This window comes from Parasteatoda tepidariorum, chromosome 4 (assembly GCF_982258835.1).
Source record: "Parasteatoda tepidariorum strain Cologne lab strain chromosome 4, Ptep-v5.0, whole genome shotgun sequence".
In the NCBI taxonomy this organism is placed as follows: domain Eukaryota; kingdom Metazoa; phylum Arthropoda; class Arachnida; order Araneae; family Theridiidae; genus Parasteatoda; species Parasteatoda tepidariorum.
In genome coordinates, this window is record NC_141758.1 from 116,837,752 (window position 1) to 116,967,779 (window position 130,028).

General features: G+C 28.9%; 2 protein-coding genes, 1 long non-coding RNA gene and 1 pseudogene across 28 annotated transcripts; 3 read left to right on the forward strand and 1 right to left on the reverse strand.

Moving 5' to 3' along the window:
• Positions 1 to 16,237: 16,237 nt before the first annotated feature.
• On the reverse strand, positions 16,238 to 49,100 carry LOC147812622 (cell cycle checkpoint protein RAD17-like). Of its 3 annotated transcripts, XM_087162497.1 has the most exons (13): positions 48,869 to 48,998; positions 46,255 to 46,354; positions 45,992 to 46,069; positions 37,918 to 38,019; positions 33,921 to 34,031; positions 33,227 to 33,290; positions 33,037 to 33,148; positions 30,676 to 30,789; positions 30,505 to 30,590; positions 23,422 to 23,461; positions 20,455 to 20,535; positions 20,315 to 20,369; positions 16,238 to 16,478 (listed from the first exon to the last, which is right to left on the reverse strand). In XM_087162497.1, exons 2-13 carry the CDS (start codon positions 46,278 to 46,280, stop codon positions 16,334 to 16,336), a joined length of 1,014 nt encoding a protein of 337 aa, XP_087018623.1. In that variant the 5' UTR covers positions 46,281 to 46,354; positions 48,869 to 48,998; the 3' UTR covers positions 16,238 to 16,333. The 3 variants fall into 3 exon arrangements, with proteins under 3 accessions (XP_087018623.1, XP_087018625.1, XP_087018624.1); XM_087162499.1 differs by lacking the exons at positions 20,315 to 20,369; positions 46,255 to 46,354 and having other exon boundaries at positions 48,869 to 49,100; XM_087162498.1 differs by lacking the exons at positions 33,921 to 34,031; positions 46,255 to 46,354 and having other exon boundaries at positions 48,869 to 49,087.
• LOC147812623 (uncharacterized) lies at positions 40,026 to 43,758 on the forward strand. The gene is made up of 3 exons (XR_015433325.1): positions 40,026 to 40,284; positions 41,305 to 41,440; positions 42,690 to 43,758. It is a non-coding gene; the product is annotated as an uncharacterized LOC147812623 (long non-coding RNA).
• Positions 49,101 to 49,271: 171 nt separating the features above from the next.
• Positions 49,272 to 75,991, forward strand: LOC147812624 (WD repeat domain-containing protein 83-like; annotated as a pseudogene). Its single transcript, XR_015433421.1, has 7 exons — positions 49,272 to 49,378; positions 49,451 to 49,666; positions 59,301 to 59,413; positions 62,941 to 62,977; positions 63,094 to 63,100; positions 67,432 to 67,546; positions 73,989 to 75,991. The product of XR_015433421.1 is annotated as a WD repeat domain-containing protein 83-like (transcript).
• Positions 75,992 to 78,399: 2,408 nt separating this feature from the next.
• LOC122272619 (uncharacterized) lies at positions 78,400 to 106,809 on the forward strand. Of its 23 annotated transcripts, XR_015433484.1 has the most exons (8): positions 78,709 to 78,908; positions 80,805 to 80,891; positions 83,121 to 83,329; positions 91,547 to 91,629; positions 92,216 to 92,291; positions 94,279 to 94,395; positions 101,537 to 101,664; positions 106,587 to 106,809. XR_015433484.1 is itself a non-coding variant. In XM_087162502.1 (6 exons), exons 3-5 carry the CDS (start codon positions 80,811 to 80,813, stop codon positions 101,618 to 101,620), a joined length of 375 nt encoding a protein of 124 aa, XP_087018628.1. In that variant the 5' UTR covers positions 78,709 to 78,908; positions 80,250 to 80,335; positions 80,805 to 80,810; the 3' UTR covers positions 101,621 to 101,664; positions 106,587 to 106,809. The 23 variants fall into 23 exon arrangements, 3 of the variants coding, with proteins under 3 accessions (XP_087018628.1, XP_087018627.1, XP_087018626.1); XR_015433490.1 differs by lacking the exons at positions 83,121 to 83,329; positions 91,547 to 91,629 and adding an exon at positions 93,133 to 93,160 and having other exon boundaries at positions 78,400 to 78,908; XR_015433485.1 differs by lacking the exon at positions 92,216 to 92,291 and having other exon boundaries at positions 78,710 to 78,908.
• The last annotated feature ends 23,219 nt before the right edge of the window (positions 106,810 to 130,028 follow it).

Sequence of the window (130,028 nt, forward strand, 5' to 3'; positions counted from 1 at the left end):
GGGACCATGGGTTCGAAACCCTGCGACGGTCAACATTCAAATTTTTTCTTTTTTTTTAATATTATTTTTTTAATATATATTTTTTATTTTTAAACGTGAATCAAGTGTTCTGTATATAAAAAAAAATCTATTTTTTCTTTGGGAAATAGCGAATAATAACTAATAGCGAACATTTTTTAACTTCTTTCCAATATTTTAAAGCGAATAAAGTCTTCTATATGTGAATAAAGGCTGAAAACGGGACAGAAGTCATATCAGGAGTCACGCACACATCACACCCCGTAACTCCCTATAATATTAACCTATAAATTTTAAACTCCGCCCAAACTTAGAATTTAATGTATCCAGCAATTGTACCGAAGGATTTTTTTATATACCAATTAGTGGGCCCACAATCTGCCAAAATAAGTTTTGTTTACTAACCGGGCGGTGGTGTTTTAAGCTAAATATTCGCGGGCAGGCATGTGAATCATGGCGCAGTTGGTAAGGCTGTGTGGCAAGTTAAATTTGTTGTTCCGGGGACCATAGGTTCGAAACCCTGCGACGGTCAACATTCAAATTTTTTCTTTTTTTTAATATTATTTTTTTAATATATATTTTTATTTTTAAACGTGAATCAAGTGTTCTGTATATAAAAAAAAATCTATTTTTTCTTTGGGAAATAGCGAATAATAACTAATAGCGAACTTTTTTTAACTTCTATCCAATATTTTAAAGCGAATAAAGTCTTCTATATGTGAATAAAGTCTGAAAACGGGACAGAAGTCATATCAGGAGTCACGCACACATCACACCCCGTAACTCCCTATATTATTAACCTATAAATTTCAAACTCCGCCCAAACTTAGAATTTAATGTATCCAGCAATTGTACCGAAGGATTTTTTTAGATACCAATTAGTGGGCCCACAATCTGCCAAAATAAGTTTTGTTTACTAACCGGGCGGTGGTGTTTTAAGCTAAATATTCGCGGTCAGGCATGTGAATCATGGCGCAGTTGGTAAAGCTGTATGGCAAGTTAAATTTGCAGTTCACGATACCATGGGTTCGAAATCCTGCGACGGTCAACATTCAAATTTTTTCGTTTTTTTAATATTATTTTTTTAATATATATTTTTATTTTTAAACGTGAATCAAGCGTTCTGTATATAAATAAAAAATCTATTTTTTCTTTGGGAAATAGCGATAATAACTAATAGCGAACTTTTTTTTAACTTCTTTCCAATATTTTAAAGCGAATAAAGCCTTCTATATGTGAATAAAGGCTGAAAACGGGACAGAAGTCATATCAGGAGTCACGCACACATCACACCTCGTAACTCCCTATAATATTAACCTATAAATTTCAAACTCCGCCCAAACTTAGAATTTAATGTATCCAGCAATTGTACCGAAGGATTTTTTTATATACCAATTAGTGGGCCCACAATCTGCCAAAATAAGTTTTGTTTACTAACCGGGCGGTGGTGTTTTAAGCTAAATATTCGCGGTCAGGCATGTGAATCATGGCGCAGTTGGTAAAGCTGTATGGCAAGTTAAATTTGCAGTTCACGATACCATGGGTTCGAAACCCTGCGACGGTCAACATTCAAATTTTTTCTTTTTTTTAATATTATTTTTTTATTATATATTTTTATTTTTAAACGTGAATCAAGCGTTCTGTATATAAAAAAAAAATCTATTTTTTCTTTGGGAAATAGCGAATAATAACTAATAGCGAACTTTTTTTTAACTTCTTTCCAATATTTTAAAGCGAATAAAGTCTTCTTTATGTGAATAAAGTCTGAAAACGGGACAGAAGTCATATCAGGAGTCACGCACACATCACACCCCGTAACTCCCTATATTATTAACCTATAAATTTCAAACTCCGCCCAAACTTAGAATTTAATGTATCCAGCAATTGTACCGAAGGATTTTTTTATATACCAATTAGTGGGCCCACAATCTGCCAAAATAAGTTTTGTTTACTAACCGGGCGGTGGTGTTTTAAGCTAAATATTCGCGGTCAGGCATGTGAATCATGGCGCAGTTGGTAAAGCTCTATGGCAAGTTAATTTTGCAGTTCACGATACCATGGGTTCGAAACCCTGCGACGGTCAACATTCAAATTTTTTCGTTTTTTTAATATTATTTTTTTAATATATATTTTTATTTTTAAACGTGAATCAAGCGTTCTGTATATAAATAAAAAATCTATTTTTTCTTTGGGAAATAGCGATAATAACTAATAGCGAACTTTTTTTTAACTTCTTTCCAATATTTTAAAGCGAATAAAGCCTTCTATATGTGAATAAAGGCTGAAAACGGGACAGAAGTCATATCAGGAGTCACGCACACATCACACCTCGTAACTCCCTATAATATTAACCTATAAATTTCAAACTCCGCCCAAACTTAGAATTTAATGTATCCAGCAATTGTACCGAAGGATTTTTTTATATACCAATTAGTGGGCCCACAGTCTGCCAAAATAAGTTTTGTTTACTAACCGGGCGGTGGTGTTTTAAGCTAAATATTCGCGGGCAGGCATGTGAATCATGGCGCAGTTGGTAAGGCTGTGTGGCAAGTTAAATTTGTTGTTCCGGGGACCATAGGTTCGAAACCCTGCGACGGTCAACATTCAAATTTTTTCTTTTTTTTAATATTATTTTTTTAATATATATTTTTATTTTTAAACGTGAATCAAGTGTTCTGTATATAAAAAAAAATCTATTTTTTCTTTGGGAAATAGCGAATAATAACTAATAGCGAACTTTTTTTAACTTCTATCCAATATTTTAAAGCGAATAAAGTCTTCTATATGTGAATAAAGGCTGAAAACGGGACAAAAGTCACATCAGGAGTCACGCACACATCACACCCCGTAACTCCCTATAATATTAACCTATAAATTTCAAACTCCGCCCAAACTTAGAATTTAATGTATCCAGCAATAGTACCGAAGGAGTTTTTTATATACCAATTAGTGGGCCCACAATCTGCCAAAATAAGTTTTGTTTACTAACCGGACGGTGGTGTTTTAAGCTAAATATTCGCGGTCAGGCATGTGAATCATGGCGCAGTTGGTAAGGCTGTGTGGCAAGTTAAATTTGTTGTTCCGGGGACCATAGGTTCGAAACCCTGCGACGGTCAACATTCAAATTTTTTCTTTTTTTTAATATTATTTTTTTAATATATATTTTTATTTTTAAACGTGAATCAAGTGTTCTGTATATAAAAAAAAATCTATTTTTTCTTTGGGAAATAGCGAATAATAACTAATAGCGAACTTTTTTTAACTTCTATCCAATATTTTAAAGCGAATAAAGTCTTCTATATGTGAATAAAGTCTGAAAACGGGACAGAAGTCATATCAGGAGTCACGCACACATCACACCCCGTAACTCCCTATATTATTAACCTATAAATTTCAAACTCCGCCCAAACTTAGAATTTAATGTATCCAGCAATTGTACCGAAGGATTTTTTTAGATACCAATTAGTGGGCCCACAATCTGCCAAAATAAGTTTTGTTTACTAACCGGGCGGTGGTGTTTTAAGCTAAATATTCGCGGTCAGGCATGTGAATCATGGCGCAGTTGGTAAAGCTGTATGGCAAGTTAAATTTGCAGTTCACGATACCATGGGTTCGAAATCCTGCGACGGTCAACATTCAAATTTTTTCGTTTTTTTAATATTATTTTTTTAATATATATTTTTATTTTTAAACGTGAATCAAGCGTTCTGTATATAAATAAAAAATCTATTTTTTCTTTGGGAAATAGCGATAATAACTAATAGCGAACTTTTTTTTAACTTCTTTCCAATATTTTAAAGCGAATAAAGCCTTCTATATGTGAATAAAGGCTGAAAACGGGACAGAAGTCATATCAGGAGTCACGCACACATCACACCTCGTAACTCCCTATAATATTAACCTATAAATTTCAAACTCCGCCCAAACTTAGAATTTAATGTATCCAGCAATTGTACCGAAGGATTTTTTTATATACCAATTAGTGGGCCCACAATCTGCCAAAATAAGTTTTGTTTACTAACCGGGCGGTGGTGTTTTAAGCTAAATATTCGCGGTCAGGCATGTGAATCATGGCGCAGTTGGTAAAGCTGTATGGCAAGTTAAATTTGCAGTTCACGATACCATGGGTTCGAAACCCTGCGACGGTCAACATTCAAATTTTTTCTTTTTTTTAATATTATTTTTTTATTATATATTTTTATTTTTAAACGTGAATCAAGCGTTCTGTATATAAAAAAAAAATCTATTTTTTCTTTGGGAAATAGCGAATAATAACTAATAGCGAACTTTTTTTTAACTTCTTTCCAATATTTTAAAGCGAATAAAGTCTTCTTTATGTGAATAAAGTCTGAAAACGGGACAGAAGTCATATCAGGAGTCACGCACACATCACACCCCGTAACTCCCTATATTATTAACCTATAAATTTCAAACTCCGCCCAAACTTAGAATTTAATGTATCCAGCAATTGTACCGAAGGATTTTTTTATATACCAATTAGTGGGCCCACAATCTGCCAAAATAAGTTTTGTTTACTAACCGGGCGGTGGTGTTTTAAGCTAAATATTCGCGGTCAGGCATGTGAATCATGGCGCAGTTGGTAAAGCTCTATGGCAAGTTAATTTTGCAGTTCACGATACCATGGGTTCGAAACCCTGCGACGGTCAACATTCAAATTTTTTCGTTTTTTTAATATTATTTTTTTAATATATATTTTTATTTTTAAACGTGAATCAAGCGTTCTGTATATAAATAAAAAATCTATTTTTTCTTTGGGAAATAGCGATAATAACTAATAGCGAACTTTTTTTTAACTTCTTTCCAATATTTTAAAGCGAATAAAGCCTTCTATATGTGAATAAAGGCTGAAAACGGGACAGAAGTCATATCAGGAGTCACGCACACATCACACCTCGTAACTCCCTATAATATTAACCTATAAATTTCAAACTCCGCCCAAACTTAGAATTTAATGTATCCAGCAATTGTACCGAAGGATTTTTTTATATACCAATTAGTGGGCCCACAGTCTGCCAAAATAAGTTTTGTTTACTAACCGGGCGGTGGTGTTTTAAGCTAAATATTCGCGGGCAGGCATGTGAATCATGGCGCAGTTGGTAAGGCTGTGTGGCAAGTTAAATTTGTTGTTCCGGGGACCATAGGTTCGAAACCCTGCGACGGTCAACATTCAAATTTTTTCTTTTTTTTAATATTATTTTTTTAATATATATTTTTATTTTTAAACGTGAATCAAGTGTTCTGTATATAAAAAAAAATCTATTTTTTCTTTGGGAAATAGCGAATAATAACTAATAGCGAACTTTTTTTAACTTCTATCCAATATTTTAAAGCGAATAAAGTCTTCTATATGTGAATAAAGGCTGAAAACGGGACAAAAGTCACATCAGGAGTCACGCACACATCACACCCCGTAACTCCCTATAATATTAACCTATAAATTTCAAACTCCGCCCAAACTTAGAATTTAATGTATCCAGCAATAGTACCGAAGGAGTTTTTTATATACCAATTAGTGGGCCCACAATCTGCCAAAATAAGTTTTGTTTACTAACCGGACGGTGGTGTTTTAAGCTAAATATTCGCGGTCAGGCATGTGAATCATGGCGCAGTTGGTAAAGCTGTATGGCAAGTTAAATTTGCAGTTCACGATACCATGGGTTCGAAACCCTGCGACGGTCAACATTCAAATTTTTTCTTTTTTTTAATATTATTTTTTTAGTATATATTTTTATTTTTAAACGTGAATCAAGCGTTTTGTATATAAAAAAAAATCTATTTTTTCTTTGGGAAATAGCGAATAATAACTAATAGCGAACTTTTTTTTAACTTCTTTCCAATATTTTAAAGCGAATAAAGTCTTCTATATGTGAATAAAGGCTGAAAACGGGACAGAAGTCATATCAGGAGTCACGCACACATCACACCTCGTAACTCCCTATAATATTAACCTATAAATTTCAAACTCCGCCCAAACTTAGAATTTAATGTATCCAGCAATTGTACCGAAGGATTTTTTTATATACCAATTAGTGGGCCCACAATCTGCCAAAATAAGTTTTGTTTACTAACCGGACGGTGGTGTTTTAAGCTAAATATTCGCGGTCAGGCATGTGAATCATGGCGCAGTTGGTAAAGCTGTATGGCAAGTTAAATTTGCAGTTCACGATACCATGGGTTCGAAACCCTGCGACGGTCAACATTCAAATTTTTTCTTTTTTTTAATATTATTTTTTTAGTATATATTTTTATTTTTAAACGTGAATCAAGCGTTCTGTATATAAAAAAAAAATCTATTTTTTCTTTGGGAAATAGCGAATAATAACTAATAGCGAACTTTTTTTTAACTTCTTTCCAATATTTTAAAGCGAATAAAGTCTTCTATATGTGAATAAAGGCTGAAAACGGGACAGAAGTCATATCAGGAGTCACGCACACATCACACCTCGTAACTCCCTATAATATTAACCTATAAATTTCAAACTCCGCCCAAACTTAGAATTTAATGTATCCAGCAATTGTACCGAAGGATTTTTTTATATACCAATTAGAGGGCCCACAATCTGCCAAAATAAGTTTTGTTTACTAACCGGGCGGTGGTGTTTTAAGCTAAATATTCGCGGGCAGGTATGTGAATCATGGCGCAGTTGGTAAGGCTGTGTGGCAAGTTAAATTTGTTGTTCCGGGGACCATAGGTTCGAAACCCTGCGACGGTCAACATTCAAATTTTTTCTTTTTTTTAATATTATTTTTTTAATATATATTTTTATTTTTAAACGTGAATCAAGTGTTCTGTATATAAAAAAAAATCTATTTTTTCTTTGGGAAATAGCGAATAATAACTAATAGCGAGCTTTTTTAAATTCTTTCCAATATTTTAGAGCGAATAAAGTCTTCTATATGTCAATAAAGGCTGAAAACGGGACAGAAGTCAAATCAGGAGTCACGCACACATCACACTCCGTAACTCCCTATATTATTAACCTATAAATTTCAAACTCCGCCCAAACTTTGAATTTAATGTATCCAGCAATTGTACCGAGGGATTTTTTTATATACCAATTAGTGGGCCCACAATCTGCCAAAATAAGTTTTGTTTACTAACCGGGCGGTGGTGTTTTAAGCTAAATATTCGCGGTCAGGCATGTGAATCATGGCGCAGTTGGTAAAGCTGCGTGGCAAGTTAAACTTGTAGTCCACGATACTATGGGTTCGAAACCCTGCGACGGTCAACATTCAAATTTTTTCTTTTTTTTTAATATTATTTTTTTAATATATATTTTTATTTTTAAACGTGAATCAAGTGTTCTGTATATAAAAAAAAATCTATTTTTTCTTTGGGAAATAGCGAATAATAACTAATAGCGAGCTTTTTTAAATTCTTTCCAATATTTTAGAGCGAATAAAGTCTTCTATATGTCAATAAAGGCTGAAAACGGGACAGAAGTCATATCAGGAGTCACGCACACATCACACTCCGTAACTCCCTATATTATTAACCTATAAATTTCAAACTCCGCCCAAACTTTGAATTTAATGTATCCAGCAATTGTACCGAGGGATTTTTTTATATACCAATTAGTGGGCCCACAATCTGCCAAAATAAGTTTTGTTTACTAACCGGGCGGTGGTGTTTTAAGCTAAATATTCGCGGTCAGGCATGTGAATCATGGCGCAGTTGGTAAAGCTGTGTGGCAAGTTAAATTTGTAGTCCACGATGCCATGGGATCGAATCCCTGCGACGGTCAACATTCAAATTTTTTCTTTTTTTTTAATATTATTTTTTTAATATATATTTTTATTTTTAAACGTGAATCAAGTGTTCAGTATATAAAAAAAAATCTATTTTTTCTTTGGGAAATAGCGAATAATAACTAATAGCGAACTTTTTTTAACTTCTATCCAATATTTTAAAGCGAATAAAGTCTTCTATATGTGAATAAAGGCTGAAAACGGGACAAAAGTCATATCAGGAGTCACGCACACATCACACCCCGTAACTCCCTATAATATTAACCTATAAATTTCAAACTCCGCCCAAACTTAGAATTTAATGTATCCAGCAATAGTACCGAAGGAGTTTTTTATATACCAATTAGTGGGCCCACAATCTGCCAAAATAAGTTTTGTTTACTAACCGGACGGTGGTGTTTTAAGCTAAATATTCGCGGTCAGGCATGTGAATCATGGCGCAGTTGGTAAAGCTGTATGGCAAGTTAATTTTGCAGTTCACGATACCATGGGTTCGAAACCCTGCGACGGTCAACATTCAAATTTTTTCGTTTTTTTAATATTATTTTTTTAGTATATATTTTTATTTTTAAACGTGAATCAAGCGTTCTGTATATAAAAAAAAATCTATTTTTTCTTTGGGAAATAGCGAATAATAACTAATAGCGAACTTTTTTTTAACTTCTTTCCAATATTTTAAAGCGAATAAAGTCTTCTATATGTGAATAAAGGCTGAAAACGGGACAGAAGTCATATCAGGAGTCACGCACACATCACACCTCGTAACTCTCTATAATATTAACCTATAAATTTCAAACTCCGCCCAAACTTAGAATTTAATGTATCCAGCAATTGTACCGAAGGATTTTTTTATATACCAATTAGTGGGCCCACAATCTGCCAAAATAAGTTTTGTTTACTAACCGGGCGGTGGTGTTTTAAGCTAAATATTCGCGGGCAGGCATGTGAATCATGGCGCAGTTGGTAAGGCTGTGTGGCAAGTTAAATTTGTTGTTCCGGGGACCATAGGTTCGAAACCCTGCGACGGTCAACATTCAAATTTTTTCTTTTTTTTAATATTATTTTTTTAATATATATTTTTATTTTTAAACGTGAATCAAGTGTTCTGTATATAAAAAAAAATCTTTTTTTTCTTTGGGAAATAGCGAGTAATAACTAATAGCGAGCTTTTTTAAATTCTTTCCAATATTTTAGAGCGAATAAAGTCTTCTATATGTCAATAAAGGCTGAAAACGGGACAGAAGTCATATCAGGAGTCACGCACACATCACACCCCGTAACTTCCTATAATATTAACCTATAAATTTCAAACTCCGCCCAAACTTAGAATTTAATGTATCCAGCAATTGTACCGAAGGATTTTTTTATATACCAATTAGTGGGCCCACAATCTGCCAAAATAGGTTTTGTTTACTAACCGGGCGGTGGTGTTTTAAGCTAAATATTCGCGGTCAGGCATGTGAATCATGGCGCAGTTGGTAAAGCTGTGTGGCAAGTTAAATTTGTAGTCCACGATACCATGGGTTTGAAACCCTGCGACGGTCAACATTCAAATTTTTTCTTTTTTTTAATATTATTTTTTTAATATATATTTTCATTTTTAAACGTGAATCAAGTGTTCTGTATATAAAACAAAATCTATTTTTTCTTTGGGAAATAGCGAATAATAACTAATAGCGAACTTTTTTTAACTTCTTTCCAATATTTTAAAGCGAATAAAGTCTTCTATATGTGAATAAAGGCTGAAAACGGGACAGAAGTCATATCAGGAGTCACGGACACATCACACCCCGTAACTCCCTATATTATTAACCTATAAATTTCAAACTCCGCCCAAACTTAGAATTTAATGTATCCAGCAATTGTACCGAAGGATTTTTTTATATACCAATTAGTGGGCCCACAATCTGCCAAAATAAGTTTTGTTTACTAACCGGGCGGTGATGTTTTAAGCTAAATATTCGCGGGCAGGCATGTGAATCTTGGCGCAGTTGGTAAAGCTGTGTGGCAAGTTAGATTTGTTGTTCCGGGTGTCCTGGGTTCGAATGCCTGGGACGTGCACCTTTTCGAAAAAATTTCTTTTTTTCTTCTTTTGTTTATTTTACATTATATTATTTTTTTAATGTGTTTTTCGATATTCTGGAGGGTCCTGCATTTTGGAAATAAATTTTTTTTATTGCGAAAATGGGAAAAAAAATGGAAAATTCCAGGAAAATCAGTTCATTTGCTCTTTTTCGACTGCTTTTGTAACATTTTGGATTTTCTAGCATGCATGGGGTATTTTCTGTGTGTGAAATCCAGCAAAGAAAGCGTAATGGAATAATAAAAAAAAGAAGAATAGAATAAAATGGCTCGAGTAAGGTTCATATTTCGAGACCCCCTATTCCCTTTAATATCAAGGTATAATTTTCAAACTCGGACCCTAAGTAGGGGTCTATGGTCCAAACATGGCTGCCGAAGAAAACTGTTCTGCTATCTAATACGTTGTTTATTGTGCAACTTACAGTCCCTGACCAAATTATTAGACGCGCTATAAGATTCTATGCAAAATTGTAATTATCGGGTGATAACTATACAGCTTTATTATTTTCACGCGGTTTACACTTGTTTGCGCTCGTGTATCAATGGGTTAAATTAGACAATATATAATATAAATTTGACAATTGGATAAATTAGACGATATATTACATAAATATAGAATATTTATTATATCAGGTATTATATTAGTATATTTTAATAATTAGACCAAATTATTGGACGCGCTGTAGTTTTTTAATAATGACATGATTTGAACGAGTTTAAACGTAATACTTTTATATTTAAATATACATGCAATGGGTTTTTATTCAGGAGATTTTTTATATACTTCCTACTTATATTAATTTTAACGTATTGCATTACAATGTTAACCAATCGATACACAAACGTAAACTAGTGTGCAAACCGGTTTCAGACGCTAAAAAACAATAAAGCTGTATAGTATCACGTGATAATTAAGATTTTACTTAGAATATTATAGTTCGTCTAATAATTTGTCCAGGGACTGTTTGTGATCGCTTTTTCAATAAAGTTAGATACTTAACAAATTTAAAACAAGTCAAGAGCTATAAGCGATAAGCAGAGAGCTCGCCGCACTTAACTATACTCAATACTTAATGACATCCATGACGTTCTATTGTGTTTCTAAGTTGCTGATTTAAATCTTTCTTTCCACACCTTTTTCCTTAATGTTATGTTACAAAAAGGAAAAAGAATGTTTTTAACGTCGTTATTTAATTTTCTTATTTAAAATAAATAATTTGTAATTCTGAAAAGTAAAATAAGTTCTTCTTACTCTTTCTTGCTTAAGTGTCACTGTTCAATGAATTTTTTTTTTTTTTTTTTTTTTTAAAAAACATTATTTACGTTTTATAAGAAAACTAAATAATAAGATCATAAATAAATTTTCATCACTATTAAATTTTTTTACGGAAACACAACTTATTTACAGCGTTGTATTGAATAGTTAAAAGTTTCATGTTATCAAAAATTTATTGTTACTTGTCATATATTGTAAAATTGTTTTATAATTTCTTTTTTCAAATCCAGCTCGAACAAACTCTGTATGCAAACATGCTAGTTCAAACACATAAATATCCACCGTAACATACCATTGGATCCGACAAAGCTTATGTTCACCATCTTGTAAGAAACATCAATGCACACTGTTGCATAGATAGCAGTTAAATGAAAGAATTGCGCTATTAATGATTGAAGGACTTAGTTTCACGTAAAATATTTTATTTTATTTTATAACCTTCGTTGAACAGTCAACCCAATTTTTAGGTTTACGACTACTAATGCTCAACTCCGTAGCCTTGTCATTTTGAACCCAATCCAGAAGACAAGGGAACTCTTGTATCAAGTATTGGGAGAAATTTGCAAATCCTCCACAAAGGCAAATTTCTCCCAATACTTGATCCAAGAGTTCTCTTGTCTTCTGAATTGGGTTCAAAATGACAAGGCTAAGTAGTTGAACATTAGTAGTCGTAAACCCAAAAATTGGGTCAGCCGTTCAATGACGGTTATATATCACTGAGAATATTTTACACAGCACTGTGATCGGTGAAAGACGGATGCGGAATTTTTATTAACCAGTCATCGTTGGAATTCGAACCCGGTTCATCTCATAGGAAGGCGAACTCTCTATCCCCCGAGCCATCACGGCTCTAGGTAAATGTTTCATAAAGTCACTTAGCTTCTTGAAGCTGCGCATATACTTTAGCTGTCAATCCAGCTAAACAGGGGTTCAAATCCCATCGTTGACACCACATAATTTACTCCATTCCTTCAGCACGTGAGAAGTCTCTACTGTCTTGCACTCCTCATATACATGATTAGGCAAGATAATTGTGTAATGAAATTCATACTTACAGTAACTACATTATCATTTTCACCGAACCGGAGCTCATACATAGCCCCATTGCACTTTCTGTTCATATATATATAGATAGATAATAACCTATTTTTAGACTTTTAAATTTTTCAGGCTTAACATTAATTTTTCTGTTTTTAATAAATGTTTTTTTATTTGTTGTAATACAGATAATATATTTAATTTTATTTTAAATTGTGCAATTTAGCGTTTATAAAAAGGATCCTAACTGATATAATTATGTGTAAAAACAAATTTACTAATTTTCAATGACAATTTTACTAATTTTAAATAAATAAACAATTATCTTTTATGTTTAATGTGCATTGAATTTAATATCATAAAAATTAGTTAGCTTTAAAAGGAAAGAAAAGGTTGGTTTATTTGAGATGCTTGTTTTTTTCTAAAATAACTTTTTTTTTTCTAATTTAACTTTCTACTATAGAATTAGATCATTGGCAGCACCGTTTTTAGTGCACTCTGACATGAGGTTGTATCGTCAAAAAGACCTCTTTAAGTTAGAGCTTCGCACAAATATTTTGAATACATTTTAATATATTTAATTTGCTTTGTTAAATTTTTTGTTTTTATATTTTTTCGCGTTTCCTTGTTTGAACTTTCTCGCATTTGATGCAGATGTTTGTCAGGTCACTGGTTGAGGTTTTAATGGTCTCTCCTAGAGGGTTTTTTTTCATCACAAAATCTATGAAAAAAAGTCAGTGCCTCCCAAAAAGTGATCGGAAAAAAAAAGACGATCATTCTCTGAACATCATGTAAGTCTTTTTCTGCACCACTCAATTTGGCTTATTGAAAACCACCAGTCTTTAGGAAAACAATCTCTTTTTTTTATAACATATATATTGCAACTATTCACATAAAGTGTTGGTCAAAATCAAATGTTAAAACAGAAGTTTAAATATTTAAGAAAAATGTCCGAAAAATCTGCGATTGTCATGAAATTGTGGAGCCTTAACCCTTATCACCCCCTTGGCATACAATGGGCTGTTGAAAGAATGCTTTGCTTTATTGCTTGAGCTACAATGCAGTGAAAAACAATGCTTGATACTACTTTTCCAATAAATCTCTTTGCATTATTTATTTAGTTTTATTCTTTATTTATTTTCTTTCTTACCTTCAATTTTAGAGTAATATTCGGAAAAGGAAAAAAAGATAGCAGTAACTTGTAATGTAAAGCCAAATTAAAAATATTTTATTTAAACTATTAGCAAATGTTGATACATGCCTGTACATCATATTTACTACAAAATATTTGAATTAAAAAGAGTTAATTTTAACATGTTCTAAAATGTTTTTTTTTTTTTTTAAATTCTACACTATGTGGTGCAGCAGCCTATGAAGGGTAAAAGCCTACTGTGCACATCCAAGTTTTTGTGACTCTAGGCTCTGGAGTGCCAGAGCAAATGTTGGGTGGTCAACCAAGTGTGGAAATCCCTAATGTTTGGCACTTATTCAGGGTCCCCACTCAATTTCAGAAGGAAAATAAATTCCATGACTTTGCTAGAAAAAGTTCAGTGAAAATCCAGATCATATTTTACCATGCAATTTTTCATCAGAAATGATTTTACTTTTTATTTGTAGTGTCAAATACTAGATTTTGTGAGCAAAACAATATCATGGAAAGAGGAATAAAAAATGCAAGTTTGGCTAAAATGTGAAATTTTTGCAACAAATAACTGTAATAGATATCAGAATTATTTGTCTCAAAAGATTACATAAAAAATGTGGTTTACCAGAAACAAATCTGTTACCTGATCTACAGTTGAAAACTTTTTAAGAGAAAAATAAAGATATGAGTAAAAACTTATTATTTTGATAACATATTCCTATCTTTTGATTTTTTTTCTTCTAATTTTTGAACATAATTAATCCTATCTTGCAGCAGGCTTCCCACTCAATTTCTGAAAAAAAAATGTCCTAACTTTTCCATGTATATCAGGTAAATTTCGATAGAAATCCAAACCATATTTTATCATACCATGAAATTTTTCATCAGAAAACTTTGAATTCTTGTCAAATTTCTTGTAATGTGAGCAAAAAAACATATAATATAATGAGAATGGAAACATAGAAAAGTTTCACTAGAAAAAGAATTCCACTTCTAAGGTAGATATATATTCAACTTTTAATATAGACATACTTTATAAAATAATTCTACTAGATGCTAGAATTAACTCGAATCTCGATAACTGTTACTGACAATTCGAAGACTGATCATTTACCAGGTTTGTTGAAGGATTTTTCTAGACAATTCAACTTTCCTTGACAATTACCTGATTTTTAGAGTCCAAATAAAATTCCCTGAAAATTTTAGGTTTTCTGTGTTCTCTCTGCCATTTTATTGATCCACTGAATGGATGTGTCAACTTTGCCGAAGCTCTGGATCTGTGCACGAGATTGCACCGCCGGGACTCTCTCCAGTTAAAACAAAGGCAAATTGTATAACAGGCAGAAAAATTAAATAGAGATTAATTTTTTAAATACAGGGTACCTGCTACATCTTAGATTTTCAAATCCATGACTTTCCCTGAATAATTCTAAGAATTTTTCATTACTTACAATTTTAGTTACTTATGGTTAAGAATTGTGAAATTATGTCACGAGGCGGTGCTCAAATCAATATTATTCAGTTGCCATTCAACTTTGGAACAGGGAGCTGCCACTTCACAATGACCTTGTCAATTTTATATCTTTAAACTTGTAAATAAATTATTATGTGTGTTACAGTCCACTGGTTAATAGATTGATACATCACAAACACTAAACACTTACAATTGAAGTTACAATTTTCTCCGACAAAAACACAACCATAAATTAAAAAAGCATTGTAATAACAATAATTGAAATGATAGATATAACCGAAACTGTTATACTCTGCAGCTTCATATTAATTGATTTTAAACTTAAAAAACAAAGTAAAGAAAGAGTTGCAGCAATGAAGTGGCAAAAAAAAAATATGAAAGCAAATAACTAAATACAGTCAGATATATGTTATTTAAAGCTGTTTTATTTCTTCTTAAAAGTGTAATATAAAAAGCTTAAACTAGAATTTTAAATTAATAAAAAAATAAATAAATAAATTTTGAAATCACGAAAGTTTAAAAGCTAATTTGCTCTAGAAATTACGTTCTTTCTTTCATTTTTAGAAAGAAACCATATTTTAATAAAATATGACTGGGAGAGCGGATTTTGTTAAAAATTCAGATATTTACACTGTGAAAATTCCATTTTAAAAATTAGATTTTTCGGCAGTCTAAATCCATGACGTATCATGTTTTTTTAAAAAGAAATAGTTAAAATCATGACAAAATTTGCTTAATACCGAAATCTATGACTTTCTATGATTTTTCAAGACATTCCAGGAGCGTGGTAAAGATTTTTTTCCTTTGAGGCACAGTAAAAAGTAACTGCAATTTTTTTATTATACAATACTATTACAAGCTTTCAAGTTTTAGTAATATTCCCTTATAATAGTTTAGTTACTGCATATAATAGATTGGTAAAACTATTATAAGCTCTCAAGTTTAGTATTAGTCAAGTTTAGATTATCAGTGTTTATAGTAATATTTATCTGTATCAACGTACATTTATAATTTATAAATGTATTCTTAAAAATTCAACGTTGTTTTACTTAATAAACAAATATTTAAAGCAAATATGAAACAATATTTATTTTTTTATTAACAGAAAATATTTCATGTTAGAAGTATTTTGATTATTTATAGTATTATGAGCTTTAAGACAATTTTGGAAGAAAATTTCAAGTATTACTGTCAAAAACCAGTTTAAGAATCTCACGTAAAAACTCAACCTCCAAGGTATAAAAACCTTTTTTTAAAACCTAGACACAAATTATCACTTTTGTATTTTTTTTTTACAATAAAAGGGATGAAAATACTGAATTTTTTTACTAGAAAAATCAATTAAAACACTGCATAACACTCATACAAGCAAACTTCAATTAGAAGCAATTAAAAAAAACAATCTCTTGTTTGCAACTAAATTGAGACCAAGTCATTAATAGAAAGTGACTTTAATTCAAGTAAAAAAGAAATCAAAAATTTAATAAATATCTTCATTATATAAATATTTCACAACAAATAATCTCTGTGTTCAAAAGTCGTATTCTTCTATAACAATCTCTTCATCAGGCAATATCTTGACATTTTCATCTGACATGTTAGTATCATCAATTGGGTCGCTCTCTTCCTCTCCAAAACAAAAGTGGTCTTTTTCATCTAACGTCTTTCCCACTTGGCTATTAATATATGAAATTTTACAACAAAAGTAAGTATTCATTAAATCAATAGTAATGAAAACGATTATCAATAATGGTGAAAATAAAGATTAAAAGATAGAGAAATGATTTTTTTTTCCTTTTTGAAAGATATAGAATAACTTTCAATTTAGAAAAAGAAAACATCCTTAAACTTATGTTTGTTTCTCATTAAATTAAGAAAACTGAATTGAGAGAATACTACTAAGTATAAAGAAGTCATTAGTAAAATAAAATTTTCTGATAATTCTATATACCTTGCACTTTCGCATTGCTTCAATTTTATATTACAAAATTATTTGCAGTAAGAGTAGGGGTTATTTCCTGAGCATATTTGAAGATTTTCTTAAAGTTAACAGATTTTTTTTCTAATAATAAAATCAGCAAACACAAAACTATGATGAAAATTTTAATTACTTTTCTTTAATTCATTTAAAGATATTAAATTAAACGAAATTTAAAAATTTAAGAATTTTCTATTTATTTATTTACGGAATTTCTGAAATTTACATAAAATATGACTTTTTATCTAATATAAATTTTTGGCTTGATATATGTGCCTAATTTTGGGAAAATGAAGATATAGAAATTTTGAATATAAGAACATGAAGATTGTGCTGCAGATTGACTCAGTAAATTCTGCTGTAAGGTATATAAGTTGCACTGCAATGCCATAATCAAAAATACAAAAGTAATAACCAATCAGAGTTTTTAAATGAAGGAGTACATTGCATAAAACAGATTTCATAAAACAGTTTGTGAGAAAATATTTAAAATTGATTTAAAATGGTTCCTAAAAACAAAATGCAACTTTCTAAACTAGCTAACATGCGGTGAATGAAATTATCACTAAGTTACAAAAGTTAAATTAAAAATAATGTAACTCTAGTGAAAAATATCAGCAAGTCTTTTTTTGAGTAGGGGTGTACGTTGAAATGATAATAATATTTGTTTTCTTGGAAAGGTGTGTCGTTTATGAAAGAGCAAAATCATTCATCTGTCTGGGTTTTTTTAAGAGGTACCTATTTTGTGAAAATTTAGACATAATTAGTGCAAATAAAAAATTATATTTAAAAAATCAACACAAAAATATGGTAAAGGAAGAAAATATTTTCGAAAATTGTCACTACAAATAAAAATTATTTATGACTTATTTCTATATATTTTTCCCTATATATTCAAAAACAATTTTGGTATTGTAAAATTTTGGGCTAAAAATTTTATCTAAATTACAAAAAGCATAAATCTGTAAAAAATCATTGTCCATAGTAAAGTTCCAACTTGAACTTAATAAAAACATGCATTTAACAGTACTAATACTAAAAGTTATTCTAATTATGGGAACATTTTCCTCTGGGTCATACAGAAAAAAGTTTCACAGAGAAAAAAATATTAGAAATGTCAGTTAAAAAAAATTTACAATAGTGTTTATGATAATGTTCGAATTTCGACTTCTTGTAAAGCTTACAGAGGGAGAGCCTCACGTTTAATTTTAAAAAACTCAGCGGGAAAAAAATTCGCTTTTAAATGGCGTAAACGACCGATTAGGTTTCCCACATTTACTGAACATGTGCTACCGTTTTGTAAAAGACAGCTGGCAGGAAAGCTCTTCTTTTCCATAGATTGCAACAAGAACACAGATTTGCATGAGAACTTGCTTTTTCATTTGTGAAACTGCCGTTTTTCCCAAAGTTGAATTTGTGAAGGTACCGCTAAACGGTAGGACATTTACCCTGGACAGACCCTTGAGCTCAGTATTTATTTAATATCCATAAAAACAATACAGTATAACCCTACAACAACACAGAATTCAATACAAGTTAGCGTTCCAAAATCGTGCAATTCTAAGATGTATTTATTACTTAATTCTATATATTTAAAGAATAATTAATACATTTAGGTATATATTTTTAAAATATCCATAAAAACAATACAGTATAACCCTACAACAACACAGAATTAAATACAAGTTAGCGTTCCAAAATCGTGCAATTCTAGGATGTATTTATTACTTAATTCTACATATTTAAAGAATAATTAATACATTTAGGTATATATTCATAAAATAAAAATAAAAAATACCTTGGCAAATATACTAAATTAAAAAATATATGACACTAAAATTTTATACTTTTATTGTAAAATATATAAAATTGCATCTATTATTTGAAATCAAAGTTCTAATTTTTGGTTAAATTAGAACCAATCCATATTGCCTTTATAGACAACTGCATTTAAATCCTTAAAAATATTTTCTCACAGCGCTTCTGTTTTGAGATTAAGCTCTTTTGTTCTCCTATACGGTTTATTTTTATGTTTGTACGGTTACCTACGGTTACTTTCTTATGTTTGTATTGTTTAAAAAATGATTCCAAGGAGTAAAAAATAAAGATTAGTTAAATAGCTGCAAAAAACAAAAAAAATTTAAAAACTATAATTTTTATTTCTCAATCATAAGACCCTTATTTTCTTGAAGAAATCTTAAAATAGTTTTTAATTTTGGAGAAATTGTAATGGTTAGCACCTCTGAAAACAGCAGAGGAATATGAGTGTGATGCTATTTTCAACATTTGTTTTGATGCCAGTTGATGGTAAATTCAGAAGGAGTAGGTGTAAACAAATTGCGTAAATATTTTCATAAATAAGCAGACATTCAATTTCAATATGAAGATGAAAGAAAAGCCATGATCTCCAAACAATCAGCTGTTGAAAAATTTAGTGTTAAGAGTTACGATTTTGAGAAGAAAAAGAATGGAACAGTCTTCTTCTCTAACTAAAGATAGTATTATCTCAATATGTTTATCTTTAGCGCAAGTTTATATTTCATTTTACAACAGCATTGAACAGTCAAACCAATTTCAGGTTTACAACCATCAGTGCTTAACTATGTTTCCTTGTAAATTTTGAACCCAACCCGGAAGACAAGAAAACTCCTGGATCAAACATTGGGATTAACCAACCCTTGTAAGGTTGCACACAATTTTTGCACAAAACTTAATTTATAATCCTAAATAGAGGTACAGTGTTTCAGAAGATCTAATTTTCAATATTTATAAAACATTTTCTTGAGAGTGTAAAGACAAATGTATCTAGTCCATCTAATTGAAAAAAAAAACAACACAAAATTCTTCAAAAAAGACAATCTTTTACAAGGTTTAACATCAAAGCAAATGTACTACATTAGAGAATAAAAAGAAAGATAGTATGCATACAAGTACAAAGTAATAGCAATTGTATGGGGTCACCTTTAAGACAAGTTGGAATATTTTTAGATTTAAAAATATTTAACACATATTTTTTCAAAATATAATTTACAATTTTATTAAAAAATATAATTGATAGTTTTAAAACTAAAATCAATAACAATAAAAACCAAATTGAAGAGAATTTAATTGTTTGAAAGAATCAGGGGTGATTTTGAGCCGAAGTCAAAAAACCTGAAAATTTCTTGAGTAAAATCATTAATGACGTGTTTCAAAAAATAAATGTCTTTATAAATTTAAATCATTGATATTTCCACAACATGAAATTCTAAATAAATTATATACAACATAATTTAAATTAATAATTTTGTAAAGAGATGACAAGAATAAATTCTAGTTCCTAATATTTCTAAGTAAATTATACAACAATTTTTATGCATAAATGTGATCAATGATTTCTTGAAACTTCTGGGTCTTGGAATTTATGAAATTTTCGGATTGCGGTAAGCAGAATCACCTCTGAAGAATATTGGACTTAATACAGCTTAATTAGTAGATTGCATCACTACAAGGTTTTAAAAACTAAAAAATTAACATAAAATGATAATTAATTACCTAAAAACCTTTTTTATTTTCATATCTCTTAATTCTTTTGTTAGTGTTACACGAGCTAAAATTTAAAAAAAAATTGAAACAAATATTTTAATCTATTTATTATGTTTTTTTTTCCAAATAGATTATTAAAGTGTTAATACCAGGATTTAAATCTCTTTTTTGCAATTTTGAAAGATAAGGAACTAAGTCAACTTGTAGCTGTCTCTTACTAAGAGAAGAGCCTGAAAAGAATAGGCAATGCACTTAATTCATAAGTTGATTAATACCAGGATTTAAATCCCTTTTTTGCAATTTCGAAAGATAAGGAACTAAGTCAACTTGTAGCTGTTTCATACTAAGAGAAGAGCCTGAAAAGAATAGGCAATGCACTTAATTCATAAGCTATAAAAAAAATCCAAGTTGAACAATAAAATGTAAATTAAAAAGTTACCAACATTTCATAACCATAAATACCCATAGCTGCCAACATGGATAGGAATAAATCCAGTAGATTTTGAGAAAAAATAAAAATTAAATAACTGTTCCATAATTTTTTAACCGTTTTGGGAAGTTCGGGATTTTTATAGTCATCACAATACAAAAACTTTATTACACTAAGAAAGTTTATTACACTATAAAACTTTATTACACTAATAAATAGTCTGCAATATTTTCCATTTATGATTAATATTAAATGAATTTGAAATGCTTCTTTCTATTATTTTTAACTTCTATTTTAAAAAAGACAAGTAAATCATTATTGATGATTAAAAGATTTTACTATTTAAGTACAGAATAAAACAAACTTAAATTTTCAGAAAAAAGAAAAGCTTTAAACTAATTACAATAAGTGAGGCTCGTTCCCTTATGCACTAGCTATACTTATTTAAGTATTCAAGCAAGTGATAAATTGTGTAAAAATTCTATTCCGATTAAGGATATTTTTCAAAAACTTAATCAATTATAGGGAATTTTCTAAAATGTATGAAAACCAGGAGAACAGGGTGCCTAGCCAAATCTTTGAATCAAAAATAAGCACTTTTTAAAAACTTTTTAAGCACTTTACAAAAATTTTCAAGCACTCAAAAAATTCATATTCAATCAATGATATTATTGAAAAACAAAAACTTTTTATAAACAGTTTTAGCGTTAAAAAAAAAAACAAAAAAGAAACGGGCGTAAATCAAAACAATCAGTACCTTCCCGCATCACTGAGTGAATTCAACTTGACCCTGAACTCAGAATAAAAGTACCCTTACCCCCTACGTCAAAAAAAAGTGTTAGAAGTAAAAGAAAATAAACAAGAACAAAAATAAATTAAATTAAAAAGAAAAACATTTCATAAGGATCTGATATTCTCTATCCGAATTGGAGCACTCGGGTTTCGGTTTCAAGTGTGCGCATGCGCAAGTCATAACATGGGTACGACATGAAGTCCGCGTCAATGATTACGTAGCAAACTCCCCATTTTTCGTGAAATGCATGGGATCCACCAGATATCACTGAAGGAAAGAAAAACAAATTATTCGGAAAAAAAGCACTTTTTAAAAACGCCAGCTGAAAAAAGCACCTTTAAAAGCTTTTAAAAACGAAATCCCCAAAAAAGCACCTTTAAGTACTTTTTACAAACGCTACGCACCCTGGAGAATTTTTATTATACCAGTAGACCTGGGGAAAAATGGCAAAATCCAGTAGTCGACTGGTAAATCCAGGAGAGTTGGCAGCTATGATTACCCATTTTAAAAACATCATCAATGGCTCGACAGCCCAGGGTGGGCCTTGGCCTTCTCAAGAAGTTTAAACGAAGTTCAAGTGAGTTTAAACTTCTGAAAAAGTTTAAAAACATGCAAATGCAAATTTTGAATATTTTAGGTGGATCTAAGAACCTAGTTAAAAATTTCCCAAGTCTAAAAAAGTTAAAGCTTTCTAGGAAGATCAATGCTTCCTAATAATGAAAAAAAAATCTAGAAATATTTTCTCTGAGAATTGTAATCTATAGTAACTGTTAGGTTATTTTAAAAGATTTTGAGCAGAATGAAACTTTTTAGAAAATTATGCTATTTATGCCCATGCAAATTTTATATCAACTATAATGCATGGAAGAATTAGTGGCTTTTGGATTTGGTTCCTCTTTGAATTGTGGCATTGTAACATAGTGTCTCTTTTATTATTAGAAAAAAATAAAACTATCATTTCTTTCCAAGAAAAAAAAACTATTTTGAGAGAATTTAATGAATATTTACAGTTATATTGTTTTCAAAACTCACAACATAACAGTTTAGACAGCAATGCAGCATTGGCTGTATTATTATTGCAGGAAGCGTTGCCAAATCTTCCAACAATAAATAAGCACCTTTTAAGTACTTTTTAAGAGTTCAAAATATATTTTTAATCACTATATACATTAACAAAATGCAAAATAATTTTGAAATTTTACATGATCATGATAAAATAACCAGTTTCTGACAACGAACTCTTTTCCTGATTATATTAGCTTTTATAAAAAGATCAAGAGTTTTTCCAGTCTGATATCAGGTGGTGGAGAATGAAGTCTAAAATTGAGAATATCTAGCAAAATGCAGCAGAGTTGCACATGAGAGAGCAAGAATGTCAGTGAGCCCAGCTCAGAAGACTTACATGCAGACCCGCAAGTATTTCATCAAACAAGTAAAATGATTGGCACTTTCATACGCTACGGATCGAGGGTACATCGAAATGGATTGTGGTTTACTGAATTGTGAAAACGTTGAATAGAATAATGTGAAAAACACGCTTCTGCATAATATGCGTCAAAAATCGACAAAGTAAAGAAAAAAAATCTAATTTTTGAAAAGGGAAAATTAAGCAGTCGTTAAAAACACTGAATAAAAAAAGCATCTTAAGGGCCTTTAAAAAAAGAAAATCGAAGATAAGCACCTTTAAGCACTTTTTAAAAACTCTATGCACCATGTATTAAAACATAGATAACGAAATTCATTTTACAAAACTGCAATTAATCTTCCACTACTCACATAAGTACAGTGAAGTTAAGATATTTTTACTAAGTGGTAATGCTGGAAGCAAGTTTATAATTTTGCTTTAAAAAAATAAAAAATAGGAACAAAGTAACTATTAAAATAAAGTCTTACCACTAAAAGCATACTTCAGAGATTTTTGCAACCGCCTTTGCTGTAAGATAAAAAAAATAATAAATAAATAAAATTTAAAAAAAATGAAAGCAGATATAAAATTAGAAAACAATAATTTTGGCTCAATCAAAGAATCTTCATATATACCTTAGATAAATTTTTGTAAAATTGAGGTTAGTGCAGTGCTCTCCACCTCCTATGAAGTTTTTAATCAGATAATATCTTACTGCTTCAGTTTCTTGGGATTATTCATTTAATGTTTTGTAGTATTTTTCTTAAACATTTTATTTTCACAGCTATATTTTTCACTGTTATATTTTTCAAAAGTAGATATAGGTTGTAAAAATCAATTTGTTCCTTAAGGTCGAGTAATGTCAAGTTTCAGTTGTGGTAAGTAATTAATCTGATAATTAAAGAGATTTTTTATGAATTCAGAAAGCATTTTATTTTAAAAGTTCAAGTCACGTGAAGGAGGATTTTGTCAACATCTTTATGTAAAGAAATATGTAAACTTTTTACTTTTTTTTATGGTGTCTCTAAAGTAGCTCTTAAAATTATGAACATTGTTATGTAAAGTTTTAATTGCGTAAATAGTTTAATTTTTCATTTTAAGAACTTGAATTTTCTATAAAGTAATATGCATTTTAGTTTCATTGAAAAATTTATGTTAGTCAGAGATGATTGTGCTCCGGAAAAAATCCGGATTTCCAGATTTTTCGATAACCGCGATCAAGAAATCCAAAGGTTAAAAAAAAAAAAGTAAAAAGATAAAACATAAATATTGAACAAAGCACTAAACTAATAATTGAGTGGGTCTGCAAGGAAAATTAAATTTTAATCAAAACATTTCTACAAAAATTTGTTTGTAAAATGGTTAATTTATTTCAAATATTTATAAAAAATTAATGTTACAGCAAGATTAATATTTTTAAAAAATTACAAGTATTTTACTAGAATTTATATTTTTACATAGACAAGCAAAAATTGTTTCAAATTTGGTCATCAGGTGTTTCATAAAATCTCTAAACAATTTTCATTGCAACTACACTATATTTCTGGCTAAAAATATATTATATATCCCATATTTCTTCAAAATTCAAAATGTATTTGAGGTTTTTTCAAGAATTTTCCAAATTTCTCAATTTTTACTTTTATTATCTTACTTTCATTTTTTCTTTAATTTGAATAGAATATTGGTTAAGAATGACAGGTTTGATTGCAGCAATCTTTTAAACTTCAGACAACACCGACAAGCTTTACATGCATATTTACACAACAGATTATAATAGTTTTATAACATTCGTCAATTCTTCACTTTAAAACAAAACAATATATCTCAACATGTGATTTAATAAATCTATTAACATCATCTAACAATTCTTTAAACTACAGGATGAAGTCTACATCATCTAATAGTTATGTTGGAGAAATAAAAAGCGAATATATTTTTTCAGGCGATACAATGGAAACTTTAAAATCTAAAGGACTTATTTTACTTTCTTTCTCAATTAATTGATCTCTTAGAGTTTTCCAATCATGCAGATTGGAATACATTCTTGAAAGACTGTCTCCATCGCCTAAATGAGCATATATTCTCAAAAGACCACGATATTCAAATTCCAGTCCACTGTATGATTTCCCAAAGTGAGTGATACCTATATCTATGGCTTGCAAATGCAATGTTTCAGCTTCTTTATAAAGTAGCATATCATAATTATACAAAGATGCTAAATGGCCCACAGAAATGGCAACTTCATAATCATTACCTCCCAGCAGAGTGGATTTAATAGTAATAGCCTTCAAAAGCATTTCTTCAGCAGCCCCATATTTTTTCATGGACTGATATAATCTGCCAAGGTTACCGTAGTGTTTTGCAGCGAGAACATTCATTTCACCCAAGTAGTTTTTGGTAACACGAAGAGCAGATAAGTGGAGTTCTTCAGCTCTCTGAAACAATCTGTGCTGTGTTTCATAATCATGACTATCATTAGCAATTTCTTCAAAAATTAAAGCTGTTATTCTTTTAGCTGATGGAAGTAAAAAATGATCTTCACTCAACAGACTTTCTTTAATGGTACATGCTTTTTCAATGTGCTCCTTTGCATCCTTAAAGTTGCCAATCTTATACTCATTCACATAGCAAGCGTATGCTATATCTTCATAGATCAGACCTCTAGACGCCAAAGCACCATATAATCATTCATTGTGTCATGACTCCAGGGTTCGCCAAGTGGGCCCACTTTGAAAAAACCCACCCGGGTTTAATTGGGTGGGCCCACCTTGAAAAAACCCACTTGGTGGGTTTTTTCACAAATTGTTTTTTTTAAAAAAATTTTGTTGAAAAATAATCATCTCCTAATACTGTCATTGGACACATCGTGGAAGTTAACAAATATTTTAGAAATGTGCATCAAGCACATGGATGGGCAAATAAAAAAAACTCCTTGATGCCCCATTTATCAAATGATACTAGGTGGAGTTCATATTTTGAATGCTTAAAAACTTTTGCCAATAATTATCATAAATATCAAGAGATTGCTCTTGAACATCAAAGTGAATCTAATAATTATCTGCCAAAAATACTAAATAATGTTGGGCTTTACCAATAAACTATCAATTTGGAAAAACAGATATCAATTGTTTCTGAAGCTTTAAAAAAGCTTCAATTAGAAAACCTTTCAACTTCAGAAGCTTTTATGAATTAACTTACTATCGTGTGATGAATTGGAACCCCATAAACATTTTGTATAACGATTCCATCAGGCTGTTCAGCCGCCTCATCTATTAGCATATGCATCCTGGATCCCGAAATAAGGGGACAATTTTTAAATGATGAACAAGAGCAATTAGTAGAAAACTGTCTTTCTAAGCATCATCCAGAATTTCTGCCAGGTGTTATGGCATTCAAAATTACAAATCCTGAATACTTTCCCAAATCAATGATGCTTAACACCGTTATTCTACAGTTTTCATCAAAAAATAGTGGAAAATTACGACAAAAAATAAATAAATAAAAAATTATGAAAAAAATTTCAAGTTTCCACAAAATTTCTTTACACTCAGCACCAGCATTCTCCGTCTCAATCGAAAGACACTTTTCAACTTTTAGCTTGGTGTAGAGTAAACTACGAAATAGATTAGGAATAGATAAAGCTACAAAACTCGTAAAAGTGTATCACCATCTAAGAGAGAAATTGATCTTTTTTTAAGTTAACTCTTAACATCTGCTGACAATTTTTAACTATTTGGAGAAAGTTTATCACAATTAAAAAACAGTTAAAAATTAAAATATTACTTTTAAGATTTTTTAAATATTATTTTCAAGATTTTATTTGAATATAATTTATTTTGTTTCCTTTAATCATGTTTAAAAATATTAAAAACAAATGAAAAAACATTTTCTATTAAGTGATACATTAAACAACAATTAACAAATTCAAAGTTTTATTTTCTGGTTTTAAAAAAATAAGCTAAAATTTTTATATATGCTTTTTTTTAATTTTTAAATTAATTTGTTTTTTAAAATTATAAAGTTAAAATTTATCTGAAAATGCAGTCTTTTTTCTAAGGTTAAATATTTGAAAAATGGGACAAGTAACTGATACTCTTTAGAATTATATGTAATTTTAATTTCACTTTCTATTGATCGTATTATAAAAACATGGAAGACCATTAAATATGTATTCCAGTTTAATTTTATTAAAGGTAAAAGTTAGATGAAATTTTAGTTTTCACTGATATTTATTATTAAATATTATTTTCAAGATTTTATTTGAATATAATTTATTTTGTTTCCTTTAATCATGTTTAAAAATATTAAAAACAAATGAAAAAACATTTTCTATTAAGTGATACATTAAACAACAATTAACAAATTCAAAGTTTTATTTTCTGGTTTTAAAAAAATAAGCTAAAATTTTTATATATGCTTTTTTGTAATTTTTAAATTAATTTGTTTTTTAAAATTATAAAGTTAAAATTTATCTGAAAATGCAGTCTTTTTTCTAAGGTTAAATATTTGAAAAATGGGACAAGTAACTGATACTCTTTATAATTATATGTAATTTTAATTTCACTTTCTACTGATCGTATTATAAAAACATGGAAGACCATTAAATATGTATTCCAGTTTAATTTTATTAAAGGTAAAAGTTAGATGAAATTTTAGTTTTCACTGATTATAAATTTGTAATAAGCAATAGACATATATATATAAACATAAACAAACGAAAACAAAAAGATTAATAAACTTGTTCCTTTTATATTACTGTTGCATTTATATTTTATAGTGCTTTAGTTAAAAATTGTGAAAAGTTATGTATTTAAGAATAAAGATTCAAACATGTATTAGTGATAGTGCATTCTTTAAACTTATTTTAATTATAATATATATATTTTATATAAACTTTTTTGGATTTATTTCTATTTTTAAGTTTATACATCACTATTTAATACATAAAAATATTTTCACAGTAAGTAGTTTATGAGCACTAAATGAAAAAACCCAATTTTCCCCGGGTTTTTTCAATAAAACCCAGGCGGGTTGGGTTTTTTCAAAAATCCCCGGGTTTTTTCAAACCCTGCACGACTCTGAAACAAATATATATATATATACATAATTTACCCTAGAATAATGGTAGAGACAATTTCAGTTTTTGACTTTTTTTAAAATTTCTCAAGGATTTTAGTTCACGAGATTTTTTTTTATACTTAGCTATAAAGCTTAAAACTTTCAGAAGTTTGAGAAACCAACAATAAATTACAAAAAAAAAAAAAGGATTTTTTAACACCCTATGCCAGAAAGCCAATCAAGAATCTTGTAACTTGTATAGGTTATTTTGGTTGTTATTTGCAATAACAGCATAAAATTTCATAAACCTAACTAAATATTTATGGAGTTATAGACATTTAAAAAAAAAAAAATTCCATTGTCTTATGTTTTTTTTTTTAATTTTTTTTTTATAACTTCAATATCTAATATAATTAAACAAAATTGTTAGAGAAATTTAAAATTATTTACAAAAATATGGATTTAAAATTTGAAAAAAAATTAATAAAAACTACTTAAGATATGAGTATTTAAAGTAGTTCGCTTATATTGCGCACACATAGAAAATTAAAAAAAAAATTCATATTTCTGTAATGAATTGTATTTTGGCAACTAATGAAAATTATCTAATTTAAATATCTTAAAAATTTAAAAAGTGCCTAGCAATTTTCTAAGTTGTTTTTGTATTTTATAAAACAAAGCTCAAAATGATAAGGGTCTTTCCACAAGTTTCATCTTATATTATAAAACAAGATTTATTAAAAATGATGTCGGAAAAAATAGACGAGACTACAAAATAAAATTTGTGAAAAACGCTAACCTTTTGTGATTTCTTTTAAAAAATACAAAAATTACTTAGAAAAATGCTTGAGATTTTTAAATTTTTTAAGATATTCAAATCAGTACTCTTTTCATTAGTTGCTAATTGCGGTTCACCGCAAAATCAAGGTTTCCATTAAACTTCAAAAAAAAAAATTTGTGACTTTTTAAGGCAATACCCATATGCAGTGTTGCCAAATTAGGGGTTTCCACCCGAAATTTAGGGGGATGTTTTATCTTCAGTGGGTATTTTAGGGGAATTTGTTTTTAGGGGTTTGTTTTAGGGTTATTTGGGAATTTTACTAGTTTCAATTTGGTTACATTCTAATATCAAATTTTATAACTGAATGTGTGAGATGGTAATATGAAAATCAATGTTAAACCAAAACAAAAAGATTAAGATTTAATTTTAGAACTTAACCCCTTTGCTGAATGTAGTAACTTATTACTTAACTCGATCAACCTGTACGTTTGGTGAATTTGAATACAAATTATTTAAAAATTTTTATGTGCATGGTTTAAAAATAATGACAAAGGATAAATAAAAAAAGAAGTACGTACAAAAGTACAAGAAAGATTGGGAACACAAAAATCAGTTTAATGGTATATTAATAGTACAATTGTTCATCCTTTTTTCAATTATCAGCACATTATTAATTTCTTGATAATAAAATATTAAAAAGTATTAAAGCAACGTTTTCTATACATTATTTGACTTTTGTACTATTTTATAATACTTATGCATATTTAAAATTTCGGGTTTGGGTTGGGTTTTAGGGTATTTTACAACCCCATCTGGGGTGATTGGTTACCGGTACCTGACAAAACTGCCCATATGTCACACCTATTTATAAGGCAGACCCATTCATACAATCTTTCTTTCACCCACAGATCGCAATTTTGACCTGAAGCAGAGAATGATCAATCTCCTATCAAGTAACCCCAGAGGTATAATTTGTTATGAGGACATGGAGTACTTTGTGACCCGACAGATTTAATGTGCACCAGTCACCATTTACTACAATGAGAATCCATGGCTGGATTCGAATTCCTGTTCTCACAATCGTGAGTCTAGCACCCAACCAACCAGGCTATCCCGGCCTTTTAATGTCATAAATGTATATCAATAAAACTCTTTACGCTATTTTTACTATACCTCTATACTCATGGAGGTATAGTAAACTCATGGAGGTAAAACTCATGTACCTATATTACTCATGGGTCAGGATAGCCTGGTCGGTAGGAAGATGGCCCCATGTCCGAGAGTTCGAACCCCGCCGGCCGACTGGGGTGGCCGACTAAATGGTGACTGATGCACGTTAAATCTGTCGAGTCGCAAAGTTCTCCATGTTCCCATAACAAATCAATACCTCTGGGGGTACAGAATTGGAGATCGATCGTTCTCTGATTTAGGTAAAAAATTACGATCTGTGGATGAATGAATGGGTCCGCCCTATAAAAAACGGGCTGTGACGTGTGTGTGGGTGAAGACGAATTCTTGGCCATAGGATGGTGCCATTGAAAGAACAAGAATCGCACACTCTGCCTTAAATTTGCTTGGTTTCACCAAGCAGGCTTGCCCGTATGGCAAGTCGCATTAGAAACAACAGCAAACCTATTTTTTATGTGAAACAAAAGAAGAATTTGGAGTGTGGCTTTCACTTGAAAGCAGTTTAGATTTGAATAATGACAGTATTTATTTCTAAATTTTTTACTTCAGGATTAGAAATGAGAGGATCCTTTTCAAACATTTTCAGATGAGTAGGAAGTACATCTTGATTTGATTTCTTTGATGCATCACCTAAATAAAATAAATATCAGCATTTAAGTTATTTAGCAAGTACCACAATCAATATTGAATCCCATAGGAAATAAACTAAACTTACGCTTGGAGTAAAGAATTTTTCCCAATGCATGAAACAGAAACAGAGAGGAATCCCTTTTACTACCATCTTCAGAGGAAGAAACACTCCCTTGCACAGATAAGGGCTTCTTAAAATCTTAAAAAAAATATTGATAATTTTAAAATTGAAAAAGAAAATTAATAAACATCAATGAAAGGAAATGCTAACCCATACAAGATCCCTAAAGTGCAAAAAGTTGCAGTTAAAGTCATCAAATTTAATGTGAAAATAAATATGAAACTTCTGAAAAGATTTCTTATTTTATTTCCAATACCCACCCATATTAACATTTTGTCAATTTAGACATTTACAGTGCAGATTTGTTGGTCACTCTTTCAGGGGTACCATATTAGGTGGGCCAACGTTGCTCTCACAGTAAGGACAGATACTACAGAACATCCATGCTTTGCATGGGATTCTAACCCAAAACTTTTCTGGTGCAAGGTCAGTTCCCTGACCCCTACATAGTCCGGTCGGCACCTCTTGAAAGTAAGAGAAAGAAACAATTAAGATTTTATTTAATCTTTCCTTACACAATATGTTATTATTGTTTTATGATTTCTGCTGTATTTTTATAAATTAAGACATTCAATAAACTGAATATATCACTCATTCAGAGAAACAAAGTTAAGTGTTAAACTAAGCATCCCACAAGTTCTGCTTTTTTGCTTTTTTTTCCTCATCATGTAGTTCACACAATTTTCAAAATGTTTTAAATTATGACAACCAAGAATCTATAGCAGCCATGAAATCCATATAAAAATAATATTTGCACTCTTATTTACAATAGAAATGACAAAAAAAAAAAATATTAAGTGGCTTTTAAAATGTCAGAAAAAAATATAACTTTAATTTCAAAAACTTAATGAATAAAGAAAAACAAATTCTTTTTCTGTTAACATTTAATTTCTTTAGTTGAAAGTCAATTTTAATGTCATTCAGTCATTTTCCTATTTCTGTGAACTTTGACTGCATTTTCTTTTCTTTTTTCTGGATATTTTTAAATAAAAATTATTGAATAAATTTTTGTAATTTTACTCTTTCACTTGTAAATGAAAATATTTTTTCTCTTTCAGGAATCTTTCACTTAGATATAATATTTTTAAATGTTTGTTCATAGAGTTCTGTTGTTTTAAAAAATAAGTAATTTAGGTTTCTTTTCGTTTTTATCAAATATTTTTTATGCTTAAAATATATATGTTTAATTTCGACTGAAGATTTTTCACATATTTCTTCTTTTTCTCCTTTAACATTAAAAAAATTTAATGCTTAAGATAACATATCTCTAAAAGCTTCTGAAATTTTTTAAATCACTATGTAATAAGTGTATTGCAACATTTTACATAGGTATGAAGTTTAAAAAACTATCTTTTACTCCTTATAAACAAACAATATTCAATTGAAATAAAAAGTTAGAAAGCAAAAATAAGCAAAAGGAAATTTTAAACACATGTATGTTAATAAATGCTAACCGAAAAAATTCGCTAACATACATATCTTTAAAATTTCGTTTTGCTTACTTTTGCTTTCTAACTTTTTGTTTCAAATGCTTACATAAGACAGATTTGGTTTTTAACTGCTTTCAGAGCCTTACCATTTTGACTTATTAATTTAACCAAAAATTTTTATCTTAAAATTTGCTTAAACCAATTTCATACTCTGATTGCAAACAATATTCATAATACTCAATACTCTGTAACAATTTATTCATGCACTTAAAAAGTTTTTGTGCTAACTGAAAAAAAATCTTATAAATATATAAACATTTAAGGGAATAAACTTTAAAGTTTCTTTATTTTTATATGATAGACTTCAACAATGCTTCTAAGTTATTTTAAAAAATGAAATAAAAATAAAAGTCAAATCTAAGATAACACTATCAAAACCATAGCGCTTTTGTGACACACAAATTAAAAAATCACATAAAAATCATTATTAATAAATGCATTAATGAAAGTCTATAAAGTCTATTATATAATGGAAGTTCATTATATGATAAACTTTAACAATGTTTCTAAGCTATTTTTAAAAATGCAATATAAATAAAAGTCAATTCCAAGATAAACCTATCATAACCATAGTGCTTTTGTCACACACAAAATAAAAAATTACATAAAAATTAGAATCATTATTATATGCATTAAAGAAAGTCTATAACATTTAACATATAATGGAAGTTCATTATATGATAAATTTAAACAATGTTTCTAAGTTATTTCTAAAAATGCAATAAACATAAAGTCAATCCTAAGATAATTTTATCAAACGCATAGTGTTTTTGCAACACGAAAAATGAAGAATCATATGTTTATAAAAATTAGAATCATTATGTAGATGACGTACAAGACATGCACATGAACTGCATAGAATTTATGGCATTCCGTATATCTCCCAAAGAATCGGCAACAATATTTTCAATTTCAGACTTGCTTAGTTTTTTGTAGCAGGAATGCACCTAAAATTTAAAAGAAATGAAACTTATTAATTTGTCTCCTTCAATGAGATCTGAAGTTCAATGCAGGAGACACCTTACCTTTGGTGAGTTATTAATTTTTGTGAGCACTGTCATCATCATGGTTGGGGCAATTGCATTAAAACTAAAAAAAAAAGTAAAAAGTATTCAACAAAAAAATTATTAATAACATGTAAAACACAAAGCTTTAAAGCAAAATTCGTTGAATTCACAGTTTTCAATAACACAAAATAAATTAGATACTTATACAAAGTAAGCATTAATAAAATAAACAGTAAAACTGTTTACTGAAACTTTTTCTTTTGCATTTATAAATGTGTTAATTTAAAAAAAAAAAAGCCAACATTTATTTAATAGGGAAGCAATCATTTGATGTTAGTTGGCAATATCTTCTCATTTTTAAATGTATATTTTTGTAATTATGAGAGTGCTTAGGGTTTAAAAATGGTTTACTTTTGTAAAATGAGATAATGGAGGCTCACAATTGTCATCGGTTAACTGTATTTTTAGTTGAGAAATGCTCATTTTTAGGCACTCCATTCTTCTGAAAATCCTAAAATTTACCATATTTTATATAGTGGTCAACAAACATGTTCAAATACGTTATGTTACAAAACCAACAAAACAAATCCGAAATACTAGGTGATGAAAAAAATATATTACATAAAAATTGTAGTGTATCAATAAAAAATCTGTTCCCTGATCTATCTCTGTTTAATACACATAAAAGTAGCATTACAATAAAACTATTTACCTAATAGTTTTGATTTTCAAAGAAAACTGCAAATCCTTAGGCAAAAGAGAACCTTCATCATTATCACTAATGATGAAAATGACTGGATGATAAGACTGAACAGCGTACCTCCTTTTGAGAACAAACACTTTGTTTTAAAATAATGAAAATATGTAAGCACTCAGTAGTAAGGATAATAATATTTTCGACAACAAACATATTTGATGTTTTCATATTTATGCAACATTTTGGTATGTTTTGAATGTAAAAACCAATGTAAATTAAATTTCCAATATTTTCAGACACTATACACAAATGTGAACATAGAAAAGCATTCATTTTATGTATGTTCATAATATATTTTAAATTCACTTTCACCTTTTACATTTAACAAACATCAACATAGATTTGTGCATATATAGTGCTATAGTTTTATGAAACTTGTGGCTGAGAGGTAACAAAATGTTTGCAAAGGAGAAAAAAAAATCTTATAAAGATCTTCCAGGGGTGATTGTAAGCCCAACTCATAAATCCTGAAAATTTCTAGAGTAAAATCATTAAAAAAATTAATATCTTTATAAATTTAAATATTTACTTTATAAAATAAAATTATCTTTATTTATTGAAATTTTCAAAACATGATATTCTAAATGAATTATATGCAACATAATTTAAATGAATAATTATGTGTAAGTTTACTTTTATCTCTAATCACATTTATTATTCTACCAGAAAAAATATTTAAAAATGAAAGAGATGCCAATTATAAATTCCAGTTCAAAATTTTTTTTAATAAAATATACAAGAATTTTTATATATAAATGTGATTGATGATTTCTTGAAACTTCTGAACTTTGGATTTGCGGAAACTTTCAAAACGCGGTTAGCGAAAAAACCAGATATTTTCTGGAGTTCAATCACCCCTGATCTTCCATATTTTTTATTTAAGAAATGTATATTTTGCGATGTTAATAAATAACAATCCCAACGTAGTTGCCAATTTTTTTTAAAATCAAATTTTCATTTAAATAGAATTTTTTTTTATTTAAATTAAAAAAAAATTATATATGCTAGCCAAATTATCTGATAAAATACATTAACAATAAGTTATGAATTAAAAGTGCAATTTTAAAACAATAATATAGCTAAAACTATTAATATTTCTATTTCAAATGCTATTCAAAAAATAAAATAAAAATTTATTATTACAAACTAAACATCTAAACTTTTAAGGACAGGGAAGCAATTTGACAGTTAGATACCTAATGAAGAGAAAAAAATAGTTAATATCAGAACACATTAAAGAAAAATATTATTGAAAGTTTCTCTGGGCTATATTTTATCAAAATAGTTATCAGTTTTTAAACACTAATAGCCAGTAAATATGTTTTAAAAACACTTAAGGCATTCAAATAAACATAAAATTAAATGGGTATAATTGAACTATGTTCAATTTCTAGCTGATTGTTTTGCATACAGTTAGTGGAAAATTATAATTTAACAGTTTGACACTACTCTTATCCACTTTCAGTCTCCAATTTTATTTATTTATTAGTATATTTAGAAATATAATAATTTACCCTTTGGATAAAACCTTTTATATTTTTGGATAAAACCTTCATTATCAATGAGATCAGACTTTAAAAAGCATCGCACAGTAAAGAATGTAATTACAAACATAGTCTCGACCTAATGATTAATCATAAATGGTCTCAATTATTTAAAAAAATCAATTTCAAATCAGCGGTTTTCTTAAAAAAATATATAGTTGATTTAAAACACGACTTAAATCAAAAGATTTAATTCACTTCAACTTTGTATCCCAATAATAAAAGTGAATTTTGAGTTTAGTAGGGTTCCAATGTTTGTTAGTTTTTATCATGTAACAAAAGAGGCAGCAGCAAAAATTTGCCAAAAATATTTGACAGTGAAAAAAAATGCACAGGGGAAACAAAGTTGTTCTAAGAATTAATTCAAATTTTAAATAAAAATATATTTTCTCTTTATTTTTACATGAATTCTTCAATCTAAAGTAAAAACAAATGAATAAAAAACAAATAAAACTTAGAATGCAATGAAGCAGTGTTGGATCTCTTATAAAAGCATTTGGAAACTCCTAATGGAGAGAAAAAACTTAATAAGTATTTGGTTCATTTTTGAAAGAGTATAAATAAATAAAATTAATAATACACAATATTTATTTGAAACATAATCTTAAACTATAAACATGATTTAATGAGGAACTCAATAGTTTTCAAGTAATTTTTATTAACGCATTCACAAAACCAACTAGAAAATTATGAAAAAATTACTGTTCATAAACATTTTTATGTTTAAAAATGAGTAAATGAAAAAAATGTATCAATTATCGGAAAATATTTGCATGTCAAAATCCAAAGTTATAATACTCCGAGAAAATAATTGAACTTAGATAAATATTTTTTTAATGAAAATTAATTACGACAAAGTATTTTTATTAGAAGAAAAGAATTAAACTTGATACTTTTTTGAGTAAGACCAATATAAAAAAATTTACACAATACACTGTTATATATAAAAGCTTGTTACAAGCAGCCAGCAATAACATTTGTAAGAAAAATGTACTTGAAAATTAATTAATTACCATAAATTATTTTTATGTATCACGGATGAAAAGCAATTTTTGAATCATGGGAAACAATTTGAACATAGGAAACATTTTGAAACAATTATAACAAATTCATAGGAGTGCAAAAAATGGTAAAAAAACAAACAGGAAATTAAAATTTTCATCTGCTTCAAACTGCTAATCAAAAAAAAAAAAAAAAAAAAAAAAATTTTTTTTAATAATTGGTTTGAAATTAATGTGATGGTCTCACTTATAATTATTTTTATTCTTTTTTCAATTTTTAATTTTTTTTCCTAGTTTATTTGTTCAAATTTAAAATTACATTTCATAGCAAATACTGAACCTATGATAATAAACAAGACATTAAAAACAAAATTGTTGCAATCCAATAATGAGAGAAAGGTTACAAGTAGATCAGTAAATGAAGAATGCAGTTGGAAAAACATTTGTTTTGTTATGTTTATTTTCTTAGTAATTTTATTTAAGACAGTTCAGGGATTAAATTGAAAACCCTATAAGCCACTTTTGGTTAGAAGTGAATTCTACAAATAGGTGAATTGGTTCTAAGTGAATTCTACAAATTTATCTTTCCTACTTCGTCTTTTAAACTTTTAGAAACTTCCATACCATTCCAGTGGGCAGTAATTATAATTTCCTTGTGCTGTATTTCTGAGTCCCCATGGACAACAAAACAACTTTGGGAAAGAGGGAGGACTCCTTCAATTTTTAAATTATTACAACAATCTCATTGATAAGTAAAGTTTGAAACAGTTTTAAGTCAAACTTGAAGGTGAAAAAAAAAATTTGCTCTCATATCCACAAACAATTATCCGAGATTTTTGTTTCAATGTATTACATTTTATAGAATTGTGTTCTAAAAAGAAAAAACGATACAAAGTGTGAAAGAAAAAAAAAAGATTTATTTTAAAACATTTAACATTAAGTTAAAATTTTTTATTATTAGAAGGAAGGGGGAAAAATGTAATTTTTTTTAAAATAATAATAATAGTCTGTATTTTAGGATATATTTTAAATAAGCACTTAACTTATTAAAAAATTTAACTCATGTTTGTTTTTAACAATATTTTATCATTTTTCATACAACAGAAAATGAATTAAATTATCTTCATCATAATGTAAACTTAGTTTTTAAAATGTACACAAGATCACTATGAAGCATCTTTAAAGAAAAGTCAACAATCCATAGAAAAATGAATTTCCTTATTAAAAAAAAAAGCCTCAATGCAGGAATGAGGTTTTAAAAAAAAAATTTTTTTTTTAAAATAACACAGAAATTTAATTTTTTTAAAATAAAATGTGATCTTAGTTCCCACTCCTAAAAATTTCCTTGTTTGATAATTAAATAATTGAATAAAGAAGTCTCACCTCAATAAGTAATAATTCTTTTACCGTTTGAATATAAGAAATATTTTGAAGATTGTAAGAGAAATCGACTGAAGGACTGTGCTTGAGTTTCCCTGGTGGTTATCTGATCTCCAAAGCAGAACAAGCCTAGCAGACATTTTAAAAATATTTAACATTTATACAAATAGAAAATATCATTTAATTTTTGGAAGGTATAGAAGATGTTAGAGAAGTCATATACAGGCAAATATAAAAAATTTTTATGTAAAAATCCTAGTTCGAATAAATAAATAATGGACAATTACAACACCTCTTTTCTTTATTTTCAATCCTAACTTACTGAAAATTCTCTCCTGAACAAAAAAATCTAATAGTTTTTTTCCTTAAATGTTTATTTATTTAATTATTAAACGTTCAAATTGCCCACAAAGGCCTCCGTAGTGGATGCAATCAAAAACTATTTCTGATTGGTTATGACGTCGCATGTGCTGAATGGAAATATACCTCATCCATCCGCTAAGGCTATTTCAATGTTCTTATAGAATTGATTTATTGAATATTGATGAATTCACTGATATCACTTGTATCAACAGCCAGCTTTGTATATTGTTAGTAAAAATTTTGTGAATTGAATTTACGGTGTCCAAAATAGAAGAAAGATTTTAAAACTTCTAACTGTACATTTATCACTAAAATAACTAAAGAAATGGTTATGCAGCTCTTCACAGAGAATCAACTTTTCTTCTTTGGTTAAAATCAATGGTGTTAAAATTCACAGAAAATATTCAGGGGTCTGTCTAAGCTTTTTAAAGAGGTACCTATTTTGCGAAAATGTAGACATAATTTGTGAAAATCAAAAAGTATATTAAAAAGCCCACACAAAAATATGGTGAAATAAGAAATTATTTTCAAAAATTGATACTACAAATAAAAATCATTTATGGCTGGTAAATTTCTATATAAATTTTTCTCATATGTTCAAAAACGATTTTGCTATTGTAAAATTTTGGACTTTAAATTGTATCCTAATTTAAAAATCCATAAAAATCATTATCCATACACAAGTTTCAACTTGAATTTTATAAACACATACATTTAACAGTACTAGCACTAAGCGTTATCTTCATTTTATGAGAACATTTTCGACTTGGTCATGCAGAAAAAAGTTTCACAGAGAAAAAAAAATCTTTCATAAAAAAAATTAATAATTAATTAGAATAAATTTAAAATAATGTTCAAAATAATAGTTCATAAGTTAGAAAAGTTCCATTTCAAATCGAAATGCGTAACTAACTCAGGGTTTATCGTTTTTACGGGGATATAACAACAAAATTTTAAGAAGACGAGGGTAGAGAATCTTGGAACTTGTTTTTTAAAAAATATTTTGTGAAATTACTGTTTACTGAGGAATTTAGAGAATTATTGAAGTCCTCATTCCTCCCTCAAACATTGATTTTCGTATTTACCTGATTTAAAAGTTGAGCGTTGCGATTCTTAATCAGGCGATTTAAATGTCGTACATTGCGATTCTTATTTACGAGATTTAAAAATCCAATATCGCGATTTGTAATTACGCACTTTTAAAGCCCTATATAGCGATTCGTATTCATGCGAGCTTAAAATCCAATGTCGTGATTCGTTTTTGCGGTTGTAATATCAAACATCGATTTTCCTATTTATGCGTGCTTTAAAAATTAGACAGTGGGATTCGTATTCGCGCTATTTAAGAATTACGTATCGTGATTCGTATTTACGTGATCTAAAAATTAAGCATGATGATTTGTATTTTCGCATTTTTTAAATCCGATATAGAGTTTCATATTCATGTGATTTAGAAGCCTCATTTCGGGATTCATATTCTCTTAATTTAAAATCATGCATGTGATTCATCATGCAATTTTAAAATTAATCATCAGGATTTATAATCACATGGTTTACAAGTTTAAAAATTGCACATTTTTGTCAAATTTTTGTGTGTGTGTATATATATATATATATATATATATATATATATATATATATATATATATATATATATATATATATATATATATATTTATTTATTTATTTATTCTTGAATTTCCTCTTTTTTACTTTCCAACTACTCTCAATTACTTTGGAAGTGACAAAATTTTTCATAATCTTATTACTGTGAAAATTCGTAAAATGTACAGCGTAATTGGGTCCATACATATCAATTAAGCCTGCTTTTATAAACTTTTGATTATTTTTGTATCCAGCTGGTGGTCTATTTATTTGAATAAATGTTCTCTTGTCATTTGTTCCAACATCTTCTTCATTTCCTTCTTTAGATCTTAATCTCTGTTTATTTACACGGTCAATAATTGAGCCCCATGTTTTACAAACAGCTTCTGAAATTGGTATGTTAAGTGAAGAAGCAAAGAAATAAAAGTAGGTATCCTACTGTTTAATTCTTGGAATGCGGTTTTGAATAGTAAATTTTGAGAACAAATATTGTCATCACATAAGTAGCAATGTAATTTGGAATACATCCATTTATTAAATATAGAAAATTCAAACCAAAGAGTTTCCCTCATAACTGTATCTTTTGAAACAAAAGGAATTTCATCCAATATAGAGTTAAAATTGCTTTATCATTAGGAAATTGCTTTATCATCTGTTGCTACTAGAAAAAAAATAGAAATTCAAACTTCTCTTAGTCTTGGCAATTTCTGGGCAGAAGCCAGCGAGAAACTAAAAAAAACATCGCAGAAAGGACTAACTTGAAAGGTATAACTCGTAGCCATTCCTGGACAAATATCTACATGTTTTTTTTTTAAATTGCAAGTTTAAAATCTATTTGGCACCTTATTTATTATAGTTAGCGCGACAGATCACAATATGGATATATACCCCCATTTGAGTTAAAATAGCTTCCTCAAAAAGAAGAATCTGCCCTGACTAAGGATTTTGTAATTAATGTTATGAAAGTGATTGAATTATCTTCTTAGCTTAATCAAAAGCTTTCTTCTTTTAATATTCACTTTATTTTTTGCATCAGAAATGATGATAAATCAAATAAACTAGGAAATGTAGGTCCTCTCAATTGGTTGTTGTTTAGGAAAAAAGTTACATGTTATCTATTTAGTTTTTGTGAGGAGCGGTTCTGGTAATAGTATGATAATAATGACAAAGGTAAAGAGCACTTATGATGCTACAGAAACAGATATTTGAATATATGAGAGAATTTTGTTTAATGTAAAAAAAAGTTTTATTAAATGTTACTTAGAAATGATACATGTCAAAAGGATTATTTTTTAAAATTTGAATGTGTGATTTTTTTAAAAATAAATATTCAAACCATTTAAATTATGATTTGAGTAGTAATCAGGCTGATTCTAATTGGTGTTTACTGATTTTTGTATTGTAACACATTGTTGAAAAATTAATGTACATTTTTGTTTAATATAGGAGTGTTTCCTTATTTTGAGTGGCCCACCAGGTGTAGGAAATACTGCAACGGTCAAAGCTTTATGTAAATCTCTTGATAATGAGTTATTCACTTGGTCAAATAAGCATCAAGAAAATGCCAAAAACACATATGATGGTAATTTTTTTTCCTTTCTTGAATTTTATTTAAAAAAATATTTATTATGCGTAAAATTGTTAAAATATAAGGTATACAATTTTTCCTGTGATACTTATGTTTGACTTGCCTTCATTATTTTAAAAAGCCACTGTCAAAATACATTTTAAAATAAAAATAAATAAATAAAAAGATGAATGATAAAAATCATGATTACAAGGTAAAAAAGAAATCAGATTTATTTGATTGAAATCAATTTTGTACTTATTTATTTTAAATTTACCAATTTAAGATGCAGTACAATTTATAAATATTTTTCAATAACAATATGAACCAAAACTTTTGAATAATTTGGTTAATATTATCATACAATTATTAAAAACAAATCCGACAAATTATAATTTTCATTCAAGCTCAACAACCTCATGAAGTGTTATAACATTAAGGCTATTTTTGAATTCGTTAGATATTTAAAATGGTAAGCAAGTTGCAGACATTGATATAAGAGTATAATAACTATTTCTAATTTGAAGAAATGAAACTTGTAGAATGGACAATTAAAATCTAATTTTTAAAAAAATATTAATCCATTCTAAATCCCTCATAACTTCCAGAAAGCATTTTATAACTTTTCTAAGAGTGCTAATCATTAAGTTATTTTTAAACAAAAAACACTCACTTTCTGAAATAGGGAGTCCATGATTTTTTCAGAAACTGACGTCATCTGTTCCTGTCTGCCATTCATTTACAATCGTTATGTTAAGAAAGCCATCATGTCTTGTCTTCGTTTAAATTTTCATAATAAAATCCAACGATTTTAGATGGGAAATAACTGTGTGTGAACAAAGATATATAAAATAAACTGTCCCCTTATTTGGCATACTGAAAATGTGAGCTTAATCTAACTTATTTTTATAATATTGTTTAATTTCAATGGTACCCATTGAAACATTTCTTCATAGTTGGCGAGATTTTCGAGTTCTGAATGTTTAAGAATTTTTAGTTCAATAAAAAGGTTTTTGTAATGAGTTATGGATGTCTAATATTACTGATTAAAATGATGCATTATAAATGCAAAATAAATTTGTGCTTTAATTTTTTTAGCCATCTTAAACTTAATTTTAAAGTATATTTCAATTTAATTTTGAAGATTTATTTTCATGTTAAGTTAAAAGAATGTTGAATCTATTTTTTTTTTTTTATATAGAATAGTTTTAGATTTAGAAAATGTAGAAAAGCTTAAGTTATTGATTTTATTTATTTATTCTAGCTTGAATTTAATGCAGGAAATTATCTTCAGCATAGCAGTAGACTTTGATAAAACTTGTGAGCCCAGTAGAAATTTTAATTCATTCTTTCAAAATATAAAGATAATAATAATAAATAAATGAATAAAATAAGTAAAAAGAAAAAAATACAAAACTAATATATTATAGTATAATTTATTAATTTTATTTTAATTGCATTAATCCAGAAGAGTATTCAAATCAAACATGTGTATTTATTTAGTTCCACATTACAAAAGCAGGAATTAAATTTTATAAATACATATAAAAATAATTTTTCGCAGAATTAAAAATGCTCAAAAAAGATATCAACATTACTGTCTCTATAATCATTTAATAAATAATTAAAAAATGTGCATTAGAATTTCTTTTCATTTTGCATAAGTTATTTTTAATTCTTTAGCTTTAGTGAAACAAAAATGTCTAGTTTAAAGCTATTCGCTGAAATTATGTTGCTAAATTAAATTAAAATTTAAGTATAAGCACATAGATTCTTGAAAGTGTTGATTCGTTTTTGGGGTTACTGGATGCTTAACCTGAGATTTTTTTTCACCTGTTTCAATAAACAGTTTTTCCTTAGAAATGTATAATGCATTAATTTTATGATTTTAGAATTCTTCTTTGACAAGCAGATTTGCAGAAATTAGAAGAAAAAATAACAGTTACCATATTTTGAAAATACTATATAGCAGGAAAAGGAATTAAAAATTATAAATTTGAAAATAAAAATAATTTCTATGTGGAGAAATTCCTATTTACTCAAAGAATAATATTGAGAATATGTATGAGTCTTAATGTGTGTTTAAATATTTAACATATAGCGAAGAAGAAGAAGGAAAAAAGAACTGCATTATTAAATATTTACTTAAAGAAAATCCTTCAACTCCAGTTAAGGAAAAAAAAGAGGCAAAATTAGATTACATTACCTGATTTTTTGAACATTAGCACAAAGATTGTAAACGATGATGGATGGAATTATTTTAATGTACTAGATTTATGAAAACACTGATTTGTTTTTATGCTATGCCGAATAATAAAATCATTCACCTTATATCTAAATGTGTACTATTTCTATCCAAATTGTGACTGATTTTAATTAAGCTATAGGGCTGCAATGGAGCATTATTTTATTTTTTAAAAAAACTTAATTAAAATAATATCAGTGCTCTGTTCAGGACAAATTTGCTACCGTTTAGCTGTACCTTCACAAATTCCTCAGTAAAAATGTTTTGTGAAATTACTCAATAATTCTTTAATTCCTCATAAAATATTTTAACTTATGCACAAAAAAAAATTTCAGCGGAAATCAGCGGGAAAAATGGAAAAATCTGAAAAAAAGCGGAAATCCGCGAATCCGCGGAAGAATCACATCCCTGCAAATGATAAAAGAAGTTTGAATTTCTATTTTTTTTTCCTCGTAGCAACAGATTTAAAAGCAATTGCTTACTTTATGCCTTTGCGAGGTGTTTATTTATAATTTACTGTGCATAGCTCAGTACGTTTCAAAATTAAAAAAAATTTGGAGAATGATAAACCAGAAAATATATTTGAATAACTGGAATTTTTTTAACATTTTCTAATAAAATTCAAAATAAAACAAACATCTAACTTATTTATACATACAACTTGAATTAATCAACAACATAACGAAATTGTAGGTCTTCCTTCGTTACTCATCATTATCATAGCTGGCCAGACAGCTCAATGTGGGCCAATGCCTTCCTCTGAAGATTTCTCCATGAGGACTTCTGATTTATCTTTGATCTCCAATTCTTTTTATTAATTGCAAAGAAAATCAGACTCCACCGAGTCAGCCTATCTCAACCGTAGCCTTCCTCGCTTTCTTGCTCCAGTTGGTTTAAAAAGCAGCATCATTTTTATTGTATTGTCATCACTCATTCGAATCACGTGGGCCATCCAATTTATTTTATGTATTTAATAATACAGTATGGGACCCCTAATCCGGCAGCACTTAATACGATCCATTCCATTTTTTTGTTTTAAGAAATTTTTATTGATAAGAGGAAAAAAAATCAGTTATATTCTCTTTTTATTTGGAATTTTATTCTGTTGAAGCAAGTAACTTTATTTTATCTTTTAAAAATAAAAAAAAGCATGAAAAAAATAAATCAGTGTCAAAGGAAACATCTGTTTCTAAAGCAGTTTAAAATAAAGTGAAAGGGAAAAGTAAAAACACCTGCATTTCCAATGAACAAAATAAAGAAATGGAAGTTGGAAAGAACTTATCAATCAATCTTGACAGCTGTGCAAGTGCTACTGGTTTGTCCCCACATTTCCCTCTCCAATTTGACCATAAATTAGCCACACCCTTTTGACATTAAAAGAACCACTTGGGGTACAAGATGAACTATCTCTTTTGCTGCTTTTTTTATTTGATGTAAATTATACTCTTTTGTTTTCTTATTAGTTATTAACTGGTAATTTGTTTTTCTTAAAATCCTATTTAGTTGTTAGCTTGTTTCTTTTATTGTTATTAGTTTTTAACTTGAAACTGGAATTCCGAGGAATTTCATCGGTTCCATGAATGCCGGATTTGAGGTCCTATACTGTATAGGGTTGTAATCTTGTATAGTTCAAAGTTATATCTCATTCTCCAGTAATAGTTTTCCTTTACAACACCAAGTATACTCCGCAAAATCTTTCTCTCAAATAGTGCGAATACTTTTCCTCCAGTTTTGTCATTGTCCAAGCTTCAGAAGCGTATGTCAAGACTGACCGGACAAGAGTTTTGTAGATTAAGAACTTTGCTTTTCTAGAAAGAAACCTAGATTTAATAATTCTTCTCAGCCTTATTTGCCAAATAGAGTCGGTTTTTTATTTTAGGAGTCATTCTGCTGTCAATGGTAATAATTGATCCTAAGTAAATAAAACTCCTTACTGTTTCAAATCCATAAGAATCTATTACAAGATAGGAGAATGGGACTCTGTTTCTTGAGAATAATGTATATTTTTTCCCCTCTACATTTATAACTAAGCCCATTTATCTTGCAGCCACCTCAAGGGCAAGAAATGCATCTTTCATGACAGGAAGGGAACAAGCAATTACATATACATCATCTTTCTTCTTGACCAGTTAAGTGTAAATCAGAGTTTGTTCATTAGAAAACAACAAATTTCCAACACAATTGAGCTACCAGGTCTTGCCCCACTTTTTCCCTTCATTAATTTAATTAAAAATATAAATACTTAAAATTCGCTTTACTGCATCTGTATTTAAATGAGAGGAACTGCCTTTTCAAAATAAAACAAGAAAGCAAAAACTTACTTTATTCTGTTTATTAGTTGCAGTCTGAATCCAGACTTGTACTTCAGAAACTTTTTTTTTATGAATTGCAAGCTCTTCCTAAAAAGAAATTAGTTCATCAATAGTTCATTATTTTTTACAAAAACATATTAAATAAAATATGAAATATTAATTTTGAGAAAATCTTTTTAAGTAAAAGAAATTTTTGATTAAACTTCTTTATTGAAATTTTATTATATCTAGGTAAAAAAAAAAATCAAGCAAATTTTACTACAGCAGAAAACCTATTATCCGGAACGATCGGCACCATCGCTATTCCGAACAACTGATTTTTCCGGCTTTCTAAATCGTTACAAAATGCAGTTTTTTTATTGTCAAACCCAACTAAAAAAAAAAAAAATTATTACTTAGAAATAATTTTAAAAAGAAGAAAAAATGATAAAGTAATACACATAAGATTAATAACATAAAAAGGAAAAAAAATAATGAAATAAAAATACCTATAGGCTTAATATAAAATGAACAAAGGTAAAATGAAAAAAAAAAGGGGGGGGATGGACTCTATCTTCCACATTGTTTTCTTCTACTTCGCCATTATCTGCGTCAGGACTCAAAACCATCCACTCCATTTTTTACTTCATTATTAAAAAATGAAAATGGAAAACTCAGAGCTTTTCTTTTCCCTCCTATGCCTGAGAGAGACAACATTGGAGTATAATTCTGGATGAAGAATAAATTCTTTCGAAAATTTCTGGAGAAAAGGAAAACAAAATTTTTTACTTTGTTATTCTTTATTATTCTCAAATGAGAAGGGAAAAATCGCGAGCATTTCTTTTCCTTCCTCCTATGAGCTATAAAGACATCATTTGAATATAATTCTGGATGGGGAAAAAAATCTTTCAAAAATTTCTGCAGAAAAAGAAATTTAAAATTTTTTACTTCCCAAAGGAAAAATCTTTCTACAATAAAGTCTGTAATGTTCTGTGACAATATCGCCGTGATTCTGGCAAGCAATTACTATCTAGAAGAGTTTAACTTGGGTTTCAACATTTTGATAAAACATTAATTGAAATCAGAAGGAAAAACATGTGTATCACAATTTTATTCCTCATTAAGATGAGCGATTTTATTTCTCCTCTACTCCAGTTAAACCAGCAGTTTCCAGTTAAATTAGCAAGCAGACACAAGCTGACAGAATAAAAAGAATTTATGTTCTACCATGTTCTGCCCCCTCCTCACACCCCATTCACAATGAATGAATTGAAAAACAGGTGCAGTTCTAACACTTGAACTTTTGAGTCATTATTCCCATTTCTTTGGCTGTCACTATGCTCAAAGGGGGAATAGCAGAAATGACAGATATTTTTTTAAAAAATAAGAAAAAGTAAGAAATAACAGGAAAAAAAGAAGGGGCGCAGAGATAATAGGAGTTCTGCAGTCCCTGTAGAGCATACTTTAAGAGATTTCCAAGAATCAAAGAAGACAAATAAAATTATTTATTTTAACTCTTCTGAACAAAGTAGGTAATCAACAGACATATTCTTACTGTGAGAAGCTGGCAGTAATGACTCTCCTTGCTTAAGGGCCAGATGATAAGAAAACAGATGTTCAATAAGTCACCCTTTCTCACAGAGCTATGATTGAAAAGAAACACCTACGTAGAAGGGAATGATTGATGTTATTTAGTACAAGACTCTTACCTCTCTTGACAGTGTAGGAAACTAATGCTTATTTCTAAAATGATGATAAAGTAAACACCTTTTAAAAAAGACAGAAAAATCTTATGAGGAAAAAAAAATTTCTTTTAAATAGTGGGGAAAATTTATCAAATTTTGTTCCGGTTTTTTGGTTTTCTAATTTCCGGATAAGAGTCTCTGTATTGTACTTAGAAAAATAATTAATCGAACAAAGGATTGGTAAAAAGTCAATCTGTAAGAAACAAACAAATATAAGAAAAAAACTGTCACTGTAGTTACAACTGTTGATATTCAAATAAATTTGCTATTTTAACAATATATACACTTAGGAAATTTTATTTAACTCTATTTGGATCAAAATTTCAAAACATAAAAAAAAAAAAAAACGATCTTATTTTTCACAAGTACAAATCTCAAAAATTATAAGATATGATCAAGAATAGAGAGCAGTCTCAGATTTACACTGATAAAAATGTACACAAGTACATCTGTGTACTTAAATGTACAAGTACATTTTAATCAGAGTACAATTAATAAGAGGGTAAAAATATACTTGAGGGTGCCCCTTGGCGACTTATGTCTGGCGCCATTCCTCTTAGCGTGGAACACCGTCCGTGGTAACAGGAATGTGACCAAAACATAATATTTCAATAAAACATTGGAAAATTTCAACAAAGCATCGTCCAAAACTTTATAAAATTACAATGAACCCAACATAAGCAAAACTAATAAACCCAATAAAGTGCATTTTGAATCGAAACAAAATTTAAGCACAGAAAGTAAGGAGTAAGCACAGAAAGAAAAGGAAAAAAACTCCCACAAACAGGACGTTTATATCTATTGCTATTTAAACCTTCATTCATACACCAGTCAACCACTGCTTTTTTTCCATTGTTATTCAAATCATACAGAAACTTAAGATTTATCTTATTTACTGCAGTCCTTTTTAGGACCAGAAGCAAGATTAACCTTATCCAATGTAGAACTAACGGACCTCTGAAATTACATAAACCATTGAACATTTAAAAATAACGCTAGAATCTAATTCTAAATCAATCAGAATCACGATTGGGTTTCAACATCACCCAGCTTGGCGATCAACCGCAATCACAACTTGGCGAGAATCAAGGGGCACCCTCAAATATAGTCTACCCGTTCCTGAGAAAAGGGAACAGATGAGTTGTACAATACTTAGTCTTACAACATTAGTCGGTGAAAATTCTTCGACCCATGTCGGGTAATGTTCAGAATTATCATTCCCGCCCTGAAAGAAATCTTTGTGTTTGCGCTTTAGTGAAGTCCCTTTAGAGACCATAATAAAGTGGAGTCTTTACACAATGAAAGAAGTTTTAAAATATCGCTTTTCCTCTATGGTCAAGCATAATGTTTGTTTTGGCGTAATTCAAAACTTCACTTTACCGTGCCCCAAACAGATTTTGGAGTGAAAATATGTTGCAAAATTATGAGCTTGTGGCTTTATTATACTCCATAGAGATTTTTGCGGTAGTACTATGTAAGCTATAAGTTAATCCTCTGAGACTCCATTAAGTCATCATGTAATTTCAAAAGTCTGCAGAAAGTTTGAAAGTTGGGTAGAGCAAAATAAACTATTTTTTAATTTGTATATTTCTTTAGCTATGGGTTATCCTAATATTTTAAAAAAATCAATTAACTTGTAAACAAGGTGCTGTTCGCACAATCCGCTTTAATTGTATGTTTTGTTAACCATTTAAAATACAATGCTCTTTGTTTTTCTTGCTGAATCCTTTCATTTTATTTTTAGTTGATGGAAACTATTGCATGACTGGTGGATCTGATAAATCAATAAAACTATGGAATCCTTTACTTATGACTTATATGGGACACGGATATGAAGTGTTAGACGTTCGTTCAGTCTTCAGCTGATAGTTCACATATAGCATCCGGTGGAATGGACAAAAGCATTTTTATTGGGACGTTAGTACCGCCCAAATAGTGAGAAAGTTTCGAGGTCATGCTGGTATGTTCTTTTATTAGAGAGTTGGGCAATTTTCTTAATGTTGATTTCATATGTAATTATTGGAGATCTTAATTGCTTTAATATATAGAATTTTTTTTTTCCGCAGTACATTAGGGAATCTGTTCAAGCCATCTACTGTTAAGCTAAAAAGTATTGATCTTCAAAATTTTAAGAAAAGTAAATAAAAATATGTAGAAGTTTGTCTGAGGTGGCTTAGGGTTATACCCATTAAGTTGGTTCTCTTTTGTGCATTTTTTTTCTTTTTATAGTTTCCCACTTTTCACTGCCTGAAAATCTCAAAGGCTTAGCAATTACTTTAGGAAAGTACTAATACAAAGGTCTTTTTTAAATCTACACTCAGTTTTGTGAAACAAGAGTATTTCTAAACTTCTCAAACCAATAATTTAATCATTAAAAAATGAAGTATATTTAAATAATTAAATCCTGCAAAACTGGTTTTGAAACCATTGTGGGATTAAATTTGCCTAAAAATGTCTTCTGTCTCAAAAAAAATTCTTAGAGAAGTTTTGAACATTTTGTTCTTATTATTTAGATGAAAAAAACTCCAGGGGCCTAGCTACTAGGGTGTTGTAAGGATCGTCTTGTCCTGTTAGTGTTGCATATTACAATCTTAATTGGCAATTTCTAAATTGTCAGTATCAATAGATACACATTTCAAACAATAGGCTTTCTTTTTTTTAATTTTCAAAATTTTTATAATGTTTTAATTTCTAACTTTCTTTACATATTAAACTGGTGTTAACACTAAAAGCTATTTCAAATCACTTTAACAATGTTCTAATTTTCTTTTGAAAATCCGAAGCTAATCTACAAATTAAGCTTGTAAAAATAAATTCATCTTAGTTATTTTTTAAACATTTAAAAAGTATTATCTATGTTTCTATTTAAAGAAATACAGATTTCCATTGAGTGTAAAATTTTACACTTTTAAGTGTACAATTTTTATGAGAAAATTTATTATTTTTTCCACATTTTCTATTCAAACTACAACTATTAATATAAATAATTAAAAATAACTTTTAAAAAGAATTACTTAAAAATACAAAAACATTTGGTTTAAACCAGCCAACCCTAGTACAAACAATGTCAGTTTTTTGGTTTATAAAGGTCATTGCCCAACAACCATATGCAAAGGTGTTGAAAATAAGAAATATGTTTATTAATGATAATAATACTTATAGGATACGATAATATCACAATCATTATTATTGACTATGATCAAATAGTGAGACCAAACTTACCTGATAGGCAGCAGCTTGAAGCTCAAAGAACTAAAGGAGCTCCCGTAGCTAAAACACTATGTCTTTAAAACTAAAATATCTGTTTTTTGGTTTTGTGAAATGAATGAGCTTAAAATGCAAACAAAATCGCTATTAATTTAATATTTAAAAATCAATAATAAATAAAATAAAGTTTTTAAGAAAAAAAAACTTTTCTTTGGTTTTGAAGAAAAAATTACAAAATAAATTTTGAGTTTAACTTATAAGAATCCAGTTAATGTAGTCTAAATTAATCTCCCAGATATTTTCACTTTATATAAATTTTGTCTTAAAATGTTTAACTATGTTTTCTTTTGAAAATTACTGAAACTGTAATACTTTGGTTGAAAAAGTAACGCAATTCTAAGTTTTCAATTTGATGGTTCTAATTGATGTTCAAAAAACAATGTATTAAATTTTGTACAAGGGAACTATTTTTTTAACGTTCTATAGCAAATATTTTTTTCCTTACCTCACTTTGCAATGTACTTTTTTCTAATTTGTACATTAGAAGAAAATAAAATAATTGATTAAGAATATAAAAATGTAAAGCTTACAAGTTACAAGTAGTATGACATGATATTATTTTAAAGCAAAAGGACTGTTCCCGTCAAGTAACAATTTTCTTCTTACGTAGAAGTAACGACGCGCATGCGCACTGCCAAAAACAAAAAAAGAACTGAATATTAATATTCATTCGATGTTTAGAATTTCATGTAGCTGTTGAGCTTTAAAAATGTATTCTCTTTTCTTTTTTCTTATTAAATACTTAAAATATTCTTAGATTTGACTGTTGAATTAGAATTGCGTTGATTTCCTCTTATTCAAATTTTTAGAATTACTTTGATCATTTCCTGATAGAATTTCTAAAATCAGATTTTATAGATGAACCACCGTTAGCATTTTGGTGCTTCCGCCGCGAAACAACATTCTTGTTGTTATAGATTGTTTCGATTTCGGATTGATCAGGAAGTGTAAAGAAAAGAAAGGTAGGAAGATTTGATAATTTGATCTATATGAAGATTTAGATAATTTGATGCTTCAAATTTAAAGCAGTTGTTAGTTGTTTTGTAGAAAGTTGTTTTGTTTTGATTGTATGATGCAGTATTTGTTTACATATTTACTAAATATTGAAGCATCATACAAATTATAAATTTGATTATTAGTGTTGATAAGAATTTTTAAAATATGGAAGAATTAACTAAACAGAGAAAAATTAGAGGCGTTTTGCGTTCTAGCATAACAAAATATATAAACAAACTAGAACAAGAATTTGATGAAATAAATACTGATACTGAACTAGAACATCATTTAGATTTTTTGACTAGTAGATTAAAACAAATAAGTGATTTAGATAATACTATACAATCTCTAATTGTAGATGAAAATGATTTTGATGCAGAAATCGAATCTGCAATGGAATATGGTCAGAAAATTATTTTATGGAATTCGAAACTTTCTTCTAAGATAAAATCCTTTCTTCGTAATGCAACTGCTAATAATTATGATAGGGTAAATTTAATTCAGGCACAAGAACATTCCAACAACACTATAGCCACAGAGGTTTTGAATCGGAAAATAAACAATAATGTTAAACTTCCTAAATTATCGATAGAAAAATATTATGGAGATCCGTGTGTTTGGATAGAATTCTGGAATCAATTTCAAAGTACAATTGATAAAAATGAAACATTATCTGTAATAGACAAATTCTCGTATTTAAAATCACTTTTAGGAGGTGCTGTAGCTAATGTTGTTAATGGGTTTTCGCTTTCTGAGGAAAATTATAGAAAAGCTGTTAAACTATTAAAAGAAAGATTCGGTAGAGATGAATTAGTTATAAATGCTCATATGAACAAATTGTTAAATCTCTATCCTGTTAAAGATGCTAATAATGTTTTAGGATTAAGAAAATTATATGACACTTGTGAAGTACAAATTCGAAGTTTGGACTCTTTAAAAGTAACTTCCGGAATGTATGGACATTTATTGTATCCCATTTTGATTAAATTAATTCCTGAAGAATTAGCTTTAAGCTTTAACCGTAGAAAATTAGATAAAGCAAATCTAAGTGATTTTGATGTAATGGAACTGATAAATTTTCTAAAAATTTAAATAGAATGTAGGGAATCTGTTTCATTCCAAAACTCGAGGGTAGATAAAAAGAAAAACTTCATTAATCATAATGCTGTCGCAAAACAACAATTTGGCAATTCGCGTGAGTCACCTCGAAATCAAAATCGCCCTTTCAATTCAAATGTAAACAAAACAGTAGAATATTTAGCTCCTGTCACAGAAAGTAATTGTATCTTTTGTAAAGAAACTCATAGTTCGGAACACTGCAACAATGTAAATATTGATGAAAAAAAAGATTTGTTAAGAAAACAAGCTCGTTGCTTTTTGTGCCTTCAAAAGAATCATAGAATTAGAGACTGTAAGAAAAGGACATTTTGCGATATATGTAATCATAAACACAACAGAACAATTTGCTATCAATTTGGTAAAGCTGAGGATAAAAACGAAACTAAAATTGTTACTGTGCTATTTCGCAATGCCATGAAGTTTATAAAACTGATTCGTTGATTAAATCCACTATTGGAATTTATTTGCAAACATGTACCGCTATGATTAAATCATCATTAAATGAAGAAACTTCACCTGTTAGAATATTATTAGATAATGGATCCATGCGAACATCCATTTTAGAAGAAGTTTCAAAAAAGATTAAAACTTCCCATTGTAAGATCGGAAACCTTATCTGTTTATGCCTTCGGAGCTGATGGAGCTCAAGAGAAAATTTATGATGTTGTTAAAATCAGATTAGCTAATAGGGATCAACCTTCTTTAAATATTGAACTTGAAGCTCTAGTCACCGATCAAATATCTGCTACTAATTTACCAGCACCTGATACCAACATTCAAAAAGCATATAAGCAGTTGAGAGGCTTACAGTTAGCTGATTCCTATGACTCTAAAGAAAATAAGATAGAAATTTTAGTTGGAGCTGATTTTTATTTTGACATTGTCAGTGGTAGAATTAGAAGATTGAACGATAAACTGGTAGCTTCAGAAACCATTTTTGGCTGGTGTCTTCAGGGACAAGGAAGCATTCATAAAGATCTATGTAGCTTCAAAATTATCGTCGAAGAAAAATCCATCTCCGATCAACTAAGAGAATTTTGGGAGCTGGAAAACTTAGGGATTAATGTGGACTCAGAAACTAAAAATAATGTTGAAAAGGAGATAATGAAAAATTTTGAAGAAGGAATTTCATATGCAAATAATCGCTACAAAGTGAAGTTGCCCTGGAAACCTGAATTAAAGAGTATGTTACATAATAATAAGGTAGTCGCCAGTAGAAGATTTCAGTCTTTGAAAAAATCTTTCATCAACGATCCAGTCTATTTTTTTGAATACAACAAAGTTTTAGAAGATTATCAAAAAGAGCACATTATAGAGCCTGTTACAAAGGAAAACGAAACTTTGAATGAAGAGAATTGCTTCTACTTGCCTCACAGAGCTGTGGTCAGAAATGACAAGAGTACAAGTAGATTACGAGTCGTCTTTGATGCATCATCGCATTCTGCTGGACAGATTTCACTAAACCAATGCTTGTATACTGGACTTAATTTATTACCTGATCTTTTTCTTCATTTGATTAGATTTAGACTTCATCCTGTAGCTGTGACTGCTGACATCAAGCAAGCTTTCCTGCAGATTGAAATTGATGAAGAAGACCGAGACTACACCAGATTTCTTTGGAACAAAAGCCCAGACGATTTCAGTCCTGATGAGACCTACCGGATGACAAGAGTTCTGTTTGGTGTGACATCTTCTCCTTTTCTACTTAATGCCACCATAAAACATCACTTGAGGAGGTATGTACAGAAATTTCCTCATACTGTTCAACTGTTAAATAAATCGTTGTATGCTGATGATTGCCTCATAGGCGAAGATGAGGTAGAAAGTGCTCTGACTACTTGTTTAGAGAGTCATGACATTTTTAAAGATGCTAGCATGTGTTTGAGAAAATGGAAAACAAATTCCCCAGAACTGTTTCACAAGTTGAAAGAACATAAATTAGGAGTAGATGACATAACTGATTCTTTTGATCAAACTTTAATACCTTCAAAGGTCCTGGGAGTTGCATGGAATCCCAAGGAAGACTATTTTTACTTTGATACTCGAAATGTTGAATTATTCCTTAAGAAAAATAAGGGGACTAAAAGATATATTTTACAAATTGCAGGTCGCATATTTGATCCTATTGGATACATTGGGCCATTTACTATTCGTATCAAATGCCTGATACAAGAAATATGGTGTTTAGGCTTAGATTGGGATGAGGTTGTACCAAATAAAACCATTGAGGCATTTAATAAATGGTGTGATGATTTAAAGAAATTGAGTAACATTCGATTACCGCATTACTATTTCTCACATGCATTACCTAAAGATATAGACAATATCCAGTTACACCTATTTTCAGATGCTTCCATCAAAGCTTATGGAACGGTTGCCTATCTAAGAGTAAAGCTAAATGATGGAAACATCATTACTAGTTTTGTTGCCTCTAAAGGACAAGTTGCGCCGTTAAAGATGCTCTCTTTACCTAGATTAGAACTTATGGGAGCACTTTTATCTGCTAGACTGAGTGAAAAAATCATAGAAGGTTTGGAATTTCCAGTTGAGCGAATTTTTTGGACTGATTCGTCTATTGCGCACTTTTGGATAAGAGGTTCACCAGATGGGCTTAAAACTTTCATAAAGAACAAAATTCAGGAAATTCACAAACACAGTAATCCTTCAGAATGGTTTCACTGTCCTGGAACGGATAATCCAGCTGATTTAATATCACGTGGACTTTCGGTTTCAGAATTAGAAAACAGCGACTTTTGGTGGCAGGGTCCACTGTGGCTGAAAGAAGATGAATCGTCGTGGCCAAAATCTTTAGAAACACACAAAGAACTTATTGCAAATCCAGAGACACTAGAAATTTGGAAAGTTTTAACTTTAAACACAAACGTCGCAGAGAGAAACGAAAACATCAACAATTTCCTTATTCGATACTCCTCTTTCACTAGGTTGGTTAGAATTACAGCTTATTGCTTAAGATTTCTTAAAAACTGTAAAGATACAAATAGAAAAAGGGATAATTTAAGTGCATTCGAGCTACAAAATGCTACACAGGTGTTAGTAAAATGTGTGCAATCTATAGAGTTTAGCTCTGAGATTAAATGCCTAAAAAACAAACAGCCAATTCCTCAAAATAGCAAAATCATATCATTGAATGTGTTTATGGACGACAATGGACTTATGAGAGTAGGTGGTCGCTTGAAATTCTCCAAGTTAACAGAATCACAAAAATATCAAATGCTTTTACCGAAATCTCATCACCTTACACAATTAATCATCGAACACTTTCATAACAAATCATTACACTCGGGAGTTCAGACAACACTTTATTTGATTAGACAATTTTACTGGATACCTTCTGGACAAGATAGAGTCCGAAGATTCATACATAAATGCTTGACTTGTTTCAAGACTAAGACACAAACTATTAATCAAAGGATGGGTAACTTGCCCAAAGATCGGATCGTACCATCACGACCCTTTGATAAAGTTGGTTTAGACTTTGCTGGTCCCATATTAACAAAACCTAATTTGAAGAGATCTAAGGTTGTAATTAAATCTTACATCGCTATATTTATTTGCTTCAGTACTAAGGCTACTCACTTCGAGGTTGTCTCAGACTTGACAACAGATGCTCTTTTAGCTTGTTTGAGAAGATTCATTTCGAAACGTTCAAAACCGTCGATTATTTGGAGTGATAACGCATCTAACTTCAAAGGTGCAAGAAATGTTTTGAACTCAATGCTTGAACTTTGCCAGTCAAACTCTGTGAAGAACTTTAGTGCTGAAGAGGGAATTCAGTGGCATTTCACACCGCCTGCGTCTCCTAACTTTGGTGGTCTGTGGGAAGCTAATATTAAATCCATGAAGAGAATACTCTTGAAAGTCACAAAATCTAACTTACTAAATTTTGAAGAACTGACTACGCTCGTAGTGCAGATCGAAAGTATTCTCAACTCACGCCCACTTTCGCCCATGTCATTAGACCCTAACGATCTGCAGCCGTTGACACCAGGACACTTTCTAGTAGGAGCTCCGATTATGTCATTTCCTGAACATCATACTGCTCCAGATTCTTTTTCGCTTTCTTCTAGGTGGAGCCTGATTCAACGTCTGAAAGACAGCGTTTGGAATAGATGGAGCCATGAATACCTGAGTCAACTACAAACACGTTCGAAATGGACTTGTCAACAAGAAAATCTGAAAGTTGATCAACTAGTCCTTCTTAAAGATCCTAGTAAGACAGCAATGCAGTGGAATCTGGCTAGAATTGTGAAAACTTATCCTGGAGAAGACAATCTTGTCAGAGTGGTTGACGTCAAAACAGCTAGAGGAACTTTTCGCCGAGCCATCTCTAACATACTTCCACTACCGGATGATGTTGGACTAACATCCAACGGGGGGCGGGATGTTCCCGTCAAGTAACAATTTTCTTCTTACGTAGAAGTAACGACGCGCATGCGCACTGCCAAAAACAAAAAAAGAACTGAATATTAATATTCATTCGATGTTTAGAATTTCATGTAGCTGTTGAGCTTTAAAAATGTAATCTCTTTTCTTTTTTCTTATTAAATACTTAAAATATTCTTAGATTTGACTGTTGAATTAGAATTGCGTTGATTTCCTCTTATTCGAATTTTTAGAATTACTTTGATCATTTCCTGATAGAATTTCTAAAATCAGATTTTATAGATGAACCACCGTTAGCAAGGACATCTATGTATATATTTTTTTTCTTCAAATTCCACATTTTTTTTCACATGCAATATTTATTTTGAAACTTATATATTTGATATTAGGAGTTTAAAAAGATATTTTCATGAAAGGTGCTCCAAGACTAGGCAAACAATAGTGTGCACAGCAGTTGGTACTTTGTTAAAATAAAAATATTTTAAAAATAAATAAGTCAATAAATTAAAATGAATAATATAATAGCTGATTAAATCAATAAAACTAAAATATCGCTTCAAATGATGTGTAAAAGAATTAACATACGTGAACAAAAAAATATATCTATGTATATATTGCATATTTTCTTTATCTATTTTAACAGTTCTATTAGCTTTTCATTTCTGTCTAGTTTAAGTTGCTTCATTTATACATGGCACTTGTTTGTTGCTAATACAAGAAAAGAAAGTTCAGTGGTCTTATGACCATGTCTAAAAAAAATTTCGGTGATTGGATAGGTATCGGAATAAAGAGAAATTTAATCATTGGTTGTGTGTTTCGTGTTCTATCCAAGATGGAGGATAACTTGAGATAAAAGAATTTTAAAGTGTTTAAAAACAAGAAAGAACAACTTTTTTTTTCAGGTTTTTTACGAAAAAGTAGAAAATAAATATTTTGTGCAACATATAAGAATCAAGTTGATGTAGTCTCACTAAATTTTCAGAATATTATGTTCATTTTATACAAAGTTTATCCTGAAATATGTGTAAGAATTTCTTATAAAATTGTTAAAGGGAGGCAAATGAAAAGTTAGTGCTTTTCAAATAACAAGAATAATATGAAATAAACCACCAATTTTTCATCTGCTAATTGAAAATATCTAACGATTTTTAAAATTGGGACAAAAATTGTTCCTTGCTGCCCCTGTTCGAATTTCAGGATGATTGTACAAATGATTCACACACAAACTCTTCCTTTTATTATTATTCATAAATTTCTTTTTGCTTGTTAAAAAAATTAAAAAATCTGGATGTCATGTTTACTGTCAATTGTCTGAGTTCTACTTACAATTTTAAATTATTTTATTATATATATGTTTTATTATATATGTTATATATCACAAATATGTGATTTTTCCACCATTTTTTATAAATTAATTAAGTACAATGAAATAGCATTTGTCTTTGATAAATTTTTAGCAAGATGTGTTTCTTAAATTATCATAAATGTAATAATGTGGTTTATTTTAAATTATTAAAGTTAATTAAATCCTTAGAGAAAAACTTCAAACAAAGTATATTTTCAACTAGTCATTTTTAAGATAAAAATGTTAGGCAGAAAAACTCTATTAGAATTTGTAATTTTAGAAAACAATTCTTAAAAAGAGAGAGAGAAAGAAAGATTATAATGCCTGGAAAAATAAACTTTACTGTTTATTAGTTAAGCTAATGTTAGCATTTTGAAAGTTCTCTTAGTATGCATGTGAATTTGGTCTAAATGTTGACAGACATTTATACTTTTCATAAACTAACTATAATTCATCAGTTTAGGTTATGTCAATGCTATAAAGTTCAATGAAGAATCTACATTTATACTATCTGCTTCAGTTGATAATACTGTTTGTGGTTGGGATTGTAGTAGCAAGTCTCGCGAGTCTATTCAGGTGATTTATCTTATTTTTATTGTTGATTTTTAAATGGACAAATTAATAAGATAATGAATTTAAATGCTATTTATCTTGCTTTCAGTTTCCTTTAATCCTTTCCTTTAATTTCCTTTCCTTTAATTTCCTTTCAGTCTCCTTAATATTTTAATTTACTACATTTTTATTTATTTTGTAAAAGTAATTGCTTCTTGCATTTTAACATAACTTTATTTAATATATTAAACTGTAATTTGTTGAGCTTTTTTTAAATGAATTTTGTTTAATTAAGTCTGGTTTTAAATTTTAGGTTTCATATGATATGAAAGGTTGTATGACATCTTTGTCAATATCAAAGCTAAAAACACTTTAATTTACATATTTCTTTTAGAAGAAAAAAAAAAGTTCTTATATTATAACATAGTTTTATTCACTATATTAAAGAAGTCTAAGAGGTTTTTTAAAAAAAATTAATTTTGAAATAAGTTTTTTTAATTGAGTATGATTTTTAATTTTAGGTTTGACATGATACAAAATATTCTACGATTCCTAAGTCTGTATCAGAAAGTGAAATAATACTTTTTGAAAATCTTTCTTCTGCAAAACTATTTACTCATAACATTTTAATGTATAATTACTTTTCATGGTATAGGTAAATGGGTAAAACTTTTAAATTGTTTATTTCTAATATGGAAAAGATTTTAATAAACATTATAATATTAAACCTATGAAAGATTTTTTCTCCCTTAAGAATTATGATGTATATAAGCTTCAAGATCTTTATACTAACGTTTCGTTTATTAATTTACACTTCAAAATTCTTTAGTTCGATCTTGTTAAAGTCTTTCAATCTTGTTGTAAAAAATTTTAAATAAAAAGAAAAATTTAGATAATTTATATTTCATTATTAACTTTAAAAACCCTATTTTTGATAAGATCAAATTTCATAATATTTTTAAAAAAATTTTTCTTTTAAAAGATTTTAACATAATTAAAAACTTAGAATATAATAAATCTCTTGTTCGAACTATATTAAATTATAATGATATTAGCAAAAATTTTGGAAAAATTAATACATTCAATAATGAATATCACTGTAAAGAAGAGAAATATTTTGATTATTGATAAATATCATAAACATATTATTACTGGTAATTTAAATATTATTGAAAACTTAGAGCTTAGGAATTCAATGATAAAAGGCACAAAATTTAGACCCATTTACAATATAATTACAATATGATTATAATACAATTAATTTACGATATGATTATAAGACAATTAATAAAATTCTAAAATACTTTCTTAATGATCTCAATAGTTTTTGTTTAAAGATGCCAAATAGATTCTCTTTACCTTTAGGTATGTTAACAGATTGGAAATCGGTTATTTATTATTACTTTAAAAGCTTTTTTTTTTCAATAATAATGAAAATTTAGATAACAGTATCAGTTCAACAAATTTTTCTAAAATTGTTCAATCAATTAAGCATCTACAAAAAAGTTTTGTATAAAACTACAGAAAAAAAATCATGGACAAAGCTAACAATAATTATGCAATCTTCTGTAAAAAATTCTATGTTGAACTTTTAAATAAGGAGTTAAAAAAAATAGTGAAAATTTTAAGCTCAGTAATTTAAATAATAATATTATAATTAAAAAAATTTTAGCTTTATATTGAAGGTTAAAAATTAAAATTAGCAATATAGTTTCCTTACTTAATTATCAGTTCGAAATTTCATAAAATTCCTATAAAATTTAGAACAATCACATCTGGGTCTAATACTTTCCTAATTACACCTAGCACCAATTTCTCTTACTATTTAAATAAAATTATTAACAATATTATTAAAGAAGGTTTTTCTTGAATTATCACTAATAATCAACCAATTTTAAAATTTATTAAACACAATAAAATTAATTCAATTGCAACTTTTGATTTCCAGGATCTTTTCAATGGCATTCCCCTTTCTAAACTAAAAGATGTCCTTTTGAATTATTTCTATGTTTTTAAAAATTTCCTTAATTAGGATTTTGATATTGGGAAATTCTAATTAATTTTTGTCATTTTTAAAAATTATCTTTACTATGGAAAAAATATTTTTATCCAAATTGATGGAGTAAAACAAGGATCTTAGCTAACTTATTTTTGCTCTATTATGAAAAAAATTATACTCTTAATATTAAACTTGTTGATGACTTAATTATCTTTAATTTTCAAGATTATACTATTTTATAAATAATATTTACCTCTAGGAATTAGTCTTGCTTCGTAATCATGATGATTATAATAATTTTAGTTTTTTGGATTTCAGTATTATAAAAGAAGAAGATATCTGCTTTATTGATTTATATGATAAAAGAAATTATTTTAATTTTAATATAAATAAACTAATTACTTGGAATTCTAATGGCTCTAAAAACATCTATTCAAATACCATTTGTAATCAAACGAATAGAATTAAAAGAATATGTAGTAATTTTAATTTATCACAAAAACAAATAGAAAAACTCTTTCAAAATTTGGTCAAAAAAGCAATGGATACCCAACTAAAGTAATTAAATTCTATATAAAATCATTGGGTTAATTGTATGTTATAATAAATAAATTTACTAGAAATTTCTTTGTTAATTTATATATTTCTGCCATGTGCAAATCCATTTCAGGCTCTCTCACTCACTCTCTCTCACACACTCACTCTCTCTCAAATAAATGTTAATTTTCTAAAATCATTAAAATTGTTTTATTAAATATCAACCTTTTATTAATTATAAACTTCTTTAAATTATCCAGTATAATATGTGCTTATCAATTTTCAGGCCTATCCTTGGTAATAAGTAAATCAAAAGCGCTTCGGTACTGCAGTAAGAACACTATAAAATGAAATCTCTGTATTTACGCTTTTACCTCAATTTGCACTTCCGTTTTCAGATTTTATAATTTGGCAATCTTTTTACGAAAATATTTTAAATCATTCTTGAAAATATTCCCTTACTTGTAAGTTCATTTGAATTCGCTACTCGCTTTATAGATTTCCTTTTGTGCTGTCTTTTCTTTACATTTCATTTTCTGTTTTTTACTTGAAATTTTTACTTAATGTGTTTTATTTTGTTTCAAAAAAAATTTTTTTGAGTGCTCCTCACACTATTGTATTGATATATTTTGCTTTGGCTATATTGATACAATATTGGAAAGCACTCCTTTCTGCGAATATAATCGTGTGAGCTGATAAAGAGTTTGTTTTTTCCAGGATTTTTAATAATAAAAATTTTTAATTTCATTTTATTTAAATAATTTTCTTCTTCTCTTTTCACCATTCTGTAATTTTTTCCATGTTTCTATTCATTCCATAATGTTTACTCTATATTTTGAACTTTTATATATTTATATATATTTGTGTGTATGCATGTAAAAAGAAATTTTAATAATTGAGGATATCTGTGGATTTTACACAGACCATCGGCCATTAAATATTATGATCTTTAAAGGTGTATATTTCCATTAAATAATTTTAACTTGATTTGAAATTGTGTTATCATATTTTTTAGGTTCAGTCAACTGTGTTAACTTCACAAAAGATGGCCAGTGCTGTTTAGACAATACTTTGCTACTTACAGATAAAGAAGGAGGTGAAGTGCTTTCTGATTAATTATCATCTTTTATTTTAACTTTGTTAACATTTAATTTGAAAACTACTTTAGATATTGAGTAAGTTTACTTATATTTCACTTCTTGACAAGTTTTTGTTGATTTTACCATTTAATCATCACATCAAAATACTGTCTTAAATTTAATAAACGGCATATCTTTATTAGTATAAAGTTTGTTATTTTCACTTAAAATTAGCACATTGAAAGTAATTTCAAGTATTTAAATATTCATTTGCTACTTTTCTTTTCTCAGAAAAAGAATATCCTTTTGATATATAAATGTACTTTATATGTTACTATATGCTTAAATGTACTCGACATGCTAACAAAAGATCTGCTTGCTGGAAATTCTATAGTTGCCAAGTTACTTTTAAAAATACATTTTAATGATTGTAAAGTACTTTAAGTATTCAAACAATTATATATGCCATTATTTCTTTACATAGAATAAAATAGGGTGATTTGAAACTTTTAAGTTTAAAAGTTAAATTACTGATTACAAAATATAAAAAATGTATACTTTTGTAAACTTTTTTTTCTGATTTTGACAATTCTGTTGAAATACATTGTTATAATTTGGATTTAATCCACTTTTATTATTATTGTACAATTTATTTTGATTTCAATAGCATGAACACTAAAATAATAATAACTCAACGTAAAGATTTAAATTCTTCAGGAAGAGAAGAATTTTCTTATAAGATATTCAAGAGAAAATGAAGATAAGATTAAATTTTGTTTGTGCTCAAAACTACAATTTCTATATTGATATAATTATTCATAATATACTTGTATTTCGTTGTATATTAATATTTATATATTAGCATATGTTTCTATATTAGTGTATACCTGTATTTTAATAACTATTTTGAATACATTATTAAAACTTGCATAGTAACTCTCATCATTAGTTTTTGAGAATTTTAAGCAGTTTTTGACAATTAAAATATGTTTATGATGCTTGACGTGTCGAAGACCAAACCCTCTTTAATTAAAAAATCAAATCTGTTTTTATCCGTCATTTTAAAATTTATTAACTTATAGTAAATAAAAGGAATGTATTTGTTATTTCGTTTTAATGCATCTAAAAAGAGAAATGAAAACTATACTAGCAAAACAAATTAAATATGGGTGGAATATACGGCTTTTAAAATAGCTATTTTAAAAAATAAAAAAGGTGGTTACATTAATATAATTATACTATTCTTAAGCCTTAACTTGCATGACTTCTTGGTCAATTTACTGGCTTTAGCAGGAGTGTTTTTACCTTAACAAAAATGTGTTACTGAAGGGAAAATAACAATTATGGTAGCAGAATTTTTAGCATAAATACAAACAAGTAAATTTGCAGTAAAGAATCAGCAAGATTTTATATATTTTGTAGGCTGTATACATCCTCTAATCTTTTCTTTCTGTTTATTTATGAACTTAGCAAAAGTTTTCAATTAATCTGATTAATTGTCACCTTATATTTCTGTAAAAATAAAAAAACAGAAATAGATATAGTGTATTTTTTTTTTCTTTTCGGAACTAACTCTATAGTAAATCCCGTCCGTACATTAATTTTCAGCTTATATTTTTGTAAAAATTGAGAAACTGTGTTTTGTTTTCTCCCTTCCACATTTAAATTGATTTCTGACACAATAGCAAAACACTTGAGTGCACTAATTGTCAGCTTACATTTCTGTAAAAAGTTTTTAAAAAAAATCAATATCTTCTAATTATTGCTTTAAAAGACATCCTCTCGAAAGGGATAACTTGTTATAAACAAATGTCACTTAATGCGCTGTTATTCAAAGCTCTTCATTTTAAATACAAATTCACAATTAAAGTTTCAAACTCAACTTAAGCAAAGTTAAAATTATTTTATCCTAAATCCTTTTATTTAGCTGACTTGAGCTATAGTAACATTAATTGACAGTTACAACACATGAATAACATTCTCTGTGCCTGATTGATTGAGAGCTAAAGTTTACTAAAAAGAAACTAAACTAATATTTACCTCATAGACTTAACGCAAAGTCATCAACAAGATTACTTCATCTAGTGGAATCTCAAAAAAGTATGATAACTATACTTGGCACTTCATTAAAAGATCTAAGCTAGCTGATAAATAATTTGTGCAACTTTGGCATAGTTGTGTCTCTTGGTTGGGAAGAGGATTAAATGTATAATCTATTAAAATTAAGCTATAATGCTGCCATTTCAACAATGAAACTCCTTCAACAGATAATGTTTAGGGTGACCCGGGGTAATTCACGATCACTCTGTTTCTGGGGTAAATAATGATCACCTAAGTTTTATTTAAAAAAAATTTTTTTTTTCAAATTTAAGACATGGACAAGAATGCTTGTACACTTTACTAAAGTATAACTACATTTACTTAATAATAATTTTTTTGTTTAATCTAACAAAATAAGTATCCTTTAAACTGCTTTCTGTATTTTCCATTTCAAAGATGGGTTTCAAAATGTGCACATTTCTGCAATACTCTGCAGTTACTCCTTCTCTTAATAATAAATATTTTGAGTCACTTTTTTTTCTTTGATATAAAAATAGTGTGAGCTTTTGTTTAATTGTTTCACATCTACTGTAAACATTATTATTGATTATAGGAAACTATATCAAATGTTGCCCCCTACAGATGGGGTAATTATTGATCACTGGGATAATTCCTGATCATTGTCATTTCTTCTTATAAATAGTATATAAAATAGCTTATAAATACCTAATTGTTTTTTCTCAAATAACAGTTCACATTTATTAAGTGGAACAACTATAAAATATATTTTAACTGTCATCACAAAATTTGTTTTTAACTGTATACAAGACTGTATTCTGATTTGCACCATTTCTGGTTTGTCTTACCTTGCTTCTATCTTAATTTTATGTGTGTACATCGTTAGAATAATTTTTAAGTTAATAAATTAGCCTAGTATAAATATGGTGAGAAATTATAAGCCTAAAAAGGATACTAAGCTTCTAGAAAACAAAATTAGTGAATTTCTTTTAATGATTGAAAATTAAAATTTCAGTGTGAGAGCTGCTGCTGCATACCTTACTTAACTTTACACTTTCCCTAAATGAAGTTAAAAAATCCAGCAAAAGTAACCCATGTGGGAACTCTCTAATATTTCAGAAGAACATGAGAATGAGTTGGCTGATTGCCTAAAATGTATGGCACAATGCAAAGATTTTTGAAATTTTAAAGTGTTAATCGTTCTTCTTGATTTTAAATAAATCATTTTATTAGCTGCTTAAACATATCTTTTTGGTTTGTTAATTACCATTATATAATTATTTTTAAGCAGCCCCTTTACAACAAAAACTGGTGATCAGTAATTACCCCAGAAGTGATCAGGAATTACCCCAGAAATGATCAAGACCAGGGTTAATTCCTAATCACTAAATATTTAAAATCTTTTAAATTCTAATTAGATTTTCAAACAAAAGAAGGTGGCATTGGACTCATCTCATATAGCCTCAAACTTCCAGTAAATATTAAAATTCTGTTTCAAATAGTTTTTTCACAAAATAGATGTTTGCGATTTTTGATCAGGAATTACCCCAGGTCACCCTATAAACTTTAGATTCATAATTAAATGGGCCAATTTGTAATCATGTATATAAAAATAAAATTAAATGTCACACAAAATTAAATGTAAAATAACAATGCAAAGTTAGACTGCAACTGAAAATCTTCCATCACTTAGGAGAAAAGCAAGATATGGGGGGAACTTGTTCAAGTTTCTTGTTGTGTTTCTTTGAAGCTATTACTATTAATTTCCACACAGTTTTTAAAATTCGAAATTTTTTATTACGGCAACTGAACCTCAAAATTGAAGCACGCATTTAGGAAATCTTTTTTCAGGGGGTCTATTTGCGTGATTTCGTCATCGATCATTTTTTTCGGTAGTTACTGCTACGGATTTCACTATTTTTAAAATTTGATTACGACTTACAAAAAAAAAATTTACTGTGTTTTTCCCCTACAAAATTCGAGAATATCGCTCATAATATTAGAATAAAAAAAATATTCCAAATTCAATTTAAAAAATTACATTACTATTATTTTTATTATTATTATTATTATTTTTTTTAAGTTGACACTTCTGTTACTTTAAATTAATAACAAGTATATTTGTTTTTATTAAAAGTATATTGCAGAAAGATATTAATGTTAGAGAGGATTGTCGCACAAAGCCCGAAAAAATTCTGCCACAGGGTAACTCACGGACGATGATAGGTTATAGGAACTTTTAACTTGATAACTTAAACAACTGTGATTAATAATAGTACCAATTATTGTTTTTTCAACAATTGCTTTTTTACTTAGGTTTTAATTAAATATCTTTTCCATTATTATAAATGAACATGATTTTTAATTAGGTACATAGGCCATAAGAATGAGAGGTGTAGGATAGGAAGCTGCCTCAATGACACAGATTCCCTCGTAGTTTCTGGATCTGAAGATGGTTGTGTTTACATGTGGGACCTAATTGAAGTCAGTCAGTATTATTATTTTTTTTTTAAAGACAACTTTTTATTAAAAAACATGACTAAAATTATATCTATCAAGAGTTCCAAAAATGACCAACAATTTGAAAAGCGAATTGAAATAATACGCATGTAGAATTGCTGCAGTCCACTTTTAAAAAAACGCAGTGTTTGTTCTCAACAAATTCAAAATTAGTTTAAAAATTTATCAGCTGATGATGCTGATGATTGTTAAAACTGTAAAACAATGATTTCTACTACATGTCAGGTCATTCTGTTAATTTTGTCCTCAGACTGTAACTGCAGATAGGGGTTATTTGAAGAACATTGTCTTATAATTTTTCTCAATCGCAATATCATTTGGAAAAAAAATCCTGTCACTTGTTGACAAAACTGTTTTTTCATGCAAAATGTACATTTATCTCTTTTGATTTTTTTTTCCTTCTTAAAAGTTCACAGTCTTCTTCGAGCCCCTCAGTATTAACACAGTGCATATTTGTGAGATTATACTTTAAATTTTTTTTAAATCATAAAACAGATATAATTGAAAATTATAATATTTTACTGCTGTACAAATATTTTTTAAATAGGTGGAAATCATTAATTTTTTAGTCGTCACTAATTTTTTTTTTTGCTACTTTAATTCTCTATTTATCTCACATGTGATGTAGCCTTTTTCGAAATTACATCATCTCTGTTTCGTTATCTCTGCCAAAAATTTTACTAATATAATATTATACAAAGAATGTTCATACAATGTAAGTGATATCATAAACAAAAGAGCATTAAAATAGCCTTAGCGGATGGATGAGGCAGTGTTTTCACTACAGCGCGAGAATCTCACATTTTTTTTTATTTTCTCGCCTTAAAAATGTCGGGAAAATGTAAACAAATAGATGAGCAGTATTTTCCTCTTGGCTGTGTCACTTGCTGTGGGAAGTTGGGTCACTTCCTGTTATCTCAGCTAGAAGGAAGTGGGTGTTTCTGTTTTTAGTCAGTTATATCTTTGCTTTGAATAGAAGATGTTTCTTCTCTTATGCTATGTTTAGAGAGAGCTATGTGATGTTAAAGAGTTATGTTTAGTTTAATTGAATGTAGTTTTTCTTACTTTATATTTAAAGATTTATATTCAGTAAATATAGTTGTACAGTTTTCCATGAAGTGAATTCTTGAGTAGTAATAGATGTCTTCAATATCTTATACTTAGTAAGCTGGCCCCTATTTTTCAACAAAAAAATTATTATCGCCCAAAATTCGCGCACTCTATTAATCAATTTCAAAATCCGCAAATCTAGTGCATTTTGGGAAAAGTTTTATCACGTGACATTTTAAATAAAATCCGTTTCACTTTTCTACCTTGATCTTTAATTATTTTCAACATTTGTGATTCCGAATAGTTCAGCATCTGTTGAAGGTCTTTTGGCACCCAAAACCGAATTAAGACAAAATATCATAACAGATTGACTGATAAGCATTTGAGCAACCTAATGAGAATAGCTGATGAAAAAGTAGATATAGAACATTTTCCATATGATGATGCAACAAAATATTCAATTTTTAAAAAAATAGAAAATGTTAAATATAATTAAAGAAATAATTTTTATCTATTTGTGTTTTTCTATTTGTATTGTAATCGATTTGTGTTTTTTTAATTTTTAGAAATCTCACCCTGTTTTTGAAGAAGGGTGAGAAATTCTCTCCCATTTTTTTCTATAATGAAAACACTGCATGAGGTATGTTTCCATTCAGCACATGCGACGTCATAATCACTCAGAAATCGTTTTTGATTGTACCAACTATCGAGGTCTTTTTGGGCAATTTAAAGGTTTAATAATTAAATAAATACACATTTGATGGAGAAAATCAATCAGATATTCGGATTCAGGAAAGAATTTTCAATATGTTTTGATTGAAATTTTTAAAAAAATAAGAGATGCTGTAATTGTTCATTATACCGCGGAAAATTTTTAATGATTGGGCTGCTTCCATTGAATCTAACTTATTACTTGAAATTTGTTTTTTTCTCATAAATGTGTTACTAATAATAAATGTGTTACTAATACTCTACACAAACCAGTAAGGATCAAATGCTTTTTACTGGGTATCTCTGATTCTTGAATTTAATAAGTCTTTCACATGATTTATGGTATGATTTGTAAATAATTTGTTTTGAATCATCAAACTCTCTACCGTTTTATATTTTTTGTATGCAGGATATTTGTGTAATCCATATATTTTCATATAAATGATCTATTCATTTAGTCTTTTTGCTGTATATCAATCGTTTTTAAACATCCAATCAGTCTCCATTTTCAAAGCCTTTTGAATTTTACAAGAAATACAGTAATACATGAAATTTCTTTACATTTTACAGGAAATACATAAAGGATTATTTTGGAAGTGTTTTTTAGTTCATGTGATTTTTTATACTTGGCACTAAGATTTAAAGTTTGCAAAGGTTTGGGAAACCTATAAAAGAAAACGAGTATTTTTGAACACCCTATACCAAAAAATCAAGCAATAAGCTCGTAACTTTTATTGATTACTTCAGTTGTTATTTTTAATAACTACGTGAAGTTTCCTAAAACTAGAGTAAATTTTTATGGAAATATGGACATTTTTATAAAAAAAAAATTTGCTGTAACTTTATAAATAGTCAATGGAATTAAACAAAAATTTTGAAGCAATTTAAAATTAATTATAAAATTGTTGGTTTAAAATTTTAAAAGAATTCATTAAAAACTCAAATAGATCTAAGTATTTAAGGCAGTTTTATTATACAGCGCATGCACAGAAAAATTTAAAAAATTTTTTTCATAATTTTGTAGTAAATCTTATTTGAAACTTAAAAATTTAAAAACTAGTTTTTGTACTTTCAAAAGAAAGCCTGAAATTATCAGGGGGTTTGCACAAATTATATTTTATATCATAAGACAAATTTTACAACACATGATAACACCTTATAATAATCATTTGGAAACGGAAATCTGACGGTATAAGGAAACAATATATATTTTTATGGTAGCTAATCCCCCACAATGCTAGTCTCATTTTTAGTAAATCTTGTTTAATAGTGCAAAACAAAATTTGTGGAAAACCTCTTATCATTTTGAGTTTTCTTTTAAGAAGTACAGAAACTACTCAGAAATTTGCTGGTAACTTTTTTAATTTTTTCTGCATTTGTTCAGTATAAAAAAACTACCTTAAATACTCTTTTTATGCCCAGTTATAACAAGTTTTTAAAAATATTTAAATCAACAATTTTGTAATTAATTTTAAATTGCTCCAAAAATTTTATTTAATTGCTTTAAATATTTATAGATTTATAGAGAAAAAAGAATGAATTTCAAAAAATTAAATTTTTTATAAAAATGTCCATACTTCTATTAATATTTACTCTTAAGTTTACAGGCTCATTGCTTGATTTTCTGACATAGGGTGTTCAAAAATACTTGTTTTCTTTCGTAATTTATTGTAGATCTCCTAAACCACTGAAAACTTTAAATTTTAATGCGAAGTATGAAAAATCACATGATCATGAACTAAACATTTCTAAAGTTTCAAAATAATCCTTTATATATTTCTTGAAAATTTTTTAAAAGAATGTCAAAAACTGAAAGTGTCTCTTCCTTTATTGCAGGGCACTGTATAATAAATTTAAAAATATATAATTTATCCTATTTAAAATAAATAGAATAAGTTAAAATTTTAATTTAAACGAATTTCTCCTGTTCTAGTTCAGGGTTTTCTTAACTTTCAAACATGTAAAATTTTCTGTCATGGTCGAAAAGGTAATTTAAAATCTAACACAGAAGAAGTAGGTTTATATCAATCCAAGAAAAAGAAGAAGAAAAACACCATAAATTTTAAAACTATCATTTAATTAATACATAACTGAAATATTTTGCTAGTTTAATAGTTAATATTAATTTCCAAAAAAAAAAACATGTTAAAAATCACTAAAATATACATTAATATTAAAAAACAAATTGCAATGAAAATTTGACTGGTTGAAAAAAAATCTTAAGTAATGTTTTCAAAGAAACTATTAACAAAACTTATTTAAAAAAAACTTGTTAACAGATATGCTGTAAACCAGAAAAATCTATATATATTTCTACATAGTATATCTGAATGCACTTGTATTTATTTATGTCGAAGGGAAATAACATAAATCCTTTTTAAAAATAAACTATTATAATTGAAACTCTGCAGTTTTTAATTTTCTGCATAAAGATTTAAATAAATAAAAGTAGTTTTTTTTTAAAAAAAAAAAGAAAAGTAAATGTTATTTTTTTTTTAAAAGAACTTCCTTGCTCTGCATTACAAATTTATGAATAACAGTAGACATTTGATATAATGAGCCTCATAGTTTGTGCCAAAAAGAATTTGATAACTAACAAAAAGATGGTGATAGCCCAACTCTTTCTTTATTATTGTTTGAAAAATCGACAGAGTGATTGATACATTTATTGTATAATGAGAGTTACATAGATTAGGAGTGGTCATAAATTACAACTATCCAAGACTTAAGAATTTAAGGGGCTTTGTCACTTGTCATTCATTCAAAGGGGATTCAAGGAGTTTTACATTTATTATGTGTTAAAATCAAAGAAAATAATGGTATAAATAGTTTATTGAGAACTTCTTCTGTTGTTACTTATCCCCCTGGTGTAGGAAAGCTTACACCAGATCCTAAAGACCCCCTCGCCTGAGAACATTGAAAATCTTACAACCAGGAAGCTCCTAAACAATACATATCTGCCAAGTCTCCTGTTTTTTAACGAAGACTCCTGTATTTTAAGACTATCTCCCGTTTACCTGTAAATTCTCAAATTTCTCCGTATTTGTTGAAGAAATTTTTGAAAAAAATATTTGCTGACAAAATGTCCGCTGATAGCAAAAATACTTCTCTTATTCCTCAATAGATGGTGCTACTGCAAGTACCGCAACATGTTGAGTGTTTATAGTTTAAGTAAAGTAATATAAATATAGTGAGTATTATAGTAATTATAAATAATGGTTTAAAAAATCTTCTTTTGATTAAGATTTGTATACGTATTTTTTACTTTGCTAAATTTAATATAGTTTTTGTTAAAGTAAGTAAATTATAAGTAAATAATATAAAGTTTATAGTCTAAGTAAATAATGTTAAGTTTATAGTTTAAGTAGTTATAAATAATGGTTTAAAAACTCTTCTTTAGATTAAGATGTATATAAATATTTTTTACTTTGCTATATGTAATTATTGTATATTATTTCCAATTTTGACTTACATAACTATGCATGATGTATCAAAACTTTACTTGCAGCCCAAAAAAATTTCGCTTGTGAAATCTCCCTTATTTTATTTCTCCAATGTTGGTAGGTAAGAATTAAGAAGATTTATCGCATAATTGAACTTTTTTCAGATCAAATGATTGGATTTTGGTCTCTATATTGGAATTAAACATTTAAATGTGTACCTTCTAAGGGTCTTGAAAATAAAATGGAGCCTATGGAATAAGAGACAGAACTTTAGGCATCATTCATTATAATGAGAGGCATACTGTCCGATATTAGACAACATTCTAAAAAGCGTAAACTATTTTAATAGGATGTGAAGTATACTGAAAAACTTAATTTATTGAAAACTATTTAAATAAGTTCTTTGTGTTGTATGCTTGTTCTTGTAACACTTTACTATGACCCTCCAATTGTTGATTCATTACTTTCTGGTAAATTGTGACCTATATAGATTTTTTAATCATAATTTCAAAGAATTCCAATAATTAATATTGGAATTTAACAGTTAAATGTGTACCTTCTAAGGAACGTGAAAAGGAAATTGGATCTGTGGAATAGGAGATGGAACTTTAGGCATCATTATTATAATGAGAGGTACACTATAATAGGAAACATACTAAAAAGCGTATACTGTGTTTTTATATGGAATGAAGTATACTGAAAAACATAATTTTACATAAGTTCTGTGTGTTGTATGCTTGCTCTTGTGACCACGTTAATATGATCCTCCAATTGTTGATTTATAATCCAATCTGATAGATTGTGACCTATAAAGTATTTTTTATCATAATTTCAAGCAATTCCAATAATTAATATTGGAATTTAACAGTTAAGTGTGTACCTACTAAGGGACATGAAAATAAAACAGTATCTATGAAATAGGAGATGAACTTTAGGCATCATTTGTTATTATGAGCGGTACACTATAGTAGGGAACATACTTAAAAGCCTATTCTGTATTTGTATAGGATATGAAGTATACTGAAAAACATAATTTTACGAAAACTATTTAAATTAGCTATAAAACTACATAAATATTAATAATTTTAACCCTTCAATTGTTAATTCATTACCCTCTGATAGATTGAGAAAGTATTTTTATCATAATTTCATTCTAGCAAAATCGTGTTCATTTGCATCAAATATTTATGTCATTTTTTTAGGGTTCCATTAAAGAAACTCTCAAACATGAAAGACGTAAAGTGGTTCATTCAATATCGTTTCATCCCTCAAAACCTATTATGCTGACTGCGGCTGAAGCAGATGCATATCTTTGGATTGATTCTTCTGAAATCTCAGATGTAGGGGATGACAATTGAAGATGCACCACCAATTCTGCATTTGGTGTCATCGTCTTGTACATATCTTTGTAAATATTTTTAGTTAATTTATAAATTTAAAGTTTGTAGTTAAATTTTTTTTAATCTTTGATATCAGTTCTCATTCAGTTTTGCTAAGCTTTTATTTAAATGACTTCTAATTGAATGATTCTATCATATATCTATGAAGTTTCAGATTTAAAAAAAAACATTTGTAAAATTTATATATATATATAGCACAATAAAAAAAAATGAAGAAAATGATTAAGTTTTATTAACTGTGCATAAACTGCAACTATATAACAAGGTTCACACAGTCCTTAAAAACTGCTTAATTTTTATTTTGGAAAATAAGGGCCCTTAAAAGTACTTAATTTTGGTTTAAGGTTTTTAAAAGTCCTTAATTTCTTAGCATCACTATTGTAGATAGAAACAATTTTTCATTTCAATTTTTTTAAACAAAGTGTCGCTCTTTTATCACTTAGAATTAGACCATGCATCAAAGGTAAAGCATTTTAGAGAGACAAAAATTAATGTGGGAGGTGCTAGTAAGGGGAAGAAAGCCTGTCCTTCATTAATATATTCTGCCTATTACCTAGAATGATACTCTATGAGGAGAGTGAAGCATTCTAAAAGAAAAAAAATAGTATTCCAAGGAGGATGCTGCACATGGAAGAAATAGTGCTTTTGGGGGGGGGGGGGCGATTTTAAGGTACCTAAAGGGAAGACCCACGCTAACCTTCAAAATTGACAGAATTCAAGAAATTTAGTTCTACTAGTAACGCATCTGCTTATAGGAATTAAGTAAAATGCTAAGAAAAGAAGTATCAGAAAAAAATGTTGCACTGGAATCCATAACAAAATCTATTTCCTAAAATCTTGTAGAATTACATAAATTTGTATAATATTTCAATATGTAATAAGTAACTATAAATTTATGGAAAGCATAAAATTTTTTAAAATTCATGATTGCACTGAAAATTAAACAGATTTGTAAGAAACAGGGTTTGAAAAATCCCAGCCCATCTTGGTTTTCTATAAAAAACCTGGAGTTATTGGATTTTTGATGTAAACATCATGTTTTTTTGTTTTGTTTTTTCCAAAAATACTTTAAATTTTTTTCCTGATTACTAAATAAGAAAGCATGATTGACTTCTAACAAGAAAGTTAAATATTTGGTAACTATTTATAAGTTGTTATGTTACAATGTAAATTTTTTTTAAAGTTTTTGATTGTTACTCTATAATTTTTATTTCTTAAGGATAAGCAGATTGTTACAGAAAAATTTAAATCTACTCAACTAAAAGATCTTTAGATTTTATTCATCATTTTGTTCAGTTAACATTACAACTTAATGTACTGTTTTTAATTTTTGTTCAATTTTTGGTTGCTTTAAAATTAGTTCATGTTTTTACCAGAATGTTTAGTTACATTATGTAAAGTCAATTCCTAATAACAGGTTTGGCTGGAAATAATTTTGTGCCTTTCATCATAAAAGTAAATATAACACATTTGCTGGTCTAGTAGTGTAAACTTGTTAAAAATAATTTTTTCAATGTTTTTACCAAATTTCTATATTTACTCTTCTTTTTTTTTAATATGCATGTAAAAAATTGCAAATCCTAATTTCTGCTCTTAATTTTACAAATCAATTTCAATACAGATTAGTTTCATACGTTAACTTTCACAATATGAATGATGTTAACTTTTAACAATCTGAAAATGTATTTTTTTTTTTAAAAAAACCGACCCGGGTTTGCAAAAACTGTGTGGTACTTCTTTGGCAAACCCTGTTAATTAATACACTTATATCAGTGCTTACATTATAATAAAATTGTTAGTTATTATTTTTTTTATTGATTGATTTTTTTAGGAAAGTAAACAATTTGCACTGTCTCTGGTGGCATTCGATGATAAACAATCTTACTATTTTTAAGTCTTTAATTTTTCAAAAAAGTACTTAAAAGTGCTTAATGTTTGCATTGTTGAAAGAGTGGGAACCCTGTATAAAGAGTATAGATAGATTGTATATATATATATAGATAGATAGAACTCATAAAATAAGTTAAAATATTGACAAAACATGGAAAATAATAAAAATTAATGAAAAGAGAAGAATAAACTTATTAAAATAAAATATTTAAGCAAAAATTTTATTTATTTATTTAAAAAAAAGCTTTTTAAAAAGCTGGAAAACAAAATGAATAAAAAGATATAATCTCTTCATCAGCTGACACGATTATATCCGCAATAAGAAGTGCTTTCTAATATTGTATCAATATAACCAAAGCAAATTATATCAAAAAAATTTTTGCATGCTCCTCACACTATTGTATTGATATATTTTGCTTTGGCTATATTGATACAACATGAGAAAGCACTCTTTTTAGCTGAAGTAATTGTGTGTGTTTGTTTAAATACATAAATAATTTTTTAAGTATTTTTAGAAATATTTTATATTAATAATTTTCCTTATATTAATAATTATTTTATATTAATAATGAATTTTAAACTTACCTATTCATTTTTGTTTTAAAGAAGGTTTCAAAAAGGAATCTCTGGAAAAAAATTTGTGTTAATTTCATTTGGGGCTTACAGTAATAATTTTTAAGCGACCAAAACATAACCAATGGGAAAAGTTTCCATATCGCTTCCTCCTAAAATGCCAAAATACAAACAATAATGGACCTTTAGCCTTTTTTTGCTATCATATAAAATTACTACTTAATTTTTTTTTTACCATGAATTATAAAAATGATAGATTTTTTGTTGAATCCTTTAACGTTAAAAATAAATGTATCCCTTATTCAATAAAAATAATAATAATAAGTCTTCAATAAAAGAAAGTCTTCAATGAGTATTCAATTCAATAAGTCTTTCTTAAGTACATGTTTAATACAATAAATTTAACAGAATTTTATAATAAGCAATCGAAAAAAAAAAAACTTTTTCTCAATGAACAAAGGAATTGTTCTAGTTATAAGTTTTAATATTTATTCTTATTTTTAAGGGAATATGTATTAAATTTTTCTAGAAAGTAAGAATATATTATATTTCGAGTTAAAAATTATACTTCAGAAAATGATTTCAAAAATAAAAAATAAATAATTATATATATATTTATTTAAAAATTGTAATAAAATTTAAAATAATTATTTTTTAATAAAATTATTTTTTTTTAAAAATATAATAGGTAATGCTGCAGAAAGTATATTTAGATTATAGTAAAATAATAAAATTCTAGTTTTTAATATTCTATGTAAAAAATTAGCAGTTTTCAAAGAAAAATAAAATAATCAATTTTTTTCTCTCAAGAAATACGGTTAATGGTTTATGGATTTTTTCCCCTTCTATCCTGATTTTTTCAAAATTTTGAGTTAAAAGCACATTTTTTATCAACTCTGCATCTATTCATTATTAATCTATTGTAACATTACAATTAATTAACGGTATACAATAAAGGTCCTGTAACTAGTTTAGTGTAAGAGGCCAAACAACCATTTTATTTTTCGGGCCTGTTTAAGTGAAGAGTTATTCCGCCTCTTCCTGAAATGCCTCAAAACAAACGATAAAGGACCCTATTGTACTTGCCTTTTGCCGTTATCCTACCTAGAATGCCAGCTTATGGCCTTACGTCTGCCGTGAGGTGTGTGCTTACTGGGGAGTCTGCACAGTAAGTCTTTTTTTCTAAATTATTGTCATCATAAATAATTAATTGGATTATTGTTTCTTATATTTATTTTGATTGAGCTTTTGTGTTTTTGAAATAGGAGAAAAGCTAGGTTTTAAGTATTTTGATTTTATTATTACAATCATTTGGTCTGTAATAAATTTATTTTATACACATTAATTTGCATTTCTGCAACACAATACTTACCCATACTTGTTAGATGTATTTCAGTTTCTTTTTTATACAGTAAAGCCTACTAAGTTTATGTTATGTCTAAGTTGACCTCTTATCAAGAACCAAATTCATCCTATTTTGAAACAGAGGACAAAACTTTTGTAACTCATCCATCTTCCTATTTTCTTCTTCTTTTTTTAATGAATTTTTAAGTCTGGAATATTCAGTTTTTAGAATTTATGGAAAAAAAATTAACCTAAAATAGTTCAAAGAATTAAATTATTTGACTTTTTAGTTGATAATAAATAAAATAAAATTTAATAGAAAAAGGGGGAAATTAGAGAAAATTGGCATTAGGAATTATTGTTTTAATAAAAAAATTTTGTAACACCAAAAAAAAATGAAATTAAAATTGATGTAAGCTCTTATCTTAAAAGATCTTTACTGGAAATAGGAATTAATAGATAAACATAGAAATTTTTACTATCTGAATGAGCTACTATAGTTATGCATTGCAAGTGGTCAGCTTATATAGTACTGTAAACTGCAATAAATTGAAGTGAAATACAGTTGACAAATTTATAAAAAAATTAGCCGTTGATTTCTTTAAAAATTAAATTATGTTTACTTCTTGAAGTGTATCTGTAATACATTTTCTTTACATTTCTACGCATGTTTTCTGTTCGTGCATATTCTGAAATACATCATAGGTTTAAGCATGTAGATTCATGTATTCAGAACTATTTCTGTTTTAGGGGGATTTTAACACCACTCCAGATCGTCACTTGGGGCCTGCGTGGATTGATAAATGCAGGCTAGACCTGTTGATTACAGATGCTACTACTATTAGAGTCTCAAAACGTTGTAGAGAAAGAGATTTTTTGACCAGAGTATATGACTGAGTTGAAAAAGGTGGTAAAGTAAGTTTACAACTTCCTATTTTCTTAATTATCTTCAGTGTTGCGGATGTTCATCATTGAAATTTCTCTTATTCTCATATTAATTAGCATGAAATTACAATAACTCTTTGTTATATTGTGCCTTCCAAGGGTCTAAAATGAATCAAAGTGTAAAAGGGCATTAGACAATGCCTGTTAGGCTGAACTTATAAACTGTTTTCTTTTCAGTAAAAACATTTGCCTCAATCTTTATAACCAGGTCAATCAATCAGTTATAACCAGGAAAGAGGTTAAATTGGTTCTATTGAGTAAAAATTTTTGCTTGTTCATTTGTGACATAGAAAATTTCAATCCCTGTCCAGGCACGCAATAAGATTTAAGCAAATATTCATATTTTGGGTATAAACTTGAGTAAACTGTTAACTTTGTTGCATTCATCATCATCATTGGTACAGCAATCCATTTTGGCCTTCTCTAGAACATTTTCCCATATTGTGCTTCTTGTTACCAGGTTAGAGATTTCCAGATTTCAGAAGTCCGGATTTTCGAGGTGGTACTGTATTTCAAATTATAATTTTTTTATAGTGCAACAATATTTTATTTATAATTTTTTTTTTTTTGAGTTTGATAAAATAATTAAAAATTGTATTTAAATTAGATAATCTGATTTTACTTTTAAATAATTCTAAAACAATTAGTGATAAAAAATGAAATATACAATGCGTTAAAAGTGAAAGCTGTCGCAATTTCACAAGGGACTTTAATATTAGTTAAAAAAAAGTTTCTATTTTATGGCAGTAATGGTAAAAATTAAATTGAATTTTGTAACCATACTTTGTAGCCATGGAAATAATTTAACTTGTGATATTACAAAATTAAAAAAGTTTTTTTTTTTATGAATTTTGAATTCCATTCCACATATTTCATTCTATGGATATACAGTAAAAGCCTGGCTGCTCAAAATTTGACTAACCAGAAAGATAAAGAAAGTAGAGCTTTCAGAAATTCATAGTTTATTCTTTTAAAAAGGAAGGTTTGAAAATACACTGTAAAATATTGATGGATTCTTAATGAATACCTCCTCTCCTTCAATATCTCTCAATTATAAACAAGTAGTTAGTTTAGAAAGAGCTGCCCTTCAGTTTTTTTTTTTATTTATCCTTAGTAATTTTTTTGAATAACTTTTTAGAGTTTTTTCCTTTATCATTATTTTTTATAAGTGTCAATTACAATAATTTTTATTATTAAAGTGTATAATTTTTCCAGAAATTTATATATTATCTATGAATTCTCATTGTATTTTAAAATATAAGAGAGCCCCCACACAACTGTAACCCTCGTTCATTATTTTTTTATCTGTAGCAATAGAGATTGAGAACCAATTTTGATTAACTTTTCATTTGAAAGGAGCATATGTTGCTATTTTTGAAGAATAGTTTACAATAAGAGTAAGTGTAATTGTTTAGTATAATTATAATTAGCAAGCTGGAACTAACATACTTATATTTTTTATTGCTTTCATAAGTTTCATTATAACCTACATTTTCAATGCTACCTATTTCTCCAAATTTTCTGCTAGATTTTATATTTTTATAATTTTTATATTTAGAGTGATAGCAAATCTAGTTCGGCAGTAGTCCCCTACAATATTTCATTTGAATTCCTAAATTTAATTTAGAATAATTGTAACCATAACTAAGTTTGTAAGTGATTTTTCAATTCTTATTTCTTACAATTTAAGAAAATCAATCTTGCAAAGAGCATAAATTGGCAAAAATTCATTTTAATACAATGAACCTTTTCATTGTACCTAATTGTGGCCAAGTGAAGGGCTACTTTATTTTAAGTGACTTTTTAGAAATTATGTATATGTTAAAAATATTTGTTTAAATCAAAATTGATCATATTTTTTTATAGATAATTATGTCAGGTTATTGTGTATCTGAAACGATTGGTCATAAAGTCATTAGCGGTACCAAGAAAATTGAATTTGAAAGCCAGATTGTAAGTTAGTTATTAACTTAGTTGTTACTTTTAATAAATTTGTGATCTGAAGTTCTGTTCATGATATGAGTATTTTAAATAGATAGAGGTTAAAATGTCTGTGCAGTATATGTTCACTGCACATGCTGATGCTAAAGGAATCATTAGAACTAATTCAGCATTGTGAGCCATCTAAAGTCTTGCTGGTGCACGGAAAAGCTTCGAAAAGGGAGTTTTTGGCAAAGAAAATCACCCAAGAACTTGGTATAAAATTGCATCTAAGTTCTAAAATACAAGAAAATAATTAGAAATTTTTTTGAAGCATATATAGAGGCATTTTTTAATAGTTTTGCAAACTGTCCTCCATTCAGATGCTTTATTTAAAAGAATGTGTAAGAAGATTAAGAAAAGTAGTTACTTCATTGCTTTGATTGATAGCAATGCTATTTAACAGCATGTAGTTTTATTTCGAGAGATAAATTTGTAGTTATCAGCTTTGCCAGATTTTGTTTATTTATCCTGATTCATTAAAAATTCTCCTGATTTTTGTATATTCTATGAAGTTTCCTAAAATTCAGCAATGTATGCTAGGGAAAAAAAAAGGTAAAGAATGTTTGTGCCAGCTTTCCTTTGATACACCAGTATCTGTGCAAGTTGATACTTCATTAAATCTATTGATGAAGCAGCTCTTTGTAGAATTTGGTAAATTACTAGTTAAATGTTTTTCATAAATGAAATTTTATAAAGGTAAAGTTCTCTTTTATGTGCTTCATATTGGAAATATGAATTTAAATTACTATATTAATGAAGAGAGATTCATGTAAGACTATTTATACTTTTTTGTCCAAAACCTTAAATTTTTTACATTTAATCCTGCAAACATAAATAAATTAAAAACATTTTATATTAATGAAATTCTTATGCATTAAGAATTTTTAATGTAATCATTACAGTATTAAAAAAAATATATTAATATTATTTTTTATTTATCTTTTAATAATAAAACTTTTCCCTTTTTTAGTATATATTTTTCAAATACAAATACTTTGGTTTTGTCCAGAAATAGAGAATTCTTGTTTACTCATAAAGGCTTTCCCATTCAATTAGAAAAAGTTATATTTCTCAGATCTATACCACATAACTATTCATTTGGATTGCACACTTACAGACATTGCACTAGTTTAAACCTTTCATAATGGATAAATTGAAATATTTATTAGAAAACTGTAAACTTTTTTTCTTACACATTAATGAATATTGAGTGTAGCTGGTTCCTCTGAGTTCTGTTAAAAATACATGACTATTTCTATTATTTTCTATATTTGATCATTTGTGTTCTGACTCAATTTTGACTTAGGGGTTTTGAATTTGCTGAAAGTGTAGTTCTAACATCTGAATGTGAAATGGTTTAACAAAAACCTTGTAAAGAATAATGTTAATTGGACTAATTTGCAGACATTTTACATTTTTGTTTAACTCCCACAATGAACAATTTTGTTGTTATGTCTAAAAATATTCAAGCTGGTAATTTTTTAATTTGTGGGTTAAGCAATATTAAAGCCATTTTACATTAAAATAATTAGCAACATCTAGAATTTAAGAACAAAGCAGTTTTGGTTGAACTTTTAATTTATTATAATTTGTGTGTTATATCATTTTTCCCACTTGATTTAACTAGATAGTAATTAATTTAATAAATTAATTAATATCTTACTAGTAGGAATAAATTTAGCAGATTTAAATTATTTTTCACTGAAAGCAATGTTAAAATTTAGTATTTAAAACAAATAGTTTTGTAATCATTCCTTATTGCAGCATGCAGTCTGAGCATTTCACATTTGGTTATGTTTGTGTAGAACATCTTCCTCACTTGAATGAACAAAAAATGATCACACAATGAACAAAACGTGTTCATTGAGTAACAAAACCAAAAACTGATTTTTAGCTAGCAAAAACAACATGTGATAGGACAACTTTAGACATTGCATGCTTCGGTGGCTAATTGCATAGGTGTTAAAATGAAATATTTTCCTTCGTGATTTTTTTTTCCATGAGCAATGTTCAATATCCAAATAGCTTATAATAACTATAAAACCCCTTCAGAAAAAGTATAATGATTGGATAAGAAATGTCAGCTGATCTCATCTCTAAATAAAATCAGGTGTAAAATGACCAAGTTTGAAATCATTTATTTGAAAAACTACTGAGTTGATTTTCTAAAATATTTTATTTGTTTGAATTATTTTTTAGAATATTTTGTAATAATTAATAATCCTACACATGATCCGTCTACTACTGAGGATGTCAGCACTGTGCAAGCTGGATGCGGATTCGTATTGACCAGCCATCGGTGGGATTCGAACCCAGTTTACCACATTGGAAGGCGAACGCTCTATCCCCTGAGCCATCACGGCTCTACAAGGCTCATTTGTAAAATGAAGAAACTATTGGGAAATTTGGTAATTTTCAGAATATTATAAAATATTCATATTAATTTCATACTTATGAAAAAAGGCATTATATTTTCTACAAAGAAGGTGATGATCATGTGGCTACTGCAGGCCATATTTTAATCAACACTCATCATATTTAGTTGCCTTGTGATCAGGGGTGACTATTAATTTTGTCCTATACTCTCAAGGCGCAAGGAATAAAAAAGTTTGAAAAAAAGAAAATTGGAATTTCAAAATTATTGCAATTTTTTAAATGAAAAGTCAATACTGAAATTATTCGCCAGTGTTTGTTTTTTTAAATTTCTGTAGCATTTAATTATTTTGTTCTTAATGTTATAACTCATTTAAATGAAAATTTTATATTGCAACATATGTAATTATACATTATATGTATATATGTATTCATTGAACTTAAGATTTTATTTGAGTGTGGCTATGGTTTAATCATTCTGAAGTTTACATTTTGATTCATAATTCCTACTATTTTTGGTTTCTGATCTCAGATATATATTTTTAAAATGTAAAATATTTTTCGGATATTAAGTATTTATTTTAGAAAATTTATCATACAAAACTTTTGCTACTTATGAATAGTATTCATTCCTTCTCGGCTCCATATTTAGTTGTGCTGTGATGATATCTGAACAATAATGCTTAATGTGTTAATTTAAATTGGTAGTAAATTTTTTAGTTTTTATGTAATTATTAGTGTTTGATTAAAAAGTATAGAGCTTAATATTAAATAGATTTTCAATAGAGTGAAAATATATGCTAATGCTAGCATGCGTGTCAAGTTAATTAGTTTGTTACACTTCTTCCCTTTTTTAAAAAAACCTCTTCTTAAGAACTACTTTTTTTTCTGCGTTTGAAAGATGTTTAATTAACTGCTTAGCTCTAAACCAAGATTTACATGTATTATTTATTACATGAAATATTATAAATAAATAAAATATATAGGTTTTACTATACCTAATGTTTTTGAGAACTGAAATTTATTTATACTTCTAGCAATGAAAATTTATTGCTATTTTCTTTTGTTATTTAAATGTATGTAATTAATTTGGAAATTGATATTTTAAATACATTAAATGATTAATTATTTAATAAGGCATGATTTTAAATCTGATTAGGATATAGCAAGTGAGATTGATAGCAAAAGCACACATATCCATATATAATTTATCTGAACCAAATTTTACTTGAAAATATATTTTATTCCTGAATGATATAACTTTTAAATAATGTCTGATAGATTAAGAATTCGAAAAGTTTATCTTCTTTACATACAGGGATGAAGTGGGATACTGGGACCTATCCTAGTGTGCTCTCCATCTTGATTACTTTTTGTTGGAATAAAAAAAAAATATATAAAAATTGGTATTAATTTCCCTTTGGTTTAAAGGGAAAAACTTATAAATGTATGTTGATTTGTAAAAAAAATTTAATTTATTGTTTCCCCTTTTCACATTGTTTTTTCTCTGAAAATGTTTTTTTATTTTTGTTCCTTTTAAATTACTCTCTTATACTATTTTATATGTATATTTCAAAAAGTAATTCTTACTCATCTAAATAAGAAAAAAAATGTAGTTTATGAAAAATAATAAAAATACAGTCTCTCCGCATACTTATTTCTTTTTTTTTTTAAAAAAAAAGCTAAATAAAAAGACTGTTTTTGAATAAACAACTTGCAAGCTTTTTTCTATAATTTGAACAGAAATTTTTTTTCAAAACTAAGCATTTAACAGTCCGTTTTTTTAAAGTAAAGTATTTATTTAAAAAATAACCTTAAAATTTCATTGATATACCCCTTTCAGAAAAAGAGACACTTATGCAAATTTTACCATGTGAAAATAATCTTAACAATGTAAATATTTATAATAGTTATCAATATTAAATCTATAAACACAGATAATTTTACCATTGTATAATTCTCATTGAATTTTCTTAAAAATGGAATATGAATAAAAAGGCAGTGTTTTTAAGGGATGGTGGCTATTTTTACAGAAAGGGAAAAGAGGGTGCATTTATAAGGATCAAAAGGTAGACAGGGCAGGTTGCCCTTCTAAAATCACTTAAGGAAAACACTGCATATATTCACATATTGATATATAAATATATACATATCACATGACACCCCCTAAAAAGTGCATCTTCCAGGGTATCCCTGCTTACATATTTCTATAAACAAACAGTGAAAACTTATATTTAAAAACTCATTAAATTTTTTATATTGTCCATTACAATGTGTATTTTTATTACAAATCACAAAAGAGTTTGATTTAAACTAATATTTAATTAAAAATTCAGAGCAGAATATTAATAATCAATCTTTCAGATGAAACTGAAAGGAAAATACAAGTTCTTAATAAATTTAACTCAGTTAAATTTTATTATTTTTAAACAACAGCTATCTCTTGTTTAATTCTCTAAATTATTTTGTATTCTAAAGGTTAAGCTGTGTTTTGCTCATAATTAACATAATAATTTGTTAATTTAAAAACTAAATTGTATATTTTAATATTTTTCTGTGAAAATGATTTTTTTTTAATTTGACTAAAATATCAAGGAATTTTTAAAAAAATCATTTTTATTTTTTCTAATAGGATGCAGAAAAAAACTTTTTAAACAAAATATCAAATAATTTTAAATTTAAAATAAAAAATATATATTTTTATGTTTATTTTAAGTAAATTAGTTATATAGTTATTTTTTATAAAAATTTACAAGGGAAATTTCCAGTTTTAGTTTAGTCAATTAATATAAATATTAAATTTATAGAATTAATAGAAATGAACATATTTAGGAAATTTTAAACTCATCCTTTATTCTTATAAATTTATTTTATCTAGTTAATACCATTGTCTTGGGAAAAAAGTGATTTTTTCTTGAAAGGGGCTTAACCTTCGTGTAAATCACTTATCATAAAATTTACTTTGTGGTGCTACACAACTAAACCTTTTTACGATACTCTCTATTGTGACAATGTAGCTCCTCTACTGAGTGTCTGAAGTTTTTTTTAAAAATATTTTTCCTATTATCGATACAGTTTAAGTCTTAATGTTCATTTTTTAAAAATTGAAAATTTTTTTATTTCCAAAACTATAAGCAAGACAATTGATGGTTTGATAAAAGTTAGTTAGATAATAATAAAAAGTTATGAAAACCCTGATTTAGGGTATTAACCCAAGGCGGGGGTAAATAGCTATTTATAAATACCATACTCATTGGGTATTTATCCGACTCACCTCTATACCCATACAGCAGTGTTTCCCAAACTTATGACTTCTGTGTACCCTTTCTAAATTTTTCGTAACGCTGTGTACCACTAATAAAAAAATTGCACAAAAGTTAAAAATCACAACTAGCTTTTGACACCACTAATTATTAACTGTGAACACTGCAAAAAATAGCCAATTGAAAAACACGTAATCGTAATTTTCATGGCCAGCTCTGTTTTTAAATAAATATTTTTGAAATTTTCGTTTGTTGCAAGATGTTTCGCATAGGAACGCGTACCCCCTCTAAACTGTTCCCGTACCCCTGGGGGTACGCGTACCACACTTTGGGAAACACTGCCATACAGTGTTGGGCTAAATCAGAATAGAAAAACTCTTAATAAATATAAAACAATAACTATAAATTTGCTAAACTTCCTTTAACTGCTGATATTTTTGTAGTCTTATAAAATTTGCTTATTTATCTTCATTATCAATGATGGTACATATTTTTTTTAAAACTATTTAAAGTTAGAATTTTTTTTTTTCGTTAATAAAAATAAATAGTTATAATAAAGTTTGCATAAAACACTGAAAATTTACAAGTTTTATACCTCATTATTTTGCAATTTTTTTTTTTTTTTTAAATTTTTCATCCAACAAATTTGTCTTAAAAAATCATACTAAGCAGAGGAATTTTTTTAGAGGAAAAACTCAAAAACAAAGGTTAAGCTCTTGGGCATCAAAAGGAATTAAGCAATTTGCAATCAATCACCTAATTATTCTTTAGTTTAATGAAAACAATCACAAATTTATCTTAAAAATTTAAAAATAGGAAATTAAAGCAAGGTTTATGTGTCAGATTTTTAAAGTAAAAAATTTTTATTAGCTTCACCCATGTTATTTTCTCTTTGCTTAGTCAAATGAAGGTATACTGCGAAATAGAAATTTGGAATACATGTTTTGGTAGAATATAGATTAAATCCATTAGATTTTAAAAATACTTTAATGATTCTAAAATTCTCAATGATTCTTTAAAAAGAATTATTATTAAACTAGCATGGTCTAATAATAATTCTTTTTAATGATATTGAAGCAGGTTTGGGTCTTGAAATATCTGTGCTTATTCTGATTCATTATTTTTAATCTAGCAATATACACAAATACAAAATAGAAAAAATCATTATAATGATGTACAAAATGTTGTATAGCTATTATAGAATTTTATAAAGTTTCTGAATAAAAACTTTTTGTCTTTTTTATTTTTATATATTTCTTTTTATTCTTCTCAACTAAATCTTTCTTAATTGAAATCAATTTTTTATTTGATAACAAATAAAACTCATTTTAGTTAGTTTACTTTGATTTATTTAGTGACTTATTCCTATGAATTTTGTTTATTAATATGAATTTAAAACAAATGAGATCTTAAAAAAAGCTCTTCAAACTCATGTCTATAGAAATAAGAAATATATCGTATCTTTATTTTTTTTTAAAATAAAACTCTTCAAACTTATGCCTATATAAATAAGAAATATATTGTATTACAGAGTTTTTCTTATGAATAAAATAAGGGCAGGGTATTTCCTCTCTGAAAAAAGCTTTATCAGCTTTCAAAAGGCTCTCACATCGAAAATGTTAAAATGTGTATTATTATGTATAACTGAATTTTATCCTAGACAATTTTTAAATTACCATCTCATACTATCTTATGAGTATATTTCAAGAAGTAATTCTTTTTTGTTATCAAAATATGAGAAAAATTGTAGTTTATAAAAATAATTAAAGGCATGCTAAATAGCAATCTCTGTGCATGTTTTTTTTTCAATAAAAGAACTAACAAAAAACGATTAATTGATAAACAACTAGAAAGGTTTTCTCAATAATTTTAACTGAAAATTATAAGAAAATAAACTTTTAATAAAAAAAAAATTAAATCACTTATAAAAATTAATATCCCCCTTCCACCTGCCCCAAAAAAGATACTTATTAGAAATTTGACTAGTTGAGAATAATCCAAGCAAAGTAAATGTTTGTATAAGTAATCTGAATTTTACCTATAAGCACATAATTTTACCAATATAATTATTAGTTAAGCAATGAATTAATTTTTTTCAAAATAGAATCTGAATAAAAAGACATAGTTTCTAATGAAGGGTGTCTTATTTTTATAAAAAGAGCAAAGAGTGTACATTTATTGGGATCAAGGGGGGGGGGGCGGTAAGCCTTTCAAAAAACAGTTAAGCAGAACACTGTATTAAAATATACTGTTAATGAATTTCTTATAACTAAACATTGCCATTTTAGAATGTTTTTCAATGGCCTTGAAAAATTATATTTAATGAAGATAAGATTTTGCCTTTTCCGATCAATGATACAAAGAATGTTACACTTTTAGTTTACTGTATCTGAAAGAAAATTCTGAAGCTCTTTCAACTCTTTTGTATCTTTGAATTATTAGTTATGTTATGTCATTAATATTTTTAAAAGTTTCCTGTTGTTGTATCAATTTAAAATAAAAAAATTTATAATTACCTTTTTATTATAATGTAATATTATATATTATAGAGTTATGTTGTCTTCATTTCCAAATTATAAAGTTTCTAATAGTGTTCTAAGTGCTAAACCTTGTTTATTTCCATTTTATTTGTCCTTTTACATTGTTTGGTCAAATCAGTTAATGCTTTTCCTTACTATTATCACATTATGATTGCTTTAAACTAGAGGCCTTTCAAATATTATATGAGAATATTTTGGACAATTTTGAACACCTTATCAGCATAATTAAGTAAATTGCAAACCTTTTTCCATGTGTCAATATGTTACATCAGCCCCTGGTTTTCACTTTGATTTTTACTGTACTAATTTAATTTAAGGATAAAATTCTAATAAAAGATATTAACTTTATATAAATCAAATTTTATATCAAGTTAATATGAAATTTAAAAAAATACTCCTCTTTCCTTGCCATTTTTTTTACTATAAAAATAGTTCTAGGTCAGTTAAATGAGAGTCTGATTTAAATTTTGGAAAAGACCCTTATCCTTATTTACCCCTCTCCTGTGATTGGATATCAAAATACAAGTAGGGTGTGGGAAAAGTGTAAAGGAAGTAATTAGCGAAACCATGTCTAATAATAGACTTGTTTTAACCATGCATAGCATGCACTAATTTTAAAATGTGTGGTTTTTGAAACTTTTTTTTTATTTGCTAATGTGTGAAAATTGAAGTTTTATTCCAATTCAGAAAATCTGATAATTTGTGATGTATTTAATCTATATAGCTATCAAATATGAAATGGTAAAAAAATTTGCACCAACATAATTTTTAAAAAACTACAATGAGTAAATTCTTGAAGGTCAAAAAGGAATACATAATTTTTCCCTTTGGCTTTTTCTTGCTAGATTATTTTTCACTTTGATATTTAGTAAGCTAGAATTTTTAGCAAGAAATTTTCATTTCTGTACATAGCTTTATAGTTTCCGCTCGGTATGCGGTGTTTTTTCGAAGTTTAAGTGTAGTCACTGCGTTAGCTTCATTTCACTTTTTTATCATTTTATATTCAGTTTTATACATTATATTTTTAGCCCTCATAGGTAAATATTCCGTGAATAAAGAATTAAGCATAGTGTTTAATATGAAAGTGATTTACAAATGATGGGCCTCATTATGGTGATTTGTAAATAACTCATCAGAGTCTGCATTGAAATGCTTCCTGAATCATACTGAGTATTACATGCTATTAAGTGTTTTCCGAATCAGGCATCACGATTCTTATTCAAGTGATTTACGAATCACACACTGAGATTCGTGTTTGAAGGATTTAAAATTTGCCTATTGCAAATAGCATTAATGGGATTTAAAAATTACTGTTTGCAATTTTTATCAAAGTGATATATGAATCTCCTTTTGCATTTAATGATTACTAGATTATGCATCATTTTTTACATAAAAATCATTACCAAATAATGTGTTGTGTTTTGCATTGAAGTAATCAAAGAATCATGTGACAAAGTTTGCATTTTGGTGATTTATTAATCACTCATTGCTATTTATGACTTGTTACTTTGTGCATTTTTCAAACTTTATTGTTTGATATTCAAATATGCTTCGATTTACGGAACATACGTTGCATTTCAATTTGCAAGTTATATCTTGTACATAATTTACGTCATCTTTAAGACTTGCTTCATGTTTCATGTCATTATATCTATGGGCAACATATTGCACTTTATATAAGCACCTTTTAAAAAAATTAGTCATAGTGAATTATAATAAAAAAATTTGCAATTTATGATTTATTTTAAGGAAACTATAGTTTTGTAAATCTTAAGTTTTTTATCTGTCAAAATATTGTACTACAAAGGATTTTATTGTGCCCAAAATACTTTACTGATATTCTGAGGTGTTGTGTTTTTAAAATTGAAACAGATATGCTAAATATTAGTTTTCAAATTCTTATATGCTTCATAAATTGTTAATGGATAGTCTTACCAGTTCTAGTCTTTAAAAGTTTGCATGTATGCTAATGTCAATTCGAGGTATTTTGTTAATTAAACCACTATGCAACTGTTAATTCATTTGCATTAGTAGATATGAGCAACACATATTTAAAAATTGCCAGAACTATTAAACAATGTAAAATTGATACAATTAATATATACTCCAATGTTATAAAATCTAGTGGACATGTATTTTAGCATACTAACTGTTATTGAGTAGGTCCTTCAAAGTGATTGAAAAATCCTAAAATCATTGTTATTATTTTTTTTAAACTTATTTATTTATTAATTTTGAAAATTGCGTGGGATTGAATTTGAGAGGGGTAAATTTTGGTTCGTTTAGACTTTCCCTTTTTGCTGAAATGTTTGGGTTTGGATAGAATATTTATTATCTCTAACTTTTTTTTCTAGAAATGTTTGCAGCTATTTAATGTTTTATTCAATTTAGAAATTATTTTAAGAACAAAAAAATATCAGTAGCTATTGGTGATCGAAATGGGTTGCAGGTGGCGTTGAGCAGAACTCACTACCTATGGCAACACTTCGCATGCTTTCCCCATTAGCGTGTGGAGAGTCATAGAGTAAGAAAGTACGTCAGTTTCTCTCTTGATTTGTATATAGATTAAAGTCTTTTAAGTTGGAAAACTATGTGGAACTGAAAATTACATTAAACATAGTTCTAAAAAAAGGCATCATGGAAATTTTCAAAAATATTTTTATTAAATAAAAAGAAAAAATATTAAGTAATGGGAAAATATCGTAGTACATTCCTATACAACTGAAAAGAAGAGGAGAGGGAAAAGAGAACGGCCAAAGGCATGAAAGCGGTCTCTCCCCAGATGACTTATTTGCGTGTTGTGATATCTTGAAACTTGTGATTTAAAATTTAAGTTTTAAAAAAAATTTCTTTCAAAATTCAGTAAAAAAATGCTTAAACTATTTTATAACCACAATATTTTAAAATTCACATTAAAATTTTATAATAAGTTGAAGAATAATCCATGTATTAATGAAGAATAACCCATGAAGAATAATCCACAATTAAAAAATAAATATAAAACATCTATTAATCTTATATTTTAAAATTTAATTTTTTGAAAAGAATTAATTTTGATTAAAAAAATTATAATTTATAAATGAAATAAGACTTATTAAATAGTTATTAATCTTTTTAGCTGAGGAAATTTGAATTGAACTCTGAATCTCTCTGGTAGAAGGTGAACAACTTAACGGTCACACCACAGTGTAAAAGTAATGAAGTTATATATCTTGAAATTGAAATAAAATCAATTATAAATGATTAAATAAAAATAAAGAAAATTATAGAAATAACTTGTTTTAATGAAAAAATTTCAGCACTTTTTCAAAATCGCATCAGGCAATACATACCATCTCTTTTTCTCACAAATTGTGATGTCATTTTCGACCAATAGCGTGTCCCAGCTATTCTGAAATTTAATCGCTTGTTTAATTTGATCCCTATCTTAGCTACATGTTCTTTAATTTAAGCTTAACTTTGTTTTAATTGGAGTTTTCAAGATGTGTTCTGTCCTTGCTAGAAACAAACTTTTTTGCTTGCATTGATTACTAAACAATAATATTTTGGTGTAAGCTTACTCTTTTAGGGTGATACCAAAAATCCCAATTGAAATTGCAAGCAATCCCTAAAATATTTAACCCTCTTTGAATAGAATTAGATTAATCAGTATTTCATATATTGATTATGTGTCTAAAAGATTACTTGCAAACTCAAACTATGATTTTTTGTTTTTCTTAAAAAGATATTCTAAAGATATTCTAGGAACCATCACATAGTTTTTTGCAAATTCAAGATGTGTTTTTATTATTGGATGTTGTTATTATTATTATTTTTTTCTAATTATTTAAATATTTTTAGATTAGGCTGTTTTATTTTTTATGTATTTTTTTTTGTGTATATATATATTAATACATTGGATTAATAATTCAATACTGCTGTTTGCATTACTTTTTTTTATTTTCTTTTATTATTTAGAATTTTTTTAAAAAATTTCTTACAGTTTGAGTAGATAAAAGCTTTTAATTTTATTTTGAAAATTAATTTATTCTTTAGATGTTGCTGAAAGTTTTTATTTTATATTGTAAGTAAACTTATTTATTTAAATCTTGTTCACTTCCATTATTTTGGCAATAATTTGTTAATAATAAATATTTCAATCATATGGAATATTTTTTCCAATTTGTTTCTAAAATAATTTAACAAGAGTCAACTTAGAAAATGGAATTGCCGATGTGTGTTTTGAAGAGTTTTATTTATCCTTTAGTTTTGAAATAGTTATTAATTTGATATTTCTTCATTTGCTATTTTGTAATTTAAAAGTTAATATATTCTTCTTAATATGATTTTTAAAAAATTACATAGTATTTGGATGATTATAGAACCGTAGTTTTGGGTGTAAATAATTTTTACCAGATTCTTTATATAAGAACTTTACTGGATTGATTTCTAATAATGTTTTAAGATTTGCTATTCCTTTTTCTATTCACTAAGAATGTTCTTTTTTTTATTGACAACACTCCAATATTTGAAAATTTATATGTATTTTTTCTATACAGCTTTAAAGTTACACATTTTTCAAAAGTTTCTCATTTTCTATAATTGCAATAAATTTTAGTTAAATTTTAATTAACCGGTAGATTTTTAAACTCTTATTGAAAGAAATGTAAATCTGTGATTAATTAAAGTAATTGTGTTAAATTTTAAATGTAACACATTTGAAATTGTATTTTTTTCTCTTAATACTTTTAAGAGAGGGGTGTTGACACTGCAAACAAAAAGCTCAATGATATTTTTTAATTGTGTTACATTTGTTTGAATATTTAATTATTTAATATCATGTTTTATTTCCCTGTAAAATTTTTCATTAACCTTGTAAACTTGCAGTGAATCATGCTATTAAATGATATAACTAAGTAAAATACCGAACATAAAACAATGATACCGAACAAATATACATATTACAAATTGTATAAGTTTCATTGGGAGTACACAGTTGTATACATTTGCATTAAAACATCTTTAATGCAGAAAACATTACAAAAAAACATATGTTAGAAATAATGTGAAATATTCAAATCTGCTTAAATATGAATGCTTTATTGTAGCTTTGAAGCTTGTGCATTATTTTAATTTATTTTGATTTTTTTTTAAATCTTTTATACTTATCAATATTTTTATCATAATATTAATTACTTGTAGGACTCATCTTCACTGTGTTGCTTCTTGCAATAATTCAACTGCTGGAAAACCTTGATCAACTTGAGTAATCATGAAACAACCTGGGAGAGAATGAAAAATGCATTGAATACCTCTGTAGTAAGTTCTAAATAGTATGAAATCTGTAAATTTCTGTATCACATATACACTTTAAAAATCAATTGTTCCACAGATAACCTAGGTGATGTGCAGATTAACTTAAGCAACCTCCTTATTAAGTATGCTTCAATAAATTTTTTTAAAATTCATTCAATTACTTTCGTAAAATTGTATTTTATGATTGCATACAAAAGCTTTATATAGTATATTCCATGTAGTGTGCCATTTGTTGCTGAACTTTATTCAGTCCAGTATATGCTCCATTTAATATCATGCACAAGATTCTCTGTAATCTGGTACAAAACAATTTTTACAAATGACTATAAAGAATTCTTCATTAAAGCACATGCTCACAATTTTGTGCTGGGTTCTCTCTTTACATCTCATTACACCCAAATGTCTTATATGAAAAAGTTATTCTCAGACAATTAGGAATTCATCTCATAATGAACTTAATGTTGATAATAGATTGAAGTTTACAAATCAATGACTAGCTATTGTTGTCTTCTTTTACTTTTTATCGCTGTTTTCTCTTCGATGTGGCGATGAGTCAAGTTAAGAATAATTTCAACAATAAAACAATAAATTTAATTAAGAAATAAAAGAAAACAAACTACTTCAGCAGCCGAGTGCATTGCTGCTTCCTAATCATTTCATATTAAAAATCTCTCTCTTACGTTTGTAAACAGACACAGTAGTTGCGGCGCTGTGCCACCTGCTGGACAACTCACTATTAAGGGGAAATGTTAACATTCGAGCATCCTGATGATACAATTGCCCTCAATTGACGCTTACTTAAAAAAAGATACATACATCAATTATTGCATAATAGATATAGACAATTAACATTTTTTTTCATACTTAATGCACATTTATTTATTTTTTTTTTGAAATATGAATGAATAAAAATTTTTAAAGTTCTATTACAGTTCTTTTTTTTGTCTTGCTTAATAGTTTTTTTTTTTTTTTTTTTTTTTTTTTTTTTTGTTCCAAAATGAAATGTCTTTTAAATGTTGAATACTAAAGTTGTTTTCTTAGAAGTAAATAAAAAAAACAAAAGTTCATATTACCGATTTCCAATTTATAATAGAATGTTATGTTATTTTAGAAGAAATAATGTTATTTTAGCATGGAAAAGTTAAAGAAAAGAATTGAGTTAAAGGACCCTTTACCTATACCTTCGATTTCTGACATCTATGAATTTGATAATGCTAGGATTGAAACATGGTTTTCTTGAACATTATAAAGCATCAATACAAACAAGATTTAATCCCTTCTACTAAGATTTTTTCAAATTTATTTATTTTGTTTTTAATAGAATTTTTTTAAAGAAAAATTTCTATCATTTTGAATCCTGTTACTTAGTTTTCATTATTTTATAAGCATACTAACTATTTTTTCAATACGTCAATATGACATTTTTATGAAATTGTAATGTAATACATTTAAATAAATGTGTTTAACAAAGCTAAATTACAGGGATACTTTAAATCTTATATTTAAGCAGCATAAATATCGAATTATTTTTTTATTCTACTGCCTTAATATCATTTTGAATATTTATTTATTAATTGTGATTGTAATTATTAATAAGCTTGCTAGTGCTTAAATCTTTATTTAAAAAATTGTGATTAAAGCTAAAGAATTAAAATATAATTTGTCTCCTAAAATCTTAAGAAATATTCTCTCAGTACCTGAAAAATGGACAATGTCGAATCCTAATTTCAAACTCTGCATAATTTCTTTCAACATAGTACAATTTTGATATCTTAAATTTCTTGGTACAAAAACGCATTGAAATGCCTTAACCCCATAACTTGTGCGCTCGAGTTAATTCAAGCACACTAAACAGACCTAACTGTGCACATTTGAGATAATTCAAGCGCCGTTATATTTTATGCTGCTAAATTTTTGGCACTCAAATATAATCGAGAGTTGAAAATAACAATGTGAAAGCTAAGAAAAAAAAGGTTTTATTGATATTTATTATTTACATAGGATTGTAAGCTATAACACTTATTTATTCAAGAATAAAATATAGCCTTTTTCCATGGAACAAAAGCACAGTATATCGAAATTGTCCACCAAAAGAAAAGTTGACAATGTTCTAAAGTGTTTTTTTACATAAAAAAAAAAAAGATTTTTTTTTTCAAAAAATTTGTGTTCTAAGGGATTAATTTCAAATAAAATTAGTTAAATTTAGTATAGTTACTAATATTAGTAATTTAACCGAATAATGCCTCTAAAATCAAAATAACTTCCCTTTCTTATTATGCATCCTACAAAATGTATATCATACATACTTATAAAAAAAAATTTAATTCATGAAAATCATTTTTTCAATTATAATTTGCATCATCACATTCTTGTAAGTAATTGTTCAGTTTGTCTTATATAGTTTGCTGTAGAAAACACGAGATTGAAATATAAATTTATGAATACGCTGAATCTATTTTAGGTCCCCCCCCCCCCCAATATTCTGCCTAGGTTTCAGCCACTATTAAAGTATTTATATTCTGCTTAGGTTTCAGCCACTATTAAAATATTTGCTTCTATTAACTACCATTAAAATAATTACTTCTATTTACTATAAGTTAGACCATGAATTAATTTTATAAGAAATTGAATATTCTAATGTTTTGATATTTAACAATAAATCATTTTATTAAAAAATGAGCAAATTTTAAGTTAGTGAATTTGTATGTTTTTAAATAAATTCCTCTCAAAAATATTGTTTGCATATATGCGTTATATAACACTTAAAAATTAAATGGTTTATTTTTATCTGATAAAAACTTGAATTATTCTTATACTTTCATTATAGAGTTGTACATATTTGATCTCAAACGTTTTAAGAATCGTCCTATGTTCCATAAATAAAGTGTGTTGAAATATATCAGCTACTGCTATGTACTTTCTGTTTTTAAGTAATTTGGAAAATAAAAAGAGTATATTTTATTATTCTTTTTTGAAAACCTTTAGTACATTTAAATAGACCAAATTATATGTTTCTTAGTTTACCGTAGGTCTATTTTAAAATTAGCCTTTCATATGTTTGCTGTTCCAGAATGTGTCGTTTTTTTTTCTTTTTTAATTTGTCGTTGGCCCACTACAAAACCTCTATTATATCACATATTCTGTTTCCCTATGTTTAAATTTATTTTTTCTCTGGTGCAGTCTACTATTTTAAAGCCAAGATAATCGTTCATATTATTTTATATATAATATTAAGAAAATGCTCCAATATAAAATTACAATAACTGTTATTTTACTCGTAAAATAAGTTTATTTTGCGAAAGATCAACCTTTAAAAGAAAAGAATGTAGTACAATCGTGGGAGTTTGTAAGCAGAGCCACCAAGTTTTTGTTTGAACATTGACTGACCCTAAATTTTTATTAGAAAAACTTTTTGTTAGACTTTAAATATCAGTATTTAAACACTAACTTAAGTGGATAGTTTTTATTCTGTAAGGATTTATGTCAGATATTATAAAACCATTTGAATGATAGGTTATTTTTATTTTTTTTCATGTATGTTACATATGTTTATTATTTTAATTAAAGTACATCAAAATCAGGGGAGTTTCTATATAAACAGGGTGGCCACCCACCTGGAAAACCTTGAAAACCTGGAATTATCAGGGAATTTCTTTATACTGGATAAAACCTGGAAAAATCAGGGAATTTTAAAGAAAAACTGGAAATTTTTTCTTTGATTAATTTTTTCAATTTCACTAATTTAAATTATTTACTAATTTTCTTAATTTAAATTATTTCATCCATTATACCCACTTTTTTTATATTTAAATGTAAACAGTTTAAATATCATCAACTTAGCGATACTTTGCTTACATCAAAATTTGTTAAACTAGAATGCCAAATAAAATTCTCCAGCGGTTGCTAAACGAATGTGGAAACCTTTGACAGCTACGGGACTGTGCAATGTAGGAAAGATTCTGGTGGAGGTGGAAGAAGGGATTAGGATATTAGTTTCTGTTTTTAAATTCTGCCCTTGAGCTGAATCCATTTATGGCTCAAGTTTGTTCCGATGCTTTGGTGGTAATTTTTTCTATTTTGACAAAATGTCTTTGTATTCTCAACTTTATAAAATTCTCCAAAAATTAGCTGGTTATAATTGAATAATAATAGATTTTATATTGCACTCTTTTTCTGAAAGCTTTTCTACTCCCATTCAAAGAAATCTGCGAATTATTTTTTCTCAGCAAACCAACCAATCACACATTTTTTTTACAATCGCTAACAGCAATGTTTGTCGTCCAATTGTTGCATTAATCCTAATTTTTTTCTATTTCATTTTAACCTTTAATAGTATATTTAAATTTTAAATAAAAGATTTTTTTAAGAACTAACTATATATTAATATTTAATTTTACTCTTATGTTGGTCAATGTATGATTTTTGATTCAAAATTTCGTACGAAAACATTAAAAAAAAAATAATAATAATCTTGCCAAACTATCAAAATAAATTATGTTTTTCAAGATGATATGTTTAAAAAATAACATTTTGAATAAAATGTTTTGTAATATAGACACTTTTCTTGTACACATCCTACACTTAATAAGAAAAAAGAAACAAAAACCTGGAAATTTTAAGATTTTTATCTGGAAAACCTGGAAAAATCAGGGAAATTTGAAATCTGATTTGTATGGCCACTCTGATAAAGCAATAGCTTAATACAGTATATATGCATGGTGCTAAGTAAAGTTCAAGTCCCTGTGCACTCTTTTAACTTTTGTTTTCAAACAACTATACAGCTATTTAAAGGTGTCTGCAGCTGTTAGAGTGTCTATGTATTGTAAAATATCTATGTACTACATGATCATATTACTTTTAATGCCAACTGGAGATTTGCTTTCCTATCTTGACAGCAGTACAAGATGTGGGAAAAAGTAATGATGATGATAATAATTTTGAAAAATTTGTGCATTTGAGAGAACGCAAAAGAAAAGCTCTTTGAGTACTTAAAATGATCATAGTACTGTAAAGATTGCTAAAAAAATGCAGTAAAAACCAAACAACAACGAGAAATGTTTTATTAGAAAGAAACGTTATCTTAGTCATAAAAAGTTGAATAACGTTAAGCTGGAAGGTGTGGAGGGAATTTAAACATTATCTAACACATTAAGTATGGCTTAATAATTTTTATGCCTTATAGAATTAAATCAAAACCGAAATAAATGGGATAAAAAATTTAATAGTTTTAAGAGTTATCATATATAAAAGGTATAGATAATGAGTTAAACCTATTTGGACATTAAAACCCTTATAACTTCCAAACTATGACGCATTCCGAAATCAACTAGATATTTGATAGCAATGCCTCATGTATATTATTTTTTTTTATTTAAAGGGTAATTTAAAAGTTTTTACAGGTAAAACTTCTAGTTTTGTATTTTTGGCTTTTTTTTAAAAATCACATTCAGAATAAAATAATATATGCAGATAATAATATTTCACGTGTTTAAATAGCAATTTTAAACACACAAATAGGTAAAATTGTATTTTTTATTCTAAATTTTAAAATTTATATTTTGGATAGTGTCTTTTTTGATTTTCAAAATCACTTCTCTAGACTGCGATAAAAAGTGTAAATCAAAACATAAAGCCTCTAAAACTCTTGTCTTCTGCTAAACACATTTTGGACTGTCTGGGTTTCTTTTGCGAAAATGTTTCTTTCTTCTTTTTTATTTCATCATGAACTTTTTGAATATCTTCAAATTTTGGTCTTACTCTAACAACTTGGTTTGGATTTAGAGCAACTATTTTAATTATTTTCTTTTGATCGTGTTCAATTTAAACTAAATGTAACGTACGAGACAATACCTAACTTGCTCAGGCAGCAATGTCAGATGCTTAAATATTTATAAGTCTAAATTTGCATTGTTTTTTCATTAAACCACATTAACTTTTAGTTCTATTGATTGGGATTTGATTTCTATTTTTCGATTTAACATGAACAAATTCATCTGAAACAATACCTCCTTTGTCTGGACAGCAAAATTTAAGTTTTGCACCACTCTGACTTCTGTAAATTTAAGATAGTAGCAAAGCTAACTTAAAATATCTGCATTTTGTTTTAAAATACGATTCACCTATTTTGAAAGAATGTTCCTAGATCCCTAGTTTTGTTCCCTAGTTTTACTAGTTCTCTAGTTTTGTGATTATACAAGTTAATATTATGTAAGTACTTATTTTTCCAAATATGAAAGCAATTTTAAATTTCATTAGCTATGGTCTGATCCTTATAATTATTATCACTAGACAAAGAAATTCTATATATATATATGTATATGAATGCCTACAATGAATGAGATTCATAAATCAGCCGTCCGAAAGCAATGACATTTGACATATCAATAATCTGGAGCACGAAGAAGGTCACTGTCATTGTTCAAACAGTATATGACAAACTGTTCAAGCAGAATGAGCAAAAAAAAAAAAAAAAAATGGAATTTTCTGCTTGATTAAGCATAACACATTGTTTTAAATTTAACTTTTGATAATTCATATTTTCAAATATTTTACAAATGACATCAGCAGTGATATTTGTTAGCTTATAGGTCTAATTGTTAAAAAAAAGAAAGTTAATTTCTAGTACATTAATATTTAATTATTTTTTAATTGCTTTGTCAGATAAATTTAATAAACTTTAATGGTAGCATTTTATTTATTTTTTATTTTACAACTTGATAACTATTCCAATTTTATTCCTCTTCCTTGATATTAGTTGAGTTTCTTGTCTTAAGGTAGAAAAAACACTACTACATTTAAGTACAAATTTTATGTTAAATTTTATCTCCAAGGCCTATGAACAGTTCTTTCTTGGTTTGAGTGCTGTGCGAAGCATTGGATAAAGCTTTGGTGGCTGATAAAAGGCTGGCAAAAGGTTAAAATTTTGTAATAAAATTTTTATATAAAAATTAGTCTTACCAGACACTTCAAAAATTGCTGTTAAAAATGTTTCACTGCCTGGAAATAAAACTAAAAGAACATAATATAGTGAGATTCTCAAGAAATATGTTTTATCCAAAAGTTTTTTACTTTTGAAAGTTATATTTATTTTTTGTTTAAATTTCTATTTTTATGTATCTGTCATTCATTATCTTATGTTTCTCAGCAGGTGATCGGCACTGATTCGCTCCCAGGATTTGAATCCCAACTCTTCATCTTCTCTTCTGTCTTCTACCAGTTCATCCTGTAAGTCAACGTCTTCCTCTGTATCCACACCTCCAGCCAGAGTCAGAAGTAAGTTATTTATTTGTCTGTTTTTTTTTTATTTATTCTAAAGGCCTTCTCTCGTCCTAATTTTTAAAAAAATTGTTTGTACTTGATTAATTCATACATTCTAAAAGATATTAATCATTAATTTTAGTAGCAAAGAAAGGCAACCACTTTTTTTTTGAAGTAACAAACTTTTTATATTCTTTATTGTTTTATGACACATTTTCAGTTAATTTTTACATTAAAGATTTTAACTAAGTTGCCCTATGTATAGTGGACCTTATCCTCATCTGACCCTTTGCATAAAAAATATTGACAAAACAAAGAATGCTAATTTAACTAAAAACAACAAGTTATAATTGCTTCGAAATCACTGAAAGCTAAATTTATAGTCATTTTTTGCACAGAATCTTTTAGTGGAAATTAAAATTTTTCAATTAACTATTTGAAAGATTTTCAATGCTTACCTTATATTTTGTGATCCTAGAGTCAAACTTATAAAATTTTGTTGTTTTATTGTTGACAATTCTGTTTAAAAAGTTTCCTGACCTACAAGTTATTTTTCTCATTCTGATTTCTAAACAATTTTATTCAAATTTTCTGTGTGACCATTGTGTAATGCTTTTTAAATTTTTGCTGAAAGTTAGGTGAATTTTTTTTTTTTTTTTTGTATATCTCAAGTTAATATTCACATAAAAAACATGCAATTTTAAAGAGTTTTTATAGTAAATGCAAAATATTGCTCAATACCGTATGAAAACTATTTTTTTTCTTGCTCTTTAAATGTTGGAAAGTCTGTGCCAGTCCTCCGTGAATTTTTTGTAAGTTTTCTTATTACTTACTGCATCTATTATTCTTAATTGGTTTATCGCTTTTATGTTTGTAACAATCGTAACTTGCGATTGAAATTAATATTACTTTCCGACTAGTTAGAGTACTAAAATCTGTACTGTAGCTCTGTGCTTGTCGACTTAGCTTACCAAGTAACTGAAATGCTCCAAATTCAGCTCTTACTCTATTGACAAAACAAGTTATGATTACTTCCAAACAAATCACTGAAAGCTAAGTTTATAGTCATTTTGTCCCTAAAAACTTTTTTTCGTTACACTAAACATCAAATCCTTATATTGAGTTTTATATAAAAGTGATAGACTGATATAATGACTAGTTTGTTACACACAATGTTCTTTTATTGCATTGAACTCTAATTTAAAAGTAAATTTACAAGTTGTCTGAAACAGAGCTTAACGAAAAAATCTGACAGCTTTATTTCTTGATAATTTTGTTTACATAATCTGTTGGTTGGAGCAAAATGGTTGTTGTTTGCCTGTCAATCTTACTGCAGCAGGGTTTAAATGCAAATTTTTAATGATGATTGTAATAGGTGGCATACCATATATAAAAGATAAATATTTAATTATAATCAATTGGAAGAGTTTTCCTCAAAATCAATTATAAATTTAAAAAACAGCTTTTATGTGAAACTGTTCTATTTTAAATCAATTAAATTAAGAAAAACAACTGTTATCAACCAATTCCACTGATACAGACTAATTTTTAAATTCATTAGTCGATGATTAACTATTTAACTTATAGTTTTTATCGTCTTCAGAATCTTTGATGTGAATAAGCAATTTAATATTATTTTGAGAAATTTTATTTATTATTTTAATTATGATTTTAAAGAAGGATTAGGGGCACTTTAATATATTCAGAGAATTCATTAATAGAATACCGTGAATGCTCACTTCTGCACCAGTCTTTGGGACCAAGAGAAAAAGTGCATAAGATTTCAGAAACAGTAAGTTTATACAAATAAGAAAAGTTTCAATAGCTGAATCAAACTATAAATAGTTATGAGTAGTGGCTAATCCTTCTAACTCTTTTTTATGACTTTGAGAAGCTTTTTCGCCATCTCTGTTTTCTCTGAAACTGAATAATAGTAATCGCTATAGCATTCATTTACCAAAAACTAATGTTTTAATCAGTGGCGGGAAAGAAACTGTACATGATAAATTTTCAAAGCATATGGGTGGTATATATATGGTGGTTTCAATATGGTTGTTGTACAGATGAGACACCTTATTCAAGTTCATAGAAAAAATGTCTTCCTAGAAACAATAAGCATGAAAAGTCACAAGGGGAAGAAAAATGAACTATTTCACTAGATCCAGTAGCATATTTCATTTATCTGTTAGGAAAATTGTTCATTTGCTTTAATTTAAATGTAAACACTTTTTTCTAAAAAAAATGTGATTATTTTTTTCCTATTTAAAGAGAACAAATTAAAATTTTTGTCTATTTTTTTAAAAACGTGTCCGCATAATTGAAATATTTATTTTCTGAACCACACATAAACAAATGATAATTAACATTATTTTCCTATATAATGATCCTTTGAAAAGTTTTGTATATGTGCAAAAGGCACATAAAAGGCAGAAGTGAGAGGTCACTGTATGTTGTTTTATATTTTAATAATGGTTTTTCATTTTCATAGTTCTCTTCCCTATTCAATGAAAAAAAAGTTATATTTCCAAATTTTATATTCATGTTTGTAAAATATTTTTTTCATATTAAGCACAATAAAATTTTAATTGAGTTTAGGTTAGAGAAGAAAAAGTTATGATAAAGTACCGATTTGAAGCATCTTGAAACTAACATGTACAGTATTGAATGCCTTCAAAGACATTATTTGGCAGAACAATTTTTTTCCGATAAGAAAACCTATTTTTAGTCTAAGCACGTGAAATGTCTCATAAAAGTTAAAAATTCTTAAAAAAATTAATTAAATGTGTAGGTAAATTTAATTTATCATAACTAAAAAGCAGTGTTAATAACACCTACATTTCACTTATTTATCTATTCGTAAATAGAAGGAAATCTTTTTATTTAAGGCAAAATTCACCTTTTCAAAAAAAAAAGTTTTCTTGAAACAGAAGTTTAAAAATTAAACACATTTGGAGTCTCAAAACTAACATTTAAGTAAGCAAACAAATTATAGATATCTTACGATTCTCTTATGAGTTAGGGGAGATGAAAAACACCAGAACCAATTTAATTCCATATTGAAATGTTGATTGTTTTTTAACTTTTCTGTCCTCTGGCAATCAAACAGGTTAAATACTTTCAGTCCAGCTATCCTCCAAATTATTCATTAGATTTCAATAAGTTTTGTTTCTTTTGGTTTGTGCCCCTAATGCATGTATATTTTTACAAATTTTTTTAGTGAAATTTGAAAAGTATATATTGTAAGTGGCTCATATGGAGCACCTGCTACACCTATATACAGAAAATGGCAACTAATTTTTTTGTATCAAATGAAAATGCATGTAGTATGCAGTGTACTTCCTGGGGAAGGGCCACCCTCCATCACTGCCCTTTGATGACAATGTCTTTTTGTTCATATTCCATTAAAAAAATTTAATGTTTAAATGATAATTACACACTTTTAAAATTATCTGTGTTGATAGGTTTGATTCTGATACCAGTATAAATATTTACTTTGTTAGGATTAATTAATTTATTAAGGGATTTTTAAATTATTTTTTTAATAAATATTTTTGTATATTTATTTATTTATTTATTTGAAAAAATGTGTGCACAGTGATTCTCTTTTAGCATGTCTTTTTTTTTTATAAACTACAAATTTTTCTCTCATTTTGATAATGAGTAAAAATTCTTTTTTGAAATATGAGGGTAATTTAACAATCGTTGAAGATCAAATTCAGCTATTATACATTTTGTTAAATATTTACGGTGTTAAGTAAGAGCCCTTTCAAAACTCAATGTACTCTTTTGTGTGAGGAAGCACCCTGCCCTTTTTTATTCTAAAGGAGAACTCTGTAGTTGGCATGGTAATGGAGTATGTAACAAAAATTTTTAGTTAAAAAAGTAACTAAATAAATAAAATAAAAATTGAAAAAAATAAATTTCTTCAGAGATGTAAATAATGTTATGTATAATATTTATGTAAACTTGTCCATTTTTGTCTTACATCTATACCAGTTACATAGAAACATTATTGAAATTGTGATTTAGTCAAATCTGTCATTGATAGTTTTTTTTTTTTTTAATTACAACTGTTCTTATCTAATTCTCTTTCTTTTTATGTACGGAAAACATATAAATTTCAGAAAGCATCACCGTTGAAGTAATTTAAAAATTTATTAAAATATAAAGCTATTAGAGTATTGGAAAATGATCTGCTTTTTCAACTAGCAAATTTTGAGCAAAATTTTTTCATTTATTGCTGAACTGGTTTCAATTTGATTACATATTATCGTTTTGATGTATATTTTAATTCGAAAAATATTGTAAATTTTGAAATTTTTTTTGTCAAAGGAATACAATTAAAAATTTAATCATGAAAGTAAAGCGAAAAGGAAATATGATTGATAAATTCGTATCAGTATGTAAGTTGTATATATTTAAAAGTAATTTTTCTTCTATACCTTTCTTTGAAACAATAATTTACATTAGAATAATCATTTTATCAATCTTCATAATCATTTTAAATATTAAAAGCAATAAAATTGAGCACCATAAAATAAAGAAGGAAAAGAAACAGTAAGTTTTTGAAAATTAATTAAATATTTTCAGATAAAAGGTGTGCACAAAATAAAAAAAGTGAGCACCCTGAATAACTTTTAATTTAACAGCCAGATTTTCACGTACTAGGTGTCAATCTTAATGGGTTTGTGTTTCACTATTCAATAATTTCATTCAAAAAGGATTTTTATGTTCAAAATCTTTCTAAATTGTAAGGCTGGTGTATATCTGCATGGTGTTACAATAGGTATTTTAATGAATCAAAATGTATTGATGAAATGACGTAAGCAAGAACTTTTCAAGATAAAATTTTGGTTTTAAAAGCCCATTTTCACAAAAATACTTATGTTGCTTAAAATCTATGATTTGCATAATTTTTATTTTATCCTCTCTTTCAGGATTTTGAATAATGTCAAGCATTGTTTGTTGTAGTTGATTTATTGAAGCTCTTCAGAACTCTTCTATTGTTAAGCCCAAGTGATTCTATGTGGACAAAAATATTTAAATTCTCTGTTGTCCTTATTATTTTTATATTGAATATGAAATATAAATAGAAATTTGTGTAATTTTTGTATTGTTTATAGATATGTCTTTGTATTTAAATAAAATGTATGCAATAAACTGTGTTAATTATGTATTTAGCTAATTCCAGGGTACATTCAATTTATTACATTATATTAGCAGGTGGCTACTTTTGTACAATACGCTTATTTTTTGCAAAATTAGCTGCAAGACTTAATATAATCAACAGAACTCGACTTCATGATCAATACCACACTAAATCATCATCTGTAGGCAGCTTCTTAATATTATCAGCTGTAGGTTGTATTTATTTCTGTATAGGATACAATAGTATAACTTAAAAACACACAGCTTTCATTTTAAGGCTCTATATTTTTAGCTTTATTATATATTTATTATGTTTTATAATTTATATACATATATATAGACTGCAAGTTAAAATTTGCACAATTACTTGTGAGATACATTATTTTTATAAATTTGGACAGCAATTTTATTATTCTGCTTTTAAGTAGTACAGCACAGTAAAGGAAAAATTATTAGAGATTATTATTAGAAAAATTACCTAGTTTGAAAATGTATTAATAAGTGGAAACATAGCTTATGCTTGGCACATATTCTAGACTAAGGGATTGCACTGTGTAAAACATACTTTTTTTTACAAAAAATAATTTAAATGTAAAAAATACATTAAAAAATTTTCTTAGTTCATTTATTAATAATCTATTCAAATATGTATTAATTACCTAGATAGCTAAATATTCATTTAGCTAATTGTTAATTAATTGAATTAATATTCTTCATAAGATTAAATAAAAATAATTAGATTTGCGGCTGTCAATTAGGGGTAACTAGGTCTATGACCTCTAGTAACCCTCAATAAACTGAATATAGTAAACTGAATATAATATGTGATTCAATTAAAATATTATGGGTCAATATTAAGGTCTGATATGGGGTCTTGCGTTAATATTGAAAATGACTTCGTATCGGCTCGTTTTAAAGATTTTTAGAAGACGAATTTCCACATTTTAAAGCGATTGAACACACTATTTTAGATATGCGAACATAGTAAACTACAGGGCCACATTGTTATTATTAGAAATGAGGTCTATAAATATTTGCTCAGCAAATAATTATAGAATCTGAGCAAATAATTATAGACCCTATGAGGTCTATAATTATGTCCTCAGGTAGGGTACACTATTACCCAGTAATATAATACGTGGTCCAATTAAAATATTATGAGTCAATATTAAGGTCTGATATCGGGTCTTGCATTAGTTAATATTGAAAAATGACTTCGAATGTTTAAAGCTCCTTAGAAGACGAATTTCTTCATTTAAACGCTATTCAACACACTATTATATTTATACATACATAGGAAATTAAAGAGCCACATTGTGTATCCCCATGAGGTCTATAATTATTTCCTCTGGTAGGGTACGCTATTACCCAGTAATATAATACGTAGTCCAATTAATATATTATGCGTCAATATTAAGGTCTGATATCGGGCCTTGCGTTATTATTGAAAAATGATTTCAAATTTCCTCGTTTTAAAGCTCTTAAGAACACGAATTTCCTCGTTTTAAAGTTCTTTAGAACATGAATTTCCTCATTTTAAAGCGATTGAACACACTATTTTAGATATGCATACGTATTAAACTACAGGGCCACATTGTGTACCCCCTATGAGGTCTCTAATTATTTCCTCTGATAGGGTACACTATTACCCGATAATACAATACGTGGTCCAATTAAAATATTATAGGTCACTATTAAGGTGTGATATCGGGCCAGTTTTTTCCCAATAAACAAAATTATTTCCTACATGCAGGACCCTCCAGAATATCGAAAAACACATTTAAAAAAATAATATAATTTAAAAGAAAAAAGATTTTCTTGAAAATTTGTCCGTCCCAGGGATTCGAACCCAGGACCCCTCCCTCCAGCAGCGAACTTGCTTGTCTGTAGGCCTACCATCCAGTCCACGGTGAAACGTGAAGCCTACCACAGTTTCGCTTCAAAAGCTCTTTCCTCTCTTCTTCGCAATTTACCTTTAGGGGCCCACTGTGACCCCCCTTATTGGCCCATAAAAAAAAATTCGGCAGCCATGTTTGGACCATAGACCCCTACGTAAGGTCCGAGTTTGAAAATTATACCTTGATATTAAGGGGAGCTAGGGGGTCTCGAAATTTGAATCTTTCTCGAGCCATTTTATTTTTTTATTCTTTTTTTTTTATTATTCCATTACGCTTTCTTTGCTGGATTTCACACACAGAAACCACCCCATGCATGCTTGAATATCCAAAATGTTACAAAAGAAGTCGAAAAAGAGCAAATAAATTGATTTTCCTGGATTTTTCCAGTAAAAAAACATTATTTCCTACATGCGGGACCCTCCAGAATATCGAAAAACACATTTAAAAAATAATATAATTTGAAAGAAACAAAAAAATTTTATGAAAATTTCTCCGTCCCTGGGATTCGAACCCAGGACTCCTCCCTCCAGCAGCGAACTTGCTTGTCTGGTGGCCTACCATCCAGTCCATGGTGCTCTGTGAAGCCTACCACAGTTTCGCTTCAAAAGCTCTCTCTCCTCTCATCTTCGCAAAATACCTTTAGGGGCCCACTGTGAACCCCATACTTGGCCTATAAAATTTCTCTTCGGCAGCCATATTTGGACCATAGACCAATTAGTGGGCCCACAATGGGCCAAAATAAGAGTTGTTTACTACTCTGAGTTTAAGAGTTGTTTACTACCCGGGAGGAGGTGTTTTAAGGCAAATATTCGCAGGTTTGGCTTGTGAAGCGTGGCGCAGTTGGTAAAGCTGTGTGACAAGTTAGATTTGCAGTCCCGGAGGCCCTGGGTTCGACACCCTGCGAGGGTCGTCATTCGAATTTTTTCTATTTTTTATATTATTTTTTTATATATATTTTTTGATATTTTAACGTGAATCAAGTGTTCTGTATATAAAAAAAAACTATTTTTTTCTTCGGGAAATAGCGAATAATAGCTAATAAACGGATAAATTTCGGATCATTTTTATTTATTTATTTTTTTTCATTCATATTATTTCTTTTTTTTTCTTTTCAATATTTTATAGCGAATAAAGTATTCTATATGTGAAAAGAATTATTTTTCTTTGTTAAAGAGCGAATAATGGCTTAAAAAAAGACAAAAGTCGTATCAGGAGGCACGCAAACATCACACCCCGTTACTCCCTATAATATTAAAATATAAATTTCAAACTCGGCCTGAAATTAGAGTCTAATGTATCAAACAATTGTACTGAAGGAATTTTTTATAGACTAATTAGTGGGCCCACAATGTTCCAAAATATGATTTGCTGACTGACCGGGAAGAGGTAGTTTAAGCTATATATATGCGGAGCAGGGATGTGATGCGTGGTGCAGTTGTTAGCGTTGTGGGGAAGGATGCTATGCAGTCCCGGATGTCCTGGGTTCGGTACCCTGCAAGGTTCGGCTTTATTTTTTTTTAATTTTATTTTATATTATGTTTTTTAATATACTTTTCGACAATCTAGCGTGAATGAAGTGTTCTGTATAACGAAATAACTATTTTTACTTTATGAAATAAAGAATAATAGCTAATAAACAGATAAAATTTGATTATTTTTTATTTATTTATTTATTTCATTCTTTCTCAATATTTTTAAGTAAATAAAGTGTTTCATATATGAAAAGAATTATTTTTCTTTGTTAAGAAGCGAATAATGGCTTAAAAAAAGTCAAAAGTCGTATCAGGAGGCACGCACACATCACACCCCGTTACTCCCTATAATATTAACCTATAAATTTCAAACTCGGCCTGAAATTAGAGTCTAATATATCAAACAATTGTACTAGAGGAATTTTTTATAGACTAATTAGTGGGCCCACAATGTTCCAAAATATGTTTTGTTGACCAACCGGGAAGAGGTACTTTAAGCTATATATACGCGTAGCAGGTATGTGATGCGTGGTGCAGTTGTTAGCGTTGTGGGGAAGGATGCTATGCAGTCCCGGATGTCCTGGGCTCGATACCCTGCAGGGATCGGCTTTAATTTTATTTTATATTATATTTTTTAATATACTTTTCAACAATCTAGCGTGAATGAAGTGTTCTGTATAACGAAATAACTATTTTTCCTTTATGAAATAGCGAATAATAGCTAATAAACAAATAAATTTTGATTATTTTTTTTTTTATTTATTTATTTTATTTAATGTTATTTTTTTAACTTCTTTCTCAATATTTTTAAGTGAATAAAGTGTTTCATATATGAAAAGAATTATTTTTCTTTGTTAAAGAGCGAATAATGGCTTAAAAAAAGTCAAAAGTCGTATCAGGAGGCACGCACACATAACACCCCGCTACGCCCTATAATATTAACCTATAAATTTCAAACTCAGCCTGAAATTAGAGTCTAATGTATCAAACAATAGTACTGAAGGAATTTTTTATAGACTAATTAGTGGGCCCACAATGTTCCAAAATATGTTTTGTTGACTAACCGGGAAGAGTTACTTTAAGCTATATATACGCGGAGCAGGTATGTGATGCGTGGTGCAGTTGTTAACGTTGTGGGGAAGGATGCTATGCAGTCCTGGATGTCCTGGGTTCGATACCCTGCGAGGATCGGCTTTAATTTTTTATAATTTTATTTTATATTATGTTTTTTAATATACTTTTCGACAATCTAGCGTGAATGAGGAGTTCTGTATAACAAAATAACTATTTTTCCTTTATGAAATAGCGAATAATAGCTAATAAACAGATAAATTTTGATTATTTTTTATTTATTTATTTATTTTATTTAATGTTATTTTTTTAACTTCTTTCTCAATATTTTTAAGTGAATAAAGTGTTTCATATATGAAAAGAATTATTTTTCTTTGTTAAAGAGCGAATAATAGCTTAAAAAAAGACAAAAGTCGTATCAGGAGGCACACACACATAACACCCCGTTACTCCCTATAGTATTAACCTATAAATTTCAAACTCTTCCTGAAATTAGAGTCTAATGTATCAAACAATTGTACTGAAGGAATTTTTTATAGACTAATTAGAGGGCCCACAATGTTCCAAAATATGTTTTGTTGACTGACCGGGAAGAGGTACTTTAAGCTATATATACGCGGAGCAGGTATGTGTGGCGTGGTGCAGTTGTTAGCGTTGTGGGGAAGAATGCTATGCAGTCCCGGATGTCCTGGGTTCGATACCCTGCTAGGATCGGCTTTAATTTTTAACTCCTTTTAATATGAAGTTATAATTTTCAAACTCGGACACTAAGTAGAGGTCCATGGTCCTAACAATACAGTACGAGGAAATTTTTATAGGTGAATTAGGCGGAGCAGGGGGGGTCCCCAAAGGTCAATTGCACTGCTGACCTTGAGAGGGATTTTGAAGTGAAATTGTGGCACACTTCCTGTGTTCAAGTGGTCCGGTGGTCAAGACGCTGGACTAGTAATTCACGGCTGGGATGAGAGGGCAGGGGTTCGAATCCCTGCTGCGGCAACTTCTCAAAAAAATTTCTTTTGCTTATTTTGCATTATATTATTTTTTTATTGTGTTTTTCTGTATTTTAGTGGGTCCTACATGTACGAAATAATTTTTTTAAATAGGGAAAACAGCGAATAATGGGTAAAAACAGGAAAAATCCAGGAAATTTGGGTTTTTTCCCATTGTTTTAAATTATTTTTACAATATATTTGAACGTTTATCATGCGTAAGGTGATCTATGAGTAAAATCGTGCATCTTTCTTTGTAAAACAACAGAAAATGGATTAATAAAGAAAAATGAAAAATAAAATAAAAAGGTGTGGTGCGGTTCGAATTTCGAAGCCATCCAACTCCTTTTAATATAAAGTTATAATTTTCAAACTCGGACACTAAGTAGAGGTCCATGGTCCTAACAATACAGTATGAGGAAATTTTTATAGGTGAATTAGGCGGAGCAGGGGGGGTCCCCAAAGGTCAATTGCACAGCTGACCTTGAGAGGGATTTTGAAGTGAAATTGTGGCAGACTTCCTGTGTTCAAGTGGTCCGGTGGTCAAGACGCTGGACTAGTAATTCACGGCAGGGATGAGAGGGCAGGGGTTCGAATCCCTGCTGCGGCAACTTCTCAAAAATTTTTCTTTTGCTTATTTTGCATTATATTATTTTTTTATTGTGTTTTTCTGTATTTTAGTGGGTCCTACATGTACGAAATAATTTTTTTAAATAGGGAAAGCAGCGAATAATGGGTAAAAACAGGAAAAATCCAGGAAATTTGGGTTTTTTCCCATTGTTTTAAATTATTTTTACAATATACTGGAACGTTTATCATGCATAAGGTGATCTATGAGTAAAATCGTGCATCTTTCTTTGTAAAACAACAGAAAATGGATTAATAATAAAAAAAATGAAAAATAAAATAAAAAGGTGTGGTGCGGTTCGAATTTCGAAGCCATCTAACTCCTTTTAATATAAAGTTATAATTTTCAAACTCAGACACTAAGTAGAGGTCCATGGTCCTAACAATGCAGTACGAGGAAATTTTTATAGGTGAATTGGGCGGAGCAGGGGGGGTCCCCAAAGGTCAATTGCACAGCTGACCTTGAGAGGGATTTTGAAGTGAAATTGTGGCAGACTTCCTGTGTTCAAGTGGTCCGGTGGTCAAGACGCTGGACTAGTAATTCACGGCAGGGATGAGAGGGCAGGCGTTCGAATCCCTGCTGCGGCAACTTCTCAAAATTTTTTCTTTTTTTTTCCTTTGCTTATTTTGCATTATATTATTTTTTTATTGTGTTTTTCTGTATTTTAGTGGGTCCTACATGTACGAAATAATTTTTTTAAATAGGGAAAACAGAGAATAATGGGTAAAAACAGGAAAAATCCTGGAAATTTGGGTTTTTTTCCCACTGTTTTAAATTATTTTTACAATATACTTGAACGTTTATCATGCGTAAGGTGATCTATGAGTAAAATCGAGCATCTTTCTTTGTAAAACAACAGAAAATGGATTAATAATAAAAAAAATGAAAAATAAAATAAAAAGGTGTGGTGTGGTTCGAATTTCGAAGCCATCTAACTCCTTTTAATATAAAGTTATAATTTTCAAACTCAGACACTAAGTAGAGGTCCATGGTCCTAACAATGCAGTACGAGGAAATTTTTATAGGTGAATTGGGCGGAGCAGGGGGGGTCCCCAAAGGTCAATTGCACAGCTGACCTTGAGAGGGATTTTGAAGTGAAATTGTGGCAGACTTCCTGTGTTCAAGTGGTCCGGTGGTCAAGACGCTGGACTAGTAATTTACGGCAGGGATGAGAGGGCAGGGGTTCGAATCCCTGCTGCGGCAACTTCTCAAAAATTTTTCTTTTGCTTATTTTGCATTATATTATTTTTTATTGTGTTTTTCTGTATTTTAGTGGGTCCTACATGTACGAAATAATTTTTTTAAATAGGGAAAACAGCGAATAATGGGTAAAAACAGGAAAAATCCAGGAAATTTGGGTTTTTTCCCATTGTTTTAAATTATTTTTACAATATATTTGAACGTTTATCATGCGTAAGGTGATCTATGAGTAAAATCGTGCATCTTTCTTTGTAAAACAACAGAAAATGGATTAATAAAAAAAAAATGAAAAATAAAATAAAAAGGTGTGGTGCTGTTCGAATTTCGAAGCCATCCAACTCCTTTTAATATAAAGTTATAATTTTAAAACTCGGACACTAAGTAGAGGTCCATGGTCCTAACAATACAGTATGAGGAAATTTTTATAGGTGAATTAGGCGGAGCAGGGGGGTCCCCAAAGGTCAATTGCACAGCTGACCTTGAGAGGGATTTTGAAGTGAAATTGGGGCAGACTTCCTGTGTTCAAGTGGTCCGGTGGTCAAGACGCTGGACTAGTAATTCACGGCAGGGATGAGAGGGCAGGGGTTCGAATCCCTGCTGCGGTAACTTCTCAAAAATTTTTCTTTTGCTTATTTTGCATTATATTATTTTTTTATTGTGTTTTTCTGTATTTTAGTGGGTCCTACATGTACGAAATAATTTTTTTAAATAGGGAAAACAGAGAATAATGGGAAAAAACAGGAAAAATCCAGGAAATTTGGGATTTTTCCCACTGTTTCAAATTATTTTTACAATACACTTGAACGTTTATCATGCGTAAGGTGATCTATGAGTAAAATCGTGCATCTTTCTTTGTAAAACAACAGAAAATGGAATAATAATAAAAAAAATGAAAAATGAAATAAAAAGTTGTGGTGCGGTTCGAATTTCGAAGCCATCCAACTCCTTTTAATATAAAGTTATAATTTTCAAACTCGGACACTAAGTAGAGGTCCATGGTCCTAACAATACAGTACGAGGAAATTTTTATAGGTGAATTAGGCGGAGCAGGGGGGGTCCCCAAAGGTCAATTGCACAGCTGACCTTGAGAGGGATTTTGAAGTGAAATTGTGGCAGACTTCCTGTGTTCAAGTGGTCCGGTGGTCAAGACGCTGGACTAGTAATTCACGGCAGGGATGAGAGGGCAGGGATTCGAATCCCTGCTGCGGCAACTTCTCAAAAAATTTTCTTTTGCTTATTTTGCATTATATTATTTTTTTATTGTGTTTTTCTGTATTTTAGTGGATCCTGCATGTACGAAATAATTTTTTTAAATATGGAAAACAGCGAATAATGGGTAAAAACAGGACAAATCCAGGAAATTTGGGTTTTTTTCCCACTGTTTTAAATTATTTTTACAATATACTTGAACGTTTATCATGCGTTAGGCGATCTATGAGTAAAATCGAGCATCTTTCTTTGTAAAACAACAGAAAATGGATTAATAATAAAAAAAATGAAAAATAAAATAAAAAGGTGTGGTGTGGTTCGAATTTCGAAGCCATCTAACTCCTTTTAATATAAAGTTATAATTTTCAAATTCAGACACTAAGTAGAGGTCCATGGTCCTAACAATGCAGTACGAGGAAATTTTTATAGGTGAATTGGGCGGAGCAGGGGGGGTCCCCAAAGGTCAATTGCACAGCTGACCTTGAGAGGGATTTTGAAGTGAAATTGTGGCAGACTTCCTGTGTTCAAGTGGTCCGGTGGTCAAGACGCTGGACTAGTAATTTACGGCAGGGATGAGAGGGCAGGGGTTCGAATCCTTGCTGCGGCAACTTCTCAAAAATTTTTCTTTTGCTTATTTTGCATTATATTATTTTTTATTGTGTTTTTCTGTATTTTAGTGGGTCCTACATGTACGAAATAATTTTTTTAAATAGGGAAAACAGCGAATAATGGGTAAAAACAGGAAAAATCCAGGAAATTTGGGTTTTTTCCCATTGTTTTAAATTATTTTTACAATATATTTGAACGTTTATCATGCGTAAGGTGATCTATGAGTAAAATCGTGCATCTTTCTTTGTAAAACAACAGAAAATGGATTAATAAAAAAAAAAATGAAAAATAAAATAAAAAGGTGTGTTGCTGTTCGAATTTCGAAGCCATCCAACTCCTTTTAATATAAAGTTATAATTTTCAAACTCGGACACTAAGTAGAGGTCCATGGTCCTAACAATACAGTATGAGGAAATTTTTATAGGTGAATTAGGCGGAGCAGGGGGGGTCCCCAAAGGTCAATTGCACAGCTGACCTTGAGAGGGATTTTGAAGTGAAATTGGGGCAGACTTCCTGTGTTCAAGTGGTCCGGTGGTCAAGACGCTGGACTAGTAATTCACGGCAGGGATGAGAGGGCAGGGGTTCGAATCCCTGCTGCGGTAACTTCTCAAAAATTTTTCTTTTGCTTATTTTGCATTATATTATTTTTTTATTGTGTTTTTCTGTATTTTAGTGGGTCCTACATGTACGAAATAATTTTTTTAAATAGGGAAAACAGAGAATAATGGGAAAAAACAGGAAAAATCCAGGAAATTTGGGATTTTTCCCACTGCTTCAAATTATTTTTACAATACACTTGAACGTTTATCATGCGTAAGGTGATCTATGAGTAAAATCGTGCATCTTTCTTTGTAAAACAACAGAAAATGGATTAATAAAAAAAAATGAAAAATAAAGTAAAAAGGTGTGGTGCGGTTCGAATTTCGAAGCCATCTAACTCCTTTTAATATAAAGTTATAATTTTCAAACTCGGACACTAAGTAGAGGTCCATGGTCCTAACAATACAGTAGGAGGAAATTTTTATAGGTGAATTAGGCGGAGCAGGGGGGGGGGTCCCCAAAGGTCAATTGCACTGCTGACCTTGAGAGGGATTTTGAAGTGAAATTGTGGCACACTTCCTGTGTTCAAGTGGTCCGGTGGTCAAGACGCTGGACTAGTAATTCACGGCAGGGATGAGAGGGCAGGGGTTCGAATCCCTGCTGCGGCAACTTCTCAAAAATTTTTCTTTTGCTTATTTTGCATTATATTATTTTTTTATTGTGTTTTTCTGTATTTTAGTGGGTCCTACATGTACGAAATAATTTTTTTAAATATGGAAAACAGCGAATAATGGGTAAAAACAGGACAAATCCAGGAAATTTGGGTTTTTTTCCCACTGTTTTAAATTATTTTAACAATATACTTGAACGTTTATCATGCGTAAGGTGATCTATGAGTAAAATCGTGCATCTTTCTTTGTAAAACAACAGAAAATGGATTAATAAAAAAAAATGAAAAATAAAATAAAAAGGTGTTGTGCGGTTCGAATTTCGAAGCCATCTGACTCCTTTTAATATAAAGTTATAATTTTCAAACTCGGACACTAAGTAGAGGTCCATGGTCCTAACAATACAGTACGAGGAAATTTTTATAGGTGAATTAGGCGGCGCAGGGGGGGTCCCCAAAGGTCAATTGCACTGCTGACCTTGAGAGGGATTTTGAAGTTAAATTGTGGCACACTTCCTGTGTTCAAGTGGTCCGGTGGTCAAGACGCTGGACTAGTAATTCACGGCAGGGATGAGAGGGCAGGGGTTCGAATCCCTGCTGCGGCAAGTTCTCAAAAATTTTTCTTTTGCTTATTTTGCATTATATTATTTTTTTTTTGTGTTTTTCTGTATTTTAGTGGGTCCTACATGTACGAAATAATTTTTTTAAATAGGGAAAACAGCGAATAATGGGTAAAAACAGGAAAAATCCAGGAAATTTGGGGTTTTTTTCCCACTGTTTTAAATTATTTTTACAATATACTTGAACGTTTATCATGCGTAAGGTGATCTATGAGTAAAATCGTGCATCTTTCTTTGTAAAACAACAGAAAATGGAATAATAATAAAAAAAATGAAAAATGAAATAAAAAGTTGTGGTGCGGTTCGAATTTCGAAGCCATCCAACTCCTTTTAATATAAAGTTATAATTTTCAAACTCGGACACTAAGTAGAGGTCCATGGTCCTAACAATACAGTACGAGGAAATTTTTATAGGTGAATTAGGCGGAGCAGGGGGGGTCCCCAAAGGTCAATTGCACAGCTGACCTTGAGAGGGATTTTGAAGTGAAATTGTGGCAGACTTCCTGTGTTCAAGTGGTCCGGTGGTCAAGACGCTGGACTAGTAATTCACGGCAGGGATGAGAGGGCAGGGATTCGAATCCCTGCTGCGGCAACTTCTCAAAAAATTTTCTTTTGCTTATTTTGCATTATATTATTTTTTTATTGTGTTTTTCTGTATTTTAGTGGATCCTGCATGTACGAAATAATTTTTTTAAATATGGAAAACAGCGAATAATGGGTAAAAACAGGACAAATCCAGGAAATTTGGGTTTTTTTCCCACTGTTTTAAATTATTTTAACAATATACTTGAACGTTTATCATGCTTAAGGTGATCTATGAGTAAAATCGTGCATCTTTCTTTGTAAAACAACAGAAAATGGATTAATAAAAAAAAAATGAAAAATAAAATAAAAAGGTGTTGTGCGGTTCGAATTTCGAAGCCATCTATCTCCTTTTAATATAAAGTTATAATTTTCAAACTCGGACACTAAGTAGAGGTCCATGGTCCTAACAATACAGTACGAGGAAATTTTTATAGGTGAATTAGGCGGAGCAGGGGGGGTCCCCAAAGGTCAATTGCACTGCTGACCTTGAGAGGGATTTTGAAGTGAAATAGTGGCACACTTCCTGTGTTCAAGTGGTCCGGTGGTCAAGACGCTGGACTAGTAATTCACGGCAGGGATGAGAGGGCTGGGGTTCGAATCCCTGCTGCGGCAACTTCTCAAAAATTTTTCTTTTGCTTATTTTGCATTATATTATTTTTTTATTGTGTTTTTCTGTATTTTAGTGGGTCCTACATGTACGAAATAATTTTTTTAAATAGGGAAAACAGCGAATAATGGGTAAAAAGAGGAAAAATCCAGGAAATTTGAGTTTTTTTTCCCACTGTTTTAAATTATTTTTACAATATACTTGAACGTTTATCATGCGTAAGGTGATCTATGAGTAAAATCGTGCATCTTTCTTTGTAAAACAACAGAAAATGGATTAATAATAAAAAAAATGAAAAATAAAATAAAAAGGTGTGGTGCGGTTCGAATTTCGAAGCCATCTAACTCCTTTTAATATAAAGTTATAATTTTCAAACTCGGACACTAAGTAGAGGTCCATAATCCTAACAATACAGTACGAGGAAATTTTTATAGGAGAATTAGGCGGAGCAGGGGGGTTCCCAAAGGTCAATTGCACAGCTGACCTTGAGAGGGATTTTGAAGTGAAATTGTGGCAGACTTCCTGTGTTCAAGTGGTCCGGTGGTCAAGACGCTGGACTAGTAATTCACGGCAGGGATGAGAGGGCAGGGGTTCGAATCCCTGCTGCGGCAACTTCTCAAATTTTTTTCTTTTTTTTTCTTTTGCTTATTTTGCATTATATTATTTTTTTATTGTGTTTTTCTGTATTTTAGTGGGTCCTACATGTACGAAATAATTTTTTTAAATAGGGAAAACAGAGAATAATGGGAAAAAACAGGAAAAATCCAGGAAATTTGGGTTTTTTTCCCTCTGTTTTAAATTATTTTTACAATATACTTGAACTTTTATCATGCGTAAGGTGATCTATGAGTAAAATCGTGCATCTTTCTTTGTAAAACAACAGAAAATGGATTAATAATAAAAAAATGAAAAATAAAATAAAAAGGTGTGGTGCGGTTCGAATTTCGAAGCCATCTAACTCCTTTTAATATAAAGTTATAATTTTCAAACTCGGAGACTAAGTAGAGGTCCATGGTCCTAACAATGCAGTACGAGGAAATTTTTATAGGTGAATTAGGCGGAGCAGGGGGGGTCCCCAAAGGTCAATTGCACAGCTGACCTTGAGAGGGATTTTGAAGTGAAATTGTGGCACATTTCCTGTGTTCAAGTGGTCCGGTGGTCAAGACGCTGGACTAGTAATTCAAGGCAGGGATGAGAGGGCAGGGGTTCGAATCCCTGCTGCGGCAAGTTCTCAAAAATTTTTCTTTTGCTTATTTTGCATTATATTATTTTTTTATTGTGTTTTTCTGTATTTTAGTGGGTCCTACATGTACGAAATAATTTTTTTAAATAGGGAAAACAGAGAATAATGGGTAAAAACAGGAAAAATCCAGGAAATTTGGGTTTTTTTCCCTCTGTTTTAAATTATTTTTACAATATACTTGAACGTTTATCATGCGTAAGGTGATCTATGAGTAAAATCGTGCATCTTTCTTTGTAAAACAACAGAAAATGGATTAATAATAAAAAAAATAAAAAATAAAATAAAAAGGTGTGGTGCGGTTCGAATTTCGAAGCCATCTAACTCCTTTTAGTATAAAGTTATATTTTTCAAACTCGGACACTAAGTAGAGGTACATGGTCCTAATAATACAGTAGGAGGAAATTTTTATAGGTGAATTAGGTGGAGCAGGGGGGTCCCCAAAGGTCAATTGCACTGCTGACCTTGAGAGGGATTTTGAAGTGAAATTGTGGCACACTTCCTGTGTTCAAGTGGTCCGGTGGTCAAGACGCTGGACTAGTAATTCACGGCAGGGATAAGAGGGCAGGGATTCGAATCCCTGCTGCGGCAACTTCTCAAAAATTTTTCTTTTGCTTATTTTGCATTATATTATTTTTTTATTGTGTTTTTCTATATTTTAGTGGGTCCTACATGTACGAAATAATTTTTTTAAATATGGAAAACAGCGAATAATGGGTAAAAACAGGACAAATCCAGGAAATTTGGGTTTTTTTCCCACTGTTTTAAATTATTTTAACAATATACTTGAACGTTTATCATGCGTAAGGTGATCTATGAGTAAAATCGTGCATCTTTCTTTGTAAAACAACAGAAAATGGATTAATAAAAAAAAAATGAAAAATAAAATAAAAAGGTGTGGTGCGGTTCGAATTTCGAAGCCATCTAACTCCTTTTAATATAAAGTTATAATTTTCAAACTCGGACACTAAGTAGAGGTCCATGGTCCTAACAATACAGTACGAGGAAATTTTTATAGGTGAATTAGGCGGAGCAGGGGGGTCCCCAAAGGTCAATTGCACTGCTGACCTTGAGAGGGATTTTGAAGAGAAATTGTGGCACACTTCCTGTGTTCAAGTGGTCCGGTGGTCAAGACGCTGGACTAGTAATTCACGGCAGGGATGAGAGGGCAGGGGTTCGAATCCCTGCTGCGGCAACTTCTCAAATTTTTTTCTTTTGCTTATTTTGCATTATATTATTTTTTTATTGTGTTTTTCTGTATTTTAGTGGGTCCTACATGTACGAAATAATTTTTTTAAATAGGGAAAACAGAGAATAATGGGTAAAAACAGGAAAAATCCAGGAAATTTGGGTTTTTTCCCCACTGTTTTAAATTATTTTTACAATATACTTGAACGTTTATCATGCGTAAGGTGATCTATGAGTAAAATCCTGCATCTTTCTTTGTAAAACAACAGAAAATGGATTAATAATAAAAAAAATGAAAAATAAAATAAAAAGGTGTGGTGCGGTTCGAATTTCGAAGTCATCTAACTCCTTTTAATGTAAAGTTATAATTTTCAAACTCGGACACTAAATAGAGGTCCATGGTCCTTACAATACAGTACGAGGAAATTTTTATAGGTGAATTAGGCGGAGCAGGGGGGGGGGGTCCCCAAAGGTCAATTACACTGCTGACCTTGAGAGGGATTTTGAAGTGAAATTGTGGCACATTTCCTGTGTTCAAGTGGTCCGGTGGTCAAGACGCTGGACTAGTAATTCACGGCAGGGATGAGAGGGCAGGGGTTCGAATCCCTGCTGCGGCAAGTTCTCAAAAATTTTTCTTTTGCTTATTTTGCATTATATTATTTTTTTATTGTGTTTTTCTGTATTTTAGTGGGTCCTACATGTACGAAATAATTTTTTTAAATAGGGAAAACAGAGAATAATGGGTAAAAACAGGAAAAATCCAGGAAATTTGGGTTTTTTTCCCTCTGTTTTAAATTATTTTTACAATATACTTGAACGTTTATCATGCGTAAGGTGATCTATGAGTAAAATCGTGCATCTTTCTTTGTAAAACAACAGAAAATGGATTAATAATAAAAAAAATAAAAAATAAAATAAAAAGGTGTGGTGCGGTTCGAATTTCGAAGCCATCTAACTCCTTTTAATATAAAGTTATAATTTTCAAACTCGGACACTAAGTAGAGGTCCATGGTCCTAACAATGCAGTACGAGGAAATTTTTATAGGTGAATTAGGCGGAGCAGGGGGAGTCCCCAAAGGTCAATTGCACAGCTGACCTTGAGAGGGATTTTGAAGTGAAATTGTGGCACACTTCCTGTGTTCAAGTGGTCCGGTGGTCAAGACGCTGGACTAGTAATTCACGGCAGGGATGAGAGGGCAGGGGTTCGAATCCCTGCTGCGGCAACTTCTCAAAAATTTTTCTTTTGCTTATTTTGCATTATATTATTTTTTTATTGTGTTTTTCTATATTTTAGTGGGTCCTACATGTACGAAATAATTTTTTTAAATAGGGAAAACAGCGAATAATGGGTAAAAACAGGAAAAATCCAGGAAATTTGGGTTTTTCCCATTGTTTTAAATTATTTTTACAATATACTTGAACGTTTATCATGCGTAAGGTGATCTATGAGTAAAATCGTGCATCTTTCTTTGTAAAACAACAGAAAATGGATTAATAATAAAAAAAATGAAAAATTAAATAAAAAGGTGTGGTGCGGTTCGAATTTCGAAGCCATCTAACTCCTTTTAGTATAAAGTTATATTTTTCAAACTCGGACACTAAGTAGAGGTACATGGTCCTAATAATACAGTAGGAGGAAATTTTTATAGGTGAATTAGGTGGAGCAGGGGGGTCCCCAAAGGTCAATTGCACTGCTGACCTTGAGAGGGATTTTGAAGTGAAATTGTGGCACACTTCCTGTGTTCAAGTGGTCCGGTGGTCAAGACGCTGGACTAGTAATTCACGGCAGGGATGAGAGGGCAGGGGTTCGAATCCCTGCTGCGGCAACTTCTCAAATTTTTTTCTTTTGCTTATTTTGCATTATATTATTTTTTTATTGTGTTTTTCTGTATTTTAGTGGGTCCTACATGTACGAAATATTTTTTTTAAATAGGGAAAACAGAGAATAATGGGTTAAAACAGGAAAAATCCAGGAAATTTGGGTTTTTTCCCCACTGTTTTAAATTATTTTTACAATATACTTGAACGTTTATCATGCGTAAGGTGATCTATGAGTAAAATCCTGCATCTTTCTTTGTAAAACAACAGAAAATGGATTAATAAAAAAAAATGAAAAATAAAATAAAAAGGTGTGTTGCTGTTCGAATTTCGAAGCCATCTAACTCCTTTTAATATAAAGTTATAATTTTCAAACTCGGACACTAAGTAGAGGTCCATGGTCCTAACAATGCAGTACGAGGAAATTTTTATAGGTGAATTAGGCGGAGCAGGGGGGGTCCCCAAAGGTCAATTGCACAGCTGACCTTGAGAGGGATTTTGAAGTGAAATTGTGGCACACTTCCTGTGTTCAAGTGGTCCGGTGGTCAAGATGCTGGACTAGTAATTCACGGCAGGGATGAGAGGGCAGGGGTTTGAATCCCTGCTGCGGCAACTTCTCAAAAATTTTTCTTTTGCTTATTTTGCATTATATTATTTTTTTATTGTGTTTTTCTGTATTTTAATGGGTCCTACATATACGAAATAATTTTTTTCAATAGGGAAAACAGCGAATAATGGGTAAAAACTGGACAAATCCAGGAAATTTGGGTTTTTTTCCCGCTGTTTTAAATTATTTTTACAATATACTTGAACGTTTATCATGCGTAAGGTGATCTATGAGTAAAATCGTGCATCTTTCTTTGTAAAACAACAGAAAATGGATTAATAAAAAAAAAATGAAAAATAAAATAAAAAGGTGTGGTGCGGTTCGAATTTCGAAGCCATCTAACTCCTTTTAATATAAAGTTATAATTTTCAAACTCGGACACTAAGTAGAGGTCCATGGTCCTAACAATACAGTACGAGGAAATTTTTATAGGTGAATTAGGCGGAGCAGGGGGGGGGGGTCCCCAAAGGTCAATTGCACTGCTGACCTTGAGAGGGATTTTGAAGTGAAATTGTGGCAGACTTCCTGTGTTCAAGTGGTCCGGTGGTCAAGACGCTGGACTAGTAATTCACGGCAGGGATGAGAGGGCAGGGGTTCGAATCCCTGCTGCGGCAACTTCTCAAAAATTTTTCTTTTGCTTATTTTGCATTATATTATTTTTTTATTGTGTTTTTCTGTATTTTAGTGGGTCCTACATATACGAAATAATTTTTTTAAATAGGGAAAACAGCGAATAATGGGTAAAAACTGGACAAATCCAGGAAATTTGGGTTTTTTTCCCGCTGTTTTAAATTATTTTTACAATATACTTGAACGTTTATCATGCGTAAGGTGATCTATGAGTAAAATCGTGCATCTTTCTTTGTAAAACAACAGAAAATGGATTAATAAAAAAAAAATGAAAAATAAAATAAAAAGGTGTGGTGCGGTTCGAATTTCGAAGCCATCTAACTCCTTTTAATATAAAGTTATAATTTTCAAACTCGGACACTAAGTAGAGGTCCATGGTCCTAACAATACAGTACGAGGAAATTTTTATAGGTGAATTAGGCGGAGCAGGGGGGGGGGGTCCCCAAAGGTCAATTGCACTGCTGACCTTGAGAGGGATTTTGAAGTGAAATTGTGGCAGACTTCCTGTGTTCAAGTGGTCCGGTGGTCAAGACGCTGGACTAGTAATTCACGGCAGGGATGAGAGGGCAGGGGTTCGAATCCCTGCTGCGGCAACTTCTCAAAAATTTTTCTTTTGCTTATTTTGCATTATATTATTTTTTTATTGTGTTTTTCTGTATTTTAGTGGGTCCTACATGTACGAAATAATTTTTTTAAATAGGGAAAGCAGCGAATAATGGGTAAAAACAGGAAAAATCCAGGAAATTTGGGTTTTTTCCCATTGTTTTAAATTATTTTTACAATATACTGGAACGTTTATCATGCATAAGGTGATCTATGAGTAAAATCGTGCATCTTTCTTTGTAAAACAACAGAAAATGGATTAATAATAAAAAAAATGAAAAATAAAATAAAAAGGTGTGGTGCGGTTCGAATTTCGAAGCCATCTAACTCCTTTTAATATAAAGTTATAATTTTCAAACTCGGACACTAAGTAGAGGTCCATGGTCCTAACAATACAGTACGAGGAAATTTTTATAGGTGAATTAGGCGGAGCAGGGGGGGGGGGTCCCCAAAGGTCAATTGCACTGCTGACCTTGAGAGGGATTTTGAAGTGAAATTGTGGCAGACTTCCTGTGTTCAAGTGGTCCGGTGGTCAAGACGCTGGACTAGTAATTCACGGCAGGGATGAGAGGGCAGGGGTTCGAATCCCTGCTGCGGCAACTTCTCAAAAATTTTTCTTTTGCTTATTTTGCATTATATTATTTTTTTATTGTGTTTTTCTGTATTTTAGTGGGTCCTACATGTACGAAATAATTTTTTTAAATAGGGAAAGCAGCGAATAATGGGTAAAAACAGGAAAAATCCAGGAAATTTGGGTTTTTTCCCATTGTTTTAAATTATTTTTACAATATACTGGAACGTTTATCATGCATAAGGTGATCTATGAGTAAAATCGTGCATCTTTCTTTGTAAAACAACAGAAAATGGATTAATAATAAAAAAAATGAAAAATAAAATAAAAAGGTGTGGTGCGGTTCGAATTTCGAAGCCATCTAACTCCTTTTAATATAAAGTTATAATTTTCAAACTCGGACACTAAGTAGAGGTCCATGGTCCTAACAATACAGTACGAGGAAATTTTTATAGGTGAATTGGGCGGAGCAGGGGGGGTCCCCAAAGGTCAATTGCACAGCTGACCTTGAGAGGGCTTTTGAAATGAAATTGTTTGACCGTTTTGAATTGTTTGACTGGTTGTCATTCACGTTAAAATATTGAAAAAGATCTCAAAAAAGTATTTTATAGAACAAATAAATAAAAATTAACCCGTGACCGGTATCGCAGTTTTAAAAATTAATCCTCGATCCCAGACCCTTTGCTTACTACCCAATCCACGTTATACCTCACACGCTGCTGCCGCGAATATTGAGCTTAAAGAACTTTAAAGCGGTTACCTAATGGTACCTATTATGGGCCATTGTATGCCTCCTGATTTGCCTATTAAAATTCCCTTTGGTACGATTGTTTAGTATATTGAACTCCAATCTCTTGCCGAGTTTGAAAATTATAAGTTAATATTAAAGGAAGATACGGGGTGATTCGTCTGCGTGTCTTCGAAGCTGAAATTTATCCGTTTTTTGGCAATTATTCGCTTTTTTCCAAAGAAAAATAATAATTTTCATATATTGAATACTTCATTTACGTTAAAATATTGAAAAAAATGTCAAAAGAATAATATAGAATAAATAAATTAAAATTAACATTTGACCGGTATCGCAGTTTTAAAATTCAATCCTCGACCAGTATCGAACCACAGACCCTTTGCTTACTAGTCCGTCGCGCTTCTAACCATACTATGCCTCACACATTGCTGTCGCGAATATTAAGCTTAAAGAACTTTAAAGCGGTTACCTAATGGAACCTATTATGGGCCTTTGTATGTCCCCTGGATTTGTCTATAAAAATTCATTTTGGTAGGATTGTTTAGTATATTAAACTCCAATCTATTGCCGAGTTTGAAAATTATAAGTTAATGTTAGAGGAAGATACAGGGTGATTTGCATGCGTGTCTCCGACGCCGAAATTTATCTGTTTTTTTAGTAATTATTCGTTTTTTCCCAAAGAAAAATAATAATTTTTATATATTGAACACTTCATGCACGTTAAAATATTGAAAAAAATGTCAAAAGTATAATATGGAATAAATAAATAAAAATTAACATTTGACCGGTATCGCAGTTATAAAATTTAATCCTCGGCCAGTATCGAACCCCAGACCCTTTGCTTACAAGCCCGTCGCGCTTCTAACGACACTATGCCTCACACACTGCTGTCGCGTATATTAAGCTTAAAGAACTTTAAAGCGGTTACCTAATGGAGCCTATTATGGGCCTTTGTATGGCCCCTGATTTGTCTATACAAATTCATTTTGGTAGGTTAAAATTTGTATGTGTACAATAAAAAGGACCATCCTCAATAACTTCTGATCTAACGATCGGATTTTCAGGATTCCATGTTAATGGTTTAAGAGGGTGACTTTAAATATGTTAAATAATTAGTGCATCCGATTTTGAAAGTTACGAAAACAGACACAAAAACGTTTCTTCTCTGAATAAACATACCTTTTTTTATGATGGATTCCGATTTCTGACCCATGAAATCACTATAATGTGTGAAATATGGCCCTTATAGTTTGGCCCCCTTCATGTTAACCTTACTTTACCATTTCTTGAGAACTTTTTAAGCGTACTGAAAAATATTTAGATAATTCTATGCAAAATAATTCCGTTTCAAAATATTAAATATTTATAGTTTTTCCTGATAATAATCCTGAAAATCCCTTTTATTAAATATTTAATTTATTAAATATTATTTTTTAATTAAATATTAATTTCACAATTTATTTAATAATAGTTGAAAAGTTTTGGAATTGTAAGGTATACAATTTCTTAGATCACTTTAAAGAACGGAATCTTTTCTTTTCGGTCGGAATTTTTCTTTTTGAGCGGAATCGGTCGAATAGTTCCTGAGAAATAAATTTTAAAAATCCCCTATAGTTTGGAGGGTCAGTAATCCAAATCCATCATAAAATGAAGATATTTTCATGCAGATAAAGTACGTTTTTGAGTCTAATTTCGCAACTTAAAATATCGTCTTCACTAATTAATTCAAATGATTGAGATCACCCCCTCCAACCATTAAGACTGAGCCCTTCGATCAAAAGTTATTCAGGATGGTCCGATTTATTTCGCCCACTGTACAATATATTGAAAAAAAATGTATTAAGTTTATCACAGTCATTCTAAAATTCATTAAAAAATCTTTCTTCTTTAAAGACTTCTGTGTTGTTCCCTTTTAAGTGGTTGTATGTAGGGCTTTGTCCAAAATTTCCATTATTTCTTTTGAATGGACTGTGGACAATATGGCTTTTTCGATCGGAGGAAGAACCGGTCACATCCATTCTATGAGATCTCAGGCTTCTAATAAATTGGGCAAACATTTGGTATAATTTTGTTACTTAAAATATATTTTTTGGTATAATTTTGTCACTTAAAATATAAATACGATTTGTTTTCCTATTTAAAAACATTTATCAATGTAGTTGGATGTGTTCTCGCTGGTGAAAATTTTGAATAGCAATAAAAAAATTATATATATGAAAAACAACAACACACAATTAGTAACCTTTTGGACAGTTTCACGGTACATAGATATCCTAAATTGCATCCAATGGGTTGTGTTTCATAATTAAAATTTGAAGAAATACATTATACAATTATCCTACGATCAGTACTAAGAAATTAAAATTTGTAATTTTTTCGTACAATAATAATGAATTGAAATTTTTTATTAAAAAAATCCTATTATCTCATTTATGAGTTTATTTCCCACTATGCTACATATTTCTCAGTAAAAATCGCATTTCCGCCATTATTTAAAGTTTGGGTTCCTTGAAGATATGCTGAACGCATAGTGGAAAACAATACCAACGATTTAAGTTGCATGGAGTTACATTTTTAAAAGTTATATTTAAAAGTACGGGAATTATGCCATTATAATTTCCAATTTGTAGAATAAGTTGTTGTCCAATTTGTAAAAATTCAGCATATAAAATTTAGTCATGTTAAAAATTAAGAAACAATTTTCTAATTTTTAATCGTTGAATTGTATCATTTGTAACTGATTTAAATCCACTTCAGCTACATCTCCATATGTTTCATATGATACAGATAACTCGATTTTTCTCAATTATATCCTACATTATTATTCAGTAGGGTCATTTTTAACTTTTTACCAAGACCTGTAAGGTGAAGCACGACATTCAGTACATTCATGCTTAAAAAAATTGATGTACGGCATACCGGGCAACTATCCGGGACTTACCAAAGCAACTATGTGATTGTCAACATTCACCGGTGGAAGCCAACAATCGTCAATTTCGTTCATTCACAATAACATACACACTATTTAAGAGCAATTAAAAAAAATAATAATAAAACAAACTTATTACTTTATTTCTTCCAAATAACTTAAGAATATAATTCCTTAACATTAAGCGGGGCGACATTTTACAAAATTCTTTTCTTTATTGAATGCGGTAAAAGTGTGCATGCAGTCTCAAAAAGTATCGTCACGTGAGGACCATGGAGTAGGAGTTACAGCAGTCTTTTTGCATCCCCTCATCCATCAGGGGTGTTGAATAATTTTCCATATGAACACGATCTGAAACATTTATTGACTTGACCCTCAAACTTTTCTGAGAAAAAGATATCTCAACAGGAAATTGGAGGTAAAGGGTAAGTAAAAGAACATATTCTCGTTTTTATGTTTTTAAATTATTCTCATTTACAAAAATAAAATAACCCTAGATTTTTAAAGAATATATATATTTTATTGCAAGGCAGTAGCTTTTTACCCACGATTTTTAAGTTCATCCCGATAGGGGGCAAAAAGGCGCGGGACAATTGCCCCCCTTCTGGCTACTACCTTAGTTCTAACGTTAGGATGACAAATTTTAATTTTTAATACTTTTTGCGACGTGATATTCATTTAAAACTAGTTTCATCTTAAAGTACACTGCTCAAAAAAATTAGGGGAGCAAGCAAAGAAAGTAAGAAAGTCGTGCGAAACATCCACAGAGCTGCATGAAATGGATAGTGCATACGTATCAATG

Excerpts from the sequence above, each read along its gene's own strand:
- LOC147812622 (XM_087162497.1), bottom strand. The coding sequence starts at position 46,280 with ATGGTGCCGATCGTTCCGGATAATAG. Across the intron at positions 20,536-23,421 it reads TCTGAAGTATGCTTTTAGTG|GCTCTTCTCTTAGTAAGAGA; the intron begins GTAAGACTTTAT and ends TATTCTTTTCAG. Across the intron at positions 16,479-20,314 it reads AAAATAAAAAAGGTTTTTAG|CCAAGTGGGAAAGACGTTAG; the intron begins GTAATTAATTAT and ends ATATATTAATAG.
- LOC122272619 (XM_087162500.1), top strand. The coding sequence starts at position 81,014 with ATGCTGATGCTAAAGGAATCATTAGAACTAATTCAGCATTGTGAGCCA. Across the intron at positions 81,135-83,120 it reads GAAAATCACCCAAGAACTTG|AATATTTTGTAATAATTAAT; the intron begins GTATAAAATTGC and ends ATTATTTTTTAG. Across the intron at positions 83,330-101,539 it reads AGAAACTATTGGGAAATTTG|GTGATCGGCACTGATTCGCT; the intron begins GTAATTTTCAGA and ends GTTTCTCAGCAG.